The sequence below is a fragment of the Schistocerca cancellata genome, chromosome 2 (genome assembly GCF_023864275.1).
Source record: "Schistocerca cancellata isolate TAMUIC-IGC-003103 chromosome 2, iqSchCanc2.1, whole genome shotgun sequence".
Lineage (NCBI taxonomy): Eukaryota > Metazoa > Arthropoda > Insecta > Orthoptera > Acrididae > Schistocerca > Schistocerca cancellata.
The window spans coordinates 726374889-726504897 of NC_064627.1; the positions used below are offsets into that span (position 1 = coordinate 726374889).

At 43.3% G+C, this 130009-nt stretch overlaps 1 protein-coding gene across 1 annotated transcript; it reads right to left on the bottom strand.

Moving 5' to 3' along the window:
• Positions 1 to 49536: 49536 nt before the first annotated feature.
• On the bottom strand, positions 49537 to 117950 carry LOC126162526 (uncharacterized). The gene is made up of 7 exons (XM_049919097.1): positions 117855 to 117950; positions 101506 to 101634; positions 98613 to 98649; positions 82702 to 82977; positions 77517 to 77723; positions 58325 to 58528; positions 49537 to 50079 (listed from the first exon to the last, which is right to left on the bottom strand). The coding sequence occupies exons 1-7, from the start codon at positions 117858 to 117860 to the stop codon at positions 49922 to 49924; spliced, it is 1017 nt and encodes a 338-aa protein (XP_049775054.1). The 5' UTR covers positions 117861 to 117950; the 3' UTR covers positions 49537 to 49921.
• Between the last annotated feature and the right edge of the window lie 12059 nt (positions 117951 to 130009).

The following is a 130009-nucleotide window of genomic DNA, read 5'->3' on the forward strand; positions in this document are numbered from 1 at the left end:
AACGGGTGCCGTTCGCGATCAAAACAGCAGTGCAAACTACAACGGTGGCTGCCGTCTGCAGTTATGTTCAAGTATGCATTTCTTGCAGTTTTTCCGTATTTTGTACAACCCCTGTAGTCCACGCAAGAAGAAAATTGAGAACTAACTTCTAAAACACAGGAACCGAAATAAGACAATTGCAGTCTGGGTACATTATAAAAAATTCGGTATATTGTTTAAAATATTAATTATCATGTGACTATATATCATAATGTTAATGAAGTAAAGAACGTCTGTCTCTATGAGAAATTACAAATATTTTCTTGCCTCAAGAACCACCCTGATAAGGTCCAGAATGCGCAAGAGGACATAAAAAACACACTTTCTTAACTTTTTTCTGATTTCATTAGGAATTAATTTTATTTTTATGTCGATTGTTCTCCACTTCAGGTGTGTAACACCATGCGAGTAGAATGCAAGGCATAATGCCTTGGCGTTATGTCTATCTAGTATATGATAAACAGTCTACATGACATGTGTTAGGCAGACAATGTAAGTCTGCGATGTTGCGATGTATACAGCCCACACTGCAGCACTCGGAAAATTGTCAGTGTACTTATGAGCACCCGGTATATATACATATATATATATATATATATATAAATATGTGAAAAGAGGATATGTGGAACACATTGTTAATGTACCACACAAGGGAGACTATGACGCCTGAGTTCAGATGATCTGCACCTGTCGCGATCCAGAAACTTTTCGAACTGAGATAAGAACGTTCAGTAGCCTGCAGCGAAGACGAGCAGGCTGTAATTTTCCAGCGTCGATCAATCACCATGGGATTTGGCTAACAACCCAAAAGTGACAAGAATAAAATCTGTGATCTAAATGACAAGGAAACGGGAAGAATAACACAAGACCCGAGCACGGACATTTGAAGGGGGTTTCTATTATACATTTCGCAGGAATTTTTTCCGTAGTTTAATTTATACTAGGTGATTCGTACACAGCAATCTGACTGCGGATCCTGAAAGTTTGTCAGTTTTCTACTTGGTTTTCGTATTTTGAATCTGATTCATGTATTCGTTCCGACGTTCAATTTCATTTTATAACATCCATAGCTTCCATTCCATGTCGGATGGTTTTCCTTTCTGTCTTTGCTCATAATGTTGAACAATTTTATGTTCTCGTTACCCGATCTAAATTTCCCAGTTTGACACGGATGCCGTCTCTCCAGACTAATTACTGCCGATAAAAGACGTCGCTTGATCATCAGAATACTGCAAGAGACCACTGTGGCCAGGGCAGTAGCGCCATGCTAAACCCTGGGGAGCAGTTTTACCTGAAGTATGATTAAAGACAAGACAGTGGACAGGACGTGAATTAAGCTGCTCTGTCTGTCACTTGTGAAGCTATGGGCACACGGAGACGGAGATGTGTGGACGGAGACGAGTAGACAGGAGCTGCCAACTGTCTGTCAATAGTCGTGTGACACCACGCCACACTGCTTGCATATCGACAAGTCACGCACTCACCACAACAGCTGCATACGGCTTCGTATAAAGTCCATTCCATCATTTGGTAAGACAAAACAATTACCGCCCATACTTGCTCAACTGCCTATGTCCGTGGCTAGCCAGATCGACCTTCACATATTTGAATCTGTAATTATATGCAGATAATAAATGTAACTATTTTAAAACCCTATCAGTCTTTTAATAATTTTACTTTTATTGTTTTTGGCTCCTTGAGTGCCACTCTATTAACATATTCCTGTTTCACCTCATCCGATAAGAACACTAATGATTTACTATAGATTGACGCTCGAACCTGCGCCACTCCATCCCATTTGCAAACTATTTATTTGCTAAGGCACCAATTTCTGCAAGACAAACCAACGTTAGGTGTATGAAGTCGGTAACGTCAGACTTATGCTGCATCTGTGGAAACATTCAAGCTTCAGACAGATGGAGGTAGAACCTACTCTCTAACATGTTGGATTATTATGCAGGAAAGTAAGACAACAATAGTTCAGGTATACATGCCGACGTCGCAAACTGCAGATGAAGAGATAGTAGAATCATATGAAGATAATAAACTGGTATTTCAGTATGTAAAGGAAGAAAATTTAAGATTTATGGGGAACTGGAATGCTGTTGTACGGGAAGGTATAGAAGGAATAGCTTGGTATTAGGAATGAGAGAAGAGATAAAATAATTGAGTTATGCAATAAATTTCAGCTAGTAATAGCGAATACTCTGTTCAAGAATCACAAGAGGGGGAGGTATACCTGGTAAAGGCCGGAATGTAGGGGACGATTTAGTCACGTTACATCATGATCAGTCAGAGATTCCGAAATCAGGAACTGGAATGTAAGGTGAAACCGGGAGCAGATATAGACTCAATTCACAGCTTAGTTGTGATAAAGACTAGGCTGACGTTTAAGAAACTAGTCAGGAAGAATCAGCGCACGAAGAGAGGGATATGGAAGTAATACGAGCGGTTCTAGGCGCTACAGTCTGGAACCACACGACCGCTACGGTCGCAGGTTCGTATCCTGCCTCGGGCATGGATGTGTGTGATGTCCTTAGGTTAGTTAGGTTTAGGTAATTCTAAGTTCTAGGGGACCGATGACCTCAGAAGTTAAGTCCCATAGTGCTCAGAGCCATTTGAACCATTTGGAAGTAATAAGCATAGAAGAAATATCCTTGAAATTCTCTACGGGCATAGATATTGCGATAATGAACAGCTCAGTAGTCAGTTCAGTTGAAGAGGAAATGACATCTCTAAAAAGGGTCATCACAGGAGTTGGAAATAAAAACATAGTTACAAAGAAGGTAGCTGCGAGGAAACAATAGGTAACAGAAGAAATACTTCAGCTGATCGATGAAAGAATGAGGTGCAAGAATGTTCAGGAAAATTCAGGAAAAGAGAAATACACCTCACTCAGGAATGAAATAAATGGGAAGTGCAATGAAGCTAAACCGAAATCGTTGCATGAAAAATGTGAAGAAATCGTTTGTCGGAAGAACTGACTAAGCATATAGGAAAGTCAAAACAACCTTCTGTGAAATCAAAAGCTACAGTGATAAGAGTGCAATGGGAATTCCACTGTTGAATGCTGGGGACACATACAGCATATAGGTGGAAATAGTACAATGGAGGCCTGTATTAGGGGGGGACTTGTCTCATGACGTGTTAGAAGAAGAAACAGAAGCCAATATAGAAGAGACAGGGGATACAGTATTAGGATCTGAATTTAAAATAGCTTTGAAAGAATTAAGTTAAAATAAGACAAACGGAATAGTAACATTCCACCAGAATATCTAAAATCGTTGAGGAAATTGGCAACAAAGCAACTATTCATGTAGGTGTGTAGAGTGTATGAGTCTGGCGATATACCATCTGATGCTTGGAAAAACATCATCCACACATTCCTGAAGACTGTAGTTGTTGATAAGTGCGACAACCAGCTTAACACCTCACTCATAAAGTTGCTAACAAGAATAATATACATAAGTATGGAAAAGAAAACTGATGATCCCTTATACGGCGAACAGTTTGGCTTTATAAAAGGAAAGGGCAACAGACAGACAGTTCTGACACGACTGGTATTGGAAGCTCGACTAAAAGAAAAATTAAGACACGTTTATACGATTTGTCGACCTATAGAAAGCGTTCGTCAGTGTCAAATGGCACAAAATGTTCGAAATTCTGAGAAAAACGCGGGTAAGTTGCAGGGAAAGGCGGGAAATATAAATATGTACAAGAGCCAAGGTGGAACAATAAAGTGGAAGACCAAAACGAACTGCTCGGATTAAAAAGGGTGTAAGGGATGTAGTCTTTCGCCCCTACTGTTCAATCTATCGAAGAAGCAATGATGGCAATAAAAGAAATTTTCAAGAGTGGTATTAAAATCGAAGGTAAAATGATATCAATGATAAGGTTCGCTTGTGACATTGTTAGCCTCAGTGAAAGTGAACTAGAATTACAGGATCTGCTGAATGGAATCAACAGTCTAACGGGTACACAATATGGATTATGAGTGAATCGAAGAAAGACGAAAGTAATGAGAAGTAGCAGAAACTAGAACAGCGAGAAACAAAATCGGGATTGGTGATCACGAAGCAGACGAAGTTAAGTAATTCTTTTGCCTGGGCAACAGAATAACCTATGACGGACGGAGCAAGGAGGACCCAAAAAGCAGACTAGCACTAGCAAAAAGGGCATTTCTGGCCAACAGAAATCTGCTAATGTCAAACATAAGCTTTAATTTGAGGAAGAAATTTATGTGAATGTATGTTTGGAACACATGATTGTAGTCATACATGGAATGTGGGAGAATAACATAAGAAATGAGCAAGTCCACCGGAGAATCAGCGAGAAGAGGGATATATGTAAAACACTGCAAGCTGCAATGACAGGATGATAGGACATCTGTCAAGACGTCACTTCAATGGTACTATAGGGAGCTGTAGAGGGTAAGAACTGTAGAGGAAGACAGAGACTGAAATACTTCCAGCAATTAATTTTAGTAGGGTGAAAGTTCTGCTCTGAGACGAAGAGATTGGCAGTGGAGAGGAATTCGTGGTGGGTCGCATTAAAATAGTCAGAAGACTAATGACTCTAGAGAGAAGGAAAAAACACTGGTACGTTTCCATTATGGGAACACTGGGAATTCGTACGCTACTGAAAAGATAAAAAGAAGGGTATTCCACGAGTATAGCCCACCTGCCAAACAAAGCCCATCGCCACACCAACGTCGAGGTCGCTTTCAAGTACAGTTCAGTCATTCTTCTTTGTATACAAAGGTTACAATTGGTCGCCTGGCTGCTAAAACTAGGAAAACAAAACGAGTTGACCATTTATGTCGGTGAGGTAGCTGCAGATGAAGATCCTCCACGGATGACGATTACCGGGGCATCGAGATATCACTCGACAGCCTGCGAGGGCACTAGTCGATTCTGGGCGTCATTTTCTGTGTCATGTGATGCTTATCATTACTAGCAGCAGACCATTATATTCATATATGCAAAGGGCACTCACCTGAAGTTTCAAATGGAAAATAATGCGAGAGTAATTACCGACGACAGAACACAGGCATTCGAATTTGACGTTTTACCAGTAGGTAGTCATAATTTTTTTTCTGGACAGGCGTTCTAACGCTCTTCACAAGCAGCCATAAACTGTGGAGCACTGTAGCGCTCAAAGGCATTCGGGTACCAACGCTTGATATGAGGCACTGTCAGCATTGAAGACACACTTATAGCATCATTATAAACGAGACTACAAATTTTCGTACGCAGACTTGTTCATTTGCCCTCAGAGATAAATTTAAAATTTCGGATTTAATTCCTACCTTGGCTTTTCCTTAGAGAAGAATAAAAGCTGGAGATAAGAGATACATGGATAGTAGGCTTCTGTGGATTTCCGTCCATGTTCGCACGGTATTATAGGAGGCTGATTTCTTTCCCGTTTACGTATTGCAAACCTTTGTTGATAAAGACGTCTCACTCGGTGACTAAAACTCTTTTCAGTATGCTTCGGTACCAGGATTGGTATTTGTTAGTTATGTTCTTAATAACAAAAAGTTTCATTTACAATTGTACTAAGTGACTGGTAGTGCAGGTTGTAAATATGGGAAAATATGGACCTACTGAATCACATTCTGTAATGCCAACTTGTGTTTGTTTGTGACAGTTGAGAGCTTATTTGAATAATACAGAAAGTGGTTACTAAGAAATATTTCAAGGCACCTAAGATATCGACATTGAGTCTGGTTTATCATAGCCACAGTTGTCCATCTCTACTAAATATAACTTACTTATTGATTTCATAATGCACTAACCTTTTTGGCAGGAAACCACAGAGGACCCATTCTGAAAAATTACAAAAGTACCGTGATTTGTAACATGCTTCATTATACTCTAAATTTGTTTACATAGCTACAGTAAGTAATTATAACGAGTTTAAATGCGAACATTTTTTTTAGGTTAGGCTTTACCGTGACTGTTACTGACATTAAATGAAACAACAAGTTCACTGTTACCAGTCACCGTTTTATGGCACAAATGTATATCTATCTGCATATTTATAGCATTAACCAATGTATTACCCCAACCTTTAGGCAGCTAATATACGCAACATGTAATCTTAAGATCACTTGCCATGTAAATGTTTGCTCTCATATAATCACTCTTTCCTCACTATCTCTCTCTCTCTCTCTCTCACACACACACACACACACTCACACACACTTTCTCTCTCTCTTCCTCTCCTTCTGCCACCAGCCCCTCACATCTGTTTATTAATCCCAATCAAAGAGTGTCATGTATGTATGATTTTACTGCTGTAGCCAATATGATCATTGTAATTCAAGTCTGCAACATTTCACCTAACTCTTATTAACAAGTATGAAGTTTAAGCCATTTTAACATTTCACCTGATTGTATAAACTAGTACGAATGTTTAGCTGTTTTAACTTGTCAAAGTTGGATTTATATACCACCTGAAGTACAAACACATATATTCGACACCTCAAAACAAACACCTCCAAATGCTTTAAACAATTATTCTGTAATAATGTTGTTACGATGTATATTCTTTGCACTTTGCGATTATGTCTTCTCTTCTGCTATACGAACCTTGCACCCAGCTGATTCCAGGCGCCATATTTGTTTACAAATGTGGCAGTATACGTGTGATGTGTTACGACAGCAAAAGGAACCTGTGACCACTGGAGGTAATCTAGTTTACTTATTTAATGTTTACGATTAGATATAAGTTTAATTTTTTGTCAAAAGTAATCCTAAACCATATTCTGTAGTATTGTCCTGTTTCTCCACTAGGCAGTGCCACAAATTCCTCCAAAAAAAAAAAAAAATCGTAACACAACACACACACAAATGTAATACTAACTAATGTAAATCCACCCGATGATGGAAGTTTAAACCTTCGAAACGCGTCGTGGAAATAAATAAAACGGTGACTGGTAACAGTGAACTTGTTGTTTCATTTAATATAAGGAGTTTATAAATTTGAGCCACACATTAAAAGCTCAACTAGTTTTATTATGTATACATAGATAACAATATCGGGATATTCGCCGATATTGTCACACTAGAAAAAAATGTGTTATAATGAATTACATGCTTTAATCCGCTGTGTAATGCATGTATGTTAGTTCACTCACTGCCATAATCTAGGTGTAGTGATAACAATACCGAACGGTAACCGCTGTTCTGGTAGCGGAATATACTGCTAATTGTCAGTGGAATAAAATCATTGCGTGTACTCCAGGATATACAGTGATGAGCATGAAAATGGTAAAATCAACAAGACTACATGGAATAAACATTAAATTTGCAAACTTCGACATGCAGATGATTAGTATTTCGGAGCAACTGCACAGTGTGTGTAAGAGTAACACTATCAGAATCTGAATTTATATATACTATAAAATACATCTGTGTGTATTTGTGCTCCACATATCCTAAATCAATGGATCGTTTTCAACCAAAATTGATACACATACCATTCACCGTATGGAAAGAATAACTGTAAGAACCACGTACCGTCCACAGGGGATTCGTGGCGAGGAGGGAGGGAGGGGGAAGAGGGATGACACCGTAGTTCAGGAATGTCTGGAGTAGTTTCCACCATACTTCAGATGCGCATGACTCGTCCATACGAATATACTAGCGAACCCGGCAATGCTTCGCAGCTGCGAAATATGTGCGTGATCAGGATATATGTTCTAATCTCCTTCTCCACTTTCTCTCTGTCCGCCTCCGCCTCCTCTTCTTACTGTCTATACTCCCCATACTTCCCTCTCGTTGTCCATCACCACTTCCCCTCTCTCTATCTCCTCCTGCACCGTCTGTCTGTCCATCTCCTCCTTCACCTTCCCTATATCTCTGTATCGCTTGTCTCTTTGTCCATCTCCTTCCCTTCCCCCTCCCCCCTATTGAGTACAGGAGTGAATCGGTAAATCGGTTGGAACTGGCATACAGGCTATGAGAGACCTCTCCTTCTGCTGGATCTGTGAAGGTACTAGCTTGAGTGACAGTATTTTACATAGTTTTAATTAGCAAACGGATAGAATTACAATGTTTTGGATTGAGTCAGACTCTGTAGTAATATTCTAATCATAAGCCGATAAGTCATAAACATAACTTTGGTGTTTTCTGTTAAAACCGGGTGCGAGGAAGAAAGCAAAACTGCTCATAGTTGTACAAACACTTTCTGTAAATTTTATGTAGGGAGGAAGAACATATATAGAAGAAAAAACTGTCTAATAGTTTAAAAGCCATGCTACGTAGTTAAAACTGATTGCGAGAAAGAAAACAAAATCGTACATGTGCACGTCATAGCACAGCACAGAATCCTTTTTCCCGTTGTCAGTTTTAGCAGAAAATCTGTACACTATTTTTTTAAAAATATATATAGATATGTCTATCTGAATCTTTATTAGAGTATCATGTAAAAAATTTATGTAAGTGGGTGAATTGATTTTTGGTAACAATACAATATTAAAATTACATGTGGCCTGCGTCCGTCCGGCTGTTATTTGAATAACGTGTAAAAATTAGTTATAAATCGGTCAAGAATTTTTCGAGGTTTTTGGTAACAACGTTTCTACAAGTGTTTCCCAGAAAGTAATGCACCGCAATTTTTTTTCAACCATTCTGTGTTGAACATGATGAGAATTACACACACGAAAGAATGGTGTTTTATTTACACACGTATTTTTCTACGTAAGCTCCATCCCGTTCTGTGGCCTTCCTCCAGCGCGAAACAAGGGCGTGTATGCCCTGTCGGTACCAGTCCTAGCCATGGTGGTGGAGGACAGATGCAGCGACATCTGCCGAGTCGTAATGTGTCTGTCCTCGCGAATGACATCAGCTCGCTGCGACATGCCAGGTGCGACAGCCGTGGATGGTCTCGGCGACTGCTACAAATCGTGGAGTTGCGCCGAACCGCCTTCTGATGACCTAACCCTGCATGCCCAGCGACTAACTGTACTTCTGTCGACAGCAGATGTTCCATAGACTTGGCACAAGCGCTTGTGAACAGTCCCAACAGTTTCTTCCTCTGCAGTGAGAAATTCAATGACCGCAGTTACTTGTAAAATACAGGGTGTTTCAAAAATGACCGGTATATTTGAAACGCCAATAAAAACTAAACGAACAGCGATAGAAATACACCGTTTGTTGCAATATGCTTGGGACAACAGTACATTTTCAGGCAGACAAACTTTCGAAATTACAGTAGTTACAATTTTCAACAACAGATGGCGCTGCGGTCTGAGAAACTCTATAGTACGATATTTTCCACATATCCACCATGAGTAGCAATAATATGGCGTAGTCTCTGAATGAAATTACCCGAAACCTTTGACAACGTGTCTGGCGGAATGGCTTCACATGCAGATAAGATGTACTGCTTCAGCTGTTCAATTGTTTCTGGATTCTGGCGGTACATCTGGTCTTTCAAGTGTCCCCACAGAAAGAAGTCACAGGGGTTCATGTCTGGCGAATAGGGAGGCCAATCCACGCCGCCTCCTGTATGTTTCGGATAGCCCAAAGCAATCACACGATCATCGAAATATTCATTCAGGAAATTAAAGACGTCAGCCGTGCGATGTGGCCGGGCACCAACTTGCATAAACCACGAGGTGTTCGCAGTGTCGTCTAAGGCAGTTTGTACCGCCAAAAATTCACGAAGAATGTCCAGATAGCGTGATGCAGTAATCGTTTCGGATCTGAAAAATGGGCCAATGATTCCTTTGGAAGAAATGGCGGCCCAGACCATTACTTTTTGAGGATGCAGGGACGATTGGACTGCAACATGGGGCTTTTCGGTTCCCCATATGCGCCAGTTCTGTTTATTGACGAAGCCGTCCAGGTAAAAATAAGCTTCGTCAGTAAACCAAATGCTGCCCACATGCATATCGCTGTCATCAATCCTGTGCACTATATCGTTAGCGAATGTCTCTCATGCAGCAATGGTAGCGGCGCTGAGGGGTTGCCGCGTTTGTATTTTGTATGGATAGAGGTGTAAACTCTGGTGCATGAGACGATACGTGGACGTTGGCGTCATTTGGACCGCAGCTGCAACACGGCGAACGGAAACCCGAGGCCGCTGTTGGATCACCTGCTGCACTAGCTGCGCGTTGCCCTCTGTGGTTGCCGTACGCGGTCGCCCTACCTTTCCAGCACGTTCATCCGTCACGTTCCCAGTCAGTTGAAATTTTTCAAACAGATCCTTTATTGTATCGCTTTTCGGTCCTTTGGTTACATTAAACCTCCGTTGAAAACTTCGTCTTGTTGCAACAACACTGTGTTCTAGGCGGTGGAATTCCAACACCAGAAAAATCCTCTGTTCTAAGGAATAAACCATGTTGTCTACAGCACACTTGCACGTTGTGAACAGCACACGCTTACAGCAGAAAGACGACGTACAGAATGGCGCACCCACAGACTGCGTTGTCTTCTATATCTTTCACATCACTTGCAGCGCCATCTGTTGTTGAAAATTGTAACTACTGTAATTTCGAAAGTTTGTCCGCCTGAAAATGTACTGTTGTCCCAAGCATATTGCAACAAACGGTGTATTTCTATCGCTGCTCGTTTAGTTTTTATGGCCGTTTCAAATGTACCGGTCATTTTTGAAACACCCTGTATGTCACCTACAGACGCCATTTTGAAACTGTCTTGCAGCTAGGCTATCAGTCGGAAGTGACGGAAACTTGGCACGCTCACTCAGGAGACTCAAATAATACGTACGTACGTAACGTTTCGCATTCGTAGCATTGTTATCGGCTGAGAAAAAAATGCGGTGTATTACATTCTGGGCAACCCTCGTATAATGTAGTCCATCTGGAAGTTTATTCTAGTACCACATAAAAATTTTAAGTAAATCGATCAAGGGCTTTTCTAGATTTTTGATAAAAACCTTCTACAACGACTTGTCTTTATGTAGTGTATTGATTTTATACGTGTGTTCACATTCCACATGTATTTAAAGACGTTGCCTTTGTCCGTTGCAATTTCTATTAGAGAACACAGTAAATATTTGAAATAAAGCGGTTAAGAACTTTCCGAGATTATTGCCAGCAACCTTTCCGCTTTCTATCTATCTCAGTCTGAATGGTTATTAGAGTATTGTTTAAAAATCACAAGGTAGGATAATTACTAAAAACTTTTCCAAATTGTTGGTAGAAACGTTAAGCAACGACTTGTCGTTATACACACAGGTATAGTATAGAGAAAGGGTAAACGGTGTTAACAAAAATCTCGAAAAGTTCTTAACCACTTTACTTCAAATTTTTATACAGTGCTCTGACAAAACATTACTTACAATGAGGGAACATTGCTTAATATCTCAAAACAAATTAAAATCTTCTACGTGCGCCGAGTGCAGGTACGTACCTTTCCTCTGGTGCAGTGAAGGCTCACTGAGGTGTCCATGAGGTGCCACATACGGCAGTCGCACGACATGTCGACAGAGGCCAGGGCGCGTGGAGTGACCGACACCGCCAGTATCGTCCACGCGGGTAGCAGCCACATCTCAGTCGCTAAAAGGACACATCAAGCTTGAGTTCTTTCTTTTAGAAAGAGGAGACGGTGACGTACATAAAATGTTCATTCTGGTATTGCAACGTCCAAATAGAAAGGGTGTCATGCTATCCGCAAGTCAGCTCTCATGTCTCAGCAGACAACCACGTATCAATATCTAACGCTGTCTTGGGTCTTTTCTCCGGTGCTCTTTCCACTAGCATTCTTAACTTAGTTCGCTCATTTGGCTAGTGACGTCTTTGATTTAGAACAGGTTTTGTAACGGCAGTGTTGATAGAGATCTCTCCGATACTTTTGTAGTGTCTCTCGTATCTGTGTCCTCAAGTGGTGTAATTGCACAATTTCTGATGGTGAATGGCAGATTTCAAATCGTATTTCTAGTTCGTTAGGTTATTTCCTTTGTTTTCCTGCTACATGTGTAGATGCTCGAATGATCGGTGTGTTGCGGTCGATATGGTGACTTGTGATGTGGGGTCTGTGTTACATTTCGGAAGAAATAGTAATCCTGCCTTTCTGCTTAGGTTTCGTGCTTTGTGGTATCGCTGAGGGGATGTGATGTGATATCATTGTGTCATACACGCCAGCCCTAAGGCTCTGTAATCAATTGGCGATATAGGCCTACATATCAGCGAACGCCAATAATAAATTTCGGATAATCTTGCGCTAGCACGAACTATAGTATTTTGACAGATTGCAGATGGCCCATTTCATTAGCACCTAAGCTTTATCTATGCTCCACCATGTCATATCAGTTCACCCCATTCCAGTCGACACAGAGACAGATTTCCGTCAGCCGCTGCTCGGACAATTTGGTCATATAACGCCTTCAAATTCACCCTTCCTAACCACAGTCACTGCCGTTTCCGGAGGCGGTTTGGGTCTGTGCAGTCCTCTAGTGGATTTCAACGTTATTAAAGCCAGATTTGCTTTCAGTTTCTTATTATCTATTCGTACACTGCGCAACAGAATTAAAGGATCATTCCTACGAAACCTTGTAATTGTGTCCTGTTCCAACGCCTAAGTTTATATTTGGTTCAGGGGAGCCTACTACCTTCCTCTCCAATGGTAAAAAAGTGTGACAGCATGCAACGTCATCCTCAGGCTCGATGACGGTTCACACGGCAAGGTGTCGATACGTGTGGAGAAAAGGACAGAAGTTTATGTGACATGTAAATTGTGTTAATGATGTCAAATTAGCACCAAATTTCAACACACTTCTGCCCAACACCACCGTGAACGCCTTACATAATACAAAGATCGTCACATCCCCTCTTACTCACAAATATCGACCTTTCTTTTAACGACTGTGCGATGGAGGTCAGAGCTGCGACTCTCACGCGGTTTTCTCACGAGTGGTCGAGGAAAATATTTCAGACACACCGCGGCTCAGAACCGATTCGCGGTGCGATGATCTAAAGGATGATGTTCTTGACAGCTATTTTCACTGTTGACACCTTCTGGACGACTCATTCATTCTCAACGGTTATCACGGGGCTCGAAACATTCTGAACAAGATGTCTCCCCTCTCGAGTGCAGTGCGACCGCATTAAGCTCTTGGGTAGAGGCTGGAACCATTAGGGACTGTTCAGTACCACTGGACGAAAATTGAACGTGATGCAAAACAGTATACAGTCCTAATGCTTTTTCAGTGTTTCTGTTTCACACTCTTCTGTGACGTTATCGTGGAGAGGCGTGAGCTTGACACATGCTTGAATAAAATGGCGAAGGGTCCGGAGCTTGACACATGCTTGAATAAAATGGCGAAGGGTCCGTCAAAGACCCTCCCAGTTCGGCAAAACACTATGTGGCACCTGTCCATATTTACTGAGTATTTTCCAATCGTGCCTTCATAGAGGAAACTTGAAAACTATCCCTAACCGCCTGCCACCAGGCGACAAGCCCTGGAGGTGTCCCAATCGGTTTGGCTAAATGCAGGCACTTTGGGCTACTGTGCACTTTTCTCTGTAATGGTGCATTTTTAAAATCCTCAGTAAATGTAGCCAGGTGCCACCTCTTAGAGAGATCCTGTGCCATTTCATTCTCATCTTTGTCAATTCAATACAGCTCCATGATCACGCCACAGGAGTGCATAAAGCAGGAGCACTGAAAAAGCATAAGAACCCACTGCTGCTTCGGATCACGTTGAAATTTCGTCAAATTTTGAATGGTCCCTTCTTTCTAATCTGTACGTGAGAGCAATAGCTGCAGTCCTGCTGCGTTCCAAAGGGACGCGGTCACGTTCAGTTGGGATGCACCCCTACAATGTCCATAGAGAAGGGTTCAATTGTCCAAGCTTATCAGCTGCATCAAAGGTTGTCAGTGTCCATAGAGAATGGTTAAATAGTATAAGGGTGCCAGCTGTGTCAAATGTTGCCAAGAAAGTTTTACTGGCGCTCATTGTGCTTCGAATTTTCGTTTTAGATTGCGAAATGTGTCGGAATCCACGCCCCACGCTGGTCGTCGCTGTTCTGATATCCGTCGCAAAGACATCAAATCGGGTGAATTGTGAGTAAGAGAGGATGTGACGACCTTCCCATAGTGTGACACGTTCCCAGTGGTCTTGATGAAATTTGGTGCCCATATGACATTCACATGAACTTCTGGGCACCGATCTTTATTTCGCAAGTGTTGACACCTTCTTGTTGTAAGGGTCATCGAGTCAAACGGTGATGTCGCCACGCCTTTGTGCCATTACAGACGATGGTTGTAGGCACATTTGAGCCAAACTGCAAACTCTTGCGTTGGAATGGGAGACAAGTAAGGGGTTTCGAAAAAAGTGATCCTTTAATTCATTTTTTATTTAAAATGAAAATCCTCTAGCTGTATTTAAGATTTCATATTTATTTGGCTACTTTAATTCTGTTGCGCAGTGTACTAGATTGTAGCAATTTACATGGTGAAGGAATGCCTCCCTCATTCCACATCTTTCTTATACCAACAAGAATGTCAGCACTTTACAGGACTTACTCACTGGCAAACTGGGAGACCTTCATTAAAACTTACTGCCGACTGTCAAATCCGCATGGATGAATGTCTCGTAATCTATGGGAAGATTCGAACGAGAGAGAAATTGCATAGCATCAATCTCACACAAAAATCCTCTCTGCAGTAAGCGTCAGATACAGGATACCCTTTCACAAAGATTCATTTTTTGTGATCAATTTGGCTGTGGACAAGGAAGAAATAGGCTTTAATTACCAGACCGACTCCTAACACCTTAGAGTGACATGTTATTTAGCCGCGCTGTTCTAGGTGCTTTAGTCCGGAACCACGCGATTGCTACAGTCGCTGGTTCGAATCCTGCCTCGGGCATGGATGTGTTTGATGTCCTTAGGTTAGTTAGGTTTAGGTAGTTGTAAGTTCTAGGGGCCTGATGACCTCAGATGTTAAGTCCCATAGTGCTCAGAGCCATTTGAACAATTTGTAATGTTATTTTTCAACCGGACTGGCACATGTTCCCGGGAGCCAAATACTGCTCGTATACTCGGTGCTGGTTCATTGTACTCACTTCCCGAAAGCAAAGCTACTCCCGCCATTCTGGCTGTTCAGTCTTATGTAAAACATTGGATAGCGTGACAGAGGCGCGGCAGACAATACGTTCAGCGGCACCAAATGTTTTCAGTCATCTCTCTGGGTTTTCATTGACGAGGAATAAAGTTTGAATTAAATGAAAACCAACGACACTACTAGGATGTTCTTTTTATTTTTTTTTACTTATTCATTTTTTTTGAGTTATCCGTCTTCTGATGGGTTTGATGCAGCTCGCCACGAGTACCTCTCCAGTGCCAAACTGAAAGCAGAACTTGCACCACACGTCCTCAAATATTTGTTGGATGTATTCCAGGCTCGGTTTTCCTCTAGATTCTTTACCCTCTACAGCCCCCTCTAATACTACAGAAGTTAATCCGTTATGTCTTAACTGTCCCTCCTTCTTGCCCCTGTTTTCTATATATTCCTCTCGTATCCTTTACTTCGCCGATTCTCCAGAGAACATCCTCACTACATACCTTATCAGTCCACCTAAATTTGAACTTTCGTCTATAGCACCACATCTCACATGCTTTAACTCTCTTCTGTTCCTGTTTTCCCAAAGTCCATGTCTCACTACCATACAGTGCTGTGCTCGAAACGTACGTTTCCAGAAATTTCTTCAAATTAAAGCCTATGTTTGATATTAGTAGACTGTTCCTGGGTAGGAACGCCCTTTTTTCCCAATACGGTTCCACTTTTGACGTCCTCCTTGTTCCCTCCCTCCTGGGTTATATTGCTGCTCTGGTGGCAGAATTCCTTCATCTACTTCTTGATTACCAAGTTATGTTTCTCAATGTTCTCATTTCTGCTGCTTCTGTATTCTTTCGTTCTTCTTTGATTTACTCTCGATGTACTCTCTGGAATGTTGATCCCATTCAGCGGAACCTGTCGTTCGTTATTTTCACTGAAGATAACAATGTCATGAGTCAATTTTATTACTGATATTCCTTCATCCTGTCTTTTAATGCCACTCTTGGACCTATCTTTTATTTTCATAATTCCTTCTTCGACGCATAGATTGAACAGTAGGGGCGAAAGACTTCATCCTTGTATTACTGGACCAAACAGAACATACTGTTCCGAAGAAGGGACATATTTTTCATTTTTTTCATTTTTAAGAGATTTAATTTCAAGAATGAAAAGTAACAAAAGATAAAAGAGGAGAAAAAAGGAAATAAAAACATTGAAGATTACAGCTTGAGAATCTGGTCATACAAGTCCATTTTCAGTGCATTTGACTAGCAATGAAAATTTCTTGGGTCACAGGTTCGAAACCCGACACTGCTTACATTTTGAATAAAAATAGTTATGACAGCCGAAGACTTCCAGTAGAAGGCCTCGCTGTCGTCCTGCCAACGGCCTTGTCAAAGAGAGCGGAGGAACGGATGGAACTTCAGGGGAATCTCTGCTCCTGTCACTAAAGGTTCGAAAAATAAGCCGTGATCAGCGATATGAGTATACAGAAGGAAATGGGAACCAGTGCATTAAAGACACATTATGTACGTCTAGAGGACATGTGGCCTGCAATTAAAAAAGTGTCATGATGATCTCTCCATTGGCAAAAGGTTCCGGATTAGTCACCATTTCGGATCACCCAGGTGAAGGGACCACGTGAAAAGAAATGAATAACAAACGGCAGGAAGGATTGTCGAAAGTTTGAACGCGATAGGTAAGGTAGAAACACTGAAAACGGATATGCTAAGATTCAGTCTGGATATATTGTGGGTCATTGAAGCAGCAGAAAGAGATGTAACGTGGGTAAGACTGATTATGAGTAGAAAGGTAGGGCTGAGCGTGTGTTACTGTGAACTTTGAGTTATAGTAGAGCGAAAAGCCATTCACAGAACTTAAGGCAGAAAACCAACGTCGACAGCGTGAGTTCAGATATACATTCCAACATTAAATAAAGAATAGCAAGAGACAGAAAGAATGTAGAAGGAAATTGAACTGGTAAATGAAAGAGGAGAAAGAATCATTGAATGCAGCAATGAATTTCAGCTTGTAATAGCGAAAATAGTGTTCAAAAACCGAAAGAGACGGAGATGTACTTGGGAAAGGCCTGAGTACGTGACGATCCCAGCTAGATTACATTTTGGCCCTACAGACATCCCTAAATAAGGTACTGGTTGTAAAGTGTCTCTGGGACACATACAGCCTCTGTTCACAATTCAGTGATAATGAACAATGGGTTGAAGTTTAACAAATCCGTTCGAAAGAATCTGCACTACTGGCCATTAAAATTCCTACACCACGTAGATGACGTGCTACAGACGCGAAATTGAACCGACAGGAAGAAAATGCTGTTATTTGCAAATGATTAACTTTTCAGAGCATTCACACAAGGTTGGCGCCGGTGGCGACACCTACAACGTGCTGATGTCAGGAAAGTTTCCAACTGCTTTCTCGTACACAAACAGCAGTTGACCGGCGTTGCCTGGTGAAACGTTGTTGTGATGCCTCGTGTAAGGAGGAGAAATGCGTACCATCACGTTTCCGACTTTGATAAAGGTCGGATTGTAGCCTATCGCGATTGCGGTTTATCGTATCGCGACGTTGCTGCTCGCGTTGGTCGAAATACAATGACTGTTAGTAGAATATGGAATAGGTGGGTTCAGGAGGGTAATACGGCCTCGTATCACTAGCAGTCGAGACGACGGGCATCTTATCCGCATGGCTGTAATGGATCGTGCAGCCACGTCTCGATCCCTGAGTCAACAGATGGAGTCGTTTGCAAGACAACAACCATCTGCACGAACAGTTCGATGACGTTTCCAGCAGCATGGTCTATCAGCTCGGAGACCATGGCTGCGGTTACCCTTGACGCAGCATCACAGGCAGCAGCGCCTGCGGTGTTGTACTCAACGATGAACCTGGGTACACGAATGGCAAAACGTCATTTTTTCGGATGAATCCAGGTTCTGTTTACAGCATCATGATGGTCGCATCCGTGTTTGGCGACATCGCGGTGAACGCACATTGAAAGTGTGTATATGTCATCACCTTACTGGCGTATCACCCGACGTGATGGTATGGGGTGCCATTGGTTACTCGTCTCGGTCACCTCTTGTTCGCATTGACGGCACTTTGAACACTGGACGCTACCTTTCAGATATGTTACGACCCGTGGCTCTACCCTTCATTCGATTCCTGCGAAACCCTACATTTCAGCAGGATAATGCACGATCGCATGTTGTGGGTCCAGTGCGTGCCTTTCTGGATATTATAAAATGTTCGACTGCTGCCCTAGCCAGCACATTCTCCAGATCTCTCACCAATTGAAAACGTCTGGTCAATTGTGGCCGAGCAACTGGCTCTGTTTGACTCAATGTCCAGGCGTATCAAGGCCGTTATTACGGCCAGAGGTGGTTGTCTGGGATTATTTCTCAGGATCTATGCACCCAAATTGCGTGAAATTGTAATCACACGTCAGTTTTAGTATAATATATTTGTCCAATGAATACCCGTTTATCATCTGTATTTCCTCTTGGTGTAGCAATTTTAATGGCCAGTAGTGTATCTGTGGAGATGTAAGACAGTAAGATTCTGAAGAATGGCGAGATGCGTTGGAAGTTCTACCAGGATACACATGTCGTGACAGTGATCACCACAGTAGGCAGTTCAGATGAAGAGGAAAGATTTGGTTAGAGCAATCACATAAGGCGGGCAAAAGTGGTTCAAATAGCTCTGAGCACTATGCGACTTAACTTCTGAGGTCATCACTCGCCTAGAACTTAGAACTAATTAAACCTAACTAACCTAAGGACATCACACACAAAGAAGGGTTAGATAATACTCCCTCGACATTTCTAAAATCACTGGGGATAATGCCAGCCAAGCAACTATACAGATTGGTGTGTGAAAGCTTTTAATTTAGGGATACCATCAGACTTTCAGGAAAATTTCATCCACGCAGTCTCAAAGTGCGAGAATTATCGCAGAATCAACGTAACGGTTTATGCGTCCAAAAACCAGTGAGAGGAAAAAAATTAAAGACATGTTGCATTACGATCAGACTGGCTTTCAGAAAGGTGAGGGCATCGGAGGGGATATTTTGACGAGATTGGAGTGGAAGAAAAGCTAAGGAAAAATCAAAGCACATTCACTGGATTTATTGACTTGGCCAAATCGGGTGACAATGTAAAATAGTACAAGTTAATCGAACATTTGATAGTAAGCTAGAAGGAAATACGGATAATATACAGTATGTACATGTACAAAGAGGGAACAATAAGAATTGAAGGTCAAGAGCGAAATGCCCGTAATATAAGTGCGTAAGGCAGTGATGCACTCTTCTGCCCATCCTGTTCAATTTATACATCGATGAAGTAATAATGGAAATATAAGAAATATTCAAGTATGGGATTAAAACTCGAGGGGGGGGGGGAGGATATCAACAAAAAGAACTGCTGATGACTTTGCTGCCTTCATTCCAAGTGAAGAAGAATTACGGTATGTGATGAACGGAATGAGAAAAAATTGGAAAGTTGTGGTAAGTTCATATGGGACCATACTGATGAAGTCATCGGTTCATATTCTTAAGCACTAATTAATCTAACTTAAACTGACTTACTCTAAGGACAACAAACACTCCCCTGCCCGATGAGGACTCGAACCTCCGACGGGGGAAATCGCCGCGCGAACCGTCGAAAGACGCATCATAGCGCGCGACAATGTAATGGGAAATCTAATGCGTACAGAATATGGGTTGAGGGTAAACTGAAGAAAAATGAAAGGAACGACACGTAGTACAAACGAAATTATCCATAAAATTAACATCAAAACTGAGAACCACGAAGTTGAGGAAGTTAAAAAATTCAGCTACCTTGGAAGCAAAACACCACATAACGAAGCAAGGAAAACATAAAAAGCTTATTAGGACAGGCAAAGTGGGCATTCCTGGCCAAGAAAAGTCCACTAATATCAAACATCAGTCTCTGTTTGACAAGGAAAATTCTCAGAACATACGTTTCGTGTGTTGAACGACAGTGAATCATGAACTGTGGGTCAAACGGAGAAGAAGAGAATCGAAGCATTTGGGATGTGCTGTAAAATGAACTTAATTAGGTGGACTGATAAGAAATGGGGCGTTTCTCCCCAGAATGGGCGAAGATGAAGAGGGGAGAGGATGACGGGACATGTGTTACGACATCAGTGCATAACATCCATGGTTGCTGCATAGGGTGAAAACTGTAGGAGAAGGCACTGTTTGATATATGTCCAAGAAATAATTGAGGATTTAGGGTGCAAGAGCTATTCTGAGATGAAGAACTTGATTGGGGGCGATAGATAACTAAACATAAATACACTCCTGGAAATGGAAAAAAGAACACATTGACACCGGTGTGTCAGACCCACCATACTTGCTCCGGACACTGCGAGAGGGCTGTACAAGCAATGATCACACGCACGGCACAGCGGACACACCAGGAACCGCGGTGTTGGCCGTCGAATGGCGCTAGCTGCGCAGCATTTGTGCACCGCCGCCGTCACTGTCAGCCAGTTTGCCGTGGAATACGGAGCTCCATTGCAGCCTTTAACACTGGTAGCATGCCGCGACAGCGTGGACGTGAACCGTATGTGCAGTTGACGGACTTTGAGCGAGGGCGTATAGTGGGCATGCGGGAGGCCGGGTGGACGTACCGCCGAATTGCTCAACACGTGGGGCGTGAGGTCTCCACAGTACATCGATGTTGTCGCCAGTGGTCGGCGGAAGGTGCACGTGCCCGTCGACCTGGGACCGGACCGCAGCGACGCACGGATGCACGCCAAGACCGTAGGATCCTACGCAGTGCCGTAGGGGACCGCACCGCCACTTCCCAGCAAATTAGGGACACTGTTGCTCCTGGGGTATCGGCGAGGACCATTCGCAACCGTCTCCATGAAGCTGGGCTACGGTCCCGCACACCGTTAGGCCGTCTTCCGCTCACGCCCCAACATCGCGCAGCCCGCCTCCAGTGGTGTCGCGACAGGCGTGAATGGAGGGACGAATGGAGACGTGTCGTCTTCAGCGATGAGAGTCGCTTCTGCCTTGGTGCCAATGATGGTCGTATGCGTGTTTGGCGCCGTGCAGGTGAGCGCCACAATCAGGACTGCATACGACCGAGGCACACAGGACCAACACCCGGCATCATGGTGTGGGGAGAGATCTCCTACACTGGCCGTACACCACTGGTGATCGTCGAGGGGACACTGAATAGTGCACGGTACATCCAAACCGTCATCGAACCCATCGTTCTACCATTCCTAGACCGGCAAGGGAACTTGCTGTTCCAACAGGACAATGCACGTCCGCATGTATCCCGTGGCACACAACGTGCTCTAGAAGGTGTAAGTCAACTACCCTGGCCAGCAAGATCTCCGGATCTGTCCCCCATTGAGCATGTTTGGGACTGGATGAAGCGTCGTCTCACGCGGTCTGCACGTCCAGCACGAACGCTGGTCCAACTGAGGCGCCAGGTGGAAATGGCATGGCAAGCCGTTCCACAGGACTACATCCAGCACCTCTACGATCGTCTCCATGGGAGAATAGCAGCCTGCATTGCTGCGAAAGGTGGATATACACTGTACTAGTGCCGACATTGTGCATGCTCTGTTGCCTGTGTCTATGTGCCTGTGGTTCTGTCAGTGTGATCATGTGATGTATCTGACCCCAGGAATGTGTCAATAAAGTTTCCCCTTCCTGGGACAATGAATTCACGGTGTTCTTATTTCAATTTCCAGGAGTGTACTATGGGTTGACGAGGTACAAATAGGAAGAGGATAATAATGAGAAGAAGATAGAGGATTCGGAGACTTATGAAGTGACCAGGATTCTGTTACTTTTAGCACGTTTCGTAACTGTCCATCTTTGGTGAAGGAAAATGTCAGTTCATTCTCTGTGCTGATCAATGAACTCCATGATATTACTGAACCACGTTAACTGTACCTCAAAGGGACATTCACAAACCGGAAAAAGTAACGTGTTTATTGTTTCACAGCGAAATCTCGACATAAAAACACGTGAGTGCAATCTGAGATTAGAATTAAGATCGGAGTTCGTATTTAAGAATGACTTACATAGATCCACTCACTACCTTACAAACAAGTAGGTTCCATTAATTCTACGTAATATGTCATATCTAACACATATATGAGAGTAACATGAAGCGCCGGCCGTGGTGGCCAAGCGGTTAAAGGCGCTACAGTCTGGAACCGCGCGGCCGCTACGGTCGCAGGTTCGAATCCTGCCTCGGGCATGAATGTGTGTGATGTCCTTAGGTTAGTTAGGTTTAAGTAGTTCTACGTTCTAAGGGACTGATGACCTTAGAAGTTAAGTCCCATAGTGCTCAGAGCCATTTGAACCATTTTTGAATACGAAGAAGATTTTATGTAGTGTGTCGATTACTGCATAGGTCAACTCGTTGACGAACTAAATACAACGGCAGTCCACAAGCCACCGCAGGTGAGTCACGTAGCGTTCACAGTGATCGAAAACTGTTCTTATACCCTTTTATGCTGGAAGAAAGACTGACAACAAAACATCCCTTAGTATGAGACCGAATTTCACTTACTCTACTACTGCAGGTAATAGGAGAGCAGTGTCTCCCAGGATGTAATACACTCATTCAATCGTTTTGGCAATAATGCTCCAGGACTTTTTAAAACTAATTATTCACACACAACGCCTTTCCTTCAGAGTGTCCTACCCGACAAGTGTTCTGGGCGCCTTGTGTTTTGTCCCACACGGACAATAACCAGTCGCTCAAAGAGGCCTCCACTCAGTTGCGTGACTGTTCGCGAAAAGGGAACACAGCTGACGATGTTTCCCGTTATGCAGTTAGCGAAGACCGTAGTGTTGACTCAGTACAGTGTGCATGCTGTAGGAGATTTAATGTGACGTAGACATTCTCTCCAACGAAGGTGGTATCGACACATCCAGGGCAGTTGTGAAAAAAAGCAACTTGTGAAGAAGCTCATATTTACGAGAAACATGAGTGGAGAATCTGGGAATTTTTTCCAGCAGAGCATACATACAGCTAGCCATGAATGTACGACTCTTGAACTCACCACCCGTGAGTTCAAAAAGAGACAAATGAAAATATATAGAGTGGAGCTTCATCAGGTGCTTGCTCGGAATGCCAGCTGGAGATGAAAAAAATTATTCAGTCGTCTCTAGTTGTTGGTAACTAATTGAAAATTAACGTGAGTGGTTGCATCACTGACAAATATGCGTGGTGTCCGAAACAGAAAGCTCGTATGAATCCGCTGAACATCAATGACACCGGTTCAGTTTTGTTGGTAGGACATCGTATTGTGATTTGCTAGTCTAGCGCGACTAAGTATCATTCATTGAAACCTAACCCTTCAGTTTAGTGGACTCGAGCTAGCTTCTCAGAAAGACGACGAACAGCATTTTTGGTGTTGGATGGATGGCCCGTGTGTCTATGCCGCAGTGATGGATTCATCGGTAAGATATTCAGCATCGATTTCTAGTCGTTACACTTCGGAATCCCTACATCTGAGACTTTCATCAGTATCATGTAGGAAGAATTCATGGGCGAATTCACAGTTCGTGTTCAGGAAGCGCCGTTTGTTAATGCCTCCCTCCCTCTCCCCAAACTTTGAAATATAAATTACGTCACCCCCATTGAAATGTCCCAAGGTATGTAAGAATTTAATAATAATGATAGAAAAATGTGTAAAATGTCTTCATACGACAATAATTTCATTAGAGCATTCGTATTACAGTGTTTTACTATAACGTCCAATAAATTATAGTTTTGAGATGTACAGCATTTGAACAGCACTTCTCCAAAAATTTGAGACTTACACCCTGCTACTAATTTTAGAACTATAACAACGATCAACCCGCACATCACTGACAATATAGTAATTCACGCGATATACGCTAATCACCAAAAAAATGGCTCATATGGATCTGACCACTATGGGACTTAACATCTGTGGGCATCAGTCCCCTAGAACTTAGAACTACTTAAACCTAATTAACCTAAGGACATCACACACATCCATGCCCGCGGCAGGATTCGAACCTGCGACCGTAGCGGTCACGCGGCTTCAGAAGCGCCTAGAACCGCACGGCCACATCAGTCGGCCGCTAATCACCCACAACATTATGACCACCTACTGTAAATATAAACGCATCCAGGCGATAGCAGCGGAAACTGACAAGGAGTGACTGCTAGCCAGACACACGTACAGAACGTGCAGTATCACTGAGCTTGCTGTTCGTATGTAGAATGGGGAAGCGCGCGATCTGTCTGAGTATGACCGAGGGCAGATTGTGATGGCCGCTCGGCACAGGCATTTCGGAAACTACACGACTTATCCGGAGTTCCAGGAACACTGTGATGTGTGTCTTCAACGCGTAGCGAAACCAAGGTGAAACCACGCCCAGTCCGTGCTGCGGTGGTCTAGTGGTTCTAGGCGCGCAGTCCGAAACCGCGGGACTGCTACGGTCGCAGGTTCGAATCCTGCCTCGGGCATGGATGTGTGTGATGTCCTTAGGTTAGTTAGGTTTAAGTAGTTCTAAGTTCTAGGGGACTGATGACCACAGAAGTTAAGTCCCATAGTGCTCAGAGCCATTTTGAACTTCGTGCGTTTGCGCGGCAATCCCTCGTTAGGGCAGTTGCCGGACGTTGTAGGCTGGTCGGACTGGTAAAACAGGACAGGCGGCGAACTGTGTTGGAACTAACATCAGACATTAATGCCCGGCAGAGTACAAGAATGTCTGAACACATAGTACAGCGGACACTCCTATCGACGGGCCTCCGCAACCGACGACCCATGCATGTGCCAATGTCAGCAGGACAACATCGGCATCTACGACTGAAATTGGCACGTGACCAGCGCCACTGGACGTTGGCACAGTGTCACAGCGTTGCATGGTCTGATGAATCCCGATATCTTGTTCATCATGTCGATGGGAGAGCGCGAATCCGTCGTCTTCCAGGGGGGAACAGGTGTTCACCAAAGCGATTGATAAATACTGTGTTTCGACGAAGAATTTTCGCTTTTCAGCGGAGTGTGTGATAATCTGAAACGTACTGACAGATGAAACCCGTGTCCCCGACCGGCACTCGAAACTGGAGTCTTTTTCTCTTTCGCAGATGGAGCTATCGAATACAGCTCACAACCCATATTCACCGCTTTACTTTCGCCAGTACCTCATCTTCTACATTCTAAAATTCACCGACGTTCTTCTGTATACCTTGAATGGTTAGCACTCCGGGGCGAAAGGATATTGTGGAGATATAGCTTCGACATTGCCTGGGGTATGGTTTCCGGAATGAGTTTTCACTCTGAAGCGGAGTGTACGGTGATTTCAAACTTCCGGGAAGATTGAAATTGTATCAGACCGGGTCTGGAACCTGCAAGTTTTGCCTTTCGCAGGCAAGCGCTTCAGTGACTGAGTTTTCCTAGAATAACTCAGGAGTCGGCCTCACAGCTATATTTCCGCCAGTACGTCATCTTCTACCTCCCCTCCCTGCTTGGGTAGTTCTGTCGGTAGCGCAAACGTCCCAAGTTTGAGTTCCGGTCCGACACAAACATGTAATACGTTAGGAAGTTTCAAGTATCCTACGTGAAAAAGAGCTTGTTGTATCTAGAATTCCATACCATTTTCGAGGCTCTTAATTTCGGTGCTACTTTATTCTCCGATAGTTAGCTGTGAATTTTGGGAAATGATATGTATGTGAAAATATAAAAGCGTCTACATTTTTTTTGGGGGGGGGAGGGGCGTTATAGGTGCAATGTCGCCCTTAATTCTTCCCCCCCCCCCCCCCCCCTTGCCGCGTTGGATTCGAGCCAGGGGCACGACAAACACGTGATTCTCTTTCTGTGATCTTAATTATTAAAAGCACTTGAGAGGAATTTATTTTATCTTGGATGTCAAATCAAATGCCTTTCAGCCGTCTAGTTTCCAAACTTATTTCATTTGGCTACCAGTTTCGGCGATTTACTATGCCATCTTGAAGCCTCTGACCGACGTGTAGGATGATTTCACGTCGGTACTGGTCAAAACAGAGGCCGCCAGTCGAACACTGTTATCTGTAGATTTCTGCTTCAACACCATCATCTTGTTTTGTTTAATGACGTAGGTGGCTATACGAAACTCACTGGTAAGTCTTTCCTACGTCATGAATCACAACTTGGGCCTCGCTGCTCACTATGTTCTACGTTACGTTAATGAATCAACGTCCGAAAAATATTTCTAACTTCTTTGCAATAGTTTTCTGCTTATCCCTAGCAACATACAATTTTACAGTAGTATTTTTTAAATAATTCTTAAAAGCTGGTTATTAATGCCTGGTCTCCAGACCATACGATCACAAAATGATGCCGTGATTGACTAGGGACGTCATCTGAGGAACAGACGGTCTACAATTGTACTACTTCTGCTCCATTCTAACGCTGGCTTAGTATCGTATGTATAGTCTGTACGGTTATCCACACATGATTTAATCAAAACACCCAAGATTGTTCTGACGTCCGTACATAATGAAGCACTAGACATTCTAAGAAGATAACGTTTGATTAATTGTACACCATGAAGCTCCATACCACATTTCCTCTGCTAAAGCCAACGGCAGCGTCTGTACTCACGTGCTAATGCGGAACGCGGCCGTCGCTTGCTACCTCCGTCTGGTCTCCAATTCCCAGTGCCTACCCGTTATGACACATTATCGTTACCTCGCTATTTCGACAGTGCTGAGTTTATCTCATCCTGTATTTGGACACCTTCCGCTACCGACAAGGAAATGCTAGCGTTTATCGAAATACACTCCTGGAAATTGAAATAAGAACACCGTGAATTCATTGTCCCAGGAAGGGGAAACTTTATTGACACACTCCTGGGGTCAGATACATCACATGATCACACTGACAGAACCACAGGCACATAGACACAGGCAACAGAGCATGCACAATGTCGGCACTAGTACAGTGTATTTCTATCTTTCGCAGCAATGCAGGCTGCTATTCTCCCATGGAGACGATTGTAGAGATGCTGGATGTAGTCCTGTGGAACGGCTTGCCATGCCATTTCCACCTGGCGCCTCAGTTGGACCAGCGTTCGTGCTGGACGTGCAGACCGCGTGAGACGACGCTTCATCCAGTCCCAAACATGCTCAATGGGGGACAGATCCGGAGATTTTGCTGGCCAGGGTAGTTGACTTACACGTTCTAGAGCACGTTGGGTGGCACGGGATACATGCGGACGTGCAATGTCCTGTTGGAGCAGCAAGTTCCCTTGCCGGTCTAGGAATGGTAGAACGATGGGTTCGATGACGGTTTGGATGTACCGTGCACTATTCAGTGTCCCCTCGACGATCACCAGTGGTGTTCGGCCAGTGTAGGAGATCGCTCCCCACACCATGATGCCGGGTGTTGGCCCTGTGTGCCTCGGTCGTATGCAGTCCTGATTGTGGCGCTCACCTGCACGGCGCCAAACACGCATACGACCATCATTGGCACCAAGGCAGAAGCGACTCTCATCGCTGAAGACGACACGTCTCCATTCGTCCCTCCATTCACGCCTGTCGCGACACCACTGGAGGCAGGCTGCACGATGTTGGGGCGTGAGCGGAAGACGGCCTAACGGTGTGCGGGACCATAGCCCAGCTTCATGGAGACGGTTGCGAATGGTCCTCGCCGATACCCCAGGAGCAACAGTGTCCCTAATTTGCTGGGAAGTGGCGGTGCGGTCCCCTACGGCACTGCGTAGGATCCTACGGTCTTGGCGTGCATCCGTGCGTCGCTGCTGTCCGGTCCCAGGTCGACGGGCACGTGCACCTTCCGCCGACCACTGGCGACAACATCGATGTACTGTGGAGACCTCACGCCCCACGTGTTGAGAAATTCGGCGGTACGTCCACCCGGCCTCCCGCCTGCCCACTATACGCCCTCGCTCAAAGTCCGTCAACTGCACGTACGGTTCACGTCCACGCTGTCAAGGCATGCTACCAGTGTTAAAGACTGCGATGGAGCTCCGTATGCCACGGCAAACTGGCTGACACTGACGGCGGCGGTGCACAAATGCTGCGCAGCTAGCGCCATTCGACGGCCAACACCGTGGTTCCTGGTGTGTCCGCTGTGCCGTGCGTGCGATCATTGCTTGTACAGCCCTCTCGCAGTGTCCGGAGCAAGTATGGTGGGTTTGACACACCGGTGTCAATGTGTTCTTTTTTCCATTTCCAGGAGTGTATTTTCTTGCAACAGGTTAGTCTTGGTACGGCAGTTAAGAAAAGACAAACTTTGCCTAATGTTTGCAAATCCTATCCACATGCAAGTCGGATGCAGCGTCTTCAACTGGAGAATTATAGCTACAGCTATAGCTCACATAAATTCCCGAGACAGCTGCCATGTTTCCTCTGTCCCCAGGGAGCCTCTGTTGGCCGCTGACGCCTGCTCTGTCAACGCAGTTGTTGCGGCCAAGAGCTTCTAAGGTCAGGTTACCATCAGTCGAAAAAAAAAATCAGCTCATAAACTTTGACAACATGATTGCAACAATATTTTATTAATGACTCCTTTCGAATTTGTGTAGAAGTCTTTTCCATAAAAATGAGAAACGTTTAGCTGCTGCTGGCGCCTCCTCGAAAATACTGACGTGGCAACACGATCGTAAACTGCTCTACTATAGTGTCGCCACGTGAGCCATTTGAGGAGCCGCCAGCAACAGCTCGTTTTCTGGAGAAGACTTGTACACGAAATCGATACTGGTCGTTAATACAATATTACTGCGATCTAGACTCTTGCTTTAACCCAAAACAGTCAGTGTCACCAATTCACTGCTGTTGAAATACCATTCAGGTTGACGTTTAACTCAATACCATTTTCATAAAGAAAATAGCCAACATCAAATACAGTACCACTTGCGCAACAGGAAACAGTTGTTCATCCTCCTAGGCCGAGCGTTTCTAGGCGCTACAGTCTGGAACCGCGCGACCGCTACGGTCGCAGATTCGAATCCTGCCTCGAGCATGGATGTGTGTGATGTCCTTAGGTTAGTTAGGTTTAAGTAGTTCTAAGTTCTAGGGGACTGATGACCTCAGAAGTTAAGTCCCATAGTGCTCAGAACCATTTGAACAATTTTTTTCATCCTCCTAGTTCTCTGACGCAACCGTGTGAACTATACATGCCGCACCACTTCGCCCAGAGCAGAAAGAAGAATGGAATGGTGCGTTGCGGAATGTCCACTCCGTTAAAAGAAACCACACTCAATAGGCGGTAAGTGAGTACGAATGCTCTCCCTGTCTTTCCATTACAAACAAACATTCGAAATTAATTAGTTGATTATGAATTCTTTGATATCAGGCCTATTGGATGTAGATGTTCTATCCGTTAGTGACATACGAACATTTATGCAAAACTGGCACTGAGGCAAGGATTTCCCGGTTATGTATTCAAGAAGACGTTATGTACAGACTTATTTCATAGTCCAGGGTGAATGAGACGTCAAGGAATCCATATCATGTACACAGTGTGATGTACGGAGGTTTGGGTTAGTTCGGGCAGCGTGTGCGGATAGCCGAAGTCGTTCACAAGTTCGGCTCCGTGTGCCGAGGGAGAACTTAACGTGTTTTCCGCTTCACCACAGCGTCGCGTGCACATAGAGAGCTCTACCTCAGGGCTGTTTGTACCTCTGTGTGTGTCACATTGTCGTTTGTTTCGTACCGACAATTGTTGTCTGTCTGCCGATGGCGGGGCTGCCATGGATTTCAAGAGTGCCCCGAGAAAAGGTAGAGAAGTTTCAGTTTTAAGAAATCCACGTCTTTCGTGCAGCCCAGATCTGTGAGACGTGCCAGCTGGTATCGATTCTGTTTTCGATATGAGTCGCGCTCTCCGGCTGTTCGAAGAGGCTAGGTGGCACGGGCCGGCGGCGGGAGGTTTGTGGAGAGTACTGGCGGCAAGTGAGAAAGTGGCCGTTGGCCGTTGGGTTTAGGATTTGGTTGGCCTGCCATAGCGCCTTCTTGAGTGTCGCCATGTCGTGGAAGATGGTTCGGTTCCACCTTTGCTTTGGTCAATGGTTTATTTCTTGGTTAGCTGGAAGTCATTATATATATAATGTTTATGTGAATGAGCAGGCGTAAACTTGAAATTCGTAAGAACGAAGCTGTTGCTGTGATATTGAGTAGACTGTGTACTAACATTTTCCTTTCTTTCTGATACTAAACCTTTAATGTATTTTAATGTTTACCTTCGGGCGTCCCTAAGAGACGCGTGCTGCGGCGCGGTTCGATTACGTCGTCTGACGGTTTGGCCCTGCGTTTGTTTGTACCGGCCCTTGTATTGAGTGAAGGGAAACAGGTTGAAAACTGTAAACAATTTTGGTACTAAAAGTAGCGCGCCTCTATGTGACTTGGTTCACTTAAATGTCACTTATTTTAATTTCGATGTTTGAGCTTTTCTGAAGACTAATGTTAGTCCGTGGAGCAGATATTTTTATACATCCTTGTTTCGAATACCTACCTTCTGACTAGAGTAGCAAGCCCGCACAGGCTGTGCAATTACCTACTATTTGGAACCGCTGTCATTGGTTTATTCTGCCGCTAAGGCAACAAGTTTTTCAAGTGCGCTAATGTTACTTATTTATCTGCTGATAAGTGTTGGTAACAACTCATGCAAGTTACAGCTTGTACTCACACCAACCGTATTCATAAATTTTCTCTTAATTCAGGCATGAAGGTTTGCTCAAATGGCTCTGAGCACTATGCGACTTAACTTCTGATGTCATCAGTCGCCTGGAACTTAGAACTAATTAAACCTAACTAACTTAAGGACATCACACACATCCATGTCCGAGGCAGGATTCGAACCTGCGACCGTAGCGGTCGCTCGGTTCCAGACTGTAGCGCCTAGGACCGCACGGCCACTCCGGCCGGCCATGTAGGTTGTGATGAACTCTTGGCACAGCAGTGATTAAAGTTAATGAGTAAATTTTAAATCAGCTTTCTTTAATTGACTTCCTTGACACATACCCATTCTGCTTACTATTTCGTATCGAGTCTGTTACAGAATACATATATTATGTTAACTGATTTTTATCCTTACTACAGGTGCGGATGGACATACATTTGCTATTTAAAGACTAACTAAAGGTTGTATTCTTGCTGTGTTTTCACCTATCTCTGCATTGTACTCGTATTTTGATTTGCATTCACGACCGACATTCAGTGATATATGTCAGTTTAGACCAGCACCTTGATGTTTGGGCACAGGCCGTATAATCTATTGAAAGTGTCAGCCATGATTTCAAGCGCCATGGGCTGTGTGTATTCTGCAGATTAGTATTTTTTGACTGTTCTCAAGACCAATGAAAGAGTTACCTGCTTTCCTAATTCTAAAACTATCTTAATTTTACTACTGTTTCATTGGTCCTTTCATTTTTTGAATCTTAAAGGCTGCTCTTATCCATGGATTAGTACTGGAATGGTGCATAAGTTCGCAGTTTTTTTCCATATGTTTAATGTACATAACAGAGACTTGAGTAATCAATAATACGGGTAGGGCAATAAAAGTCCACGGGAGGAGTGGATACGATTGGGCGTTAATTTATGGATCTAATAACACCCCGTGACGAGCAAACCACCTGTACGCCCGGCACGTAATCCACACCGGTTGAGAATGTAGGCGGGCTGTTTCAGTCTGAGTGGAACAGTGCAAATGGGGAACGATGGTACTGACAGTGGAGCAGCGGGTGTTCGTTAAAGAAAATTACTTGACAACTAAGTAGTGGAATTCGTGTGTCAATTGTTCGCTCAGAAGTTTAATGCTGTCATAATGTTAGCAAGGAGTGCCATGCAACGCTTAGTCCAAATAAGGCGTCAGACAGAATGTGTGCCGACCGAAGTGGCCGAGCGGTTCTAGGCGCTTCAGTCTGGAGCCGCGCGACCGCTACGGTCGCAGGTTCGAGTCCTGCCTCGGGCATGGATGTGTGTGATGTTCTTAGGTTAGTTAGGTTTAAGTAGTTCTAAGTTCTAGGCGACTGATGACCTAAGATGTTAAGTCCCATAGAACTCAGAGCTATTTGAACCATTTTTGAACACAATCTGTTTTGAATAAGCAAGAAAACATTCCGAAACGACCCGGTACACCAGAAAATGTGGCTGCAGTTCACCAGAAAATGCTTCAGATCCGTACTAAATCAACACATCTCTCGCAAGAGGCTGACTTATCACGTCGATCATGCAGACGAATACCCCACCTGCATATGCTCCCCTAGTGAGTGAGTGTGTGTTGTTAAGACCAGCATATGTTCCTCAGCGCCTCCGATTTTGTGAGTGTTCACTGAGATAACAATGAATGAGTTGAACGGTGATCTGTTCTTTGTCTGATGAAGCCTTGTTTCACCTGAGTGGTTATGTGAGCTTGCGGAATCACAGGTTCTTGGCAGCGAAGAATCGTCATAACTTCCACCAAACACCATTGCATGATCAGAGGGTTGGGGTTTCTTGCGCAGTGTTTGCACGCTGCAATATTGATCCTATCTTCTTTCATCAGAAGCTGACTTCGTCGCATCACATTGCCAACATTTCCAAAATACTTGTGGCAACATTAACGGTGGAGGGGAAATTCTAAAATTACTTCCAACAGGATGGGGCAAATGCTCCTACTGTCGGCGAGCCTTGGAGCACGCTTAGTCTTCACGCCTGACATAGTTGTTAGCAGAGGTCAATCTGGTCGCGGCCCTAGCCGGCCAACCAGGTCACCTGACCTGTCAGTGTGCGGTTGGTTACTCTGTGTGGGTAGCCCTCAGTTCTAAGGTATATGCAATAACCTTGTAGACTTCAAGAACTGCAATAGAATATTTCGCATGATATTGCAGCAAATCCAGAAGTCCACCCTAGATCCGACTTAAGCAGCTTGCTGACCAGGGCCCAAAAGTGCCAAGGGATGAACGGCGGTCACTTTAAACATCTGCTATAGTCAGGTTACTATGTTTCTTTGTACTCTGGAACTCTGTTCTCCAGGACAATGTAATTTGCTCCACCATGTATATTCTCCTTAACTATGTACAACAGCCTAGCAACGATGGCGTAACTTTTCGATTCCGCGACTGTAGAAATTACTTGGTTTTGAGGTGAAGGACTCGTAGAGTCATATTTGGAGCTCAGTCTTATCCAGAAAGAAGGTTCCTTAAAGGTTGTTCGATAAAGAGCAGAAAAGGTGAACTTCAGAGGGAGGTGAAAAAAGTGCGCACGGAGTGACTTTCCCACGTGTCTGCTGCATAGAGTTGTTTATTAGTCTAGCAGAAAGCGGCCGGGCGTTTTCGTGGAGCAGCATCAGTTCACACAGTCTTCCTGGTCGTTCTTCTTGGACTGCTTCTGCAAGACGTCTCAGATGGTGACAGTAAAGGTCAGAAGTGATTCTCACACTTCGTGAACGCAAATCGTTGTCACCACATCGGTGTTGTTCCACCAGATGTACAACATTATCTTTTTAGGAAACGCACAGGTCTTTGTACTGGGAGCTGCTGCTTTGTTTGGCCTCATTGTTAGCATTTCAGGTCACCAGTAACGATAATAGATAGGAATGGTCGTTGTTGTTCACGACCCAATTGATGACGAGCAAGCAAAGATGCACATACCGCCACTCGCAGATTTTTGTGATTTTGGCTTAGAGCAAGCGGTTCCTGTACACCCGATTTTTGAATCTCCCCCCGTGCATGTTAATGTCGCACGATGGTGGAATGTTCACAGTTCGAGCGCACTGATGTGGATCATTGTGGACTAAACGATCTTCAAACCCGAACATCTTCCTAAACATGGAGAGTCACTTCCGTCAAAACGATCCTCTTTAAAACGGAAAAACCATTATCTTGCCGCGCTGTGTCCAACGGCGCTATCCCCATACACGGCCGGCAGGTGTGGCCGAGCGGTTCTAGGCGGTACAGTCTGGAGCTGCGCGACCGCTACGGTCGCAGGTTCGAATCCTGCCTCGGGCATGGATGTGTGCGATGTCCTTAGGTTAGTTAGGTTTAAGTAGTTCTATGTTCTAGGGGACTGATGACCTCAGCAGTTAAGAGCCATTTGAATCATTTGAACCCATACACGGCGTGAATATTCCGGGCTGCCTCCGCTGCTGTCATCCCTCTCCTGAACTCAAACAGAATAATTAGTCTGAAATGTTCCAATTCCTCCACTTGCTACTCCATTTTTTTGTTTCCACACCCACACTCACTATCTCCAAATGACAATACGCCAATATGTAAACTCAGGTAGCGACAATTAACCACAAATCAAAAATGACAATCTATAAAGAAGCCCAAAGCAACCGGAAAACGCTACTAAATATTTTGATTTTTTAGTGCTAGTAACTTATTTTACTGCGGCTTCACTTTGGGCGCAGTTATTGTTTTATGTAATTTCGAGATGTTGTAAATTTGAGGCCATCTGTTGTTTACTGGGACAGTTAAAAGGTTTCTCGTGTAATTTGAAGCTGCTAAAATTTGAGTCTCCTCACTGTTTCTTTGGATAGTAAAGTGAAAAGAGAATTTTTAACTTTTTAGGGTCCGAAATGTTTATTGTCAATCCTTTTGATGTCTGAGTGTGTAATAAAGATGCTGCTCCTTTTAGTGGTGAATGATGTTTTGAATTACCCGAGGGCCAGTCTTTTCATTGAACAGCATTTTCTAGCACCGACAGGCACAGTTACCAGGCTCAGGATCTTTAAAGATTCATGACTGACTCGTTCATGGAACGTCATGTCTTTTTCGTTACGTTCTTGGTCCTTTACAAGTGGATAGGTTGCTTTTGCGTTATGATTCTCAACTTCCATTTAAGTATCAGGATAATTCCATAAGTGCTTCGAAACTGGATTACATAAACTGGATTACATATACGTGCAAGTGCTCAGTCTCCTAGCGCAGGATGACGACTGATTTGTTAAGCAGATTTTTGTCCCTTGTGGTAATGTGAGGGTTATATGAGACGAACGCTGGTCCACCCAACACCGGGTGCAATGTTTTAGCGGTATCCCTTCAGCGGAGATGGTAGTGAAACGTAACATTCCTTCCCATCAATAGGTCTGTGGTTACCGCATTCATGTAACGTATAGCGACCAAATGGGGACGTGCCTTCTATGTAATGAAAGTGGCCATCTTAGATCAGATTGCCCGCGGCGGGTATTTGTATTGCAGTCCTGCTTTGAGCAGCGTTCGAAAATTCACGACGAATTTCGTGCCTCGCCTTCCCCGCGTGAAATGGAACAACCGAGGGACTCACATGTACAGCTGAATCTATATTTATACTCCGCAAGCCACCCAACGGTGTGTGGCGGAGGGCACTTTACGTGCCACTGTCATTACCTCCCTTTCCTGTTCCAGTCGCGTATGGTTCGCGGAAAGAACGACTGTCTGAAAGCCTCTGTGCGCGCTCTAATCTCTCTAATTTTACATTCGTGATCTCCTCGGGAGGTATAAGTAGGGGGAAGCAATATATTCGGTACCTCATCCAGAAACGCACCCTCTCGAAACCTGGCGAGGAAGCTACACCGCGATACAGAGCGCCTCTCTTGCACAGTCTGCCACTTGAATTTGCTAAACATCTCCGTAACGCTATCACGGTTACCAAATAACCCTGTGACGAACCGCGCCGCTATTCTTTGGATCTTCTCTATCTCCTCCGTCAACCCGATCTGGTACGGATCCCACACTGATGAGCAATACTCAAGTATAGGTCGAACGAGTGTTTTGTAAGCCATCTCCTTTGTAGATGGACTACATTTTCTAAGGACTCTCCCAATGAATCTCCACCTGGTACCCGCCTTACCAACAATTAATTTTATATGATCATTCCACTTCTAATCGTACCGCACGCATACTCCCAGATATTTTACAGAAGTAACTGCTACCAGTGTTTGTTCCGCTATCATATAATCATACAATAAAGGATCCTTCTTTCTATATATTCGCAATACATTACATTTGTCTATGTTAAGGATCAGTTGCCACTCCCTGCACCAAGTGCCTATCCGCTGCAGATCTTCCTGCATTTCGCAACAATTTTCTAATGCTGCAGCTTCTCTGTATGCTACAGCATCATCCGCGAAAAGCCGCATGGAACTTCCGACACTATCTACTAGGTCATTTATATATATTGTGAAAAGCAATGGTCCCATAACACTTCCCTGTGGCACGCCAAAGGTTACTTTAATGTCTGTAGACGTCTCTCCGTTGATAACAACATGCTGTGTTCTGTTTGCTAAAAACTCTTCAATCCAGCCACACAGCTGCTCTGATATTCCGTAGGCTCTTACTTTGTTTATCACGCGACAGTGCGGAACTGTATCGAACGCCTTCCGGAAGTCAAGAAAAATAGCATCTACCTGGGAGCCTGTATCTAATATTTTCTGGGTCTCATGAACAAATAAAGCGAGTTGGGTCTCACACGATCGCTGTTTCCGGAATCCATGTTGATTACTACATAGTAGATTTTGAGTTTCCAAAAACGACATGATACTCGAGCAAAACACATGTTCTAAAAATCTACAACAGATCGACGTCAGAGATATAGGTTTATAGTTTTGCGCATCTGCTCGACGACCCTTCTTGAAGACTGGGACTACCTGTGCTCTTTTCCGATCATTTGGAACCTTCCGTTCCTCAAGAGACTTGAGGTACACGGCTGTTAGAAGGGGGGCAAGTTCTTTCGCGTACTCTGTGTAGAATCGAATTGGTATCCCGTCAGGTCCAGTGGACTTTCCTCTGTTGAGTGATTCCAGTTGCTTCTCTATTCCTTGGACACTTATTTCGATGTCAGCCATTTTTTCGTTTGTGCAAGGATTTAGAGAAGGAAGTGCAGTGCGGTCTTCCTCTGTGAAACAGCTTTGGAAAAAGGTGTTTAGTATTTCAGCTTTACGCGTGACATCCTCTGTTTCAATGCCTTCATCATCCCGGAGTATCTGGATATGCTGTTTCGAGCCACTTACTGATGTAACGTAAGATTTTCTGTCAAGTCGGTACATAGAATTTTGCTTTCGAATTCAGTGAACGCTTCACGCATAGCCCTCATTACGCTAACTTTGTCATCGTTTAGCTTCTGTTTGTCTGAGAGGTTTTGACTGCGTTTACACTTGGAGTGAAGCTCTCCTTGCTTTCGCAGTAGTTTCCTAACTTTGTTGTTGAACCACGGTGGCTTTTTTCCGTTCCTTACAGATTTACTCGGCATGTACCTGTCTAAAATGCATTTTACGAAAGCCTTGAACTTTTTCCATCAACACTCAACATTTTCAGTGTCGGAACAGAAATTTTCGTTTTGATCTGTTAGCTAGTCTGAAATCTGCCTTCTATTACTCTTGCTAAACAGATAAACCTTCCTCCCTTTTGTTATATTCCTATTAACATCCATATTCAGGGATGCTGCAACGGCCTTATGATCACTCATTCCCTGTTCTGCACTTACAGAGTCGAAAAGTTCAGGTCTGTTTGTTATCAGTAGGTCCAAGATGTTATCTCCACGAGTCGGTTCTCTGTTTAATTGTTCGAGGTAACTTTCGGATAGTGCACTCAGTATAATGTAACTCGATGCTCTGTTCCTACCACCCATCCTAAACATCTGAGTGTCCCAGTATATATCTGGTAAATTGAAGTCTCCACCTAAGACTATAACATGCTGAGAAAATTTATGTGAAATGTATTCCAAATTTTGTCTCAGTTGTTCTGCCACTAATGCTGCTGAATCGGGAGGTCGGTAAAAGGAGCCAGTTATTAACCTAGCTCGGTTGTTGAGTGTAACCTCCACCCATAATAATTCACAGGAACTATCCACTACAGGATAAACTACTACTAACAGCAACGAACACTCCACCATCGGTTGCATGCAATCTATCCTTTCTAAACACCGTCTGTACGTTTGTAAAAATTTCGTCAGAATTTATCTCTGGCTTCAGCCAGCTTTCTGTACCTATAACGATTTCAGCTTCGGTGCTTTCTATCAGCGCTTGAAGTTCCGGTACTTTACCAACGCAGCTTCGACAGTTTACAATTACAATACCGATTGCTGCTTGGTCCTCGCATGTCCTGACTTTGCCCCGCACCCGTTGAGGCTGTTGCCCTTTCTGTACTTGCCCAAGGCCATCTAACCTAAAAAACCGCCCAGCCCACGCCACACAACCCCTGCTACCCGTGTAGCCACTTGTTGCGTGTAGTGGACTCCTGACCTATCCAGCGGAACCCGAAACCCCACCACCCTATGGCGCAAGTCGAGGAATCTGCAGCCCACACGGTCGCAGAACCGTCTCAGCCTCTGATTCAGACCCTCCACTCGTCTCTGAACCAAAGGTCCGCAGTCAGTCCTGTCGACGATGCTGCAGATGGTGAGCTCTGCTTTCATCCCGCTAGCGAGACCGGCAGTCTTCACCAAATCCAAGCCGGAAGCCAGAGAGGATTTCCTCCGATCCATAGCGACACACATCATAGGTGCCGACATGAGCGACCACCTGCAGATGGGTGCACCCTGTACCCTTCATGGCATCCAGAAGGACCCTTTCCACGTCTGGAATGACTCCCCCCGGTATGCACACGGAGTGCACAATGGTTTTCTTCCCCTCTCTTGCTGCCATATCCCTAAGGGGCCCCATTATGCGCCTGACGTTGGAGCTCCCAACTACCAGTAAGCCCACCCTCTGCGACCGCCCGGATCTTGCAGACTGAGGGGCAACCTCTGGAACAGGACAAGCAGCCATGTCCGGCCGAAGATCAGTATCAGCCTGAGACAGAGCCTGAAACCAGTTCGTCAGACAAAAGGAGCCAACTATTAACCTAGCTCGGTTGTTGAGTGTAACCTCCATCCTCTTACTGCTCCTAAATTTCCCCCATTTCCCTCGCAGCATGTCCATGAAATTGTTGTTCCCAAGACGACAGTGTCCGCGGTGTAACATAAGAGACTTCTGTCGTAAGCAGGATGACGAAGAGTCGGATGCGTCCTCTCACCAACCCTTCCCTGAAATAAATTTGTCAGTTTATGTGTCTTGTAGTTGTAAGACCTGCACTCGTGATGGGGTCGGTGGTGCGAAACAGCTGCTGAGATGTCTAATGTTTCTCCTTGAATTCCTGCTGCAGTTGAAGTAACCTCTCTGGAACCAGCCAGGGGTGAGGAATCGATGGACCTTCATGTGTATAAGTGATTCAAAAGCAGCTATCTGAGGCACTTCTCAGCCCACCTATTCTCATGATGTTACCAATTTAAGATGATCGGAAAAGCCTGCTGTTGTCACTCAAGTGGAGGCGATTGATAACCAGGAAGCACTATCTGTCGACCCAGATGATGTATTGATTGACGCCTCTCTTGTCCATCGATCTGAACTCGAAGGATCTTATTCAGCAATTAAGGCAGCTGAGGCTCCTTTTTTGTCACCTACTTAGGATAACGTTCAAAAGCCGCCAACGTCTCCGACTGCAGATGCTCTACTGCCAAGCTGTCGCTGTAAGCAACGCATACATCTGAGACCGCTGCGACGCATAAAAAGTAAGAGCACAGATATTTCTGGGGCGGGGATGAGAGGCCCCCCTCCCCAACCCTCGGATTCCTCAGCAGACATGGTAATGGACCTCGACATACACTGGTGAGGTAATTCAGTAGAACGGCAGCTCGAATTTTGTTTCTTTTTGTTAAAGTATGTGGGCATATACATTCCATTCTTCGTCTATTTGGTTAGAATCGGAACTGCGGCTCACTTCGCTGTGCCAATTTACCTATGACTACTTTCCTACGTGGATGTCGTATTTTTACAAGAAGTTCATTTCACTTGTTTTATGTCTCTTGTTTCTTTACTGTGTTTGATGTGGCTACCGAATGTTTCACGTGGCCGGCCTTGTTTTTGTAGGAACGGCTTTCCTGTTGAAGACGTTGAAGTTCTTGATAATGGTCGAGGAATTGGGTGTTCTTTTCTTCCTCTGATCTTGATGCTTCTTTCTGCAACGTCCGGCTCCCGACTCCGTTCGGACTGTTCCCGGTTTTATAAGGAAGAAGTGGTTCACTTCTTATAAGAAGTCCGCAGAGTGATGATTTTAATTGAGTGTTGCTTTCTGTGGATCAGTCTCCTAATTTTAATATGTGTCAAGAATTGCAAGAATTAGTTCGTTCCTGGAGACTGCTAGACTTTTGGGTCCGTAAATATCCAATTCTTGTGAAATCTACACTTTGAGGATCCCTCACTAGATGAGTTGATCCTGGAAGTGTGGAATCGTAGTCTCCGTTCATCTGCACCATACGCCTGCATTTTTGGATGATGGATTCAACTGGGAAAGCCGAGTCTCCAGCAAAACGTTGATACGTACGATATTGCAGCGCCTATGTTATTCAGATTACGATGCAAAAAATGGTTCAAATGGCTCTGAGAACTATGGGACTTGACTTCTGAGGTCATCAGTCCCCTAGAATGTAGAACTACTTAAACCTAACTAACCTAAGGACGTCACACACATCCATGCCCGAGGCAGGATTTGAAACTGCGACCGTAGCGGTTTCGCGGTTCCAGACTGTAGCGCCTAGAACCGTTCGGCCACTCCGGCCGCCATTACGATGCGAAGTTCTTTTGGAAATGCATGCATGTCCAAAGGAACAGGCACTGCGGCGATCGCAGCTGTTACGGAACACATCAAATGAATACGGAATTTGCGAATAAGGACTACCAACAGCTGTAGAAAGGAACGACGACAGTGAAAATTTATGCCGGTCCGGGACACAAAACCGGAATTCCCGCTTATCGCGAGTGGTCGCCTTATCCGTGCACGACTCACGGCTACACCCAAAGTGGCATGTCCAAAGGAACGTTGCATCGTAATCGGAATAACATAGTAACATAGGCATTGCAGTATCGTATTTATCTGCCGATAACGGGCAAGTGACTTTCAAATACAACGTCTGACACATACGGGAATATACAGAGTGGTCCATTCATAGTGACAGGGCCAAATATCTCACGAAATAAGCGTCCAACGAAAGAACTACAAAGAACGAAACTTGTCTAGCTTGAAGGGGTAAACCAGATGGCGCTATGATTGGCCCGCTAGATGGTGCTGCCATAGGTCAAACCGATATCAACTGCGTTTTTTTAAATACACTCCTGGAAATGGAAAAAAGAACACATTGACACCGGTGTGTCAGACCCACCATACTTGCTCCGAACACTGCGAGAGGGCTGTACAAGCAATGATCACACGCACGGCACAGAGGACACACCAGGAACCGCGGTGTTGGCCGTCGAATGGCGCTAGCTGCGCAGCATTTGTGCACCGCCGCCGTCAGTGTCAGCCAGTTTGCCGTGGCATACGGAGCTCCATCGCAGTCTTTAACACCGGTAGCATGCCGCGACAGCGTGGACGTGAACCGTATGTGCAGTTGACGGACTTTGAGCGAGGGCGTATAGTGGGCATGCGGGAGGCCGGGTGGACGTACCGCCGAATTGCTCAACACGTGGGGCGTGAGGTCTCCACAGTACATCGATGTTGTCGCCAGTGGTCGGCGGAAGGTGCACGTGCCCGTCGACCTGGGACCGGACCGCAGCGACGCACGGATGCACGCCAAGACCGTAGGATCCTACGCAGTGCCGTAGGGGACCGCACCGCCACTTCCCAGCAAATTAGGGACACTGTTGCTCCTGGGGTATCGGCGAGGACCATTCGCAACCGTCTCCATGAAGCTGGGATACGGTCCCGCACACCATTACGCCGTCTTCCGCTCACGCCCCAACATCGTGCAGCCCGCCTCCAGTGGTGTCGCGACAGGCGTGAATGGAGGGACGAATGGAGGCGTGTCGTCTTCAGCGATGAGAGTCGCTTCTGCCATGATGCCAATGATGGTCGTATGTGTGTTTGGCGCCGTGCAGGTGAGCGCCATAATCAGGACTGCATACGACCGAGGCACACAGGGCCAACACCCGGCATCATGGTGTGGGGAGCGATCTCCTACACTGGACGTACACCACTGGTGATCGTCGAGGGGACACTGAATAGTGCACGGTACATCCAAACCGTCATCGAACCCATCGTTCTACCATTCCTAGTCCGGCAAGGGAACTTGCTGTTCCAACAGGACAATGCTCGTCCGCATGTATCCCGTGCCACCCAACGTGCTCTAGAAGGTGTAAGTCAACTACCCTGGCCAGCAAGATCACCGGATCTGTCCCCCATTGAGCATGTTTGGGACTGGATGAAGCGTCGTCTCACGCGGTCTGCACGTCCAGCACGAACGCTGGTCCAACTGAGGCGCCAGGTGGAAATGGCATGGCAAGCCGTTCCACAGGACTACATCCAGCATCTCTACGCTCGTCTCCATGGGAGAATAGCAGCCTGCATTGCTGCGAAAGGTGGATATACACTGTACTAGTGCCGACATTGTGCATGCTCTGTTGCCTGTGTCTATGTGCCTGTGGTTCTGTGAGTGTGATCATGTGATGTATCTGACCCCAGGAATGTGTCAATAAAGTTTCCCCTTCCTGGGACAATGAATTCACGGTGTTCTTATTTCAATTTCCAGGAGTGTAGGAACACCCATTTTTTATTACATATTCGTGTAGTACGTAAAGAAATATAAATGTTTTAGTTGGACCACTTTTTGTCTTTGTGATGGATGGCGCTGTAATAGTCATAAACATATGGCTCACAATTTTAGACGAACATTTGGTAAGAGGTAGGTTCTTTTAAATTAAAATACAGAACGTAGCTACGTTTGAACATTTTAGTTCGGTTGTTCCAATGTGATACATGTACCTTCGTGAACTTATCATTTCTGAGAACACATGCCGTTACAGCATGATAACCTGTAAGTACCACATTAATGCAACAAATGCTCAAAATGATGTCCATCAACCTCAATGCATTTGGCAATACGTGTAACGACATTCCTCTCAACAGCGAGTAGTTCGCCTTCCGTAATGTTCGCACATGCACTGACAACGCGCTGACGCATGTTGTCAGGCGTTGTCGGTGGATCACGATAGCAAAAAATCATTCGATTTTCCCCATAGAAAGAAATCCAGGGACGTCAGATCCGGTGAACGTGCGGGCCATGGTATGGAGCTTCGACGACCAATCCACCTGTCATGAAATATGCTATTCAATACCGCTTCAACCGCACGCTAGCTATGTGCCAGACATCCATCATGTTGGAAGTACATCGCCATTATGTCATGCAGTGAAGCATCTTGTAGTAACATCGGTAGAACATTACGTATGAAATCAGCATACATTGCAGCATTTAGATTGCCATCGCTAAAATGCGGGCCAATTATCCTTTCTCCCATAATGCCGCACAATACATTAACCCGCCAAGGTCGCTGACGTTCCACTTGTCGCTGCCGTCGTGGATTTTCCGTGGCCCAATAGTGCACATTATGACGCTTTACGTTACCGCTGTTGGTGAATGACGCTTCGTCGCTAAATAGAACGCGTGCAAAAAATCTGGCATCATCCAGGAATTTGTCTTTTGCCCAGTGGCAGAACTGTAGACGACGTTCAAATTCGTCGCCATGCAATTCTTGGCGCATAGAAATATAGTGCGGGTGAAATCGATATTGATGCAGCATTCGCAACACCGACGTTTTTAAAATTCCCGATTCTCGCGCAGTTTGTCTGCTGCTAATTTGCAGATTAGCCGCGACAGCAGCTAAAACACCTACTTGGGCATCATCATTTATTGCAGGTCGTGGTTGACGTTTTACATGTGGCCGAACACTTCCTGTTTCCTTAAATAACGTAAATATCAGGCGAACGATCCGGACACTTGGATGATGTCGTCCAGGATACCGAGCAGCATACATAGCGCACGCCCGTTGGGCATTTTGATCACAATAGCTATACATCAACACGACATGGACCTTTTCCGCAATTGGTAAACAGTCCATTTTAACACGGGTAATGTATCACGAAGCAAATATCGCCGGCAGTGGCGGAATGTTACGTGATACCACGTACTTATACGATTGTGACTATTAGAGCGCCATCTATCACAAAGCGAAAAAAGTGGTCCAGCTAAATCATTCATATTTCTTTACGTACTACACGAATATCTAATAAAAATGGGGGTTCCTATTTAAAAAAACGCAGATGATATCCGTTTGACCTATAGCAGCGCCATCTAATGGGCCAACCATAGCGCCATCTGGTTTGCCCCTTCAAGCTATACGAGTTTCGTTCTGTGTAGTTTTTGCGTTTGAAGCTTATTTTGTGAGATATTTGTCCCGGTCACTATCAACGGACCACCCTATATATATAGTATGTAAGAGTACAGGTCGTAGATGTATGGTTGACGACATGTGGTGGAAGTTTGAGTCTGGCGCTGAGTCGTGCATGGATAGCCAAATAGCAAAGCACGCTCGCAGTAAGCGGAAAATCCGGGTTTGGTTCCGACCCGGCACGAATTTTCATTGCCATCATTCCATTGCACAGCTGTTGGTAGTCCTTTATTCGCGATTGAGAGTTCATTTTAACGTTGATATGATTCTTTGCTGATAGCGGGAATATTGGAGGACGCCAGAGTTTTATTACTTTCTCTTACGTGATCTTTGAGATAGTGCTCACAGGCTACACGGAAAGCGGACTGCGGGCGTAGGGGTGTAATTATAGTTGAAGCAGAGTCAAATGGAAAGGTTAAGGATGCGATCCAAACCACGGTCCTTTGTAGCGGATAAACTGATTTCTGTATATCATCTGATTCGACACCAGACTCGTCTCAGAAGTGCATGCAATACGTCTCCCAAGACGGAGGACATATTGCATGCCTCTCATTCATTCCACGACCACTATATAAGGTACCTCCCATTCATTCCATGGCCACTATATAAGGTACTAGTTCCTGTCGGTATTTCATCCGATTTGCTTGCTCAGACACTGGATCGCAGAATTATACCTGCTGACGAAGCTGCGTTTGTAGTGTTTCTCAATGTGACGATGTTTATGACCTTACTGTCAGATCACCGCCTCGTAAATCGCAGGGATTGGGTGGTCTTCGATTTGTACACCAATCTGGTGATTCGAACTGACGCACTGTCATTCATGAACAGCATTCCAGAGGCTACTTTGCAACAGGATAATTCCCACCGACATATTTAATATGCCATTAGTGAATTAAATTAGGAAGTTGAGTTAGACCCATCCAGGATACAGCGCATCTTTATTAATCACCTCTGGCTCCTGAGAATTGATCTGCTGCCATAACTGTACTGGACAGATCAACTAAGTGAAGACCCTTTAAGAGGGGGTCCCGCAATTATAATAGTTCTCCCGATATATGGTGAAAATCTCATCGAACAATGTTACTTGGCAATAACACGCCGTGTGAAAGTTAATCTTGTCCTTCAGTTTAACACAGTAATGTAATATCAACTTTACGAAATGTGGTTTCCTTGAATAGTGATACACCTAGACGCTCTGTGAGTTGTAAGTACTGTCTTATGAATCACAATGATATCGAGAACATCTATGGCTTTAGCTACTCTCAGTTAGGTTGTTTGCAACTTTGCTTCATTCTGAAACGAAGTTACATGTCTATATCTCAGAACTCTGCAGGGATTACTGTCACGATTCTGCATCTCTTATAATGTGTATTCAAAAGGTGAATGAGTAAATGAAATAAAGGCTACATGTGGAGATGAAGATTTAAAAGATAAAGCATATTCATATGCTTCATTTATTGTGGCAGTGCTTGAACTAATTAATTATACCAAAATTTCCAACATTTGTATGTAAGTTATCGATTCGCACACATAACACTGGCAACTACAGAATTAAGTTCCACTTAGTTCAACACTAACAATGCACTGATGTTCTCTGTGAAGTGTGAGCCGGAAGGCTAGAATTGGAAATAAAACTGTAAGAAATTTTGGACTTATGCGTTTTGTCCAGCAATCTTTCAACGACCAAATTTTGTACAGTCGAAACCTGGTCTTATCAGTTCATTCCCATCGTTCAAGCTTCTGTTGTACACGCTTTTGTAGAAAGAAATTGTAGTATATGCTGATGGGATAAAAGTGTTACATTGGCCACAGTAAATTGAAGTTGACGAAATATGTATGTAGTGGTGGAGAACACATAAATCTCGCTTCTTGTACTGAAAACGTGTTGCGTGTACTTTCTTGCCATAGCGGACATTCTTACCCGAATTTAGCGTTTTATGTCCATTCCATAATGGATCCAATAACGAAGAAACACTCTGGTTTGTACGAGGTGAGAGATTCCAGTGGAAGAGCGAGACTATTCGCGTGAAAAATGCTAATCGCAAGTCTGTAGTTGTCACTCATGATGTGTAGTCAATTGTTTGACGGCGGGCATTTCAAATCTCGATTCAAAAGTGTAAAGTTCTCTACGGATTGAACTTCATAAATGTAGGAAGGTAAGTAGTAACTTCTACAACAATAAAAAAGTTTGCCTTGTTATCCGTACAAAAATGTGGTAACAGTTGTTACAATAGTCATCAGATCGGCGTATTTGCACTTACGCGTTCATACGTTTTCTGTGCCTAGGAAATCACGTAGCTTTCATTGAAACTGTAAACAAATTTATATCATGTTTTATGAGCCAGTACCAGAATATTAACGATCTTACATATACTAGTAATTACGATTGTTACCATTACATAATTTATGGCTTGATGACATCAAAAAATATGTACGATATGAAGTTCAAACATCATTATGTAATTATTAAATTCATCAGCGAGTTTTACAGATTCTTTTGATATAATTTTTTGTATTTAATTTAGGCATACATTCAAGTGATTCGTTTTGTTCTGTCTTGGAAAAACTGTTGTAAAACTGAAGTAATTTGAAGAGGGTGTTTCAGTGGTGAGTCTTACATAGACATCCAAAAAATTTCAACGGGCGTCTACAGTGTCAGATCGTGGAAATTACAAAAGGTAAGACAGTTAATGATCACAGAAAATGGGCCCTGTTCCTACGTCAGCCTATCGAGACGTTACAACCTCCTCAGAAACTTGTTTTTCTTTTACTGATACTAAAACTTACATGTTATTCACTTGCTTGTGTGAAATGTTGAGTTTGTGACCTTTTTCCATTAGGCCATTTTAAGTTTGACTTATCCTTCCTCAATCAATGCATCATTTTCTGAATCATTTTTATTCGAAAATAGTCACGGGAACAAAAACGTATTTAAACTGCTGTTGATTTTCGACGGAAGAGGAATATGAACACATCAGTATTTACCTCGGACGCTCCTAAAAATAACCTCATAATCGATCGAAATTATAGTTAAGGGTTTTGTAACAACAGAGGAAATCTCTCATGACAGTGCAGAAAGCAGTGCTTTTTCTAGTCCTTTGACAAATCTGTATGTTGTACTACTCGCAATCTACGTGCCTTAACCAGTCTTGGTGAACCTAGAAAAGAACTATGTAAATAACATAGAGTACAAATGTCATTTTTCCACAGAAGTATATTTCTTACTAAGATATAATTTTAGAAATGTAGATACGATAGTCCGCGATTGATAAATCTGTGTTTTTCTGCGACACTGAATGCTCACATGCAGACGATGTACACTGAAGTGAAGTGCCAAAGAAATTGGTATAGGTATGCGTATTCAAATACAGATATATGTAAACATGCAGAATACGGTGCTGCGGTCGGCAACACTTACATAAGACAACAAGTGTCAGGCGCAGTTGTTAGATCGGTTAATGCTGCACAATGGCAGGTTATCAAGATTTAAGTGAGTTTCACCGTGGAGTTTTAGCCGGTGCACGAGCGATGGGGCCAACCTCTCCAATATAGCGATGAAGTGGTAATTAAGTGTGTACCGTGAACCGTGAATATCAGGAATGTACCGTATACCGTGAATATCAGGAATCCGGTAAAACATCAAATGTCATACATCACTGCGGCCGGGGAAGGATCCTGGAAGAACAGGACCAACGACGACTGAAGAGAGTCGTTCAACGTGACAGAAGTGCAACCGTTCCTCAAATTGCTGCAGATTTCAATATTTAACCATCAACAAGTGTCAGCGTGCGATCCATTCAAAGAAACATCGTCTATATGGGCTTTGCAGCCGAAGGCCCTCTCGTGTACTCTTCATGACAGCACGACACAAAGCCTTACACCTCGCCTAGTTCCGTCAACATCAACATTGAATCGTTCAAGACTGGAAAAATATTGCCTGGTGGGACAAGGTTCGTTTCAGATTGTATCGAGAGGATGGACGTGTACGGGTATGGCGACAACCTCGTGAATCCATGGACCTTTCATGTCAGTAGGGGACCGTTAAAAGTTGTGGAGGCTCTGTAATGGCGCAGGACGCGTGCAGTTTGTGATATGGGACCCATGGTACGTCTAGATAAGACCGTCAAAGGTGACACGTGCGTATTCATATCCATTGTGCATTCCAGCGGAGTTGGTAAATTCGATTAAGACAGTGCGACACCCCATACGTCCATAATTGCTATAGATTGGCTCCAACAACACTATTCTAAGTTTAAACGCTATAGCTGTCCACCAAATTCACAAGGTATGAACATTATTGAGCATATCTAGGATGCTTTGCAACGTGCTGTTCAGAAGAAATCTCCACACCCTCGTGCTCTTACGCATGCAGGATTCATGGTGTCAGTTCCCTCCAGCGCTACTTTGGACGGTAGTCGAGGCCATGCCACGATGTGTTTCGGCACTTCTGCGTGCTTCGGGTACCCTACACGATATTATGCAGGTGTAACATTTTCTTTGGCTCTTCAGTGTTGGTTTTGCAGTATTCCGACAGAGCAGTTTCATTCCAAGTTCGGCTTGCTTAAAGGTAATGTATCGCCTGAAGTAGACTTTATCTTTGGGGAAAAGGTCAGTACAGAACGTTTGTTGCATTATCAACAGGTCCGTCTGGAGGAAAAGTTATGCAAGCAGTCGGCAGTGTAGTGACACTGAGACAAAATTAGTCTTTCGGCATCGACATAGTAGAAGATAAAAACAACTTAAAATCATCCAGAATCACTGTATCGTAGTTACACAGCAGGCAGTTAATCGAAGTCCCTTTTTAAATTATCGTCTCTGTGAAATGTTGTCTTTTATCACTTTACCTAGTTGAAATTTCCTATGTTCTTAGTAAGTGTTCCACTGACTCTTCCCACACCGTTAGGATTTTTCAGTGTCCTTTGGGTCCATCTGTGTTTTCTATTACATTTCGTCCCTTCCGTTTTTTCGATGTAATTTTTAACCCCTCTTCAACATAAAATTTCAAATATTCACGTTTCTACTTTTCCGGTTTTCCTACGGTTGACTTTTTTCTTATTTTAAAATATGGTTCTACACAAATAATTACCAGTAACGTACTCTAGTAGTTGATTTTGGTATAGCGTTTTCCCTTGGTCATCTGGCTTGGCAGACCGCAAAGTGCCAATATGTGATACCTAGTTTTGATGCGTAATTCAACCACTGTTCTCCTTGCATCTTCCATTTGTCATTTTCACTTTGCATTAACTGTGCCTATCAAAACTGTCTGTTGACTCGACTCAGTTTTATTCAGAAATTTTCCGTAATGTCTGTGTACATTCGTTACCGACCATTTCCTGTTCTCGCAATGTTTCTTTGTTTTCTTGAATCTTATTACCCATCCTTTACTGCCCCATCGCCTGAATGAAGAGAAAATCTCAAAGAGAATGTCTCTTTTGATTCATTCCTATTGTTTGTAACAACTGTAGACAAAATAATTGCTTGTATATTCGTAAGGATGGTGAAGGTAATTTGGATGCTGTGAACACTGGTTCACATGCTATTGACAAGTTATCACACAGCTATATTGATGCTGCGCAAGAATGTCTTTAGAGGCTGCCACGATCACAGAACCAGGAAACCTCATAGGCGAGGGTCGTGTTTGAAAGGCGTTATCAGAGTTTCCACTCGCAGATGGTGGGCAGTGGCGTGTCGCAGTGCACTAGTTGGTAGTTGCCGCTGGCCGTGAAGGTCACGCAGTGGATGTCGGCGCTGCGAGTCTCCAGTGCACCTGGCGCCCAGTTCTGGAAGTCCAGCCACTCCAGCAGGCCACCTGAAAAAACACGGAGCTTGTGAGGTTCAGTTGTAAATTCTGATTTTGAAAAGCTTAGATTCACGACTGAGGTGTTACGTCCACGATGTGGAACGATAAGACACTTCGATCACTAGTTCCATATTTGCCATAACAGTTAGTGTAATCGATGCGTCATTCATAAATGAACCCGATATGTGGTCTAGAAACATGCTCCAGGCCAGGTGTTGTCTTGCATTTATGAATGAACTCACGTGCAGTCCAGCAGATTCCAGTTCATATGTAAGAACTAGAATAATTATTGTAACAGTAACATTTCAAGCATACTTTTGCTCACCCTGTCATTAGGTGACAGAATAGTATACTTGGAGCAGCCAGAAAAACTTTAAAGACCTTCCCTGGCGACGCAAAAGGCAGTGAAAACTGGGTCAATAGCCAGATGGAATTTCAGCGAGAGAGGACTCGTGATGGTGCAGTAGCAAACACAGTAACTGTTGTGACACACTGAAGGAGCTGGGCACTTAAGCTATCTATGTAACAGTGACATTGCGCTGACAGGGATATATCACAAGGCTGACTGCAAGGTGTCACAAGAAAGCCGAAGTTGAATGCAACAACTGTTCAACGTACTGACTCTGCAGAATACACCTGCTACCACTCCCGAAGGGCAGACACAGCACGCTTTTAAGCTCCTGGCATAAGAAGAAAAGCAGGACAAATGATGCCCTTAGCGCCTTTCGGTGGCAGAGCACAAGAGCCCACCGTATATAAATACTTCTTCAGTTTAGGTGGAGTTTTACACAGTTTGCAGCCGTCCAGCCAGGAGGACAGGCCTAAGCCAGTCAACCCTCTGCTCTTGTAGTCAATTTCATTTTCTGTGATGTGGCACGTCTTGTGTAGAGGGACTTGGACACTGTCAGCTGCAGCGCTGGCTACCAAAGTAAAACATATGTATTGATGGAGATGTTGTTATCACCCCCTTGGAGGCCATCTGGAGGCTTAACTAACAGGGCCTAGAACCAAATCGTCATCTTCCACCATCGGGTTTGTCAATGCTGCTACTGTACCACTGCTCCTGTTGCTGCCGGTCTCTATCCTACTGGAAGGCAACAGCCTTGTCTGCTTGATCTCACGTACACTGAGTGGCACTGATAGACGACCTCTCGATGTGTAGTCTAAGAAGGCACCATCAAAGCCCTGGCCATCATCCCCCTGAAGATGTGCGTAGCCTCACTTGGCCCATGCATGGCTGTATGCTAATGCAGGGGAGGCTGCCAGCTTTTTGTCATAGATGTCTTTGTGTTTTAATAACAGTTTAGAGTGTCGCCCTGTCATTTATCTTTCGAGTTGCCATGATCCACGTCGTTTGGCTGTCAACTGTCGACCTCAGCCTGACCTTGATGCACCACCATAGCATCCTAGCCCAAGGGCGCTACAATTACCTACTGCTACAAAGGACATTCTCATGATTACATACGTGATTCACAGATTAGTTTGGACACTTGTCTATCTTACGAATTCTTCTGGAAGACATTGTGGCATTACTTATAAGGTGGATGCTGAATACATTGGCGCCAGTGATTTCATATAGGACGCCCTCCTTTTGGATGTGCAATTGTCTTCTAAGTGTGAATGAGGGGCAAAGTTTTCGTAATGAATGTGGAACTGAATTTCACGTGCTAAATGGTAACTATCAACAACACATGAATGACTTGGTTTAAGTGCACATGCATCTTAAAACCTGTTCAACGGGCATGGGGCACTAAGGACGAAGAACTGAAGTCTTTAAATGACAGCCATTTACGTTGCTATTTTCCGGATGACGGTTTTCAGCATTAGACATACTAGACAGTCTTATGACTAGCATTTAGGAGCCCTTGCATGCCCTGCAAGGCTTTCAAATTACTTATTTACATCAGCAGTATCAGTTAACAGCTTTTAGGAACTGTTTATAGTCGGGCAACCAAATGATTCTAGACGTACAGATGACGATAAGAATTACATTCAGAGCGAGAATTCTAAGGAAATGTAACTATTACACGAGAAAGAAACCGTGAATAACCATGGTTTGACCTGTTCCTAAGTACTGTACAGTTGTCTGCGTCCCTTACCAAACAGGATTAACGGAAGATATAGAGAAGATTCAAAGAAAATCTGCATGCTTCGTCATGAGTTCGCTTGATTAGCGTGAGACAGCCACAGAAATGTTAAAAAAGGTGCAGTGAGACGCACCGAAAGAAGGTGTATATTGTGCAGAGACCCCAAGTTTCCAGTCGTGTCAAGTGCGATATTATGTAATCCTAGAGACGTTTCGCCTGATGCCCACAACGTTAGAACTGAAGGTATAAGAGCTTGCGACAAAGGGTTCGGATAGTTCTTTTCCCTCACACCTGCCGATAGTGAAAAGGTGAAAGGGGGCAGACAAAGTAATATGCTTAAATACGTACCCTCCGCCATACACTGTACGACAGCTTGCAGAGTCCACAAGCAGATCAAGCGGTTCTTTATGCTGTTACAATCTATGCCCTCAATTATATGCTGGATGTATTCCAATCTCTGTCTCCTTCTACAGTTTACCTTCTATAGTTCCCTTTGTACCATGAAAAATATTTCCTGATATTTTAACAGGTGTCATATCATCCTCTCCCTTCTTCTTGTCAGTGTTTACCATTTGTGCCTTTCCCCGTCTATTCAGCGCAGAACCTCCTCATTCCTTACCTCATCAGTCCAACTAATTTTCAACATTCTTCCGTAGCATCACATCTCAGATGCTTCTGTTTTCATTTTTCTGCTTTTCTGCTTTTCCCACAGTCCATGTTTCAATAACATACAATGCTGTGCTCCAAACGTAAATTCTCAGAAGTTTCTTCCTCAAATTATTAGATTACAGGATGGTCTGGCAGAGCTTCCAAAATCAGATACTGGATTGCAAGATGTACCCTTGAGCGGATGCAGACTCAGACCACAATTTAGTAGGGATGAAGGGTACGTCGGAGCTTAAGAGATTAGTCAGGAAGAATCAATGGGCAAATAAACGGGTTAAGGAAATGCTAAGGAATGAAGAGTACGCTTGAAGTTCTCTGAGGCTATACATACTGCAACAAGTAGTTCAGTTGACAGTTCAGCTGAAGAGGAATGGGCATCTTCAAAAAGGGCATTCGCAGGAGCCGTGAAGAGAAACATACGTACAAAGAAGGTAACAGCGAAGAAACCATGGGTAGTAGAAGAAATGCTTCACCTGATCCATGAAAGGAGGAGGTACAAAAATGTTCAGGGAAAAATAAGAATGGAAAAGAAAATTGAAAATGCCTTAGATAACGATCAGTTAGGATTTAGGAAGGGTAAAGACACCAGAGGGGCAGATCTGATAATGGAAGAAAGACAACGGAAAAATTAAGATATGTTCGTAAGATTTGTTGACCTGGGAAAAGCGGTTGACGATGTAAAATGGTGCAAGATATTCGAAATGCTGAGAAAAATAGTAGTAAGCTAGAGGGAAACAAAGGTAAATATATACAGTATGTACAACAGAGAAGCGTGGAATTAAAAATCAAGGTGAAGGGATATCAGTGATAGAGATTCGCTGATGACATTGGTTTCCTCAGCGAAAGTGAAGAAGAATTACAGAATCTACTTAATAGAATGAACAGTCTACAGAATATGGAGTAGAGGAAATCGAAGAAGGCGAAAGTAATGAGAAGTAGCAGAGATGAGAAAAGCGGAATCTTAATATCAGGATTGGTGATCACTAAGAAGTGGAAGGAATTATGCTACCGAGGCAGAAAGATATCTTACGACGGAAGGGGCAAGGAGGGCATACAAATGAGACTATCCATGCTAAAAGGGCATTTCTGCGCAAGGGAAGCCTGCTAGTATGACACATAGATCTTAATTTGAAGGATAAATTTCTGAGAATGTACGCCAGTAGAACGGCATTGTATAGTAGTTAAACTTCGACTATGGGGAAACCCGAAAAGAAAAGGTTAGAACAATTTGGGATGTGGTGCTACAGATGATTGTTGAAAATTAGGTTGACTGAAAACGTAAGGAATGAGGAGGTTCTTCGTACAATCGGCGAGAGAAAGATGTATGGAAAAACTGACAAGAAGAAGACAGGATGGTAGGACGTCTTTTAAGACATCATAGCATAACTTTCATGGTACTAGAGGGAGCTGTACAAGGCAAAAACTGGAAAGGAAGACAGAGATTGGAATACATCCAGCAAATAATTGAGGACGTAGGTTGCAAGTGCTACTCTGAGTAGAAGAGGTTGCCTCAGGAGAGGAATTCGTGGCGGGGTGGCGGACAGTATCACACCACACTGGTGAAAAAAAATCTTCTGTTAGCCAGCACAATGTACAGAGCTATAAATCGATTTAATTGCTGAGTTCAGTTTTGAATTCGCCCCATAACATGGAAATAAACTGGATTTGAACGACTTCTCTGCCCCAGTCTACTTTCCAACAGTAATAGATATTGGTCGACCAACACAAGGGCTTTTTGTACCCTCTGTATCTCAGAACGGATCTGTACTCCACAAGGGAGAATACGACTTGTCAAATTCCTTTCAGTTCAGTTCCGTAAAATCATTCTAGATAGGAGCAATCTATGGTGATCGAAAATTCTCCCTCCTTCCTAATTTTTAAGTTGGTTGGTTTTCGCCCTTTCATGAGGACAAGACACTGTGATTTCTCTCACGGTGTTCATCTCCAGCGCACTGCGGAGTGTAATCCACATGTCAGTCCTCTGAACTAGTCCCTCCCAGCCTTTCTTAGACCATTACTCCTGAGTACAATCAGACATTTAGCTAGTACCCGCGCTCTTCCTCCCTGCCCCCGCATTGTCGGTCGGTTGTCCTCCCGCCCCCCTATCCCACATTATCACCAACTTTAGTAGCTAACTAAATTGTAGAATGAAAGGCTTTTCTTCGAACACTTTTATTTTTATAGTAATAAAAGATCAATGATATCTAATTTCTGTGTGTGTGTGTGTGTGTGTGTGTGTGTGTTTGTGTTTGTGTTTCAGAATGAATGACAAAGGAATTTGTGGTGAATCGGAAATGCTACTCGCAACTCCTTCTCAGTTAAGAAAGCCAATTATCTACAGAGAGAGTAGACACTAGTTACTCCTCTCCGTTGTGGCCCTTGCTTGACCTGCACACTACGCCCTCCTTTAAAATCAACCAAATTAAAATGTGTGCACTATACCTACTGTTCGTAAATCACTTGAGTGCTGCACTCTCTACTTCTCAACTGGCAGAACTTGGAAGACTACAGGCCGTTAATGCTTTACGTCTGACCACAGCCACTAATACTAATATAATAATAATAATAATAATAATAATAATAATCTGTAATTATTGATACATGTTCAATTACCCGAAAGTTCCTAAATGCAATATAACATATACCATACAGTTACAAGGAGGTCACGCTTGACAGAGGTCCGCGTCACGTTCCATTTTTAACCAGACTTAAGTCTGAGAAAAAAAAAGTCAATAATAATAATACCGTGTACAGCACTATAATAGCCTGTATGTAGTTGCTGCTGTGTCGTGCTGTAATTAATTTACTCATCTGTTTCGAAGCGAGTAATTAAGCAATTTATGGGCTACTGCAGGTAATGTCTACAACTTAGAGAAAACGTTTTCTTGAGATATTTACCATTTGTTATGTATACGAGTATTTCTAACTTTTATCATTAGCGATGTACGGGCCAAAGCATAAGATATGTCTAGTGGATGGACTAGGTATCTGTAACCTCTATTACATTAATAGTAATGACTGGGAAAAGTATTTATTGATAACTTATATAATCAGTAGTAGAGGCTTACAAAATTGTGATAATAGTAATGATGTTCTGAAGATTCGTGACTGAAACAGAATCGTTCAGAAAATTTCCTTTTATCGCTCAGGGGGTAATTACTCCCAGATAGGGAACTACTGCTCTAAACGCTTGCTCCGTGACGATAGGCTGCAGCTCAACCCAGACACCTGCCTACAGGGTGTAATACCTGCTCGTATGACCTGTGTATTCTAGTTGTGAAAATATTGAAGAACGAGGGAAATAAAGTCTTAGCTCAGTAATGGCCAGCTTCTGAGACAGGTACAATTCATACACATGAACGTTTATGAAAATTTGAAAGAACGATACCTATGACTATAGCGAGCTAGATGCCACAGATTTGGCAAACAACAATACGTATATCATTAGTATTACATAGCTGAAAATGACCTTCGAGCCAAAACAGCATTCTGCAACCAGAGACTTCCGTTAACGGGAAAGTAAAGAGAGACTGGCCTTGTTCCTGGGAAGTGTTCCTCTCTACAGTTTGAATGTAAATGCACAAAACAATAACAGTCGTTGCAGGAGGATAGTGATGAACTATTTACGGTCTCACCAATTCAGACATGTCTTTGATGGGTGACTTGACAGACGAAAATGAGAGCTAAGGAAGGAGTGCTGTATTTGTCTCTGGAGAAGACCTTTACACGGCTTAACACTCGTGGCCGAGGAACACATCGACGCAATGAATAGTAAGCGAAGTTGCTTTCATCCACAAGCGGTATCAAACACTGCTGGCCATAAAAAATTGCTACACCAAGAAGAAATGCAGATGATAAATGGGCATTAATTGGACAGATATATTATACTATAACTGACATGTGATTACATTCTCACGCAGTTTGGGTGCATAGATCCTGAGAAATCAGTACCCAGAACAACCACCTCTGGCCGTTCAAAATGGTTCAAATGGCTCTGAGCACTATGGGACTTAACATTTCAGGTCATCAGTCCGCTAGAACTTAGAACTACTTAAACCTCCCTAACCGAAGGACATCACACACATCCATGCCCGAGGCAGGAATCGAACCTGCCACCGTAGCGGTTGCGCGGCTCCAGACTGAAGTGCCTAGAACCGCTCGGCCACACCGGCCGGCTCTGGCCGTAATAACGGCCTTGATACGCCTGGGCATTGAGTCAAATAGAGCTTTGATGGCGTGTACAGGTACAGCTGCCCATGCAGCTTCAACAAAATACCACAGTTCATCAAGAGTAGTGAGTGGCGTATAGTGACGAGCCAGTTGTTGGGCCACCATTGACCAGACGTTTTCAATTGGTGAGAGGTCTAGAGAATGTTCTGGCCAGGGCAGCAGTCGAACATTTTCTGTATCCAGAAAGGCCCGTACAGGACCTGCAACATGCGGTCGTGCATAATCTTGCTGAAATGTAGGGTTTCGCAGGAATCGAATGAAGGGTAGAGGCACGGGTCGTAACACATCTGAAATGTAACGTCCACTGTTCAAATTGCCGTCAATGCGAACAAGAGGTGACTGAGACGTGTAACCCATGGCACCCCATACCATCACGCCGGGTGATACGTCAGTATGGCCATGACGAATAAACGCTTCCAATGTGTGTTCACCGTGATGTCACCAAACACGGATGCGACCATCATGATGCTGTAAACAGAACCTGGATTCATCCGAAAAAGTGACGTTTTGCCATTCGTGCACCCAGGTTCGTCGTTGAGCACACCATCGCAGGCACTCCTGTCTGTGATGCAGCGTCAAGTGTATCCACAGCCATGGTTTCAGAGCTGATAGTCCATGCTGCTGCAAACGTCGTCGAACTGTTCGTACAGATGATTGTTGTCTTGCAAACGTCCCCATCTGTTGACTCAGGGATCGAGACGTGGCTGCACGATCCGTTACAGCTATGCTGATACGATGCCTGTCATCTCGACTGTTAGTGATACGAGTCCGGTGGGATCCAGCACGGTCTTCCGTATTACCCTCCTGAACCCACCGATTCCATATTCTGCTAACAGTCATTGGATGTCGACCAACGCGAGCAGCAATGTAGCATTACGATAAACCGCAATCGCGATAGGCTACAATCCGACCTTTATCAAAGTCGGAAACGTGTGGTACGCATTTCTCCTCCTTACACGAGGCATCACAAAAACATGTCACCAGGTAACGCCGGTCAACTGCTGTTTGTGTATGAGAAATCGGTTGGAAATTTTCCTGACGTCAGCACGTTGTAGGTGTCGCCCCCGGCGCCAACCTTGTGTGAGTGGTCTGAAAAGCTAATCCTTTGCATATCGCAGCATCTTCTTGCTGTCGGTTAAATTTCGCATCTGTAGCATGTCATCTTCATGGTGCAGCAATTTTAATTGCCATTAGTGTAGTTATAGTCTATCACTGAAATAACGTGGCTAGCTTTATTGTGTAATTTGTCAACCAAGTATTTTTCTAATCACCATGTACAGTTTCGAAGACACCAGCTTGTCGGCGGTCATCGATGCCGACGTAGATCTGCTCCACCTGTGGGTACATGTCGAAGGCTTGCACCAGCGCGTCCGCCTCCTGCTGCGTGTCGGGCACCACGAGGTGGCCCCCCGTCGCCTGGCACTGCTGCTCCGCTCCGGGGTACGGCAGGAGCTGTGCCAGCGGCATGTAGAAACCTGAAAACACACATGCGTATGCAAGCCGCCAATGTTGAGTTGGTGATTCTTTTGCATTTCCTCCAGAAAGAAAAAGGCCTAAGGCGTCCTCTTTGTACAGTTCAAATGGCTGTAAGAAGCTGTTTATGTAATCCTACTGGATGTGGTTTGCCTTTGTCTTCATCCGGCGTGTTATGAAATGTCAAGTGGGTACTGAATCGTGTGGGCGACTGCAATGAATGCCTGTACAGTGCAGTGTTGAGTTTGTGTTGTTATGGGTGAAGGTAGAGGGTGAAACCTGGTGCTGGCACATAGCCCACCCCCCTCGAAAATTACGAAGTTGACCGTCGAGCTTAACCTCCATATCTAACGGATGTATCACCATCAACGGTGTCACATTCCCTGACTTCAGGAAACATTGCATAGAGGTTTGGAATTTAATGCAGGAAATTCGCGCCAAGACTGGTGATCAGAAACTTTAGGCCACTGTCTCTGTTCCGCCGGCTGGCCGAGTACTGGCAATGAAAATTTCATCCACCACCAGGATTCGAACAGGTTTACCTCTAAGTCGAGCGCCATCGCACAGATCTGCGTTACCGACATCGGATGTGGAGGCGAGTACAGGAAGTTATATGTCAAGCAAAAATAGTTTTTTTCGTCTCGGGTAGGAGAATTATGGCTCCACAGCATCTAAGAGATCTCAGTAGTCTAGCAACACCCGTTACATATTATCGGAGTTATAAAATGGTTCAAATGGCTCTGAGCACTATGGAACTTAACTTCTAGGTCATCAGTCCCCTAGAACTTAGAACTACTTAAACCTAAGTAACCTAAGGACAACACACACATCCATGCCCGAGGTTGGATTCGAACCTGCGACCGTAGCGGTCTCGGAGTTATAGACTGCCAATTCTAAATCTACTCATTTGTTACTGATAAAATAAGCCTATATTATGAGACATGTGTCAGAGACATTTTACTCTTTGTAGGTTGGAAAGGCACTCCTGGACGAGAATATCACAACAGTGTGCAAGTTCACATGACACTGGTTTTTCTACAAACAGTGCCAAGTTCTTGCTCGAGATAGTACTGCTTCAAACTAGAAACACCCTCCCATAAACATTAGTTTCGATCCATATCACTTTGTATTCTGATTGACATCCGTCTGTTAATATTTATACATGTCTATCCCACACTCTTATACATCATTGAGCTCTCGTTCTCAAAGAACCACGCAATCTCGTGCCTACGTGGCATCTCTCGGATATAGTAACGTGGCATGGGACGCATGTTCGAATAACGTGTGGACGATGTCGATCGGTGCAGAACACAGCAGTTCGTTTAAATGTCTACGTAACGATAAGTGAAAGGGAGTAAGGCCAAATGAACAGAGATGTCATGCTACTGGATCTCATCGACCAACCCATTACTCAATTGTTGGGCGTGGATACTCTGTCGAGCTGAAATTGGTGAAGTGTACGGCCGTATGCGTGTGTTATCCACAGGTCAACCCCCACCTTTATAAGCAAACATGTATCTTGTTCCCGAGAGCTCTTGAAGGTTCTCGTATGTCCACTCATAGCTACAGTGATATTCATTTTTGTCGCATTATCCGTAAATAAAATTTGAGCTATAGACTGTGATTCTTCAGCACTTCGTCTTAGATTGCATTGGGAAAACGGTAATCTGTCCTCAGAGCCGGCATGTGCTGTAATGGATATGCATAAAGTAACCACTCGATGAGAACTGATTACATAAGGGCATGGCTTATACCTTCAGCAAAATCAGTTACATGCACACTTGTGGCATGATCAGCACCTACGCATCACATCACTCACCTTTCCATATCGGGCGTGGGGAAGATGCTAGGTCCTTGTCTTTGTTGCGCATGGTCCTATGTCTGGAAGCCGCTTGAACAACCTGCTGTATCATCCAGAGATCGTGGTGCCTCATCAAAGTCACATTAGCAAGAGCTCGCTGCAGTCCAGAACGACGTATGCAGGACGCACCTCAAGAGCGCCCCTTTCCTCTCAGCACAGCAGCGTCCTCGCGCTAAGATCAGAATAGAGTCGAGCTAGCAAGAGTTGACCCCGGAGTTCGTAACCTCTGCTCCAGCAGTCAACAACATAGTGAAGGAACAGTGACTGTGAAGTTTCAGGTGAATACGTAGGTTAGTTAAAGACGAACATTATACTTCAAGAGAACAGTTTGTGATCGTGTGCATCAAGTGATGCTTTCGTAGTCAATGACAGTTGTAAATATTCCACGCTCTCCTGTTCCAAAGAACAGTCTCCAGTTAAGTAAATCTTATTCATTCATGTAATGAGGTGAACTAAGATTCCACCCCTTAAAACGAACAAAGATCGAGCAGCAAGAAGGAAAGATACACCACGGAAAACTGACCGTTCTGAACATGTATAAAATTGGCTACTTTTCAGTGAGCTTTTCTGCACACGTAGTCATACGACACTTCTAGTTTCCACCAGTGGCACCTCCAGTAGGATTACCTGACACTTTTCTTAAAAACGCCGTATATATAAAGGCGTAATATTAAGATAGTTGAAATGCATTTATTTAATGACAGTACGGTTTAAGCAGTGTCCCTGTTTTTCTTTTTCCTCAGTCTAAGCTTATTATTTAAAATGCGAACTTTCGGTAGTTGCATTTACGCGGTAGGGATTTTTGACTTTTCCAGCATGGAAATAACAATGAATACTATCAGCAATATTTAGCGCATTCCAAAATCAATTCATGGCTTTTGGAGAATCAACGAACTGAAAATAAGTCAACGTACACATTTTCTTGCACTGACAATAATGATGAGCACCAGATCTAAGGTAGAAACTATTAATAAAAAATGGAAGGTATCCTCTACAATCTGGAAATGTTCAATTACGTTCGAGAGGTAACCTGTCTCAGCTTGTGATACTGTGTGTGCACTGTACCCTTGTTTGGGAAAATATAACCGTACAAAATGCGAGTAATTAGCGTGAAAAATAGCAGCGTTCCTGTTGGATACTTACATATACATACTATAACATTGTCTTGGCGTGACAAAGAGTTCTGTGCATTCCGACTCCAGCTCTGTACTCCACGCGTGCCCTTCAGGTTTCTCCAGATATGGGTATTGATGTTTGATTCTTTTAAAAGCTTTTGGTTTACTTGAGCACTAATCACCTATTCCTAAATAGCTGCATTGTTATTTCTCTACCTTCGGGTGCCACAAGGACTTTAGATTACTATGCAGTTGAGAGTCGTAAGTTCAATTAAATAAAGAGAGATGACGAAACGCAATTCATAATAATTCTGCAAAATCCAGTGTTGTCATTGTGCTTGCAAGGTTACCTAAAACTAAATATAACAGCAAATCCCTCACAGAATCATACTATGAACCTATAACTTGGTGTTTTCTACGGAGTTAAGGAGAAGAGCATCCATCATTTGGTGCACAAACTTTAAAACTATCATCTTATGAAACTAAATTTACTCATTTATTCCCTAAGAGTTAGACACAGTCTTTGCTTCATTTAGTACACATTTTACTACTTACAAACGTTAGAAGCAATGTTGTTTGGCGTTCATCATCCCCAGTATTGGATTTAATTCAAGGGATAAGATGAGGTATTTATGATTTGTTTGCTCCATTATGGAGCCCGCAGCACATTTGTTGAATGTGAACACAGACTCGTTTGTGGTGACACCGTGTGACAGATCAACAGCCAGAATGTTCCAGAAATCACCTCGGCATTTGTTACTGATGATGTCAGAAAACTGTGAAGCAACTGAGTAACTGCACTCATATGGACCTTTGATTTTTCTCATCCAGTCAGAGGAAATTATTGCTTCTAAAGCGAAAATAACACCAAGTTTGATTGAATATTTGTTAATACCAAATCTCCAGATGTGTTCTAGACTTTATTTTCAACTCCGTGTACTATGCGTCTGACACATTGTCATTGGACAGTTGTAACATGAAATTTCTTTCGCCTTTCCACAGTTGTGCGATTACGACTTATCCAGCTCTCATTTCGTGACGTGTGTCGCAGCTTCAGTGTAACGAGAAACAAAATGCCTGGAATCTGAGCAACCGCCGTCCATATGGAACGTGAACTGTTCATATAATTATAGAAGAGACTGTGATTTTGCAGGTCAAAACTGGATATATAGTAAGAGCCACCCGTAGTGTAATATCGGTATGATGGTGATTAAATAGTTCAGTCAATTTATATAGAATGTACGCTCCAAGGGTGCAAATTCAAAAAAAGTTTGTTCCGGAAACACACTGAACCGTGCACTAATGTGAGTTACATTACATACGAATATATCAGATCAACTTTCTTTCTGTATAAGATGACTACAGTATCAGAGTGAATCCGTGTTGTCATGGTTGGGCTCTCTGATATTCGGTACTCTGTCTGCAACACCCCACAGGAGCTACATTAACCAGCGGCGTAACGATACTACAGCAATTGGGGGCGCGTTTCCTGAATGCCGTATCCTTGATGTCGCATTCCTGTTGTAGGCGAAACAGATGAACAATTTCAAAATAAAAGTGTACAGTGAGAGCGAAAAAGGAAGAGAAGAATAATAAAAAGAAAGGAAGGGAAGGAGAAGATGAAAGAGGACTGGAGGGGACTGAAACGGGAAGGGACGGATGTATATGAGGAGATTCGGAATAGACTACGTTAAAAATCATTTCTATAAGACGTACCTGTCCCTGACAGAGAGAGGGTTGATTGCTATTTTCGTCTACTTGACGGATACGCTCTTGTTTTGCGAAGTCAGCGAATGTAGCAAAAGTGAAAAGACGATATTTCAAGTTCTTTTTTTCTTGGACTGATCGACAAGGAAACAATGAAACAGGATTCACGTTACTTATTTTTGCTGGGAGAAATGTACATTGGGTTATGTGCTGTTCTGCGTACGGAATTTTATTGTGCAGAAACAATTATTGCATTGTGTCTCTGTTACTTCATATTGATCTCACTATGATTATAAACATGTTACTGTTGCTGCGGTCTTATGTCCGAATACACGGTTATTGCAGTTCTAGATACTATTCTATCCTGTGCAACTTCCTAACACTTAAATCCATATTCAGTGTTAATAAATGTCTCTTCTTTAGGAACGCTTTTCTTGCCATTGCCTGTCAACATTTTATATCCTCCCTTCTCCGTGCATCATCAGTTATTTTACTACCCAAGTAGCAAAACTCATCTACTTCTTTAAGTGTCTCGTTTCCTAATCTAATTCTCTCAACACCATAGAATTAAATTCCACTACATTCAATTATCCTTATTTTGCTTATATTGTTATTGATCTTACATCCTCTACACTAAATCGAAGAAAGACGAAAGTAATCAGAAGTAGCAAAAATGAGATCAACCAAAAATTTAAGTACTGGTTGGAATTCTACTCTATAGGCAGCAAAATAACGAGTGACGGACGGACATAGGAGGACAAAAAAATGGTTCAAATGGCTCTGAGCACTATGGGACTTAACATCTGAGGTCATTAGTCCCCTAGAACTTACAACTACTTAAACCTAACCAACCTAAGGACATCACACAAGGAGGACATTAAAAGCAGACTAGCAATGGCAAAATGGGCATTCCTGGCGAAGAGAAGTGTATTATTGTCAAACGTAGGCCCTAATATGGGAAAGAAACTTCTGAGAATGTACGTCTGGAGCACAGAATTGTGTGGTAGTGAAGCGAGGACTGTGGGAAAACGGGAAAAGAAGAGAATCAAAGCATTTAGGATGTGCTGCTATAGACGAATGTTGAAAATTATGCGGACTAATAAGATGAGGAATGAGGAGGTTCTGCGAGGAATCTGAGAGGAAAGAAATACGAGGAAAACACTGACAAAGGGCAGGATGATAGGACGTCTGTTAAGACATCAGGGAATAACTTCCATGTTAGTGGAGGGAGCTGTAGAGGGTAAGAACTGTAGAGGAACACAGAGATTGTAAAACATCCAGCAAATAATTGAGGACGTAGGTTTTAAGTGCTACTCTGGGATGAAGAGGTTGGCATAGGAGAGGAATTCGTGGCGGGCGCATCATATCAGTCAGATGACTGATGACTCAAAATAAAATAAAATCCTCGTTGCAAGACACTATCCAACCCGCTGAGCTGCTCCTCTATGTCCTTTGCTGTCTCTGACAGAAGTAAAATGTCATCGGCAAACTTTCCTTTGGTTTCCTTTACTGCTTGCTCAAAGTATAGATTGAATAACATTGGGGATAGGATAAAACCCTATCTCAGTCCCTTCTCAACCACAGCTTCCTTCCATGCCTCTCGACCCTTTATAATTCTATCTGGTTTCTGTACAGGTTGTAACTAGGCCTTTGTTCCCTGCCTATAACCTTCAGAATTTCAAAGAGTGTATACAGGTTAACATTGTCTTCTGACATGCCTCGGGCGTGTTTCTAAGTTTCTCTCGAATTCAAACTGATCTTCTCCTAAGTCAGCTTCTGCCAGTTTTCCATTCCTTTGTAAAGAATTCGTGTTAGAATTTTGCAAGCACGGCTTATTAAACTGAAAGTTTTGTAATATTCACACGTACAAGCACCTGCTTTCTTTGAAAGTGGAATAATTAGATTCGTCTTGCAGTCTGAGGGAACTTCACCTGTCTCATACATCTTGTTAACCAGATAGCATGATTTTGTCATGGATGGCTCTCCTAAGACTGCTAAAAAAAGAAAAATAATTGGGAAAGAAAGAAGGTGCCAGCTGGACCACGTGTCACCCTAGTTATATCACTGGATCAAACTACATCGGCTGATAATTATTTTCCTTGTTCTCATTTAATAAATTTAAATTCCTTGAGATAATATTTGTGCCTTAGCCCTACGAAACGGTATTAACAAATTGTTTCTTTTATTTTGTAAGGAGAGTTGTCAAAGCATGAAAGTTAAAGCTACACGTGGAACTGGTATTTTTTGCGATTCACAGCCGGTTGAGTAGGATCTGCCAGTGAGAGTGGGAGGGGGGGAAGCGGGTGGAGGGCAACCGATCTCAATGAGGTCGGTAGCTGCGTGGCTACTCAGCGCTGTGTTGGTCCATCGGGTGGGGGTTGCGGCATCTCAGGTGACCAGCACACGCTCATCACTCGCGTGTCCGACAGGTACCTGCGAACCGCCAGCATACGCCACCCAATCTCCTGCGTAGGACGCATATCGTCATTAGGAGCAGACGTGCACTCAAGAGAGATATGTTCTTTTGTGAGCCAGTATTCCGTTAAGCCTTTCCCTGGCGTTTCTAATAAATCTGAAGATATTTTATGCAGTCAGTTGTTTCATTTATAGAAACAAATTTCATCACCATGATCGGTAGTTTTCTAATTTGAAAAACAAATTACCCAGGAAAATTTTGAGTATATTTCTGCAGATTTTCGAACTATGTTGTGATAAAACTCTCTAAAAATGAAATTTACTTCAGCAAAATCACTTCAAATTGTACCTCAGTGTTGAAAAGGAGAGTGACTACTTACCCTCCGCATTATTTGGAACTTTGACAATTGCGCGTATTGTATTGTGTTTGTTAGTGCTGCTTCAGACATCTTGTTCTATATACTGTGCGTTGTGGTCCGTCCGTGGTCCTGCAAACACCGTCAGCTTTGCTATACTAGTGTAATGTTACTGATCTGTACGTTGTATGAAGTATTACCTAAATTTTAAGACAAGGTGCTAGTTAGACGACCAGGTAGAGCAACGAATTGGTACGAGAGTAGGCATGTCCTGCATATTGTCATGTGTATCCGAGAACTTACAGGGTGTTTCAAAAATGACCGGTATATTTGAAACGGCAACAAAAACTAAACGAGCAGCAATAGAAATACACCGTTTGTTGCAATATGCTTGGGACAACAGTACATTTTCAGGCGGACAAACTTTCGAAATTACAGTAGTTACAATTTTCAACAACAGATGGCGCTGCAAGTGATGCGAAAGATATAGAAGACAACGCAGTCTGTGGGTGCGCCATTCTGTACGTCGTCTTTCTGCTGTAAGCGTGTGCTGTTCACAACGTGCAAGTGTGCTGTGGACAACATGGTTTATTCCTTAGAACAGAGGATTTTTCTGGTGTTGGAATTCCACCGCCTAGAACACAGTGTTGTTGCAACAAGACGAAGTTTTCAACGGAGGTTTAATGTAACCAAAGGACCGAAAAGCGATACAATAAAGGATCTGTATGAAAAATTTCAACGGACTTGGAACGTGACAGATGAACGTGCTGGAAAGGTAGGGCGACCGCGTACAGCAACCACAGAGGGCAACGCGCAGCTAGTGCTGCAAGTGATCCAACAGCGGCCTCGGGTTTCCGTTCGCCGTGTTGCAGCTGCGGTCCAAAAGACGCCAACGTCCACGTATCGTCTCATGCGCCAGAGTTTACACCTCTATCCATACAAAATTCAAACGCGGCAACCCCTCAGCGCCGCTACCATTGATGCACGAGAGACATTCGCTAACGATATAGTGCACAGGATTGATGACGGCGATATGCATGTGGGCAGCATTTGGTTTACTGACGAAGCTTATTTTTACCTGGACGGCTTCGTCAATAAACAGAACTGGCGCATATGGGGAACCGAAAAGCCCCATGTTGCAGTCCCATCGTCCCTGCATCCTCAAAAAGTACTGGTCTGGGCCGCCATTTCTTCCAAAGGAATCATTGGCCCATTTTTCAGATCCGAAACGATTACTGCATCTCGCTATCTGGACATTCTTCGTGAATTTGTGGCGGTACAAACTGCCTTAGACGACACTGCGAACACCTCGTGGTTTATGCAAGATGGTGCCCGGCCACGTCACACGGCCGACGTCTTTAATTTCCTGAATGAATATTTCGATGATCGTGTGATTGCTTTGGGCTATCCGAAACATACAGGAGGCGGCGTGGATTGGCCTCCCTATTCGCCAGACATGAACCCCTGGGACACTTGAAAGACCAGGTGTACCGCCAGAATCCAGAAACAATTGAACAGCTGAAGCAGTACATCTCATCTGCATGTGAAGCCATTCCGCCAGACATGTTGTCAAAGGTTTCGGGTAATTTCATTCAGAGACTACGCCATATTATTGCTACGCATGGTGGATATGTGGAAAATATCGTACTATAGAGTTTCCCAGACCGCAGCGCCATCTGTTGTTGAAAATTGTAACTATTGTAATTTCGAAAGTTTGTCTGCCTGAAAATGTACTGTTGTCCCAAGCATATTGCAACAAACGGTGTATTTCTATAGCTGCTCGTTTAGTTTTTATTGCCGTTTCAAATATACCGGTCATTTTTGAAACACCCTGTAATTACTTCAGCTGGAAAAGTACACATTTCTCTGTGTCTCTCAGAATAATTCGTCTACATTTCTTTTACGACATAGTTTAAAACTATTTTATTTTTTATGATTTGTTACTTATTCTACAGTTTGGCACGAATTTATCGTACAACGCGGTTAGTTCAGTAGTACACCGTCTAGACACACAAATGTGGATAATGCCTCTGTTCAACGTCAACGTGCAGTAGTACATACGGCAGGTGCCAGCACTGGCAGTGGAGGGTACATAAGGCGTATCTGGCGCGGTAAACAGTGAAGTCAAAACGGAGCGATTTATCTCACGTTCAGAAGGGCATAATCATTGGTTTTCTGGTCTAGGGTGGAAGCATTTTCCAAACGGTTAAGTTTGTAAACTATTCACATGCCGCCGTGGTTGAAGTATACGCTGCATAACCAAATGGCACTACTCAAATCCGGTGCTGAGGCAACCGTGGTGCACGGCAGCCCATAAATGACAAACATGAAACGTATTCGTAGTTGCGAACATGGACTAGCACCTGCTGTATAACGGAATGAACAGAAAATTTGTGTCGGACCAGGACTCGGACCCGGATTTTCCCATTTTACGCGAGCGGTCGCCTTACCGTTTCGCTATACAAGCACGACTCACAGCCAGACCGTAACTTCCGTTTGTCGTCAACCATGTGTCCGCAACCTGTCATCTACGTAAATTATCTATATTCCCGTACAGGGGACATATTTTAATTGAAAGTCAATCGGCCGGTGTCGGTGGATAAATGCGACATATATACAGGGTGGTCCATTGATCGTGACAGGGCCAAATATCTCACGAAATAAGCGTCAAACGAAAAAACTACAAAGAACGAAACTTGTCTAGCTTGAAGGGGGAAACCAGATGGCGCTATGGTTGGCCCGCTAGACGGCGCTGCCATAGGTCAAACGGATATCAACTGCGTTTTTTTTTTTTAAATAGGAACCCCCATTTTTATTACATATTCGTGTAGTACGTAAAGAAATATGAATATTGTAGTTGGACCACTTTCTTCCCTTTGTGATAGATGGTGCTGTAATAGTCACAAATATATGGCTCACAATTTTAGACGAACAGTTGGCAACAGGTAGGTTTTTTAAATTAAAATATAGAACGTAGGAACGTTTGAACATCTTATTTCGGTTGTTCCAATGTGATACAAGTGCCTTTGTGAACTTATCATTTCTGAGAACGTATGCTGTTACAGCGTGATTACCTGTAAATGCCACTTTAGTGCAATAAATGCTCAAAATGATGTCGGTCAACCTCAATGCATTTGGCAATACGTGTAACGACATTCCTCTCAACAGCGAGTAGTTCGCCTTCAATACCGCTTCAACCGCACGCGAGCTGTGTGCCGGACATCCATCATGTTGGAAGTACATCGCCATTCTGTCATGCAGTGAAACATCTTGTAGTAACATCGGTAGAACATTACGTAGGAAATCAGCATACTTTGCACCATATAGATTGCCATCGATAAAATGGGGGCCAATTATCCTTCCCTCCATAATGCCGCACCATACATTAACCCGCCATGGTCGCTGATGTTCCGCATGTCGCAGCCATCGTGGTTGACGTGTCACATGTGGCTGAACTCTTCCTGTTCTCTTAAATAACGTAACTATCCGGCGAACTGTCCGGACACTTGGATGATGTCGTCCAGGATACCGAGCAGCATGCATAGCACACGCCCGTTGGACATTTTGATCACAATAGCCATACATCAATACAATATCGGCCTTTTTCGCAATTGGTAACGTGTCCATTTTAACAAGGGTTATGTATCACGAAGCAAATGCCGTCCGTACCGGTAGAATGTTAGGTGATACCAGGTACTTATACGGTTGTGACTATTACAGCGCCATCTATCACAAAGCGAAAAAAGTGGTCCAATTAAAGCTTTTATATTTCTTTACGTAGTACACGAATATGTAATAAAATAATGGGGGTTCGTATTTAAAAAAACGCAGTTGATATCCGTTTGACTTATGGCAGCGCCATCTAGCGGGCCAGCCATAACGCCATCTGGTTCCCCCTTCAACCTAGACGAGTTTCCTTCTTTGTAGTTTTTTCGTTTGACGCTTATTTCGTGAGATATTTGGCCCGGTCATGATCAATGGAGCACATGCTTGTCCGAAGGAGGTTTGCATCGTAGTTCGGAATAACACAGGCACTGCAAGGTCGTATTTACCCGCCAACACCGAGCAAGTGACTTCCAGGTAAAATATCTCCACTATACGGGAATCTTCATAGTGGATGTAAGAGTACAGGTTGTGGACACATAATTGACGACATATGGAAGTTTGAGTCTGGCCGTGCGTCGTGCCAAATGGTAAACAGACCGCACGGGACAATCGGGAAAACTGGTTTCGAGTCCCAGACGGTACAAATTTTCGTCGTCTTCATTCTATTACGCAACGTAGCCAATATTCGCAACTACCGCAGCCCTGTTTCTTCGGACATGCATGCATGTTCGGTAAACTCTGCATCTTAATTCGGAAAACACAGGCACTGCAATATCGAATGAATGACAGGGGTGAACGACAGCTGCAGTAATACATAGAGCCGAAAGGACGTTGAACTGTTGAGCAACTCACTTCCCAGATGAACCAAGTGTCTCCTCAAGGACGTTCAGCGAACGTTGCTGCATACGAACTTCCGCCGGGGTTCCTTTTCAAATGAATCAAGTTTTATTTTCTATCGGATAAATGGCTATTGGCGTGTACGGCATGAAACGTCTGTAAACCAACACCCTGCACAATCGTCTGTTATGCACCCATGCTTGGGGGCCCTATCCAGCTCTACATGCAATTTGTTTTTCCTCGACAAGATAGCATTTACCAGCAGGACAATGCAGCGTGTCCCACAGCTACAAAAGTTTGAAAAATATCAGGATGAGTTTACCATATTTCCCTAGTTTCCAAACTCTCCAGATTTTCATTCAATCGAGAATCTGTGGGACCACATTCTTCGTGCTATTCGCACCGTGGATCCTCAACTGAGTAACATAGTGCAGCTGGCCACGGCACTGGAGTCGACATGGATCCAGACTGCTGTCGGTACATTCCAGAATGTCACTGACGCTCTTTGTGCACGTCTCGCAGTTTTCCGTGCTGAGAAAGGTGGTTACTCACGTTTTTCACACGTAGTCACACTAATAGCACTGGACAATGTACTTTTGTGCTCTTACTTTGCTGTGACTCATATGTTCTCTAATTATGCTGATGCTGTAACCAACAACAATAAATAAACGTTCTGGTCATCAAACATTAATATAACGTAACTCGATGGAACATTGTCTCCGCAGGAAATAAAGGCCCACAAGAAAACAAAATAGACTGAACTGAGCCCTGAAGTTCGTCGCCAACTACAGGATACAATTCGCAACTCTGGATAATAATATGAGCAAGTTCCATTAGTGTTCCACACGATATAGGCCACGGCAGCATACGTATCCAGAGGTAATGTTTCGGCCTCTATCATCTGCGGCCGGGCATTCCCGACAAAGTCCCGCGGCAGAAAAACAGAGCAACAATACGATATCGGCAGAGTTCAAGGAATGTCGTTCTTAGAATTGTGTGACAATGGCGGTGAGAGGATAGCTGGCGATAGTGTGTGAGAATAATTTGTTGGCGCCCATCTACATAGGGAGAAATGATCATCATATCAAAATAACAGAAATCTGAGTTCGCACGGAAAGATGTAAGCGTTCGTCTCTCCAGTGTGGTGTTCGAGATTAGAATGGTAGCGATATAATTTGGAGGTGCTTCAATGAATCCTCTGCCACACACTTAACTGTGAATTGTAGCCATGTAGAGGTAGATGTAGAGGCTGAAGTGAAGTGGCTGCCTGAAGGAAATTACTTGCGCCTGTTCTCAGGCTAGATCATCGATGTCCATGGTCTCTATCTGCACTGCGACTGCGTCCATAAATAGCGATATGGAGAAGCTGACGTTTATATTCTATTCTAAATTAATGTTATGGCAGGTTCAGAGGTTTCTCCAGCACACACTGTAGGTTTTTCGTTCGGGTAACTTACACGCGTCTCGTTGGCTTTTTACGGTCGGAAGGAAAGGAGCTGCATGCAGATATCCGGTGTGGTGTTTAAATGCGGCTAACGCTTCCCCGTCGCACTAATAAGTCAAGGCGTTGCATAGCAGGCTCACAAACATCAGATCAAATTTTAGCCAAGTCCCTGGTAAAAGAACAAACCAAATTACCACTCTGATAGAGATTAGATATTTATTGATAGGAATAACTACACATTAAAACCCAAAAACTAAATTTTTGTCAACCATGAACACAACTGTTGAAGGTCTGTGTAGAAATCAGTAATACAACAATCTACAAGGAGAAATAATACTCGCTCATTAGTCTGTAGACAATGGAATAAGGATAAATGTCTGTGGCATTCATGCAATTTATCAGGAGACCTTGGTGAATGGTCTTTACTTGGCTGTGAAGTGACGAAATGAAATTCAGTGGTTGTGGTTTGACCAGTGATCTGTTACTTTAGGCCTACGGCAAAATGTGCAGAGGTGTGAATGAAACCATTTGCGGTCGTACTTTGCCCCTCATCCTGCTGTAACATTTTTAGCGTTAACTGTTCGGTATCAACATGACAATCATACCTGCTGAAAAAACACAGATCGTTGCAAGCAGTAAAAGGAAATCTGGTGAGTCTGCTGAAGAAGCCTAGTGGCACCTGACCTGAGATTCATCAGACACCGTTGGGATGAATCACAGTGTAGGTTGCGTGGCTTGTAGTTCACCAGTTTGGGTGACTGTAGTGTGTGTGTGTGTGTGTGTGTGTATTGTAGTGTCTTCTTCGATTAGTGATTCCTAACCTGGGGGTAGCTACCACGTAAAGAGCACAATGAAATTTTCTGGCGGGTAAAAACTAACCACATTTGATTCTGTTTGAGTGACGAAACTAAATTATTTTCGAAAGATTTTTATTATTATCACAATTTTGTAAGACTCTGATACTGATTATATAAGTTATCAATAAATACGTTTTCGCAATTAGTAGCATTTATGCGGTGGAGGTGACAGGTTCAAAAATGGTTCAAATGGCTCTGAGCACTATGGGACTTAACATCTAAGGTCATCAGTCCCCTATAACTTAGAACTACTTAAACCTAACTAACCTAAGGACATCACACACATCCATGCCCGAGGCAGGATTCGAACCTGCAACCGTAGCATCAGCGGCACCTAGAACCGCTCGGCCACAACGGCCGGCGACAAGTTCCTCACATAGTCAACCCACTACACACATACGTTGTGCTTTCTCCCGTACATCGCTGATGATAAAACTGAGGCACATACGTAACAAATGCTAAATATCTCAAGAAAATGTTTTCTTCAAGTTGCATAATGTGCCTCCAGTAGTTCAGAAATTGCTTCATTACTTGCAATGAAACAGATAAATGAATTAATTGACAGCACGACACAGCAGTAACTACATAAGGACTACTGTACTGCTGTACACATTATTATTATTATTATTATTATTATTGGACTGGTTAGAAACAAACCATTAACGGCCTAAAGTCGTCCAACTTCCGTCAGTTCAGTAGCAAGGAGTTCAAGAATCAACTGATGTAGAAACGATAACTATAGTGCACGCATGTGAACTTGTTTGATTTCAAATGGGGTTGCAGTGTGCTGGTCAAGCAAGTGCCGCATTGAAGAGGAGAAACCCAGGTATGTTTTGTAACAAGTATCTACATTCACTGCATGTGTTTAGCTTTCGTATCTGACAAGGAGTTGTGGGTAGCACGTGTGCTTCATCATTCATTGTAAAACACACACACACACACACACACACACACATATATACACACAAAATATTATTGATCTATAATCAATTTAAAAATAAAGTGTTCCAAGTAAAGTCTTTCATTCTGCAGTACAGTCAGGCACTAAATTGGATGATAGTCAAGGGGTAGAGCACATGCCCGAGACAGGGTTGGAACCTGCGACCGTTGCGGTCGCGCGGTTCCAGACTGTAGCGCCTAGAACCTCTCGGCCACCCCGGCCGGCTGTGTGATTGCACTCAGGGGTAATAGTCTAACGAAGGTTGGGAACACTGTCTTAGACGATGATGAAACAAAGGAGAGGGCAGAATAAGATGCCGGCACATAGTTTACTGCTCTCCAATAACATCATCTGATGGATTAATCAGCATTAACAACATAATGTCACCTCACTTCATGAGATACTTTGGAGAGGTTCGACATTTAAACCACGACGTTGGAGTAGGCTCTAGTTAGCAGTAGGCCCTGTATTGTAATGACAAGTCGTATTTTTTTCCTGAACTTTAGGATGAATTTTCTTCATGCGTCGGTTTGTTTCGTACTAAAAACAAAGCGACTTATGGCGAAGTTCTGCGTGATAATTCGATACAACGATCCCAAATTAGTTCAGTGTGATATTCGTCTTATCGAAATGTACTGACAGGGAAAGCAAGACATGAAGAATAACCAGTAGTCTAGCAGCGACTGCCGGCCGTGGTGGCCGTGCGGTTCTGGCGCTGCAGTCCGGAACCGCGGGACTGCTACGGTCGCAGGTTCGAATCCTGCCTCGGGCATGGGTGTGTTGTGGCACTTCTGCGTGTGTTGTGGCACTTCTGCGTGCTCGTTGCCGGCTTACACGATATTAGGCAGGTCTACCAGTTTCTTTGGCTCTTCAGTGTAGAATACAGCTAGGAAACGGTGTGCACTGCGTTGATCCGACTTGGGGAGTCTTAACCAATGAGTTGTGCAATGTAGTAAAGATAGAGCTGCAACTTATCAAAAAGACGTATCCACTTATAAACAGTTTACACAGACAACGATTTGTGGATGAACAGTTTTAGCAATGAGAGGGCAACTATGTTAAACCTAGAAGAATGCGTACATTGCTCAGTATAATTCCTAAGTTCGCTCAATTTTCCCGGTATGACGTTGCAAATCACTTTCTAAACAACACTATAGAAGCGGAAAATAAAAACGCAAGTCAGTATTCATATCAAGAATTCAGCTCATTTGAGCTAGCTTACCATTCAACACTGAAAGGCTCTAATTTCTGGTGCAGTGTGTTCGTCCTTAGGTTAGTTAGGTTTAAGTAGTTCTAAGTTCTAGGGGACTTATGACCTAAGATGTTGAGTCCCATAGTGCTCAGAGCCATTTTCTAGCAGCGACTGAGCAGTGCTGCTGCATGACATCGCGTGCAGGGGCGGTGCTGTCACTACTGGAGTACTGGTTACTCTTCGTGTGTGTTGTCATTAGCGTAAGTTAGTTTAAGTTAGATTAACAGTGTGTAAGCCTAGGGACCGATGACCTGAGCAGTTTGGTTTCATAGGAACTAACCACCACCACCACCAACACCACACTGAAGCGCCGAAGTAACTGGTGTAGGCATGCGTATCCAAAGACAGAGATGTGAAAACGAGGAGAATACTGCACTGCGGTCGGAAGCGCCTATATAAATCAGCAAGTGTCTGGCACAGTTGCTAAATCGGTTAATGCTGCTACAATGATAGGTTACCAAGATTTAAGAGAGTTTGGAATGTGGTGTTATAGTCGGCGCACGGGCGATGGGACACAGCATCTTCGAGGTAACGATGAAGTGGGGATTTTCGATTACGACCATTTCACGAGTGTACCGTGCAGCCCTTCCGCAAAATGCCGGCCGCTGTGGCCGAGCAATTCTAGGTGCTTCAGTCAGGAACCATGCGGTTGCTACGGTCGCAGGTTCGAATCCTGCCTCGGGCATGGATGTTTGTCAAGTCCTTAGTTAGGTTTAAATAGTTCTAAGTCGAGGGGACTGAAGACCTTAGAGGTTAAGTCCCATAGAGCTCAGAGTCATTTGAACAATCTTCCTCAAATTGCTTCAGATTTCAATGCTGGCCCTTCAACGTCAGCTTGCGAACCATTCAACGAAACATCATCGATATGGGCTTTCGTAGCCGAAGGTTCACCCATGTACCCTTGATGACTGCACGACATAAAACATTACGCCTCGCCTGGGGCCGTCAACACCGACATTGGACTGTTGATGACTGGAAAAAGTTGCCTGCTCGGACGAGTCTCGCTTCAGATAGTATCGAGCGGATGGACTTCTACGGGTATGAAGACAACTTGATAAACCCATGGACCCTGCATGTCAGTAGGGGACTGTTCAGGCTGGTGGAGTCTCTGTAGTGGTGTGGGGAGTGTGCAGTCTGATACGTCTAGATACAACTCTGACAGGTGACGTGTGCGTAAGCGTACTGGCTGATCACCTGCTCCCATTCATGTTGATTGTGAATTCCGACGGACTTGGGCAATTCCAGCAAGACAATGCGACACCCCACATGCCCAGAACTGCTACAGAGTGGCTCCAGGAACACTCCTCTGAGTTTCAACATTTCCGCTGGCCACTAAACTCCCACGACATGAATATTATTGAGCATATCTGGGCTGCCATGAACATGCTGTTAAGAAGAGATCTCCACCCCTTTGTACTCTTACGATTTTTTTGGAGAGCTCTGCAAGATTTATGGTGTCAATTTCCTCCAGCACTAGATCAGACATTATTCGAGTCCATGGCACGTCGTGTTGTGGCACTTCTGCGTGCTCGTTGCCGGCTTACACGATATTAGGCAGGTCTACCAGTTTCTTTGGCTCTTCAGTGTAGAATACAGCTAGGAAACGGTGTGCACTGCGTTGATCCGACTTGGGGAGTCTTAACCAATGAGTTGTGCAATGTAGTAAAGATAGAGCTGCAACTTATCAAAAAGACGTATCCACTTATAAACAGTTTACACAGACAACGATTTGTGGATGAACAGTTTTAGCAATGAGAGGGCAACTATGTTAAACCTAGAAGAATGCGTACATTGCTCAGTATAATTCCTAAGTTCGCTCAATTTTCCCGGTATGACGTTGCAAATCACTTTCTAAACAACACTATAGAAGCGGAAAATAAAAACGCAAGTCAGTATTCATACCAAGAATTCAGCTCATTTGAGCTAGATTACCATTCAACACTGAAAGGCTCTAATTTCTGGTGCAGTGTGTTCGTTCAGTATGACAATCAATAAATCACAAAGCCAATCAGTTCACTTTCGGAGAATGAATTTAAAAGAAACTTGTTCCTCACAGACACAACGATATGTAGCGTGTTCGCCTATTGGACAATCTCAAACCGTTTCTTTTCTTTCTTTTTTTTGTCTTTTCATCCAAAAACATCAAGGAAAAAATAGGTTACATCTACATACTTTGAAGAAGTTAGATGCAGTACATTCGAGATGATTACATTTCTTCTTGGGATTCAGAAAACAAAAAGATAAAAGACCCACTGAAGGTCTTCTTCAGCTAGTAACAATAATAATAGTAATAATAAAATACAATGGATGAGCAGATGCTGACGATGATGATGATGCTGACGATGACGATGATGCTGACGATGATGATGATAATGATGATGATTATGTTGCGTGGTGGTGGCTATCTCAAAATGAAGACAAGCGTGTAATGCTTATTCTACAATTTGTCTTACCATATGCCTGTTGCAAAAATCACTTCTCTCATTATTTCTGGTATTCTACATCAACAAAGCATAAAATCAGCTGTCCTATAAAGATACACAAGTTTAGCAGTAAACAAAGTGCTGACAGTGAGACTGAAGTAAGATTCGACTGCTTACCGAGCCCGGAGACGAAACTGTATTTGGAGTTGACGGGCGCGCTAAGAGAACGCTCGCAGAAGTAGGCGGCAGGTTGCCCGCAGTCGCGGCTCCGGAGAGCGGCCACCTTCGGTCCCGTGGTCTGCAGCTCCAGACACTGCTGACGTGGCACCGACTGTGGCGTCCCAGGCGGCCAGTTCGCAGACAACACCGTTTCAACATCTTCCCCTGTCGGGACACACATTTATCAAACTCTTGAAAGGTAGTCTCCTTACAACCGGAATAAATAATTTTTGAGCTGTTACAACAGCTAGCATATTACCGGTAAAGCGAGAAACTTTTAAAGCTGATCTGCCCCTACCTTTGGTGCCAAGTAGGGAAAAAGTCTATTGCTAATTTCTTTTACTGTCAGTGTCGGCAACTACTTCAGCTCAGTGTCTCCCACAGTAAATATATTCTTTATCAGAATCTGTTCCTCATGGATACAGGCAACACAAGCTGTGGAGCTGCTGGTGATCAGATGGTAACTGTTCCGAAAATATGGTGTTTCAAGGAAACTGAACGCTCTGGTTGTGTCCCAAACTGCTGAAGGTATTAAAATAACAAGTATTTAAGCAGACCTCTTCTTTTGTTTGGCCATGTCTGTCTAAAACAAAATAGGAGAATGAGTCCGTCTTCAGCTAACACTTCTAGGTTACGATCACTAAAACTAGTAGCAGCGAGATACCGCGATCTTCAGCGGGCTTCTTTACTGTAAAAAAACGAAAATTAACACACATAGAATTTCATTACGAAAAACGTTATTATTTTTGTTCTACTGGTTTCCAGATACATATGTAAATAAATTTATAATTGCAGAGCTCAGTCTGTTAAAAAAACGTAAGATTTTGTTTGAACAAACGAGAATACTTGCTAACGCATCGACCGAAAGGGGTTTGTAATCAGAGATGCAGTTGAAATTTGACTCTCTAAAAATAACTTCAATAGAGACACCGGATATGCACATAGCAAAGCACTCAAGCGTGCAGACTGATAAAATTGTACATCGGAAGATCATTGCATTTAGGCCTCTGAAATGCGTGGCTAAATTTTTGAGTATTGGCTACGTCACTTTTCAGGAGGCCAACCGACGCATCTGATGCATTACATGTAAATAACCCAAAGTATAAAGTTCGGATAAATGAAAGCAGGAATTTGCGGTGAAAATAACGTTCAGAATTCAGATTGTTTTAAATTTTAAGAAAACTGAATTTATTTCAATTGAAATAACATTTATCAAAGTTAATAGGTTTTCATCGGTGAAATAATAATTGTTTGAGTGAGAGCTGAAATGAAATTGAACTTTATCTCATATTCGAGTAAACTTCCGAATAAAACATGGGGAAATAATGGACTTTCGTGCAGCGCATGTCTAAATTCAAAGATCTGCGATTGCCAACTATTTAATTCTAACTGCAGATCACTCTTAAAAATAGCGCTAGTAACGTTTTTAGACTCAGATTAGATCGCCTAACGCGATATATTCACAACACATATGTTGTAACCATTTCAGACTATTCGCTAGCGACACATGCGAATATCACAAGTCCGTGACTCAATCCCTGAAGTAATTTCAACGCCCTGAAGAGGCGACCTACTGCAGCACATACTCACACTGCAAGATCTCAAGCATGACTGCGAAATGAACGTTACAACCTCCTCAGAAACTAGTTCCTTCTTTTACTGATCCTAAAACTTAGCATGTTATTCACTTGCTTGTGTGGAATGTTGAGTATGTGACCTTTTTCCATTAGGCCATTTTAAGTTTGACTTATCCTTCCTCAATCAATGCAACATTTGCTGAATCATTTTTATTCGAAAATGGAGTCACGGGAATAAATATGCTACGTATTTAAACTGCTGTTGATTTTCGACGGAAGAGGGATAAGAACACAGAGGATGCTTCTAAAAATTTCCTAATAATCGTTCGAAATTATAGTTAAGTGTTTTACAACAACAGAGGAAATCTCTCATGAGGTGTAACATTTAAATTACTGTTTAAGTGAATGTTCTTATCTCTACTGTGATTTTCGGTGCAACTGAAGTCGATCAGATAATGCGAGTATGAGAAAGCATACGTTCTAACATAGAACATATCAAAATTATCTTACAAAGAAGCCGCAGATTTAATTTTCATAATACACATGTTTTTGAGTTCATATTGTCATATCTGTTAACGGCACCTACTCACACTTTGGAGACATCATATTGTTTGTCGAAAAACCATATCATCAATTTAAATAAACAATGACTTTTAAGTAAAAGGTACAGTAAGATTATTTGCATGTGTATGTGAAACCAAACAGTACAACATGCAATAACATTTTTCGAAATGTAATGTAACGATGTTAAGTTTTAGAATAGAAGGGCTAGGTGAAATTTGCGGTATTTTGCTGAAACGAGTTTGGGTAGTTAAAAAGTGTTTGCATCAGGATACACCCACAATCTTATATTACCACGCTGAGCTGAAAGTATTTATTGGTTGGTTAATACTGCAACACCATATACTGTTATTCTAAGCAACAAAGCCTTTTTAAATAAATGTTTCCTAAAAGCATTTGATAGCTTTTGAAACTGAGGGAAGAGCGGTATAAAATTGTCAATGCCTACACTTAAACTGCAAACGGCCTTGCCACAGTGGTAACACCGGTTCCCGTCAGATCACAGAAGTTAAGCGCTGTCGGGCTGGGCTACCACGTGGATGGGTGACCATCCACTCTCGCGAGTACTGTTGGCAAGCGGGGTGCACTGTGCCCTTGTGAGGCAAACTGAGGAGCTACTTGATTGAGAAGTAGCGGCTCTGGTCTCGGAAACTGACATACGGCCGGGAGAGCCGTGTGGTGACCACATGCCCCTCCATATCCGCATCCAGTGACGCCTATGGGCTGAGGATGACACGGCGGCCGGTCAGTACCGTTGGGCCTTTATGGCCTGTTAATACAATTAAACTGTTGTAAAATACATCGGAAAACACGGTGAAGTTGAAGGGTAGCTCTAAAACGGCACTAGAATTATAGTAAGATTGCAACGAAATTATCGAATACTGTCACCTGGCGAAAATTTTGATCCGATATCTTAAACTGTTTGTGAAATAGTACTGGTGTTGAAGATACATGGCTCAAACTGTATTAAGTCTGATGTCCAGGAGTCTCGAACCCCACTAGTAGGAGACGAGGTACTGAATTGAAGCTGTGAGGAAGGATTGCGACTCGTGCTTGGGTAACTCAGTTGGTAGAACACTTGCCCGCGAAAGGCAAAGGTCCCGAGTTCGAGTCTCGGTCAGCACTTGCCCACGAAAGGCAAAGGTCGCGAGTTTGAGTCTCGGTCCAGCACATAGTTTTAATGTGCCACGAAGTTTCATATCAACGCACACTTCGCTGCAGAGTGAAAATCTCATTCTGCCCACTAGTAAATAGTGCTTCACGTCTGACGACTGTATAATCAGTTTTCAGAAAATTATCAGTAACTGAGCTGCTAAATGTAAGCCAAAATTAGTACAATTTGCATGACAGAAAACATGTTACATCTTTTAAATTTAAAATAAGGCTTATCTTCCTAAGAATGACAACAGTTTTCTAGCCAGTCCAGTATTATTCTATACGCGACTTTCGGCCGGCCACGGTGGTCTAGCGGTTCTGGCGCTGCAGTCCGGAACCACGGGACTGCTACGGTCGCAGGTTCGAATCCTGCCTCGGGCATGGGTGTGTGTGATGTCCTTAGGTTAGTTAGGTTTCAGTAGTTCTAAGTTCTAGGGGACTTATGACCTAAGATGTTGAGTCCCATAGTGCTCAGAGCCATTTTTTTTATACGCGACTTTCTAGTAAACTATGATAACCTCTTCATCTCTGAATAGCATTTTAGACTCAGTATTGTCAAACATTTGTTACATATATTCCGAACTCTGGATTCCTCTACAGTTTGTGCCCTTCTAGCTCCCTCTAGTACCATGGAGTCGCATGGTGTCCTTTAATCTTCTTCGTTTCCTCGCTGATTCTGCAGGAAACCTCTTCGTCATCGTATCGTGGCCTTTTAATTTGAATACCGTTGTATAATTCCTAATTATAAAGGCATGATTTCTCTTCCTTTTTGTTAGAGGTGTCTATCGTTTTACCATCGTTTGCACAAAGAACAGAAATGTCACTTACAACGTAGTCCAACTGGCGTAATTCCGCCCCCGTAGTTGAGTGGTCAGCGCGAAAGAAAGTTAATCCCAAGGGCCCGGGTTCGATTCCCGGCTGGTCGGAGATTTTCTCCGCTCAGGGACTGGGTGTTGTGTTGTCCTAATCATCATTTCATCCCCATCGCCGCGCAAGTCACCGAAGTGGCGTGAAATCGAAAGACTTGCACCCGGCGAACTGTCTCCCTGACGGGAGGCCCTAGTCACACGACATTTATATTTAACTGGCGTAAAATTTAAAGACGATAACACCAGACAAGAGCAATAGTGCCGACTACCAGCAGCGTGAATCTGATCTTTAAACTGCGCGAGCCGTGTTATTATTGAAAACATATTTAGATATCATTGTTCTGTGAAAGGCTTATTGGTATTATTGAGAAATGCGACTCCTGACTACTGTAAAAGTTCCACATCACCTCATATCGTTAAACTATTTTTATTTCAGTGCTTCTAAGGCTGTTTGTCCATTACCATACTGTTGTATTAGTTCGTCTCTTATTGTGCATCATTTTCAGCTTGGATCCTGTTTCCAATCGAGAGTTTCTCATTAGTTGTGCGCGATAGATTACTTTTACTCTGCGTCGCCATTATTGTAAATTCATAGTTTCATTTACTGTAATGAGTTCTTTGGTCTGGCTTTTCGCTATAATTTCAGCATTCACCAGCAATACAAATTTGAACTATAGCAATGTTTCAAGTATAGCAATGGAGGAAATTGCTTTTCAAAAGTGAACCACGGGACTGTACGAGAGTATGTGATGATGGTCTCTTGGTATGGCGCAGAAACATCGACCCCTCTCGACACTTAACTGGCGAAATATCTTGAAGTTCCTTCTTCAAGATATCGACCGGGAAACAGGGCAATACGAAATTTTCCTCCTGCCAGATTTCGTACGACCTGCAGTCTACAACCGTGTGTTGCAACGGTAACAATCTGTGAAGCTATTCTTTGTACCGTCTTTCTCTTGGTTTCTGGGATGTGGTGCAGACCTGTGACGGAGAGGAAGGGCTCCTCGTCGGCAGATCTGCGCACCCCCAGCATGGCGCCGGTGGTGCGGCCGCCGCCGTGCCGCCTCAGCTGGTCCGCCAGGAAGTCCAGCTCGGACTGGGTGCCCGGCACGGCCAGGTGGCCGCCGTCCCTCCAGCAGGACTCTGCGGCGTCCAGCCAGTGGCGGCTGGTGCGGTACAGCCGGTACACCGACCTGTAGCCGCTCGTCTTCTCGCCGGGGTTCACGACGTACCCGGCCTCCACAGAGCCGTACCGCGCTGTTGACAGACAGAGCCCTCGTCACTTGCTGTAGTATCTACAAGAGCTGCTGGCATTTTTAATCTGAAAGAGCACTTACCGCAAAAAACTAGTGAACCATTGCCCATTGAGTCAGTCGTCCGCCCGCCTTATTTTAGACTACATACAAACAAAGATTTAGCGAACATAATTGGAAGTGGGATTCACTGCAGCGCAGTGTAGCTTCATTCCGACAAAATTTGAAGGGTAACGTCAGTAAGGTTGGAGGACGGAAAGCGCTTTGGATTCGCATTTCTATTAGTTTAATTATTCAGGTCATGCCGACATAAGTACACTACTGGCCATTAAAATTGCTACACTACGAAGATGACGTGCTACAGACGCGACAGTTAACCGATAGGAAGAAGAAGCTGTGATATGCAAATTATTAGCTTTTTACAGCATTCACACAAGGTTGGCGCCGGTGGCGACACCTACAACGTGCTGACATGAGGAAAGTTTCCAACCGATTTCTCATACACAAACAGCAGTTGACCGGCGTTGCCTGGTGAAACGTTGTTGTGATGCCTCGTGTAAGGGGGGAAATGCGTATCATCACGTTTCCGACTTTGATAAAGGTCGAATTGTAGCCTATCACGATTGCGGTTTATCGTATCGCCACATTGCTGCTCGCGTAGGTCGAGGTCCAATGACCGTTAGTAGAATATGGAATCGGTGGGTTCAGGAGGGTAATACGGAACGCCCTGACGGGTCCCAACGGCCTCGTATCACTAGCAGTCGAGATGACGGGCATCTTATCCGCATGGCTGTAACGGATCGTGCAGCCACGTATCGATCCCTGAGTCAACAGATGGGGTCGTTTGCAAGACAACAACCATCTGCACGAACAGTTCGACGACGTTTGCAGCAGCATGGTCAATCAGCTCGGACCCCATGGCTGCGGTTACCCTTGACGCAGCATCACAGGCAGCAGCGCCTGCGATGTTGTACTCAACGACGAACCTGGGTACACGAATGGCAAAACGTCATTTTTTCGGATGAATCCAGGTTCTGTTTACAGTATCATGATGGTCGCATCCGTGTTTGGCGACATCGCAGAGAACGCACATTGAAAGTGTGTATTCGTCATCACCTTACTGGCGTATCACCCGACGTGATGGTATGGGGTGCCATTGGTTACACGTCTCGGTCAACTCTTGTTCGCATTGACGGCACTTTGAACAGTGGAAGTTACATTTCAGATGTGTTACGACCCGTGCCTCTACCCTTCATTCGATTCCTGCGAAACCCTACATTTCAGCAAGATAATGCACGACCGCATGTTGCAGGTCCTGTACGGGCATTTCTGGATACACACAATGTTGCACTGCTGCCCTGGCCAGCACATTCTCCAGATCTCTCACCAACTGAAAACGTCCGATCAATGGTGGGCGAGCAACTGTCTCGTCACAATACGCCAGTTACTACTCGTGATGAACTGTGGTATCGTGTTGAAGCTGCATGGGCAGCTGTACCTGTTCACGCCATCCAAGCTCTGTTTGACTCAATGCCCAGGCGTATCAAGGCTGTTATTACGGCCAGAGGTAGTTGTTTTGGGTCCTGATTTCTCAGGATTTATGCACCCCAATTGCGTGAAAACGTAATCACATGTCATTTATAGTATAATATATTTGTCCAATGAATACCCGCTTATCGTCTGGATTTCTTCTTGGTGTAGCAATTTTAATGGCCAGTAGTGTAATTAGGACACTTATATTAGGTAGAAAGGCACAGTGACAAATCTCAAGTTCATGAAAGGGGGTTGACAGTGACTGGGTACTGAATTCATTGCTATCTAATTGCAAAGGGTACTTTTTTACGTGACGGCACTAAATTAGGAAATAGAAGTTTGGTAATGAGAATGCATTCTATATTCATTAACAGTTGTCTTGATCCCGTAGCACAAGAATGTGATTCTGAGGATTTTCCAGATATTGCTTTCCCCGAATGCATCTATTGCGAGTCTGCATTTTGTTTCAGGCACTTTGGCTGGTAAGCTGAATCTACTCGGGAATTTTTGTCAATTTCTTTCGATTCGTTACTTGCCATCATTTTATTTTTAGGGTTTCGTCTTGCCCCGCGTCCTCTGCTATTTTATGGATGACGGGTGCGTTTTTATACGCCAGTTTCAACCTGGGAGATAGGGAACGTTTATTATTTAGCCTCATGAGATCTAATCATGATTTAAGATCCGTAGTCCTCATCTGGTAAAGAAACTGCTCCACATTGATACAGTAAATGTAATTGTAAACTTCATATCTTCTTAAGGTTCACTTGTTTTTCACCTGAAGATATTGGTTTATGGTCAAGAAACTACTTGTGACTGAGTAATAAGAAATAAATTTCTGGCGCCTGTTTCTGTTTTATTGGTTGAAATAATAAGATAATCTAATTTTTTACATGAAATACCCTCATGGAAGTTCCCTTACTGGAAATTTATTTGCAATCCAAAGTTTTCGTTTGCTTGCCTTATTTGCAGTGGACATACCGTCAAATGGAAATAAAAGAAATAAAAATGTCTCCGGTCAGAGACTTGAACCAACGGCCCTTGGATTACCGTTCTGCACTGTTACCATTGCTGCAACCGCTGACTGGAAACTACGCGAACCTAAATGGCTCATACCTCTCCCTATCTGCGCCAAAAATACTATTGTTTTTTCCAAATACTTGGCGATTTGACGCTCCCACTTCAGTCACCCTCGTTTCTGGCCATGCACTGCAAGTAGCATTAATTTAGACTAAATTGATGATTAGCAGGCACGTTCCCCTGTGAGCGCCCCTTTGCGAGGTACTCTCAACACTACCCAACCAACGAGTCGGGTATTCTACCGTTCGTAGTGACTGTTTCTCACACACCCGGAAGTCCAGTTAAAATACACTGACTGTCATTACTGCCAAGATTGTACTTCAAAAAATTATGGATTTTCTTCTGTGGCGGCTAATCACCTGCTTCATCATATGAGCAACATGTTTCATTCTCATTGATACTGTGTTTACAAAATTTGTGTCAGCAATGAAAACCGAAATTTTTCATTGGTTGCAATCCTTTGTAAACGATGATGAAACCCTTATCATAACGAAATTTTAACAACAGGCATGTCGACGATTTGAACTTAAATTCACTTTGTGTCCCTTATTCATTTGTTGTCACAAATGTCTCTCATTATTGTTGATTAATCGTCCCAAACCGCCTGTCACATTTCTTGCAAGCTTTGCGCTTGTAATTTATTGATATTTGTTTCATTTTACCTCAATGAAGGAACTCGATATTTAGCTTAGATATGATGGCCGGTGAGGAATACCAGTACTGGTATGTCTTCGAATATAAACTCATGTACCTCTTCCCGATCGCAGAAACAGCGTTAAGTAAACTCTTTTATTCATTCTGAGTAGCACATATAATAAGGTAGTGGGTTTCAGTTCAGGTGATACGGCGGACTTACGCGACAGGACTGTAACCTCTCCAATGTGGTATGCATTTTAAAAAAATTGCTCAGTATTGTACGGGTAACAGGAGATGATTGTATGACTTAGGTCTTCTCGTTGTATTTCTCCTTCTACCAGCAGTCACCTACAATTATTCACAAATCTGCAATGTTTCTTTGAATAGTAATACATCAACATTCGATAAATATAAGTAGTTGTTCATAGGTCCTGTGTATATTACATAATATTAACTCTGCTTTTTCAGTAATATCCGTTGAACTTTATGGTGGCCACAATCGATTAATGCTGCTGTTTTTCGTGTTAATAAAAGTGTTCTGTATACTCTAACTGACGACGAATGTTATTTGGGATGTAATTACTTACAATGCTTTAGTATTTACGAAGTTTCCTTGGAGATCAGAACTATGTGTCGCACCGTGACTTGAAATTGGCACTTTCGTGGGCAAGCGCTGTACGACTGAGCTACCCAAACATGAATCACGTCCCACCCCCAGAGCTTCACTTCCTCCTGTGCTTCTCTCCCACCTTACAAATAGAAGTTCTCCTGCACAACTTTCAGGACTACCACTCTTTTGAAAGGATACAGAGGAGAAATGGTGGAGTCACAACCTAGGGCATTGTTTGCGGAATGAATTTTCAATTTCCAACGAAGTGTGCGCTGATGTGAAGTTCCGGCTTAACAGAAGTTTCCAACCAGTGCACACGTTGCTGTGAATTGGAAACCATTCCATAAGTCTCTTGAAAACGTGATGATATTGTAAATGTTGTAGATAAGTTATTAACTAAGTTTTGCCAACAAAATGTACAGATTAAAACTCTACAAAATAATGATGACGAACGTGTATCTCTATTTTCAGTCCCAAAACGTCACTGACTTTGGCGAAAATGGGGAAACGGCGTACTACATGTACGTTTACATCTACATAGATACTCCCCAAGCCACCGTAAGGTGCATGGCGGAGGGTACACTGCACCGCTACTTGCCATTTTCTTTCCTGTTTCGCTGGCAAAGAGAGCGAGAGGAAAACGACTGTTTATTTGCCTCCGAATGAGCCCTAATTTCTCGTATATTATGTCCATGGTCCTTACACGCAATTTAAGTTGGCGGAAGTATAATCGTTCGGAAGACAGCTTCAAATGCCGATTCTCTAAATTTTCTCAATATTGTTTCTCGAAAAGAACGTCGCCTTCGCTGCAGGGTTTCCCGTTTGAGTTCCCGAAGCTTCTCCGTTAAACACTGCTGTTGATCTAACCTACGGCAACAGATCTAGGGTAACAAATCTAGCATCCCGCCTCTGAATTGCATCGATGTCTTCCCTGAATCCGACCTGGTGTGGATACCAAACACTCGAGCAGTACTCAAGAACGGATCGCACCAGCGCCTTATCTGCAACACAGTCAGTTCAGCGTCGTGGATCGGCGCAGCCTGCTCCATGGAACTCCACCTGCCGTTCTGGAGTCTGAAGATAATCCTTAAGGATTGAAACCGGCCACTCCAATTAAAAGAAATTTGCGATCAAGAGTGTTTTCTAAGTATCATAGCTTGGTTTCACCTATATCGGTTTAACGTAGCCAGATGACTTCACTGTCACACTCAACTTTGATCTCAATAGAGACAATTTCTTTTGTCAACTGCAATGAACACTATATACTTATGTGGATATGGTGTCTGTTCTTTCAGACATGTCACACTCAACTTTGATCTCAATAGAGACTCTTTTGTCAACTGCAATGAACACTATATACTCATATTGATACCATCGAAGACCTGCAGCTATCTAAAACGAAACTACAATTATATTAGTACCTTCAGCTGCTAACGTGCGTTGATATATATGAACGGGGAAAGGTAAAATGTGTGCCCCCTCCGGGACTCGAACCCGGGATTTCCTGCTTACATGGCAGACGCTCTATCGAGCTGAGCCACCGAGGACACAGAGGTTAGCGTGGCTGCAGGGACTATCTCGCACACGCCTCTCGCAAGACGCACATTCTCACCTTATATGTCGACACACTACATTCGTATTGTCCCACCCCAACACACTCATTACTCGTGGAAGACATTCTTACCAAGTCCCGTAAGAGTTCGCGGAATATGTGTGCATCCACACAGAAGAAGAAGGTCATGGCCGGTATTGCCAGAACTATATACTTGTATGGATATGGTGTCTTTTCTTTCGGACATGTAATCAGGAGATCCCGGGTTCGAGTACCGGTCGGGGCACACATTTCCACCTGTCTTCGTTGATACATATCAACGCCCGTTAGCAGCTGAAGGTACTAATGTAATTCTAATTTCGCTATGAACACTCTCTCTCCTATGGCGTCTAATCGCACTTTCCGATATACGCTCCACAGCTCGCTAAATATATCAGAGCCTCCCACGACGGGTTTCATCCAATTCTCGGACGCAAGAATAACTTCACCGCGAGAACTCTCCTTGAAAGCAGTAAATTTGGGAACTTTATTACGAATACTTCGACAGTTTACTAATAAAATTGTGACAGTCGAAGTGTCTTAATTCCGAACGCTGTTTAACTTTCCTTGCTGCATATTGACTAGCAAGTCTTCATCGGAGCACCTCAAACTGCTGCCTAGCCTAAAAATCTCTTATGTGCACTCCACAAGTACTCTGCTACCTGAGTGGCTGTTTCCTTTGTACATGGTTCAAATGGCTCTGAGTACTATGCAACTTAACTTCTGAGGTCATCAGTCGCCTAGAACTTCGAACTAATTAAACCTAACTAACCTAAGGACATCACACACATTCATGCCCGAGACAGGATTCGAACCTGCGGCCATAGCGGTCGCTCGGCTCCAGACTGTAGCGCCTAGAACCACATGGCCTCCTATGTATAGTGCACCCCTGACCTGTCATTAGGAGTCCTACAAATACCCACACGATAACGCAGGTCTAGAAATTTGCAGCCTAGACCGTCACAGAATCGAAGAAGCCTTTGGTTTAGACCCTCGAATGTGCGCCAAACCCAAGGGCACCCAATAAACTCTGGGAACAATGCTGCAAATTGCGAGCTCTGCTTGCGCCCCTCGCCTGAGTCGTTGGTGCCGACATGAGCCACAATACGCAGACGATTGAACCCTGCACGCTCGGTAGCCACATGCCAGGCCGCCTCCACGTCTCGGATGAGGCCCCCAGGCAGACATACTAAGTGAACAATGGCTTTCCTTCCAACACTGAATGCTATCTGCTTAAATGGCTCCACAATGCGCCTAACATTGAAGCTCCCAATAACTAGCAACAACCCCCCCCCCTCCCCCTCGCCTGCGCGGATCCTGCTGAAGGAGCGGGCACCTGTTCCCTCATAAAGTGAATGGGTGAGACCAGGCGGCCAGTCTCCACGTTAGCCTTCCGCCTCGAGGGACGCGAACGTGTTACCCCCTGCCACCCACCTTGCTGTGATGGCGGATCCGCCGCGTCGGGTGCACTAGGAGGTGCCTCTGGAGCAGAGCCCGCGAGCAACATAAGCGACACCTGAGGTGTCCCATGCGATGCGCCAGATTCTCCGCCACCGATAAACCCCGAGGCAGCAGCCTGGAGGTGACTGACAGTGGCCAACAGCACGTTCAGCTGCTCGCGAACTGCGGCCAGCTGCTCCCGCTTCCGCACACAGCGTACACAAATCTTAGATATCCTAGCAAGACTAAGTGAAAAAGTGAAAGCAGATAATCCTATGCAGCTTGCTCCCCTCCTAATGTGTCACCTGTGGACGTTCTTGAGTTAATGACTTATGTAGCTAGCTGTTCAGTGAGCTAAAAGTGCGCTAGAGACTGAATGAATTTACACTTTCCAAAAGGCCAGATTAAACCTCTTAAGGCCGGCCGCGGTGGTCTAGCGGTTCTGGCGCTGCAGTCCGGAACCGCGGGACTGCTACGGTCGCAGGTTCGAATCCTGCCTCGGGCATGGGTGTGTGTGATGTCCTTAGGTTAGTTAGGTTTACGTAGTTCTAAGTTCTATGGGACTTATGACCTAAGATGTTGAGTCCCATACTGCTCAGAGCCATTTGAACCAAACCTCTTAAATTGAGAAACACGCACGAAATTTAGTAAATATATTGCGAGTAAAACAGAGTAACATATACACTTGACGCTCTAAGAGCTGGTTCCTGACTTACTGACTTACTAACCGTGCAGACGGTTGCTTTCAAAACAAAAGAAATGAGCAACTACTGCTCTACAAATTGAATGAATTTACGCTTTCAAAAACTCGCGATTAAACCTTTAAACAGAGGAAAACGTGTAGATGTTAAAGTGCCAGCACCTGTATACGTACTTGTAACGGAACAAAATTGGTGTCTATGTAAGTAAATTGTAGTGCAGATCTGACGTGCTTATTTAGTAATTACTGCGTAAAGTACGTAATCATACAGAAGAAGGTAGCCATTAGGCATAAGTCAGGCTTACGTCCTTGTTGATCCAGACTGTTGAACACTTTTTCTGCCTGGTGGTTACAATTAAAGTGCAGCTAATCATGAAGGTCCAGTGTGGGCTGAAATTGTCGCATGGCAGCGAAACTTGGTAGATATGCTAAAGCGTTAATCATGAACTCATCTGTGCTGAAAAAATGCAGTTCCAGTTGCGGCCATAAAGTGCAAATCTGGCGCTTTACACTGTTTGTAAAGTGGCAGGACGTCCTCGCTGTCATTTAATAACCCATAACTTTATTGAATAGTATGGCTATCCAGAAGACAGACTGTGCGCTGTTATTGAAACTGTTTTAAGTGAACGACAACAGTTACAGTGCTGCATTGAGAGAGTATCGCAACTGAAAGGTCTGAGGAGAGGCCAGATGTTATTAATTGGATTAAAGAAAGTTATAATGGATTTTGAAAACATGGGTGAGCTTCCTGGAAGAGGAAGACGTCCAATCCTGTAGGAAGTTATTGATGAGGTTGCTGTTACTGATCATGCAGTACGTGCCCCGGTTATTGCTGGTGCTCATATAGCGCCACGAGAGTTGTTTATCCCATTGTCAACAGTACGGAACGTTTAGCGGTCTATTTTAAATTGGTACTCGTATGAGATCAAGACGGGCAGAAACTGAAACATCGTGATCCTCAGCAACGTTCTGAATTTCCTTTCCGTTTGTACCACGGATCGAAATTGATGACATGTGGCCAGGAAATATTCTACATAGTGACGGCGCACGTTTTACAGTACAGGGTGCAGTCAATACACAGAACTGCAGCATTCGGGGTGTGTTAAACATCGTGTTGTGCACGAAGAGCCATTGCACGCGCCGTATGTAACTATCTTGCGTAGATTCACAAGCATCGTTATTCTCGGTCCGTTCTTCTTTGGAGAGAATTTATCCAGAGGATCTGTAGGTACACCGCGATGTCTGCACGTTATCGAGGCCACCGTTGTACAGCATGCGACTCCTGCTTTGGAAGAGCGCATCTGCCTGGAAACCACTGTTTTCATGCGAGACGGGGTAGCACCTCATGTAGGTCGCTCAGTGAAACATCTGCTTAGTGCAACCTTTCACAAAAGTGTTATCTATATAAGTTTTGCGGATCCATGGCTTGCAAGATCACCTGATCTGAATTCATGTGTCTTTTGGCTCCGGAGATAACTAAAAGAATTAGTTTACCAGGGACACGTTTGGTTGCTACCTGATCTAAAGGAACACATTTCTCAGATTCACCGGAACTGCAGTAAGCAACTGCTGATCACGTAATTTTAACGATGCAGCTTCTCGTCGACCTCACCGGTTTTCACACTGGGTAAATTTTGTAAGCGGTGGTTAATAATAAAGTCAACATCATGCCTTTCTGACTTGTTTGATCTTTTCTGCCCTCGTCCCGTTTCTGATCTATTATATACGGAAACATTTCTATACGTCTTCCCTTGAATTGATAAGGCCAGATTCGCACCTGGTGCTAAAATTGGAACCAGTTTCTTTGTCCCAGCATAAATTGGTTCCGCTTTAACACCTTATTTCGCTGTCGTAGGATAATTACAGTCCACACTAGATCTCTGTCAGCAGCTGCAATTTAATTATAAAGGCCCGGTAAAAGGGAACAGCCGTAGAATTCAGAGGCGGCGGGCAATGTTGAGATAGGGTAACAGGTGACTTTGCAGCTTTAATGTGGAAAGAAGTTTACTGCAGAGAGACTGAGCAGTGACGGTAGCCTATCAGCAGTGATAATGAGAGGGCGTTTCTGGTGCGCTCGGCAGAACATTACTATTTGTGCTAACTAACATATGCACATATTATTGGAAGGAAACGCTCATTAATTTATCTAAGTTAAGTAATCTCAGACAATTATCGGTTGTTCAAAAAGATTTCGGGCTTGCAGCCGGTCGTCCTAAGCTTCATTGCACGATATTTCGACTGGACAACTGTCAGCCATCTTCAGGAGAGCCGAAAGAGGACTGACGAAGACGTTCTCCGCTAAGTCTTATACACGGTGGTCCATTGGTAGTGACCGGGCCAAATATCTCACGAAATAAGCGTCAAACGAAAAAACTACAAAGAACGAAACTTGTCTAGCTTGAAGGGGGAAACCGGATGGCGCTATGGTCAGCCCGCTAGATGGCGCTGTCATAGGCCAAAGGATATCAAGAGCGTTTTTTTTTTAATAGGAACCCCAATTTTTATTTCATATTCGTGTAGTACGTTAAGAAATATGAATGCTTTAGTTGGACCACTTTTTTCGCTTTGTGATAGATGGCACTGTAATCGTCACAGGCATATGGCTCACAATTTTAGATGAACAGTTGGTAACAGGTAGGGTTTTTGAATTAAAATACAGAGCGTAGGTACGTTTGAACATTTTATTTCGTTTGCTCCAATCTGATACATGTACCTTTGTGAACTTATCATTTCTGAGAACGCATGCTGTTACAGCGTGATTACCTGTAAATACCACATTAATGCAATAAATGCTCAAAATGATGTCCGTCAATCTCAATGCATTTGGAAATACGTGTAACGACATTCCCCTCAACAGCGAGTAGTTCGCCTTCCGTAATGCTCGCATATGCATTGACAATGCGCTGTCGCATGTTGCCAAGCGTTGTCGGTGGATCACGATAGCAAATATCCTTCAACTTTCCCCACAGAAAGAAATGCGGGGACGTCAGATCCGGTGAACGTGCGGGCCATGGTATGGTGCTTCGACGACCAATCCACCTGTCATGAAATGTGCTATTCAATACTGCGTCAACCGCACGTGAGCTGTGTGCCGGACATCCATCATGTTGGAAGTACATCGCCATTCTGTCATGCAGTGAAGCATCTTGTAGTAACATCGGTAGAACATTACGTAGGAAATCAGCATACATTGCACCATTTAGATTGACATCGAAAAAATGAGGGCCAATTACCCTTCCTCCCATAATGCCGCACCATACATTAACCCGCCAAGGTCGCTGTTGTTCCACTTGTCAATCCATCGTGGATATTCCGTTGCCCAATAGTCCATATTATGCCGGTTAACGTTACCGCTGTTGGTGAGTTGACGCTTCGACGTTAAATAGAACGCGTGCAAAATATCTGTCATCGTCCCGTAATTTCTCTTGCGCCAAGTGGCAGAACTGTACAGGACGTTCAAAGCCGTCGCCATGCAATTTCTGGTGCATAGAAATGTGGTACGGGTGCAGTCGAGTTTGATGTAGCATTCTCAGCACCGACGTTTTTGAGGTTCCCGATTGTCGCGCAGTTTGTCTGCTACTGATGTGCGGTTTAGCCGCGACAGCAGGTAAAACACCTACTTGGGCATCATCATTTGTTGTAGGTCGTAGTTGACGTTTCTCATATGGCTGAACGCTTCCTATTTCCTTAAATAACGTAACTATCCGGCGAACGGTCTGCACACTTGGATGATGTCGTCCAGGATATCGAGCAGCATACACTTCACACGCCCGTTGGGCATTTTGATCACAATAGCCATACATCAACGCGATATCGACCTTTTCCGCAATTGGTAAACGGTCCATTTTAACACGGGTAATGTATCACGAAGCAAATACAGCCCGCACTGGCGGAATGTTACGTGATAACAGGTACTTATACGTTTGCAACTATTACAGCGCCATCTGTCACAAAGCGAAAAAATTGGTCCAACTAAAACATTCATACTTCTTTACGAACTACACGAATAGGTAATAAAAAATTGGAGTTCCTATTTAAAAAAAAACGCAATTGATACCACTTTGACGTATGGCGGCCATATAACGCGCCAACCATAGCACCATCTGGTATCCCCCTTCAAGCTAGACAAGTTTCGTTCTTCGTAGTTATTTCGTGAGATATTTGGCGCGGTCATGATCAATGGACCACCCTGTATAGTGCGCTTATAGTACTGCCGCGCATGCGTTGCAGTCGCGGAGACAGAAGGGCCACACCGTCCAGAAACAGCGCCCTCGCTGGTGGAACTGCAATACTCAACTGCCATCGGTATTGTCGCTGGCCGCAGCTATCAAAGTCTTCTGGCGTCTTCGTTCGAACAAATTTAGGGGATGATGTGATCCCATGCGTTATTCAATTGGTAACCACTGTCACGGTTCATTAGATTTCCCGCAATGAGTATTTCAACGTAATCTTTGATAATGGAGTTCCAAAAAGTTGTTGCTGTGGCCAAAATCGAAGTTGTGTCGTACTCCATTGAATGTTCGTTAGAAATACAATGTTCCGCAACTGCAGACTTACTGGGTTGCAGTAGGCGAGTGTAACGTTGATGTTCTGTACTACGCTCTTCCACTGTACGCATTGTCTGTCCTATATAGGAAGCTCTCTATAAGCCTCATGTTGTTAGATCAGTTACAACCCAATCTATGTTCATTCTTTACAATCTTTGAATAAACAAAACGCGCTGATAATGACATAGAGATGCCGAAACATAATTGGGTAACACGAAAAAATAGTGTTTTGTATAAAACTCGGAAACTATAGCCAATAATTTTAACTTCAAACACGGAAAAAGTACAAGAGCTACGAATCCAAAACATCAATATTATCTGTAGTTGAAGTCTTACTAGGCTAACCTACAGTGTTGCAACGATTGCAATACTTTGCTTCAAGCAGACGTAATAAGGGCAGTTATAACGACCCCACCATAATATCATTTTAACTAGAGACGTGAAGAATTTGCACAAGTGGTTTCAGCACCTCATCCTCAACTGCACTACTCATAACAAGGCAAGCTACAGACTATTTATATGTTATTCATCCAAAAGGAGAACCAGAGTAAATTCAACACATACTGTGATAAAATGTGACTTTATTTAATAAATTGACATTTATATGCAAAGTTGTGGTGTTTAATTATATGTAAAATGGAATGACTATTTCCTGCATTCAAATCTGCAGTTGCAATATTGTAGTGAATTTAATGAGAATTAACATTACAAATTTTTGATTTATCGCTTCGTTGCAGTACTGGATCAAAATTAATTTGCTCCTGAAGCCAGTTCTTTAAAGTTTCAAGAATATATTAACTTTATTGAAATCACAAATATTAACTCTAAAGGTTTCTTTGAAAAGATTTGAATTAAAGAAAGGAAGTCGATGAATATCTTGCTAGATTCATTCTGCTTCCTAGAAGCAAATTTTAAGTTTATTCAAACATAGCTTAAATAACTATTCCTAGTTCAATCAACAGGTCTAAATTTCAAATTTCGCTCGTTAACGAATGCGACCGTAAGTAGCTAATAGTAGAGTTTAATTTCAGGAGGAATTTCTCAATGAATTTAGTCAAGGTTCCTGTACCAGTGGTGAGTGCAGTCACTAAGTTTCGTGGAAAACGTAAATTATCAAAACGATAATTCAAGGTAAGCTGTGAAGAGCGATGAATACCTCGTTGCTAAATCTGACGAGCCAACAGCCTGTCTACTAAACGCTTCAGAAGAGTTCGATAGGCAAATTAAAATTCATTCAGGTAAATTTGCTAATTCAAAATGAATAAACTGTAAATATTGTTGGTTGGATTTGCTTTCAAACTGTGGATATCATTGCTGGGTTCGCGAGTCCGAATTTGGACGTTACGGAGGACAGACAAACCCATACCGAGGTCATTCTGATTCACCGACGTGATGAGACTCTCGTAAAAACACATGTCAAGAGAACGCAATATTTGGGAATAGGGGTGGCTCGATCGTTATAAACCTTTGTAAAGTATCCGTGGTGTACTTGTGTAGTGTGGGTTAGCAACGCATTGAATTGTATTTGTAGTCTTATGATGAGCATGAAAGGCAGAACGGAGGAGGAGAGACAGTGTTCTGTCACCTCACAGCCCCTTCCTCTCGGATAGTAACAAGGGTACTGACATTAATTACGTACACTTCCGACAGACTGATGAAAACGAAGACTGTCTCTTGCCTGGACTGAGTAGGACAGTGTTGAGTATTTCCATCTATTTTAAACCATAAGCAAATATTGAGGTGACCATCATATGCCCCTCTCTCTCCTTTTTCATAACTGCAAAATACTCTGTGAGTATGACATTCTGGGTTTTTCGATCTACACTCCTGGAAATGGAAAGAAGAACACATTGACACCGGTGTGTCAGACCCACCATACTTGCTCCGGACACTGCGAGAGGGCTGTACAAGCAATGATCACACGCACGGCACAGCGGACACACCAGGAACCGCGGTGTTGGCCGTCGAATGGCGCTAGCTGCGCAGCATTTGTGCACCGCCGCCGTCAGTGTCAGCCAGTTTGCCGTGGCATACGGAGCTCCATCGCAGTCTTTAACACTGGTAGCATGCCGCGACAGCGTGGACGTGAACCGTATGTGCAGTTGACGGACTTTGAGCGAGGGCGTATAGTGGGCATGCGGGAGGCCGGGTGGACGTACCGCCGAATTGCTCAACACGTGGGGCGTGAGGTCTCCACAGTACATCGATGTTGTCGCCAGTGGTCGGCGGAAGGTGCATGTACCCGTCGACCTGGGACCGGACCGCAGCGACGCACGGATGCACGCCAAGACCGTAGGATCCTACGCAGTGCCGTAGGGGACCGCACCGCCACTTCCCAGCAAATTAGGGACACTGTTGCTCCTGGGGTATCGGCGAGGACCATTCGCAACAGTCTCCATGAAGCTGGGCTACGGTCCCGCACACCGTTAGGCTGTCTTCCGCTCACGCCCCAACATCGTGCAGCCCGCCTCCAGTGGTGTCGCGACAGGCGTGAATGGAGGGACGAATGGAGACGTGTCGTCTTCAGTGATGAGAGTCGCTTCTGCCTTGGTGCCAATGATGGTCGTATGCGTGTTTGGCGCTGTGCAGGTGAGCGCCACAATCAGGACTGCATACGACCGAGGCACACAGGGCCAACACCCGGCATCATGGTGTGGGGAGCGATCTCCTACACTGGCCGTACACCACTGGTGATCGTCAAGGGGACACTGAATAGTGCACGGTACATCCAAACCGTCATTGAACCCATCGTTCTACCATTCCTAGACCTGCAAGGGAACTTGCTGTTCCAACAGGACAATGCACGTCCGCATGTATCCCGTGCCACCCAACGTGCTCTAGAAGGTGTAAGTCAACTACCCTGGCCAGCAAGATCTCCGGATCTGTCCCCCATTGAGCATGTTTGGGACTGGATGAAGCGTCGTCTCACGCGGTCTGCACGTCCAGCACGAACGCTGGTCCAACTGAGGCGCCAGGTGGAAATGGCATGGCAAGCCGTTCCACAGGACTACATCCAGCATCTCTACGATCGTCTCCATGGGAGAATAGCAGCCTGCACTGCTGCGAAAGGTGGATATACACTGTACTAGTGCCGACATTGTGCATGCTCTGTTGCCTGTGTCTATGTGCCTGTGGTTCTGCCAGTGTGATCATGTGATGTATCTGACCCCAGGAATGTGTCAATAAAGTTTCCCCTTCCTGGGACAATGAATTCACGGTGTTCTTATTTCAATTTCCAGGAGTGTATTTTAAACAAGAAGCAAGTATTGAGGCGACCATCATATGCCTCTCTCTCTCTCTCTCCTTTTCCTAACTGAAAAATACTCTGGAACGATAGTTTCATGCAGCATTAGCATTTGGATCCTCTGTACGTTTTAAACGACTACAAGTGCCATGTCTGCATATTAACACTATTATTTGTAAATTCCCGCTGGACAATGTTTACATGACGATACTATATATATATATATATATACAGTCTGAAGCAGTCAACGCAATGAATTACCTTTCTCACACTGCACTGCTTTATTAACGCTCTCGGTCTGAAAAGAGGAAACAAACATGGTTAGTCGACTTGTGGAACATCAATTTTCCTACACTAGGCGAACAGTGTATTGAAGGCACTCTCACAACAATGGGAAATTGATAAGCTAAGAAGCACTAATAATTTGCTATCGTCTATACATTCTCATTCCTGACAAACAGATACAGTAAATGGTTGAGACTATCACCTCTGAACGTCTGTATATTTCGCTCTGAAAAGTATTAAGCTCTATCGAGCTTACGGGTTAGTTTGAGAAACCCTACCGCTATAACAGGTTTTTCTTTCCTTTGTGGAGAACAATGCAGTTACCGTGTATACGAAGGGTCCAGAGGTTTTCAGATTCTGAACAACCAGTATAGAAAGACCGTCATGTACAAATTTAATCTATAGACATACCGATTAAATTTAAACATCAGGTATAAATCGATTTAATTTCTATGTCGAAGGCCATGCTCCACTGGACGAGAAACGAGCTGGTACTCTCCGGACCCTCTTAAGCTATAATGATTACATTGCCCTTCACATGAATTTGAATAATATCATCACTAGAAAACGTATTACAGTAGTGACGATTACAAATATATTTTTATTGTGATTTTTTTCATGCATGTTACTAGACCGTCGAGCTGCAGTAGCCAACATTAGTTGTTTCAGTCTGTTATTATAAAAAAACATCGATGTCCACAAACTAAGGAAGCTACGAATCCCACAAAAATATGACTAACTCCATAACACACATTGTGGTATATGACAATATGTATTTCATGCGCTATTTATCATTAGCCCCCTCTCACGGTTCTTTTGCTAGTGGTTCATGGAATTAATGACCGTGCGCAGCCTCAGTATGAGTTTGAAAATATCTGTCATGCATTCGCCCACACATCGCTCGGCAAACTGTTGCTCTCCTGCGACAGTTTCAGTGGAACATAACCACCCAACCACCCTAAAGTCCTGATTTGGCGCCCAGTGACTATCACCTGTTCCCTATGTTAACAGAACATTTGGCCGGAAAGCGATTCAGCTCCGACGACGAGGTGAAGAAAGAGGTTCATAACTTTCTGAACAGCATGGCGGCGAGCTGGTATGACAGGGGCATACAAAAACTGAAACAGCGTCTACAAAAATGCGTCGACAGAAACGGTGATCATGTCGAAAAATAGCTAAATGTTCAAGCTGTAAACTGATGTGAACCATTGTAGAAATAGACCTTACTTTTGGGATTACCCTCGTAGTTAGTGGGAGATCTAGGGCGTTTCCCTCACGCGCCAGTTCTCTCTCTGTTCGAGTTAATTTCAGATAATAGATTCAAAACTGTCTCAAACGAACATTGGTTTTGATAGTATTCCCATTCAATAGCTGACAAAGGAGCTACCATGGCTCCTGTAACAGACAGTCTATTAAAACAATTGATTTGATTCACCTTTACTGCTTATCTTCACCGAGGTTATTCACATTTATGTTGGGTGATAATCACATTAACTATTTCTTTACGGCAGTAAAAACTCCATCACCGTTGGCGTCTAGCCGATCCTTGTGATACGCAGTGTATAAACGGTCAATGTTTACAACGTACAATTGTGCTGGCGAACGATATGATACAGGGTACTTGTGGCCTGTCAAGCTGAGGAAACACCCTCAAATTCGCCTACGAAAGTCACCTACGCTACTGCGCATGCGCTCTGTCCGAGATTTTGATTAGTCTGTCGCTATCTTACGGCTCCGACTTAGTCGGCTAGTTCGATAGCAACGTTAATTTAAACTTTCCCATGAGTATAATGAAAGAAAAGCGGCCTTTTTTAAACGCTATGTAAAAGCTAATTACAATTATAATTAGTTCTAAACTTAAGAAAACAGTTTTGCAGTAAGAGGGCCAGAGAAACAGAACAATTTAAGTTTTGATATTATGCTGTTAAAAGTTAGAATAGCTTGACGTAAAATTGACATAAACGTCAAATTTATAGTTTGTAAGTGCGAGAACAAGTAGTATTCAAGGACGATTTTAGCAACAGTCTAGCTCGGCACTCATACGTTATGGCTTAGGTGGTCAATTTTTCTGTTTTCCGGCTTGATGAACCGCATGTGTTCTTTATCAGTTTATTTCTCTCGATTTCGAAAACACCAGTTTCTTTCGTTGTAAGCACTTATCGTTTAAACTCTGTGTATTCCAGTAGACAGTTGGAACTTCATTCATATTCACTTCAGTTTTCTGTTCCTAATACTTAGTGTACATTATTATATTCACTTCAAGAACGGACGTTCTCCAGGAGTAACTTGTTTAGTCTTCCTTCCACCACAGCAGACAATTCAACACTTACGTATTGACGGTGTTCGTACCTAAAACAGAGTCATATTCAAGCCACAAGTTATCCGAATAGCCGCTTCTTCTGTGGAGTCAAAGACGTTTTCACACGAAAAGTCTTAATTAGCCTTCAAAGCTGCCGGACTACCTGTTTGGGAAGAATTTCGCGGACAGCTGTGAAGCCAACAGAGTGATGATACTGTCGTCTAAGCTTCTAGAACGAAACAGGTCATCCTATACTGACTCATAAAATGTGCAGTGGTTGTTATATGAAAACGCTGTTAAAGGATTATGTCAGATGCATATCAAATGAACGAATTTATGAACTTAACAATTCTTTCTATGTTTTACGTCTTTAAGTTTCGGAAAGCTCAAATTGAAACCTCATCGAATTATTTGTATCACTGTTATTCATAAGGCTGGTAGACAAGTCTGAATTTATTTTATCCAGTGATGTTTGTAATTGGAAGTAACATACAAAACTCGTATCATTTTCTGTTGACCCTATATAGTGATGGCAGCTACAGTTATTGAAAGAAGCGAAAAGAAACTCACCGTGTTAGGTCTGGCACAGTTGATACCAACGAGGCTGTATGTGACACCATTTATGGAGCAGTCGCATCTGATACCTCCATCAGCCAGGGATGCCACTACGAGCAGCGTCCATAGCACGTAGCAGATCGCCTGCAGACAAAATATGCTTACAGATATATACTTTACAGCTAATACCAAAGTGGTGTGATATTTCAGGTTAGACATCAGATAAATACCGTCCACATTCTGAACAAATGTTGCTGAGATAACATTTTTGACACAATTCTGAAATATGGATTGTTCAGGAAATACGTTACCTATATACACTGGTCAGCCAGAACATTATGACCACCTACTAAAAAGCCGGCATGTACACCTTCTGGATGTATACAGCGGCGACGCGTCGTGGCATGGAAGCAAAGAGGTTTGGTAGGTCTCTGCACCACATATGCACACACAAGTCATCTAGTTCCCGTTAATTCCGGGGAGTGGGGCGACGAGCCCTGATGCCACGTTCAATCACATCCCAGATGTGGGCGATCGGGTTCAGATCTGGCGAGTTGGGGAAACATGACCGTCACGAAGGGGTGTACGTAGTCCTCAACCACTGTACGATACGCCTTGGCCGTCATGATGCCTTCCACAAGCTCCAATGGACTCACGGATGCCCACGTGGATGTTCCAGAGAGCGAAATGGAGCCACCACCCGCTTGTCTCCATCCCCTGGAAGACGACGCATTTGGGCCCTCCCATCGGCAAGATGAAGAAAGTATGGGGATTCATTAGACTATGCAAAGCTATGTCACTGCGCCAACGCCTTGTGCCGATGGTCACGTTCCCATTTCAGTCGTAGTTGCCGATGTGGTGGTGCTAACATGGCAAATGCAAGGGTCGTCGACTGCGCAGTCCCGTCATTAGCAGTGTTCGCTGCGCTGTGTGTTCAGACACACGTGTCCTCTGCCAAGCATTAAATTCTGATGTTAGTTGAAAAATGGTTCAAATGGCTCTGAGCACTATGGGACTTAGCATCTGTGTTCGTCAGTCCCCTAGAACTTAGAACTATCTAAACCTAACTAACCTAAGGACATCACACACAACCATGCCCGAAGAAGGATTCGAACGTGCGACCGTAGCGGTCACGCGGTTCCTGACTGAAGCGCCTAGAACCGCACGGCCACACCGGGCGTCTCTGATGTTAGTTCCGCCTGTCCTGTTTTGCCAGTCTGCCCAGCCTACGACGTACGACGTCTCATGTGCTAAATACACTCACCAAACACTCCTCGAATACCCGACAAGTGTGTGCTGTTTCGGAAATGCTGGAGCTGAGCCTCCGAGCCACCGAAGCCTGCCGTCGGTCAAATTCAGATAGATCGCTCGTCTTCCACATGCTACACACGGACAGCACGCTCATTGATACTATATGCACCGTGCGTGTTTCTGAGCAGCAGTCATTCCTCGCCAAGAGACGCTGCTATCGGCACACTGTCGCCTGGACGGGTTTATACCGACAGTAGGTCGGTGCTCATAATGTTGTGACTGAACAGCGTATCTATGCAGTGCAAAAGCTTTATCGAGAAAAAATAAATAAAATGACTTGCAAGATCGGTTTTCAAATCGTTAAGTTTACAAATAAAACTCTTTCTGCCCTTGCGTTAATGCTCAACGCTACACACTTATATAGGAACATGTTACATAAGCAGTTTGTTCTTTAGGAAAATGAATCACACGTTCATGAATTCAATTACCTCGACTACCGGCCTAGTGAAAGCAACGTCATAAAAAGTTTCTAATCGGCAACGATGACCTTGAAATGCTACCCCCCCCCCCCAACCCAATGGAGCATTGGGCAGGCGGATCACGTAGGTCTGAAAGATGTACATCGACAGGAAGTGGAGAAAATGGCGGTCTTCTTGCTGTCTTCCATTTTGTCCTCCGCTTATGCCGCTCTCGGTTGATATTTACGTCCCATTTTTTCGGGATCCTGAAATCTTGACAAAGGATAGCGCAACATGTTGTGCGAAGACACGACTCCAGACGTCTTTGACTCTGTAAAAACGTGAACGATGAAGATGTGAGCCGGGAAAGAATTTCCAACATTGCTCTAATTAGACAGGAGACATAACGGAAAGGCAGACTGATGCTCTCGCACTGACGTTACACCACCAAGTCTACCAACACTAGCCTTTTATATTTTTGAGTCAGGCATGTCCGATTGAACCACCCATTTTTGTAAGTGCGTAGTGGCTCTTTGACGTTTGTTTGTTATGGTGTAGATGCATTAATACTGTCCGAACTCCTACGGGAATCAATAACTTGCGAGTAGGGGCTTAATGGATGTGGGACGCCACATTGCAGCGTGCGATAATTTGGAAATTGGTGTCGGTTATGGACTGTGACCGAATGGCGGAACCGGTTGAGGCAACTCTCATGAGAAGTGGTGAGTCCGGGTTCCAGTTCAGTTCCGGCAAAAATTTTTAAGTTTCGCCACTGCAGTATCACAATGCCCTGCGCGGCATTTATTTCTCCGTCCTCTGTTTCATAAAAAAACCAGCCTAAACACACAATGCAGGACGCATGCAATTGGTCCGTAGATTGTCCCCCGGAAAGGCGGATGTGTTACATAATTATAACATTCCTTATATGAAGGTGAAGTATAGGGTATTCGCTGGGACATTATTTCTGGCTGATACTGTTAGTGTGAAGAAAACATCTTAGATCCCGTCAGTAAAATTAACGAAGAAAGCCCACATTACCAATCGAAGCATCAACCTGAAAGACAACACTTTATGAACACGGGTTATGCAATTTTGTTTCGTCCACTTTGAACTCTTAATTGGACTTCCGCTACTGTTTATAGTGCAGGATAATATTTCCGTCATGTGTCACTCAAAACAGTATTCCAATATCTACATCGCGTTTCGAGGATATCCAGCGTAATCCTCATGGTAATTTAGTCGTGTTGTTCATCATAAGCCGTTGTCTGCGTTAGTTTTGGCTTTGAGGGGATTTTAGTAAATATACTACACACAGTCACCAGACATACGCGATGCTGAACTACATACTGTAACAATGACAGTTCCCAGATCGTACACAACAACGCAAATCTCCACTTCCACAATTGGGATCACCTCTTTCATCTCTCTCGTCCATGTGTTGCAGTATCAGCATGCCAAATCTGTTTATATCACCCATTAAAATTCGGTGCACACATGCAGGAGTCATTCGCTTTTTGTTTCTTTTGGATGATAAGCGGTACGTAATTTTTGTTCCTCTACATTGTTTCTCGTACCGCATCATACTCTGTTCTCGAAGCGGTCATTAACAATTTGTATTTTACGCCTCAAAGTGTCCACGTTTAACACATTAACGCCTGCTTCATTTTTAACCAACACTTTAAGCACAGGTTTTAGTATACACACCGCAAAAGAACATTACGGTGCTATCATATGGCATTACTTCACAGGAAGAAGGTTTTTGGATAGATATCATAATAGATTTAACACTTCCGTTCTCAATGAACTGAAGCTGTTGCACGTGGCAGTAACTCATAGTAACAGTGTCCAAGGGAAATATTATCTGAATAATCATTTATTATTTCCCAGAATGATAGTTACAAGATCTTCGGCACAAATACTTATCTAGACGGTTCCCATTCTTTATTTATTAGGTACTCGTCAAATGAGTTTATGACCACATGTTTGCTTAAAATTAGTAACTGTAGTCAAACCAGTCTTGGCTTTATAGTCTCACTGTGATCTACATATTATAATGCAGTAAATTGTGTTTCAAATTCTTGAGTGTACTTGAATTTTACGAAAATGATCGTGTGGCTTTCAAATGGACTTTGGTACAAGCCACCAATAATTTATAAGTGGATATGATGTATACCGTTGGAAAATATCCTCCTCCACATCAAATGGTTTAACCTTATCAAACACGATGCACACGTTGTGAAATCATCAAAACTTCGGCTTCCTACAATATCACCGTTTGTAATCTATGACAGACGTTAAGGATGAGTCATGCAAGAGTATAATCAAACGGTATAGTCTTCCTCACCACGGTGATAAATATTGTGGAATCTAAAAATATTTGGAATCTACTTCTCTCCATCTCGCTTGAAATCGATATTTCGTTAATGCCGATCACGGTAACGGTAATGGAAAAAACAATAAAATTTGTGGTTCTGACTTGTAACCTCTTTAGTGTCCGCGTAGACGGTAGGATGGAAGTTCCAGTCGCCAAGTGGTGTGGAGGTAACCACAAAATCCTTATGTAACAGTGGAAGTTGTGGCTTCCTGTCCCTGCGTGTACACCAAGAAAACTGGCTACAGGAGATTATGAAATGCAGGGGAAACGAGCACACTTAGTCTTCGCTGGGCTCGTGAGTCGAATTTTTACGATTGGTAGTCTCGTTGCTTCCATGGCGCTGGAAATTGGAGACTATAAGGTTAACTATATGCCACGCTATAGGCTGCCGCGATAAGTTAACACGCTATACCTGCGGTGGTAAATCATGTCGATCAAGTTATTCAAGATAAAGTCATAGTTGGTTCTAAAGGGATAACAAATAAAGCAATAAACAATGCTGGATGAAAGAAACGTAGTAAGAGAATAAACATTGTTCTCCATAACACAACACTCTTATTAGTAGTTCATCGCACTGATATCCTTTATTGCCCCTATTTTAGTTTCAAGCTACAAGTAAGAATAAACAAGAAACTTACAGGCCCAACAATAATTTTCATTACTGCCACCAGATCAGGCACATACTTTTGTGCTTTGTACAACTAGTGTCTTTCCTGTCATCCTGAAAACACAAAGCTAGGTGATGCTATGAGAAAACAGACTTTTTTTCGAGGAAAAGTTAAAGTCAATTATCAAGCCTTGACTCCTCCAAATTAGTTAAGTAGAATTCTATGAAGTTTTTTGAACGTGTGCCCCTCTGATATTTTTCACTGTCTTATTTCAACTAGCTACCACTGCTTCCTAGTCTCGTAACCGCATTTCACATGAATGTAGGTTAGGAAATAAGACACTGAAAGCGACATACGCTTTAGACTACTTATGGCAGCAAGATAACTGACAGTGGCAGGCTTAAAATCCGTAAAATTATGACTTGCAACAGTAACGAAAGCGTGTCTGAATGAGAGAACTACAATAACTTCTATACTACTATTTGAACACAAGTCGTTGGCTACGATTTTTACCAAAAATTTCGAAATGTTCTTGAACAGTTTGAACAGATTCTTGCATATATATAAGTCAAATTCCCGATTGGGTGTGAAGACTGAACCGTGGTCTCAACATCATAAGCCACGTGTCATCACCGTCATGATTCTCTAAAGGAATATCTCGTTCTAATTTGCGCGATCCAAAAGCTCTTGCGAGGCGAAGGTCTTTCTAGTCTTGACTCATGAACCATGGCACAAACTTGGCGGTAATGCCATGCATTCTTCTGCAATCTCTCGGAGAGTCATTTTTCGATTGGCACATACAGTTTCGTTGAAGTTCCTAACCTGAACGCTGTCGTTAGATGTCGAAGGGCGTCTTGAACGAGGGTCAACGTTAAATTCCGTCTGACCATTTTTAAGCAGTGCGAACCATTCGTAATACCGAGTACGGCTTAAGCACTATCACAGTAGGCTTTCTGCATCAGTTGATGTGTCTCTGTAAAACTATCTGCTATTTTGTTTTCTTTCTCGCAGCCAGGAAAGTTGTTTTTATGTGTTATAGTCTTATGATTAGAATATAACGCAATCTGAATCGTCCGAAACTACCCATTTGCAGCTTGGAACTATGCGAAATCTCGTCACAGATCCAGCGGCAAGAGAGGTCTCTTCATTCATTTTAAGCGATCGATTCCCAATCAAGGATCCATTGGCAATAACAATGAAGAAGGCTCCAGATCAGAGAGAGAGGGAAAGATTGACAGGAAAGGAGGGGGGGGGGGGGCAAAGAAGAGATGGACCGAGGCTTGAGGAGGAAGTGGAGGGATATAGGAGGAGGGGGAGGTGGACATAGAGAGGGGAGGAATAGTCAGAGAGAGGGGAAGAAAAAGGACATGCACAAGGAGAAGGGGAAAGAGGAGCTGGACATACACTACTGGCCATTAAAATTGCTACACCACGAAGATGACGTCCAACAGACTTGAAATTTTACCGACAGGAGGAAGATTCTGTGATATGCAAATGATTAGCTTTTCAGAGCATTCACACAAGGTTGGCTCCGGTGGCGACACCTACAACGTGCAGGCATGAGGAAATTTTCCAACCGATTTCTCATACACAAACAGCAGTTGACCGGCGTTGCCTGGTGAAATGTTGTTGTGATGCCTCGTATAAGGAGGAAAAATGCGTACCATCACGTTTCCGACTTTGATAAAGGTCGGATTGTAGCCTATCACGACTGCGGTTTATCGTATCGCGACATTGCTGCTCGCGTTGGTCGAGATCCAATGACTGTTAGCAGAATATGGAATCAGTGGGTTCAGGAGGGTAATACGGAACGCCGTGCTGGATCCCAACAGCCTCGTATCAATAGCAGTGACAGGCATCTTATCCGCATGGCTGTAACAGATCGTGCTGCCACGTCTCGATGCCTCGAGTAAACAGATGGGGACGTTTGCAAGACAACAACCATCTGCACGAACAGTTCGACGACGTTTGCAGCAGCATGGACTATCAGCTCGAAGACCATGGCTGCGCATACCCTTGACGCTGCATCACAGACAAGAGCGCCTGCGATGGTGTACTCAACGACGAACCTGGGTGCACGAATGGCAAAACGTCATTTTTTCGGATGAATCCAGGTTCTGTTTAGAGTATCATGATGGTCGCATCCGTGTTTGGCGACATCGCGGCGACCGCACATTGGAAGCGTGTATTCGTCATCGCCATACTGGCGTATCACCCCGCGTGATGGTATGAGGTGCCATTGGTTACACGTCTCGGTCACCTCTTTTTCACATTGACGGCACTTTGAACAGTGGACGTTCCGTTTCAGAAGTGTTACGACCCGTGGCTCTACCCTTCATTCGATCCCTGAGAAACCCTACATTTCAGCAGGATAATGCACTACCGCATATTTCAGGTCCTGTACGGGCCTTTCTGGATACAGAAAATGTTCGACTGCTGCCCTGGGCAGCACATTCTCCAGATCGCTCACCAACTGAAAACGTCTGGTCAATGGTGACTGAGCAACTGGCTCGTCACAATACGCCAGTCATTACTCTTGATGAACTGTGGCATCGTGTTGAAGTTGCATGGGCAGCTGTACCTGTCTACGCCATCCAAGCTCTGTTTCACTCAATGCCCAGGCGTATCAAGGCCGTTATTATGGCGAGAGGTGGTTGTTCTTGGTACTGATATCTCTGGGTCTATGCACCCAAATTGCGTGAAAATGTAATCACATTTCCGTTCTAGTATAATATATCTGTCCAATGAATACCCGTTTATCATCTGCATTTCTCTCGGTGTAGCAATTTTAATGCCAGTAGTGTATATCCACTTGCCATACATATTTAGCAATTGCGAAGCATTGTTTGGTTCGTTAGTGGTATATCAAATAAGAGTCAGTAAGTCTTTTCTGAACATACGTGAGTGGAGCGTATGGACGTAGCAGTGAAATGTGAACGATAACAGAGACAAGAATAGAACTGCATCTCAAATGTGGCGGTACAGAGGACATCATAAGCTAGGGAATCCAAGACTTAGCTATACCAGCGTGTTAAAATGCACGTTGGCTGCCGTGAATACTCTGAGTATAAAGAGGTGTGCAGAACTTCATCAAATCAACCTACGGACATACGTCAGCAACAACGACGTCGTTAACTGCAGCCAAGCTATTAGGCGTCCACAGTATTACTGCTCGTGAGAGTGAGGACGCTTCGTTAGGCTTATCTTGAGTTCGCGAGTAACCGGGTTTTTGCAGGTAAGGGAAGCCGATAACGCGACAAGAATGCAATGAAAACTCTTCTAAACATGGTGATTACAGTTACCAAGTGGATGGTCAGTCACACTAGGCGTGTACGCCAAATTACTTATCTGCAGTATGTATTTCACTGGAATCCTCTCCAGTTTCATCCACCATCTCTGTTTCAATATCACTCTCGTCGTCATGTGTTGCATATTCATTTACAGTCTATAGACCAATCTTGAATATTATATTCTCTATTTCATTTCCAATTAAACTACCTCTACGACAATATTCATTTTCAATTCCGTTTATATCTAGTATTCAAGATTAGCTCTGTATCGTTCAAATCAAAGTGGTATAGCGGGAGACTCAGAACAGTACATCCCGTACACTTTAAAATGGCATCTGCTTTGGAAATAAGCTTTGGGTCATTGTAAAACACAACCTGTAAAAGCTCGTTTCCTGCCAAACTCAGTTCAGAACCGATTTTTAACGAAGGAAAGGTACACAGCGATCATGCGCAGTCCCATTGGTTTCTTACTGTTCTTGCATATCCAGATTTCAGCTACAAATAGACGTCTTCATTGCTGAAATACAAGAAAATTACAGCACCAGAATTGATTTACATAAAACAAAACGTAAATCGCCATGTTATCCATAAGCAATGGCCCATTCTAGTCAACATACCATTTGAGTGAGTTTCCATCCAACAAAGTTGCTCCAGTACACGTTACCATATAAGTTTACTGACGTAAGAGTAGACAGAAACTGAGGTATTGTTTACAACAAGTACAGCAGTCTCAGTAGGCGTCTTGTAATATAAGTAAGCCCATTATGTTAGAATAATAACTAACCCAGTTTCATTCCAATATAGTAGTTTAAAACCCGTCATAAAATATAGTTCCATACCAATGCGAAATACGTCAAAAGCTAAAGTCTGCCTCAGTCGCTCGCATCATAATGGTTAATTGATCCACCAAATTAAAAAAAAAGCTTAATACAAATCATTTTTATGAAGACCTGTTAACATCATAAAAAATACTGAAGATTAACATAACAAGGCTAACTTCGAAAAAGTAATAAAAACATTCAAACGTCCTCTACTGACGTAAATTTTTACGTAACGGATGCCGCTTGCAAAGGACAAATTGCCTTTTATCTAGCACTTAAGGCTAACAGTTGAATAGCGTTTTACTTATTTGATGGGTAAACCGATATAATGTGGAACAGCAGCAACAAAGTGGAAGACAAAACGATCACTATTAACAACGTGTTATGCTCCCACATACCACCATGCCTAGTGTTCTCATTTTAAAGGCAGGCCAAAATTTCTATATTAGTTCATTCCTGTGTCGTGAGCTCTTTTGCCTTGAAGCACGAGACCGTCGAAGAGCTCCCAAAACTGCGCAGGTGAACACTAGGTTACCTCAGACGGCAGTATATTTCCATCTCCTCCAGGATGTCCATGAATCTGCAGTTTTCGGTTCTGTGCAATAGCCAGACGCAGGACTTCAGAGAAGGAAGACTGTAACCATTTTGAATCCGATGGATAGTGAAGTTGGATCTGTCAACTGTATCCCGCCTACTCAAAGCTACATGCTCATCAAACTTGATCTCAAATCTTTCGTCTGTCCCACGTAATAGGCTTCAGAGTCTGGACATTCCAGCCTGCACACACCTAACTCATAGTGCACATTTCTTTTATCAGAACTACTAGCAAAAAATTCTCAAGGTTGTCTGTAATTGAATAGGAAAAACTTTCTGGTATATTTTTTGAAAACCGATGCTATTTTTGTGCGAAAGGCGTCATGGTATGGCAAGTAAACGCATCAGTTATATCTATCTACCATTTTATTATTACCTAAAAGTTCTTTTACATTCTGATATTTTTCGTAAATTTTACCAACTTAATGAGTGTGGGGGTAGTTGTTTGGCCTGGCAATGTGTTAAATGGTGGCCAACAATTTTTCTTGTTCACCTGCATATGAGTACAGTGGGAGCTTACGAGGACGGCTTATAGAAAAATTAAAAAAAAGGCATTCTTATGCTACTTTGGGTGAGCTGAATGGTAGCCAATAATAATGTAAGTATTTTTTTCCAACTGAATAAGAAAAAGAGTTAGGCATCATTCGACGCACTGCCAGGATCTCCCCCCCCCCTCCCCAACCCTTCATTACATAAGTAAAATATCGGAATGTGAAAGAACCTGTGGGTAACAATAAAAAGGAATATACAAATACGAAATACATTTGACTGCCATACTATGACCCATTTAGCACAAAAACAGCATCGGTTTTCAAAAAAACTAAACTCAAAGGGTTCCTTTTGAGCTACAAACGAACTTGGGCATGTTTTGGCTAATAATGTTGATCAAAGAAATGTGCACCACAAATCAGGCGTGTACAGGATGAAAGGTCCAGAGTGCGATACCTGTTTCTTGGGACACACAGGTAGAAGACTTGAGTTCAAGTTTGGTGAGAATGTAGCTTTGGACAGGAGGGATGCAAATGGGAGATGCAGCTTCGGTGCCCAGGTGGTTGAGAGTCGACACACCGCTTCTTCTCCGAGGTCTGGTGTAATGTTGTTTCATAAAGCTGAGGACCTTCTGGAGGAGATGGAAATACACTGCCGACTGAGGTAATCTAATGTTTATCCGCACAATGAGCAACCTTTGGTGTAAAGATGCTATTTTTTTAGCTCTTCGATGGTCTTCTGCTCTGAGGCATCAGACGCTACGCCCCTGGAGGTAATTAACTTGCCGTTAAGATGAGAACACTAGGCATGAGAATAGGTGTGAGAATATAACTTGTTATTATGTGGATCGCTTTATCATCCATTATGTTGGTAATATACAGTGTTTTACCGATTTCACCATAAAAAGTGAAACTATTCAATCATTAGCCTTAAGTGACAATTTGGTATACTGCTCTCTGCAAGCAGCGTACCGCGTTTGGAGCTCCATCATTCGTTAAGCAAGATATTTACGTCAGTAGAGGACGTTTGTATGTGTTTATTAAATGATGTTAACAGATCTTCATAAAAACAGTTTGTTTAAACTTGTGGTCTAGCGGTAACGTCTTTGATTCGTAATCAAAACGTTTTTGGTCCCGGGTTTGAGTGCCGCTGCTGCTTAAATTTCGATTAATAATCAGCATTGGCGGCCGAAAACTTACGGCATAAGAAGTCACCCTCAACTGCCACCGTTCTTGTCAAAAATGGCGGAGGGTCGGACAGAGATTCAGGCCACTCTCTTGTCTTAGGGGTGGGAAACTGCCCCTAAAGGTTGGAAAATCAACAATTATCAACTGCATGAGGATGCAGAAGGTAATGGAAATCACTGCGTTAAAGACACGTAACGTGTATCCACAGGACGTGTGGCCTGTAATTGAAGAAGTTTCATGATGATCTCTCCATTGGCAAAAGATTCCGGAATAGTCCCCCATTCGAATCTCCGGGAGGGGACTGCCAAAGGGGAGGTTACCATGAGAAAATGATTGGATAATCAACGAAAGGATAACGTTCGAGGAGTCGGGGCGTGGAATGTCAGAAGCTTGAACGTGGTAGGGAAACTAGAAAATCTGAAAAGGGAAATGGCAAAGGCTCAATTTAGATATAGTAGGGGTCAGTGAAGTGAAGTGGAAAGAAGACAAGGATTTCTGGCCAGATGAGTATAGTGTAATATCAAGAGCAACAGAAAATGATGTAACAGAAATAGGATTCGTTATAAATAGGAGGTTAGGGCAGAGAATGTGTTACTGTGAACGGTTCATTGACAGGGTTGTACTTAACAGAATCGACAGCAAACCAATACCGACAACGATAGTTCAGATATACATGGCGACTCCGCTTGCTGAAGATGAAGAAATGGAGAAAGTGTATGAGAATATTGAAAGGGGGATGAAAATCTAATAGTCTTTGGGGACTGCAATGCAGTTGTAGAGAGGAGAAAGACTAATTGAGTTTTGAAACAAGTTTCAGCTAGTAATAGCGAATACCCTGTTCAAGAATCACGAGAGGAGGAGGTATACTTGGCAAATGCCGGTTGATACGCGAAGATTTCAGTTATATTACATCATGGTCAGACAGAGATTCCGAAAGTAGATACTGGATTGTAAGGTGTACCCAGGAGCAGATATAGACTCAGATCGCAATATAGTAGTGATGAAGAGTAGGCTGAAGTTTAAGACATTAGTCATGAAGAATCAATAGGCAAAGAAGAGGGGTACAGATGTACTAAGAAATGAGATTCGGTTGAAGTTCTCTAAGGCTATAGATACAGCAATAAGGAACAGCTCAGTAGGCAGTACAGTTGAAGACGAATTGACATCTCTAAACAGGGCAATCACAGAAGTTGGAAAGAAAAACGTAGGTTCAAAGAATATAATTTCCAAGAAATCGTAGATATGTGAAGAAATACTCCAATTGATCGATGAAAGGAGGAAGTACAAAAATGTTCCGGGAACCTCAGGAATAAAAAATTACAAGTCGCTGAGGAATGAAGTAAATAGGTAGTGCAGGGAAGCTAGGAAGAAATGGCTGCAGGAAAAATATGAAGACATCGAAAAGGAAATGATTGCTGGAAGGACAGACTCAGCTTACAGGAAAATCAAAACAACTTTCGGTGACATTAAAAGCAAGGCTGATAATATTAAGAGTGCAACGATAATAATTCCACTGTTAAATGCAGAGGAGAGAGCAGATAGATGGAAAGAATACATTGAAAGACTCTAGAAGTGGAAAGATTTGTCTGATGTGACAGAGAGAGGAGTCGATTTAGAAGAGATAGGGGAACCATTATTAGAATCAGTATTTGAAAGAGCTTTGGAGGACTTAGGATCAAATAAGGAGAAGGCATAGATAACATTCCATCAGAATTTCTAAAATAATTTGGAGAAGTGGCAACAAAACGACTATTCACGTTGGTGTGTAGAATGTATGAGTCTGGCGACATACCATCTGACTTTTGGAAAAGCATCAGTCACACATTTCCGAAGACGGCAAGAGCTGACAAGTGCAAGAATTATCGCGCAATCAGCTTAACATTTCATGTATCCAAGTTGCTTACAAGAATAATATACACAAGAATGCAAACGGAAACTGAGGATGCGCTAGATGACGATCAGTTTGACTTTAGGAAAGATAAAGGCACGAGACGGACAAATCTGACGTTGCGGGGAAGCAAGACTAAAGAAGAATGGAGACACGTTCATAGGATTTGTCGACCTGGAAAAAGCGTTCGACAAAATAAAGTGGTGCAAGATGTTCCAAATTCTGAAAAAGATAGGGGTAAGCTATAGGGAGAGATGGGTCATATACAATATGTACAATATCCAGGAGGGAATAATAAGAGTGGACGACCAAGAACGAAGTGCTCGTATTAAAAACGGTGTATGATAAGTATGTAGCCTCTCACCACTAGTGTTCAATCTGTGCATCGAGGAAGCGATGATGGAAATAAAAGAATTACGTGATCTGCTGATCGGAATGAACAGTCTAATGAGCACAGAGTATGAACGGAGAGTAAATCGAAGAAAGACGAAGGTAATGAGAAGTAGTGGAAACGAGAAAAGCGAGAAACTTAACATCAAGACTGATGGTCACGAAGGAGATGAAGTTAAGGAATTCTGCTACCTAGGCAGTAAAATAACCAATGACGAATGGAGCAAGGAGGACATCAAAAGCAGACTCACTATGGCAAAAAAGGCATTCCTGGCCAAGAGGGGTCTATTTATATCAAATATCGGCCTTAATTTGAGAAAGAAATTTCTGAGAATGTACGTCTGGAGTACAGCATTGTGTGGTAGTGAAACACGGACTGTGGGAAAACCGGAACAGAAGAGAATCGAATCATTTGAGATATGGTGCTGTAGACGAATGTTGAAAATTAGGTGGACTGATGACGTATGGAATGAGGAGGTTCTACGCAGAATCGGAGAGAAAAGGAACATGTGGAAAACACTGATAAGGAAAAGCGACAGGATGGTAGGACATCTGTTAAGGCATGAGGGAATGATTTCCATGGTAACAGAGGGAGCTGTAGAGGGCAAAAACTGTATAGGCAGACAGAGATTGGAATACATCCAGCAAATAATTGAGGACGTAGGTTGCAAGTTCTACTCTGAGATGAAGAGGTCAGCACAGGAGAGGACTTCGTTGCAGGCCGCATCAAACCAGTCAGAAGACTGATGACCAAAAGTTTCTTTTCTACCAATTATGTAGCTTAATTAATACTTAAGTACAAGATTCGAGATATTAGTCTTAATTTTTAGCTTCTGACGAATTTCGACTTGGTACGGAACTATTCATAAACAAGACGAATTCCAAAAAGTGTTTAGATTTTATTTCTAATATTACGTATTAACTCCGTATACAATGATTTTAGCGTAAGATTTGGTAGTCACCTTCACCACTAATACATGATCGAACACATCGTAAGCCAAATACATCGTAAACTGGGGATATGCTTATATACTTGGTGATTTTTAATATAAAAACATTGGTTTAGTTATATCTGTAATATAAAGAGCTTACTCAAAGTACATGACGCAAACTGAGGCTGCTGTACTTGTTGTAAAACAACAAAATCAATTATCTTCTGCCTACACACCAGTAAAGTCATATGGTGACATGTCCTGCTCAAACTTTGTTGGATAGTATCTACTCAAATGGTATATTACCTAGAATGCGTCATTGATGATGGATAATGTGGTATTTTACTTATTGTTTTATGTAAATCAGTTCTGGTTCCGTAATTTTCGTGTATTTAACAATAAAGATGGCTATTTATAGCTGAACTCTAGTTGTGCAAGAATAATAAAAGACCAATGAGATTGTGACTGACTGCTGTGTTCCTATCCTTCCTTAAATTGATCTACAGGTCTCTGCACGCAACTGTTAGTTTTGGAATCAAAGTTGGATAAAAACACGTTTGCTCTGTATCAACGATACAGTTATGACGCTTTTGAAATTTGCAGTATTTGGGGCTTTATTTCTTTGAATAGAATGATACGGTGCGTTATCAAGAACAACAGTAGGCCACTAACAGTTAGGATGTTAGCAATCAGTTTCTCCATTGATATCATCGTGATAATCTTGGGATTTAGATTTTGAATTATAAATTAACTGTGCTCGCTCCAGAAAACCGATAGGTTTCCAGCGTGGACAGTATTTCTTTGGGCTGCACTGCTATAGTTATTACATCCTGAACGTCTTCGTGCTGCCGGCCGGTGTGGCCGTGCGGTTAAAGGCGCTTCAGTCTGGAAGCGCGTGACCGCTACGGTCGCAAGTTCGAGTCCTGCCTCGGGCATGGGTGTGTGTGATGTCCTTAGGTTAGTTAGGTTTAATTAGTTCTAAGTTCTGGGCGACTGATGACCTCAGAAGTTAAGTCGCATAGTGCTCAGAGCCATCGTCTTCGTGCTGCTAGCCCTTTTTCATGGTAAAATGCGTATTCACCCACGCCTCGTGCGTGAATACCACTGATTTATTTGGCTCCTTTTCATTATTTGTTATTAGTAGCAAGTATTCCGCACGCTTTGCAACATTTTGGGAAAATTCAGTTTGGATGGTTCTCTCATTTTTACATGTTCTAAATCTAAGCCCATCTCTTTCAAATGTTTCGAAATGATACCCTCCCCCTAAAAATTTATCTCATTGGTCTTTAAATATAAATATCTTTCTGAACGCGCGAAGTTCCTCCTTCTGCGGATAACACTCCGATTATTTTCTTCGGATAAGTGATCAAAGTCATCTGCAAGAACTGCTTGTTTTCTAGGAGTATCAATTTTATCGCTGGTTTATTCCGCTTTGTTATAGTTTTTCAAAAGTGTTTTACTGTTATTTCGGGCTTTCCAATCATTTTTGCCATCCACAGAATTACTCTTCCATTCTGATCGGCCGGCCGCGGTGGCCGAGCGGTTCTAGGCGCTTCAGTCTGGAACCGCGCGACCGCTACGGTCGTAGGTTCGAATCCTGCCTCGGGCATGGATGTGTGTGCTGTCCTTAGGTTAGTTATGTTTAAGTAGTCCTAAGTTCTAGGGGACTGATGACCTCAGATTTAAGTCCCATAATGCTCAGAGCCATGTGAACCATTTTTGAACCATTCTGATATTTTTTATTCCTAGCAAAATAGTACTGCTTTGAATATCAGCTCTCTTTCATGTGCATGCAGCCAGTTTGGTGACATTTTCCCAGTTTTCCACTTTCAGCTATTTTCATGGTTATGAATAACACCACGGTGCAGTACTGACTGTATTTCACGAGTACACGATAAACCTTTCGGTAGCATATGCACAACTGACCTGAAAGCGTTGTCAGTGCGATCCGTTTTCCTTAGTCAGCAGTGTACCTGTTTAGTCTAAAGTCACCACGTGTTACCGTTAACGGCTACGTGTGGCCTAGTGAGTGTGTAGGACATGAGCAGATGTTGCAGTGCTGAAGACTGTGCCGCTACTCACCGACATGATGGCAGCACGCGCACCCACGGCAGCTGTGTTCGGAGGTTTCGAGGCCGGGCCTTGCCGCTCCGCAGCCGGCCGTGGCGACGCACGTGCACTGAGATGCCGCAATCCTGCGCCCGCAGCGAGCCGCGAGACCACGTGACTTCCCCCCCCCCCACCTGACTCCAGTTCCTCAGACTGTGCCGTTCCAGAGCAGGCCGACAGCGTGCTGTCAAAGGAAGAAAGGACGGAAGGATAATCGGGTTTAACGTCTCATCGATATCGAGGTCATTGGAGCGCGAACTCGGGTTGTGTCAAGGATGGGGAAGTGAAAACGGCCGTGTCCTTTCAAAGGAACCATCCCTACATTTGCCTGAAGCAATGTAAGTAAATCTCGGAAAAGCTAAATCTGAATAGCCGGACGCGGGTTTGAACCGTCATTCTCCCGAATGTGAGTCCAGTGTGGTATCCACTGCGCCACCTCGCTGGGTTGTACTTTTGAAGTATGGCACAACATTTCATACTATGCGGTAAAGGAAATACATCTGTTATACAGCTATTACGACCTACTGCGTATACAAGTAGCCCAGAGCGTGTGTGGCTCTACCGTTCAGTCTTCCGAGGAAAGAATTAATACCAGGCACACGACTCCAATGGAAATATTGTCTTCCGTCGCTTTGTGGCCAACGCTTCTCACGGAAGACAAGCACTGTACCAGAATCGTGAACCGACTGAGAAACAAATGTTACGCGACCACAAAAGAAACGACTAATCGTGCAGAACACAAATGAACTCTTAACAGTAAATTTCTGCCTTAACCCTTTCGTGACCAGTGGGAAACATGCTTCCCACTACAATTAACTCGCTCCTAGTCCCGTGGGATTCACAGTTCCCACCGTTTTTGCTGTACCTTCGCGCAGAGGCATTGTATAGCTGAGTGTTACTCATTAGAGGATCCTTTCAGTGCTGTTTGCGTGACATTTAGTGATTTTTTCCTCAAAGCTATTGTATAGAATAAATACTTTTGATTTTTTCCATGGTGTTTTATTATTTGCTGTTTCCTGTTTCCTGTAAAATGTGTTTTACTTATATTACTTGTGGGCTTTACTTGTAGTATTTGATTTTGTTGGTGGGAAGTATCCGTCCCACCGCCTCTTTGGTGGCCCATTGTTTTACGTCTCTAGAACGAATGTCTCACTCCCTAGACCTCAGCAATCCCAAACATGTTGACGAAATTTGCAATATATTATTTTCATTACCTGATGAAAGTGATTCAGAAACTGAAGGAGATGAAGGTGCTGCAGATGAACTGAATGTTCTAGATAACACAGTCACCAGTGCTTCAAGGTATGTTTCTATAGTACAAGACATTTATGGTGATGAACATGACAGTGAATCATTCGTGCTCCCGACTGTTGCCAGTAGTGATACGTTGGACAGTGAAAGTGAAGAAGAATGGAACGGCGACTGTTCTTACTTCAACAATGTAACGAACAACTTTGAAACACGAATGGAAGGAAAACCAATATTTCTTTGTAGTGCCAATGATCGGAAGCTCACTTATTTTTCTAAGTTCTTTGATGATGATGTTTTCACTCTCATTCTAAATGAAACAAACTTGTATGCAAAACAAAATCGTGGTAGTAGATGTCCATCAAACACCTGGGTGGACACAACTACTCAAGAAATGAGAGTTTATATAGGATGTCTTATTCTAAAGGGTGTTTTTCAACTTCTTGCTCTCTCTAACTTCGGGAGTTCATACCCTATACTAAAAGTAGAGCCAATTGCTAATGTAATGACAAGTAAAAGATTTAAAAAGATTGTAGAGAATGTTCACTGTAATAACAACGAAACTGCAAAGCCAAGAAATCATACAGAATATGATAAATGCATAAATTGCCATTGATTGAAAAGCTTTAGCAAGCTGTAAGAATAATTATGAGCCCTCAACATTTATGTTAGTGGATGAATCGATGATTCCGTTCAAAAGACGATCATCTATGAAACAGTATATGCCAATGAAGCCGGTGAAACGAGGCTACAAAGTGTGGCGCTTGTCAAATTCGCTCACTGGATATATAATGAACGTCGATGTTTACACAGGCAAGTATAGGCAGATAGTGACTTTACAGTGGGCGAAAGGGTTGTAGTAGATCTAACAAAGGAAATTAATAATAAAAATAATGTGAAGAACGGTGTGTATGGATGTGCGACGGTGAAGACCAACAGGAAAGAGTTAGCCAAATTTATGAAGGAAAACGTAAAATTGGAACGAGGAGAATTCCAACTTCAAACAAAAGGAGCCATTTCTGCAGCAAAATGGATGGATAACCGCCCAGTCACTTTCCTGTCCTCAATTCATGACCCAAGATCAACAGCCACAGTGAAAAGGAAAAACAAGGATGGTACTAGTACAGAGATTTCTTGTCCTGAAGTTGTGGCTGAATACAACAGAATGATGGGTGGTGTCGATAAGTTATCAATTATGAGAAAGGTATGCTATTGGCAAACGTTCTGTAAAATGGTGGCACAGAATATTTTATTTCCTGGTGGACGTTGCTTTAGTGAACAGTTTTATCCCGTAGAAAATAAGTAAAAGAGAAAATGGACAGCATGATCGGCTGACATACAGGATCCATCTAGCCACACAATTGATTGCTGACTTCTCATTCCAAAAAAGGCGTGGACAAAAACGTGTCGTTCTGGCAGAAAGGGGTAAAGTACCTCAAGATGTTCGTTATGTGGCTGTAGGTGAGCATCAACCCATTTTAGGAGAAACCAACAGGAGGTGGCGTCATTGTAGTACCAAAGCTGCGGAAAAGCGCACTCGCTGTGTTTGTACATATTGTCAAATACTACTTTGCATAGACCCATGTTTCAGAAAATTTCATGGCAAGTAATTGTGAACAAGCATTGTAACAAGGGAAGTAAATTTATCAAATAAATATGACATATTTAAAAAGTTGTTTTTGTCATTTAACTCCAAGGAAGGGTTGTGGGATGGGGTACTTCCCACCTTGTTGTGTGACCTCACTTTCACAGTTGGAGCAAATTTGATATTCTGTATGATAAATATACCTATCTGTTAACTTGCTCTCCATTCATCAAAAAAATTGCTCAACAATTTTGCCCACGAAAGGGTTAAAGACGAAACTGTGAATCCGACATAAGAGTGTATTTCGTTGATTAATAATTACCGAACATTAACTTGTCAGATATTACATGCGATAAATCATCATCTACTATCTTTATTCCTCAGTATGTAAGAGGTAATAAAAGATGACGCCATGGTGAATTGATGCGAGATTTTCAGATGTCGTACACCAGTTTTTCCCAGAATATTGATACGTATGCGAAGAGGAATTCCACCTTATGCAAGACACCTTTCTTCAGTTTCATTTCACCCAGACATGTTTCAGCACTTTTTGTGCTAAAAGCCGTAAATTCAACTAAATGCCTAGGTATTACAATTACGAACAACTTAAATTGGAAGGAACACATGAAAATGTAACAGACCTACTAAGGAGACTGCCTACACTACGCTTGTCCTTCCTCTTTTAAAATACTGCTGCCCTATGTGGGATCCTTACCAGGTAGGACTGACGGCGTACACCTAAAAAGTTCAAAGAAAGGCAGCACGTTTTGTATTATCGCGAAATATGGGAGATAGTGTCACAGAAATGATACAGGATTTGGGCTGGAAATCATGTAAGGAAGGCGTTTTTCGTTGCGACGTAATCTTCTCACGAAATTCCAATCACCAACCTTCTCCTCCGAATGCGAAAATATTTTGTTGACACCGACCTACATAGGGAGGAACGATCACCAAGATAAAATAAGGGAAATCAGAGCTCGTACAGAAAGATATAGATGTTCATTCTTTCCACGCGCTATACGAGATGAGAATAATAGAGAATTACGAAGGTGGTTCGATGAACCCTCTGCCAGGCACTTGAATGTGATTTTCAGCGCATCTATGTAGATGTAGATGTAGATCTTCAGAGGGCAATTTTTTATTTTCTAACTTACATGATACTACTGGACATTTATTTTGGTAGCTATTCTGCTGGGGGACTGATGACCTTAGCTGTTTAGTCCCCCTTAAACATCCCAACAACCACCACCACCACCACCACCAGGTATTCTGCTACAAATCTACAACTTCTCATAGTTTTGATTTTGTGGTGCTTTCTCATATGTTGTTTGCAAAGTGAATTGGCAGATTTCGTGACCTAAGGTTTCTTGACACTGCTCTTTCTCAGATTTTCCAAAATGTTTTGAAATCATCCAAAATAGTCACATAATGCTTGTCAGTAATGCCACCTTGCAGGTGCTCATGGGGCCCATAGAATATCACGATATTGCTCTCCGGATCATCACCGAACCGCCACCATGTTCCACTTTTTGGACGTAAACTACGCTAGAAGTCCGAAACAATGTGAAACGAGTATCGTCCGACCAAATGACTCTCTTTCATTGCTCCTTAGTCTAGGTTCTATGGCCGTGGCACCACGTTTTCCTGTTACTCGCGTTTTCATCACTGATTATTAGTTTTGGGACTCCAAACCACCCCGCAATGCTTATAGACATCCTTTTGTGTTGTGAGGTGCCGACAGGGTTCGCGAGTGCGGCGTTCAGTTCTGCAGTGACTTTTGCATCTCTCGTCTTCTTCGCTTTCGTCACAATCCTCTTCAATGGCCGTCCGTCACGATAACTCAACACACACTTTTGTTTGCGCTGTGACCTAGCGGATGAAATCTTCGATACGGTCCCTCTTCAAAACAAAACAAACACTTCGGCTGTCCTGGTTACTGAAGCACCCATTGTATGAGCACTAACGATTTGCCTACGCTAGAGTTCGCTTAGCTCCGACATAACACAATCACAACCACGCAGAACACTGTTCTCTCCACGACCGACACTTGCAACGTATTAAGGACATTGCGCAAGTGCGTTTCATGGTCAGGACAGCAGCGCAATTTGCAGGCTCGGCTAGCATATGCATTTATGGCCAATCTAGCCTTTTACGTGGTGTTTCCATATAGTTGTCCAACCCCCTTATGCCGTGTGGACATTTTATTTCGGGTTGATATCAGATATCGCCCGTCGACGTTTGTTACTCGTGCTCATAGACGCTCTTTTTTTTCCTTTGACGTGTGCTACTGCCAGCTTATATCAGGAGAGTTTTTCGAGAAACATTGCAGAAAGCCTGAGCATTACTGTCTGAGAAAGTCGTCAAACGAGGCATGCAGATTAATTTCTTTGTTTCATAGAGATACATTTACGCAAGGGACAACTTCACTGATACCGCACTTGCTCTCTTAGTACATTACTAGCGTCTTTGAGGAATTAGCGAACTGACTAAACATGTCTGCATCGTTCTCCCGTTATTTGGTAACGGAAAAATGTAATGACAACCTTTACAGTTCTGAGCATTGACTATTAGCTAAACGGATACAGATGTGGGTTATCGTTTCCCATTCTGAGCTGCGCTCTCATTCGACCAATAAACTTAGTGTTAAAAATTGTCGTCGGAACAGAAGAGGGTCAAGTAAATGTGCAATCTAGAAGAAATTTCGATTCCGTTTATCACCCTTGCACCATCTTGGCAGTAGAATCGTTATATGCTTCCTGAGTTTCCTAGAAACTGATGATAACTGTAAAACTGGTCAGCATTTTCAAATACAACTAATGAAATAGGATAGTTACATGGACAATTTTCGAACGAGGAGTCAGGCAATTCATAGGTTTTCAGGAAGCAGAAAAACAACTGGAGAAAATGGTCATATGAGAGGAAAAGAGCTCATGCTGAGAAAATAAAAGAGTTTTGGAGGAAGGTGAAAGCAAAGAGTAATAAATAATTATCTTGACGTCATCCTTAGTTGCCTTGTAACGATATAAGAAAAATAATAGGATAGTTAAGTAATTGAAGAAGACAAGGGTTAATTTTAAAACGGAACAACGTTTATTTTATTAAATAAAATTCAATGGTGACCTCACAATAAAAGAAATAAAACAAGAAAAGAAATAAAATAAACACCTATGGCGCGAACAACTCGTGAATAAAGTTGATATATGCTTGCGGTAAAGCTAGAGAACATCATACCGGAACACAGTGGGCTCCTGTACCAAGAGCAACCATCACACGTGGCGCTCGATTTCGAAGTCAGAAAGCGCCCTCACTTCATGAAGATCGGAAATTGAAATATGTGTCATGACTCTGTAGTCACTGAAAAGCGATAATAAAACTGTCCAATAATATCTATAAAGTTTCTCATCAGTGCTACTAATTAGTATGAAATTAATTTAAACAGGGTTTAGTTCACTGCAGTACATTTCGACACACTGTAAAACCCAATGTTCCAGCCCGATTCACTGTCTAACAGCTATGAAAAGTTAATGTTCCCGCAGTCTGTAAACGGCTATCAAAGGTGAATGATGAATTAAGAGAGAGTTCAACAAACTGGGGAAAATTTAAAACCCTTCACTCTTAGCGCGATACATCTACATCTACATTTATACTCCGCAAGCCACCCAACGGTGTGTGTCCAAAAATAACAGACGCAGATTAATGTTGAAATTTGTCTTTTGTATCACAGACAGCCGCAGTTTACGAATCGCAGTCCGATATGTATGAAAAAGGTTGCTAGAAGTAAGACCCTGTAGATAAAAAGTATTTCTATTCTGTGGACCACTAATTCTGTAGCGTAATCAGTCAACGGGGTAATCCTCTGATGTGCTTCGGACGTCCGTAGGTTCTTTACTCCACTAGGTAACTTACGTAGTTTGAGAGCCCTAAATGTACTCTGGACACATGCAGTTACACGTCGTACAGTGCCAACACCATGTTGATCTCGTTAAGGCCTTTACTGCTTAGTCCAGTAAGCAAAAGAAGTAACTGGAGAAGCTGAAACTTAAGTTTCAATTAAATTCTTATACATTAGCCACCCAACTGAGTTAAGCGACTGAGCAATTACTTCAAAGTATTAGCTGAAACGTTTTGATTTACAAATCGGGATCATTGAATGAAAAATCAGATATCTTATAAAACCTACAACATTCATGGCTCTTGCGAATAACACCCTTCCACGAACCTCACATAATGGAAATACACCACAGGTGTGCCCTTTCATCTTAGAGCCTCCAGTGGAAGCTGCAGGTCAACAGTAGTTCAAATGAACACTGAAGCAAGAAAGTGCAAAAAATTTTTCAACACACTGTAAAAATGAAAAACAAAGAATAAACTATTTCACGTTTTGGCTGATGGCTCCTACCGCTTTCTAGCTTCACGTTATTCGTCTGGTGGCTTTTTGATTATTTATTTAGGTTGTGGTTCAAGTCCCTCGTCTTGACATTGTATGAGTTTTCACTCCCTTCTAGTTTGACAAGCAAATATACTTTTTTTATTCTTCTGCTACTTCTTTCTTTACAAATAACTATCCCAGTCCACACATAAAATCTAATTTAGTCTGCCGTGTATCAACAAAATTGTGTATCCTCTGACTTACGCAATTTTCACTCAAAGCTGTGGCTGTTATTAACGCTATTTTATCATTAGCTGACACAGTGACAGCTCCGTGGATGCATTATACGATATTTTATAAAAACAGCTACCAAACGCTAATTTAAAGACGAATTTGTTTAACACATTTTGTCGTTCCTTGCCATTACTGGTTTTGAACATTGTTTTCCATCATCAGGTGGACCCTGTAACATAATATTTTATTTCCAGCAGCCGCCTTGACTCAACTTGACATTTCACTGTTGGGAATAAGTTCACTTCTCAGGAAATAAACTTCATCTTCGTAAATGAATCACCCGTGGAAGATATTTTCGATCCATTTTTGTAAACAGGACTAATATTTCTTCTCCTGCTTCGAGCATCGGTTATATAAAGCTGAATCATTCCTGTAACTTGCATTCTGTGTTGGTATTATTAGCTCCTTATTTTGGTAGCATAGTACGAAACCGAGCGTTCCTGTGCTAGTGAAGTTTGTTTTGTATATTTCGGTAGCATAGTACGATATCCAGCGTTCCTGTATTAATGAAGTTTATTTTATATAATTTAGGGCTGTAAATTAGTTGGAAGAAGTCAGTTTGCTCACGCGACGATCACGCGTTATAAGGGCTGAATCGTTTTCCCATTTCGACATTGTAAGTCGAACCTGCAGCCTTTGTTTTAAGGAAGTCCGATTGTTATTATGCAAAATTTACTAATATCATTAAGGATTAACGATACCATCGTTTCTCATCATCAAGTTTGCTACTTTCCAACGACGACTGCTTGGTCTTTTTTTAAATAAAAATGTCTCTTATACTCAACGCACCTTCACAAACAATTTATTATAAATATGCGAGGCATAAATTTGTGTTAGCAACTAGTAGAGTTTATTTTAGTGTCCTATGAGAGGGTAGCTTTGGGAACAATTTTTAAATAAAAGCATTCTTAACTAGTTCAGTCTGTTCATAGATTAAATTGTGTGGTGACATGCTTCGTGCTTTTATTTGTAAATATTTCTATTTCTTCAAGGATATTCATAATATTGCCCTTTTCAGCAGAGTGAATCAACCGTACGTTGTTTTTATTGTCTTTTACCGAATATTTCTCTTCAGCAATGTGAGCAGCAAAGGTGAATTTACCGAGTGAGGTGGCGCAATGGTTAGCACACTGGACATGCATTCGGGAGGACAACGGTTCAAACCCGCATCCGGCCATCCTGATTTAGGTTTTCCTTGATTTCCCTAAATTGCTTCAGGCAAATGCCGGACGGTTCCTTTCAAAGGGCACGGACGGCTCCCTTCCCCATCCTTCCCTATTCCGATAGGATCGATGACCTCGCTGATTGGTTCAAATGGTTCAAATGGCTCTGAGCACTATGGGACTTAACTACTGAGGTCATCAGTCCCCTAGAACTTAGAACTACTTAAACCTAACTAACCCAAGGACACCACACACACCCATGCCCGAGGCAGGATTCGAACCTGCGACCGTAGCAGTCCCGCGGTTCCGGACTGCAGCGCCAGAACCGCTAGACCACCGTGGCCGGCCGCGATTGGTGCCCTTCCCCAAATCAACTGACCAACCAAAGGTGAAGCTGCTTGAACTGTTTAGCCGAACTATACTGAGCTGTTCCTAAAATTTGTTAAATCGAATCTTCTACCTCTCTGGCCACTGTAGTATTTTGTACAGGATTCACTTTCTAGTTTTTATACACCAGTTCCTTGTGGGGACGTGGGGACGGAATACCTTGATGTTGTAGCCCAGATCTGTAAAGGAGACAGCTAGAGGAGCACGAGCGGTCGCGTTCGCCCGTCGCCTGAGAACTGAGCACTCACGGTAAAATGAGACTATCGGACGTCGTTATGTAGCGCAGGGAAAGTGCAAACTATGCCACTGTCTTTAGAGGAATTACCAATGCGTTAGGTTTTTCGAAGTCTCAGACGGAAGATCATTTACTTTCGGCACAGTGGCTAATGTGGAGCACTACTAATTTTAAACCGATGGAAAGCAGAATGTTGGCCGGCTTAGCAACTTCAGAGTGAAAGTCAGACACGCCAAAATAAATTAACACGACAGTATAGGATGCCCAGCTACAGTTAGAAGTTACAGTCCTACAGAGTGACAGGCAGTTTTGCGATGAAATAAGTCCTGTGCACTTGTAAAATATCTTTCAACGTCAGTGTTTACTATTTTAAAAGTCTTCAGCCAACATTATATCGATGTTTTGATTTGTGTACCTGTGCGAGCTATTTTTCCCCACGTCGAAGAGAACGAAATCTGTTCATAGAAGCTCACTGATAGACATTATCTTAAAAGCTTGTCTTCGAATTAGTAGTCATCAGAAACTGGTGACAGATATTTTTGCTTTAGTGAAAAGCTACCATTGTGTCGATGTTTTGATTTGTGTACCTGTGTGAGCAACTTCTCCCCACGTCGAAGAGAACGAAGTCTACTCATCGAAGCTCACTGATAGACATTATCTTAAAAGCTTGTCTTCGAATTTGTAGTGATCAGAAAGTGGTGACAGATATTGTTGCTTTAGTGAAAAGTATTAATTGACTTGCAGTGTTTTCATGTTAAACGTTTGGACAAAGTAGTCACAATATAGATTACAAGTTGATGTCAATTTAAACTTGGTCCGAAAATGACATTCGTAATAAGGCTGCATCAATAGTAAACAAACATCATATTTCCTATTTAGCTGCTCGATGGTCTTCTGTTCAACAATTAAGAGAAATGTAAGATTCATTTCGTTGTCATTTTTCACAAAAGCAGCAGCCTTAGAAAATACATTGAGATGAAAAAAGTCATGATATATCTCCTAAAATCATGTAGGACATACTTTTGCCCGACGTAGTGCTTCAAATTGGCGCTGCACATGGGGGGGGGGGGGGGGGACCTGCAGAAATATTGAACCATTCTGCTTTTATGGTCGTCCGTAAATGCGGAAGTGTTGCCCTTCAGGATTTTGCGCACAAACTCACCTCTAGGTTAAGTCCCAAAATGTTCGAAGGGTGACCAGATCATTCGCTCAAACTGTCCAGAATGTTCTTCAGACCAATCGCGAAGAACTGGGGCCAGGCAAAACGGCGCGTTGTCATGCACGAAAATTCCATGAATTGCTGTAAATAGTCTCCAAGTAACCGAACATATCCATTTCTTCAGTTATCGGCTCGGTTGGATCAGAGGATCCAGACCATTCCACGTAAACACTGCCCATACCGTTAAGAAGCAACCGTTAAATTGCACCGTGCCTTGCTGACAAATTGTGTTCTTGGCTTCGTAGAATCTCCTCCTCATTCGAACCCTACCATCAGTTCTTACCAACTGAAATCGGGGCTCAGATGACCAGGCCACGGTTTTATAGTCCTCTTATGGTTCAACTGATGTGGTCAGTTTGGTCACGAGACCAGGAGAGGCGCTGCGGTCGATGTCACACTGTTAGCAAAGGCACTTGAAAATGTCGTCTGCTGCCATAACCTGTCACAGCTGTACGCAACGCCGCTGCTCTCGGTCGTTAAGTGAAGTAGATTGGCCACTGCTTTGTTTGAGGTGAGAGGTACTGTAAGAAATTTGGTATTCTCGGCACACTCTTCACACTGTTGATCACAGAATACTGAATTCCCTAACGATTTCCGGAATGGAATGTCCTGTGCGTCTAGTTCCAGCTACCATTCCGCCTTCAAAGTCTGTTAATTCCCGTCGTGCAGCCATAATCACAGCGTAAATCGTTTCAAATGAATCACCTGAGTACAAATTACTGCTCCACCAATGCACTGCCGTCTTATACCTTGAGTACCCGGTACTATTGCCATCTGTATATGTGCGTGTCGTTACATGACTTTTGTCACCTCAGTGTAAATTTATCACGTAAGGCAGTAATTATTTCCGGTGAAGCGGTACTCTTCGGCAGAACTAATATTAGAGGCCGTAGAATAGTGTCATTGACAACACTTTCTCATGCGGAGCTACCTTGTTCCTTCCTTCCTCCCCAGCCTCCTCCAGCCTTCCCCTATCGTTAGTGGCTGTGAGCCAACTGGTTGATCTGTGCTCGCACCAGCAGATCGGTGGACAGTCGTGGTGTAGCTTGCTTTTTGCGGAGGCGCTTGTTCTAATACTTGAACTTTGGAAGAGATAAGCTATCTCATAGGCCAGGCTTCCTGGAGAAGTCACAATAGCATATCTGGTAGTGGTTTTAGCAGCTTATATTGCAACAAGGACATGATAGATGCATTGTGGTTAGGTTCTGTTTTATCCCAAAGCTTGTCGATAAGAGAAGCATTTTAGCCAGTGTTCCTGGCTACTGTTTTAAAGATATTTCTCTTGTAGTGCATCTGTTTTATCAAGTGAGACCTTACGCACATGATACACCATTGCTCTGAAATATGTTCTTTTTCAGAATGAGATTTTCACTCTGCAGCGGAGTGAGAGTTGATATGAAACTTCCTGGCAGATTAAAACTGCGTGCCAGAGCGAGATTCGAACTCGGGACCTTTGCCTTTCGCGGGCAAGTGCTCTACCATCTAAGCTACCGAAGCACAACTCACGCCCGGTCCTCACAGCTTTACTTCTGCCAGTATCTTTTTTGTTCACCTAGGTGACAGGGACTGTTATTAATACTTACCTCTGTGGTTGTTGGCTTCCTTAGTATGCCAAACTAATGTTTCTG

What these genes read in the sequence shown, in the direction of transcription:
- LOC126162526 (XM_049919097.1), bottom strand. An exon ending in AGCAGTGCAGTGTGAGAAAG is followed by an intron (nt 82,978 to 98,612) that starts GTAATTCATTGC and finishes GTCTGTCAACAG; the next exon opens with CGCGGTACGGCTCTGTGGAG. An exon ending in CAGTTTCGTCTCCGGGCTCG is followed by an intron (nt 58,529 to 77,516) that starts GTAAGCAGTCGA and finishes GTGTGTTTTCAG; the next exon opens with GTTTCTACATGCCGCTGGCA.